Source organism: Equus asinus, chromosome 25 (assembly GCF_041296235.1).
Source record: "Equus asinus isolate D_3611 breed Donkey chromosome 25, EquAss-T2T_v2, whole genome shotgun sequence".
Classification (NCBI taxonomy): Eukaryota; Metazoa; Chordata; class Mammalia; order Perissodactyla; family Equidae; genus Equus; species Equus asinus.
In genome coordinates this window covers 54,033,902-54,172,469 of record NC_091814.1, presented here as the reverse complement: position 1 = coordinate 54,172,469, position 138,568 = coordinate 54,033,902, and the positions used below count along the sequence as shown (strand labels likewise).

At 43.5% G+C, this 138,568-nt stretch overlaps 2 protein-coding genes across 7 annotated transcripts; one reads left to right on the top strand and one right to left on the bottom strand.

Moving 5' to 3' along the window:
* Positions 1–35,183: 35,183 nt before the first annotated feature.
* Positions 35,184–97,468, bottom strand: ILDR2 (immunoglobulin like domain containing receptor 2). Of its 5 annotated transcripts, none has more exons than XM_070497167.1 (10): positions 96,812–97,464; positions 81,634–81,966; positions 80,604–80,723; positions 60,864–60,920; positions 57,989–58,135; positions 56,703–56,879; positions 48,052–48,165; positions 44,039–44,255; positions 42,232–42,904; positions 35,184–41,034 (listed from the first exon to the last, which is right to left on the bottom strand). In XM_070497167.1, exons 1-10 carry the CDS (start codon positions 96,855–96,857, stop codon positions 40,999–41,001), a joined length of 1,920 nt encoding a protein of 639 aa, XP_070353268.1. In that variant the 5' UTR covers positions 96,858–97,464; the 3' UTR covers positions 35,184–40,998. The 5 variants fall into 5 exon arrangements, with proteins under 5 accessions (XP_070353268.1, XP_070353269.1, XP_070353271.1 ...); XM_070497168.1 differs by lacking the exon at positions 96,812–97,464 and adding an exon at positions 94,511–94,658; XM_070497170.1 differs by lacking the exon at positions 56,703–56,879 and having other exon boundaries at positions 96,812–97,468.
* On the top strand, positions 97,102–137,431 carry MAEL (maelstrom spermatogenic transposon silencer). 2 transcript variants are annotated; one of them, XM_070497172.1, is made up of 14 exons: positions 97,102–97,237; positions 98,274–98,466; positions 111,643–111,726; positions 111,961–112,053; positions 113,092–113,191; positions 114,127–114,282; positions 115,695–115,736; positions 120,970–121,094; positions 121,867–121,921; positions 122,035–122,176; positions 132,188–132,250; positions 133,030–133,162; positions 136,253–136,328; positions 136,903–137,431. In XM_070497172.1, exons 4-14 carry the CDS (start codon positions 111,997–111,999, stop codon positions 137,088–137,090), a joined length of 1,137 nt encoding a protein of 378 aa, XP_070353273.1. In that variant the 5' UTR covers positions 97,102–97,237; positions 98,274–98,466; positions 111,643–111,726; positions 111,961–111,996; the 3' UTR covers positions 137,091–137,431. The 2 variants fall into 2 exon arrangements, with proteins under 2 accessions (XP_070353273.1, XP_014684134.1); XM_014828648.3 differs by lacking the exons at positions 97,102–97,237; positions 98,274–98,466 and having other exon boundaries at positions 111,540–111,726.
* The last annotated feature ends 1,137 nt before the right edge of the window (positions 137,432–138,568 follow it).

The following is a 138,568-nucleotide window of genomic DNA, read 5'->3' as shown; positions in this document are numbered from 1 at the left end:
ACAAGATACACTGTTACTATTTTCTTGACACCTTCAAGAATGGCCCACACCTCTGGACTAACTTGCAGCGACTTTATTCCAAAGAAAACTCAGGAGGGTCACGTGATGAAGGCAAGGCCGGATTGTCGGTTCTCTAATTTTGGGTCCCAGCTTTTCCACCGCTTCTTTTTAAAGAGGCAGTTTAGATTCTTGCATTTGCAAACCCAGTTTGGGTGCTCGGTCTCCTCGAGCTATCGCCGGCCTGGGAAGTTCAGCCCCATCGAAGTGTCCGCCGCAGAGGCCGCTCTGGAGCATTCCAAACAATTCCTGCGCCTGGAAAGCTAACCGCCCATCCCGGGGCCGGTCCCGGTCCCGCCTCTCCCCGAGGAGGGCTAACAGTGGTGACCAGCGACATCGCACAGGTTTCGGGAGCTGCGAGCGATGCACGCCTGGCACCCCGGCCAGCCCGCAGGCTGGTTTCGGTCCTGGCACCCTTCGCCTCTGTTGAGTCTCGCGGGTGGCGACCCAGGTGCGACCCGGGCTCCCTCAGCTTCAAGCACTTGTCTCGCGGGAAGGACCGTCTGCGCGGTCGCCCAGCTCCCGGGTGCGGCTCCTGTAGCTGGGGGCCCCGCGCCGCGCGCACGCCGCTCGGATTTCAACAGGGGGCTTAAGTGGCGCGGGGCGGGGCAGGGCGGTGCTGGGCACAGCACCAGAGAAGCTGTCTCTGAGAAGCAAAGTGACAATTGAGAACTGGTCCCCGCCGCGACCGAGGTGTTCCCGCCGCAGCGCAGCCCGCCTTCCCTAGAGGAAAGAGAGAGCCCCGCGCGCTGCGCCGGCTCGCCCGGCTGCTGTCTGCTCGCCCGCCAGCAGGGGGGGATGCGTCCTCATCCTTCTTCCAGGATGCCAGGCTGCCAGCCAGGACGGTGGGGCTCAGGCGTCCCAGCCTGGAGTCTTGGCTCGGGATGCTGAGATTGGCCACCGGCGGTCAGCTAACCCATGCGCCTTCCTCCTGCGGATTAGAAGGAGGCCCTGGCTTTCGGACTCACACACCTTGGCCGTCCAAAGGTGGGAGTTCTCAGACCCTCCAAGAATGTTGGAGGGCAATGCCTGCTGGAGTGTTCAGGCTTAAGGGTCGCCAGTGACTGTGGCATTAGGCCACCATAAGGTTCCTAGCAGCCATGGGCTCAACATCATTGCCAGATCCCAGACAAGGTTGTCACCTACAGGAAGAATTTGATGAATTGCCACATTTAGGAACAGTCTGGGAGCTGAGGACCTAAGGGGCCTTAGAGCAGTGGGATGGTGCAGGCAGGAGCCAGTAGGGCATACCTACCCCTGAGAGCTTGGTTCCAGAAGGAGAGAGAAGAGAAAGTCCATTGTGAGCTCTTTCTCATCAGGCCCTAGTAAATAGCAATAGCTATCTTTGATTGCCTCCGTGCCAGGAGATGGCTGGAGCCCTTAGTCCAAACCATAACCCGCTGAGGTGTGAACTGCTTCATCCCCATGCGGTGGGGGAGGAGATGGGGGCTCAGGAAAGTGAGGGGCCTAGGTTACACAGTAAAGTGGCAGAGTCAAGACTGACACCCAGGTCTGACTGACACTGAGTCTGTGCGCTTAGCACTGAAGCATCTGCCAAGCATTGTACAGAATGTGTTTTTGTAATGCTTTATTTAATGCTCACCACGACCCTCTGGGGAAGGTGCTATTATTATCACAATACCTTGTATTGATACAGTACCTTGTTATCACCGTGGTACTCCATTTAATCCTCACCACAACCCCGTGAGGAAGGTGCTGTTATCACCACTCATTTTACAGGCAGATAAACTAAGTATAGCAGGATAAGAAGCTTGCCCACAGTTACACAGCTGATAACTGGTAAAGTTGGTCTTGACTCCAGAGCTCATGACTTATTGTTCTCTCTATTATAGGTTCTTCAGCCCACCTCTTCTCAAGGATTTCATTTGAGACAAGCTGAGAAAGTGTGAAAACTCCTTGATGCCCTCCCACCAGTGTAGCTGATGCCGTCCTTTCAACCATCTGCATTGTACAACATATTACAACTCACTGCAACCCCGTGAGTCCTGCATGCTGTGGGGGTGGAGCTCACGCATGCCCTGTCTTCATCTTAGGAGAGACCCCTCTGCAGATTACACTGCCCTCTCATCAGGCGCACATCAGCCAGGTCAGGAGATTTAGACAGAATAATCTTTTCGTTTCTTTCTTTTTTTTTTAGCACAAATGTCTGATGCCTGGGTTTATTGCCTCCCCCAGTTACCAAGTGTATTGAAAAGTCCAAGCTTAGAAAATAATATCTGAATGGTTGACCCAAGTTCAGGAACATGAGGCAGGTCCCACCCAGGCTTCTTCCACATGGAATCAGGGTGACCACCACTTCAATGTGTTGTTGGAAATGGACCCTGTGGGATTGTATCTGTATGGTGGAGCCTGACCCAGCTGGCTTTGCTCTTACTGTTTCCTAGTAGAGTTCTTGAGGCTTGGGACTTCAAAACAACAAACAAATAAAAAATAGCAGAAGTGTGCCTTTTGCTGCTTCTCCATCATTTTGATGTGTTGGGAGCTCTGACTTTAAATTTGTGTGTGAAGAGGGTGATAGCCAGTGTGAACCAGGTTCATGAAATTTGGCTGCTTCCATGGCAGTGACTTTAACCTGAGGATGCCTTTCTAGTACCAAATGGACAGTAACTGGAGGTCACTTCTTTCCTAGCTATAGTGGATTGCTGAGTAACCTCAAACCCCACAGTATACACTGCATTGCTGGGAGGCAGGGATGGCAGGTTTTTGCAGAATGCCAAGAACAAGGACCTCAGCCTTTTCTGCTGTGTGCCAGTGGGAGGAAGACGCTGTCCAGGTGTGTTCTAATGCCCAGCAGAGCCATCTTCTGATCAGATCATATTAATTAACATTTACCAATCACTTAATGTGTCCACACAAATTACTCTAATGTCTAGTCTATTCTAGTTGTTTCCATTTCACATAGGGGATACCCAGGAACCAACCAGGCCAGGACAATGGAACCACTTCCAGCAGGTTGCTATGGGGAGCCCAGGAGGGCCTCTGGAAGACATGAGGTGTGTCTGTTCTCCGTTTCTGGAACATGATATGGCCAAAGATTACTGGACTTTGCTTGCCCTAACAAAGAATAATTTCTGTTTAATTTGCCCCATTATAACTTTGATGAAAGCAGTTTCTCAACTTTGGTGTTAGAATCACCTGGGGAAATTTTAAGTAACTCCATGCCCAGGCTGCACTCCGGACATTAAATCAGAATGTCTGGGGAATGGAACCCAGGCATCCGTATTTTTCAAGGCCCCACAGGTGATTCCAATGTGCAGCCATTCCTCATAGTTTCCGCCATAAACCTCCATAGGTGATTCACAGTGCAGGGCACCTACAGCACAGCCAGGGCAGTGGCCTGTGGGCTGGGAACCTCAAACGTTCCTGAAGAGCCTGAATGTTGACCTGACTGAATTAAAGATGGCAAGTGCCAAGATGTCGGCTACAGCTCACATCAGAAATCGATAAAAAGGAATACAGGCGTGTTGAGGGCATTCCAGGATGGAGGCAAACTGGCCTCTGTCACATGGAAGAGGTTGAGTCTGGGCCTTGGCCCCAGAAGCGGTCTCATCTGGTAACTAGCTGCAAGTCTCCCTTTGGTTATCCTCGAGCTTTAAGAACATTCACACCCAAAGTGCAAACCTGGTCTGAGCTGTGCTGTGGGGTCAGGGAAGAGTCTAAGGATGAACTGGCAAAGAAGCAGTAATCTCCTTTAGGCTGATGTGGTAGCTGGGCTCTGCAGGAGGAGTCAGCAGTGGCATGAGCAGTGACCACAGGCAGAGCAGGGAGCAGCGTCCAGAGCCAGGGAGCAGCAGAAATACAGAGGTGTCACAGACTAACTTAGAACCTGTATGAAGCCCTCTGCCCTCACAACTGCTCAGGGCCCCAGTGTCCCTGAGAGGGAGGCTGGAGGTTCTGTGTGAATGGGCAGGCAGAACGGGCAAAGAGGCATTATTATTTGGACATTTTGATAAATTTGACCTCACCTGTACTGATGAGCAGGTGAAACCACATATTGGCTACAATCAAATAGGGCAAGAATATAGCTGAAGCCCTGGTTGAATTTCCCATTAAAACCAAGCCCCAATCCCAACCCTATACAAGTTTCTCTGAGGCCTTAGGTGTTGGGCAGAAGTCTGATTGCTGCAGGGAAGAAAATGCATGAGCAGTCTCTCTCAGCAACCAAGCAGCCTGGGGATCAAAGGTCCAGGATGCCAGGACCCTTCACACGTGATACATGTCATGTTGGATAGTAACTTCTAGGAATAAAACGCTCTTCCTTGGCTGCTGCCTTCATGAGTAGCAAAGACCAAATAAAGCTTGTACTTGTCTTAATCTATGTTGTCTTTAAACTATTTTGTCCCTAGCCTCCCTGAAACAGAACACTGGGAAAAAGTGAGGCAAAAACCTTAACTGAGCAAGAAACAGTGTCATTTTGAAACATCTATAACATACCTGTTTACATTTTTCAAAATCCTCACCAAGAGAGTCACACTATCCTTCTAGTCATAATTTCAAGCACTGTATCTCCATAGTGATGATTCAGGCTCCTGTTACCATGGTGATCATTCTATGAGCTAAAACACTTCCATCAATTCTTCCCTTCCTTCCTATTACCATTGTCAGTTCTTCAATCCAGGCGCTTATTATGTCTTCAGGACCTAGCACAGGGCCTGACAAATAATGGGTGGTCAAGGTATTGAATGAATGTATCTGACCAAGACTACTAAAACAGCTCTTGCCTGGTCTTTCTGTCTCCTGGCTTCATCCTGTGGGTTATTATGCTTTATCTTCTTTTTTTCTTCACTGGAATTTTTAAGTTACCAAATCAAACACATGCTCATTTTAGAAAACTCAATATAGATACCTACAAAGTTAAAGCAAACATTCCTCTCTTCACCAAATTCTAACTGGACCAATGATTTAAACATAACAAACTATCAAAGTTCTAGAAGAATTTATGATCTGTGGCAAGTAAAGCCATTTTAAGAACAAAATCCAGAAGCCATTAAGAAACAAAATTAGAGCCAGTCCTGATGGCCTAGGTTAAAGTTCAGTGCTCACTGGTTTGGTGACCTGGGTTCATTTCCCATTCAAGGAACCATATCACTCGTCTGTCAGTTGCCATGCTGTGGTGGCGGCTCACATAGAAGAACTAGAATGATGTACAACTAGGAGATACTATGCATTGGGGCTTTGGGGGGAGGAGTGAGAAAGAAAATTTATCTGACCATATAAACATTTCAAAAAACTGCATGGGAGAAAATCCCATAAATGAAGGCAAAAGACAAATGACAAACTGGAAAGATGTATTTGCAAAGCAAATGGTCAGAAGTTAAACTTCCTCAATTATCAAAGAATTTATACAAGTCAGTATGAAAAAGATGACTAACACAGGAGGAAAAGGGTCAAAAGAAACTAATTTTGGCAGAAAATGGTACACAACGGGCCAGAAAACAAATGAGAAGATGGACAACCTCACTCATAATTAAATAAATGTAAATAACCAAAACTACAATGAATAAAGATAAGATTTTTTTTTCACCAATCTGATTGACAAATATAGATGTTTAATGACACCTGGTTCTGCAAGCCTGAGGGGAAAATGAGCATGTTCATAAATCATTGGTGGAAATCTACACTGGCGCATTCTTTCTGGAGGATAACTTGACAATATCTGTCTGAATTAAAAATATCCATCTCCATTCATTGGTAATCCCTCTGCCATAAATTTATCCAGTACATACAGCTCCAAGTGTTTAGAATGTTTATTGCTACATTGTTTTGCAACTGGAAACATCAGTATTCAAAAGTAGGGGACAGGTTAACAAAATTACAGTAAATCCATATGATGGAATAAGAATGTCTCTGTGAAAAGAATAAGGTAGTTCTGTGTCCTCAAGAGTCAGAAGAACAAGTAGGAGTAAATGAGTAACATTTTTACAAGAACCAATAAGTAGATGCATATATGATGTGAATGTTAGCATTAAAACATTTTTCTGGAATGAATTACAGGAAACTGTTATCAGTGGGATTGGAGCTGGTATGAAGGAAAGGAAAGAAGCTTTCACTTTCATTTTGTATCTTTTACTCATTAAAATTTTTGTCTTATACACGTTTCATGTATGACACTTAAAAAATTGTCAGCAGGACTTTCCTTTTCTCTACTTCCCCCAACAGCAATGCCCAGAGATACTTTTTACTTTCAGGGGTTTTTTATATGTGTATAAGAAAGGTGCAAATATGCATCTTTCCATATGCACAATTATAATTTTTGTTACAAAAATGGGATTATATATAGTTCTGCACTTTGCTTTTCCTTTTTATATCTCATTCACATCTTTCCATATACAGACATACTGCATAAAATTTCCCAGCAAGAATATGCTATAACTTATTTACCCTTTCTTCTCTTAGGTTCCTTCCATTTTTTTTTTGCCTCTACAATGACTATTTGCATAATTTATTTGTGTATGTGTGTGTTTTTTAGGGTCAATCCCCAAAGTGGAATTCTAGTTAAAAATGTAGCTGACAGAAACACAGGAGGTCAAGACAAACCATGCAAGTAATTTAAGGCCTCTGCTCTTATCACATCTTTTACCTTCCACTGGACAAATACAAGTCACATGGCCAACCCAAAGTGGATAGGGTGGGAGAGTTACACTCTGCCCACCATTCAGTCATGTCAAGGACAGAGAAGGAAGAAAGGCTTTTGGATATATGTACAATCTGGTTTAGTCTGTCAAATTACTGAAACGGATATCTGTAATTTTGGTTTTGTCTTTTTCTTTAATGATATTAATTTCTTTAGTAGACGCTATTCAGTGCCCCACCTATACCCCCTTAACATTCACCTCTACGAGCCAAAGCTGCTTCCTGTGAGCACCCACAACTCTGCCAGAGGACTTCAGCCCAGCAAGGGGGACAAGGAGGAAGTGCTGGAAAGTTAATGCCCTGGAAGTAGCTCTGCCAAAGATGGGAGGGGAGTTGAGGGGTAAATGTTCCAGATTCCTCAAGTCTCAATTGGGATGATGCAGGCATTCCTACCCAGTCTCCCAGAATCCCGTGAGGATTGTGTGCCCTTGGCAGGAAACGGTAGCTGCCCTGAAAATGCATTCTTTACTGACTTCCTTCCTCTCCCTGTCACACTTCCCACTCCCCTCCCGGTGTTTCCTGGGACCACCTCCCCAACAAAGAGCTTGACCTCAAACTCTTGTTTCAGGGTATGTTTCTTGGAGAACTAAGATTGCTCTACTCCAAAGGTTCACAAATTAATCTCTTGTGTGTTGAGAGTTGGGTGTAAAAATACCTAGAACCTATGTACAGGGAATCTAATTTAGTAGATCAAGGGGAAGGCTCCAAAGCAGTACTTTAAAAAAATGTTCCAGTCAGCATAATGGCAGAGTGAGTTCTCCCCATAAACTCTCCCCTCTAAGATACAAGAAAATGGGCATTCATATTCCAGCAGAGGACATCCACACAACACAAAAGACATCTGAGAGACCCACGGAGCCATATGTCAGAAGATGGAAGTGCTGGAGCCTCACACCCCCCAACAAGGAAGTGGAATGAGGTAAAAGAAATCTTCTCTTCCTTCCCAAAGGGCAGTGACCCAGGGACTGTGCATGGCTCTGAGGGGAAAGGGGGGAGGGGGCAGCCCTCCACGGGAACACCATTGCTCTCCAAGGTCCCTCACAGCCTGAGGGAAAGCCCCACACAGAGGTGACTAGCTATTGGGATGTCCTTATCAAGCTAACACCCAAGGAGAGCAGATAACAAGGGCAGAGTGAGAAGCCCCCAAGATTGTACAAGAGGAAGAAAGCACCGCTCCCCCCTGCCTGGGGCCCCAGTTCAGCACCTGAGAGCTGTGCCACGGATCACAGGAGGCTCAGAATATGCAGTTCATGACCCCCCACCCAGTGGCAGCAGGTGGAAGCAGCGATCAAATAGTACCACATGTGGAAGCACAAATCCATGCCATCTAGCAGTACAAAAAAATACATTAAATCTCCAGACCAGAAGGAAAATGATAAGTACCCAGAAACCAATCCTGAAGGCACAGAAATCTATAATCTAAATGACAGAGAATTCAAAATAGCTATCATAAAAAAACTCAACAAGTTACAAGAAAATGCAGATAGACAGTTCAATGAATTCAGGACCTACTTCACAAAAGAGATTGTAATCAGAAATATTGGAGATGAAAAACACAATGGGTGAGACAAAGAAGAATATGGATTCCCTGAACAAAGAGCTGATGTTATGGAGAAATGAATCAGCAATACTGAGGACAGAAATATAGAAATGCTTCAGATGGAGGAGTGAGAACTAAGACTAAAAAGAAATGAAGAAATTCTCCAAGAAATATCCTACCCAATTAGGAAATACAACATGAAGATTATAGGTATTTGCAAGGGAGAAGAGAAGGAGAATGGAGCAGAAAGCTTGCTCAAAGAAATAATAGTGGAGAACTTCCCAAACATGGGGAAGGAGCTGGAAATGCAAGTGAAAGGGACAACACATCTCCTAACTATTTCTATATGTAACTTTTTACATATATAACTATATGTAAAAAGACCTACTACAAGGCATATAGTAGTGAAGCTGGCAAAAGTCAATGATAAAGAAAAAATACTAAGACCAGCAAGACAGAAAAAAATAACTTAGAAAGGAACCCCTATCAGGCTTTCAGAAATTTGTCAGCAGAAACCTTACAGGCTAGGAGAGAGTGGAATGATACATTCAAAATTCTGAAAGCCAAAAACTTTCAGCCAAGAATACTCTATCCAGCAAAAATATCCTTCAGATATGATGAGAAATAAAAACTTTCCCAGATAAACAAAAGCTAAAGGAATTCATCACCACAAGACCCTGCCTACAAGAAATCCTCAAGAAGGCCCTCATAGCTGAAAAAAAAAAGGAGAAAGGGTTTACAAACCCCTGAGTGGGGGATAAATAGGTAGACAAAATTGGAAAATTGTAACTATCCATCAGAACAGGTTAGCAAACACTCAAGTATCATTAAAGATAAAGGGAAGGGAAACACCAAAAATAAATATAATCTTGTCGTTTTAACCACAAACTCATGAGACAACATGGAATAAGATGCAACAGAAACAGAAACAACTTAGGAGGAGAAGAGGAAAGGGATTGAATCAGCTTAGTCTAAGGAAATAAGAGGTTATCAGAAAATGGACTTATTTCATTTATGAGATTTTTCATGCAAACCTCATGGTAACCACTAAACAAGTAGAACAGAGACACCAATAATAAATTAGGAGAAAACTAAGGAAACCAGGATAGAAAACTACCTAACCAAATTGGTAATCTGAAGCACATGGGACAAGAAACAGAGTAAATGCAAGAGAACTGGAGAATGAGTGATAAAATGGCAGCATTAATCCCTCATATATTAATAATTACTCTAAGTGTAAATGGATTGAATTCTCCAATAAAAAGACACAGAGTAGCGGGATGGATTAAAAAAATAAGACCCAACAATATGCTGTATCCAGGAAATGCCTCTCAGCTCCAATGACAAACATAGATTCAGAGTGAAGGGATGGAAGACAATACTCCAAGCTAATGGCAAATAAAAGAAAGTCAGGGTTGCCATACTCATATCAGACAAAGTACTCTCCAAGATAAAGCAGGTAAAGAGAGACAAAGAGCGGCAGTATATAGTGATCAAAGGGACACTCCACCAAGAAGACATAGTAACACTTATAAATATCTATGCACCCAACACAGGCACACCAAAGTACATAAAGCAACTATTAACAAACCTAAAAGGAGATAATAAAAACAACATGATAATAGTAGGGGACCTCAACACTTCATTCACATCAATGGATAGATCATCCAGACAGAAAGTCAACAAGGAAACAGTGGAATTAAATGGAAAACTAGACCAAATGGACTTAATAGATATATATGGAACACTCCATCCAAAAACAGCAGAATAGACATTCTTCTCAAGCATGCATGGAGCATTCTCAAGGATAGACAAGCCTCAATAAATTTAGAAGATTGAAATAATAAGAACCATCTTTTCCAACCATAGTGCTATGAAATTAGAAATTAACTACAAGAAAAAAGCTAAGAAAGAGACAAAGATTTGGAGACTAAACAACATGCTACTGAACAACCAATGGATCATTGAAAAAATTAAAAGAGAAATAAAAAATATCTGGAGACAAATGAAAATGAAAACATACCATACCAACTCATATGGGATGTAGCAAAAGTGGTCCTAAGAGGGAAATTCATTGCAATACAGGCTCACTTTAACAAACAAGAAAAATCCCAAATAAGTAATCTCAAACTACACCTAAAAGAACTAGGAAAAAAAGAACAAAAAAAGCCTCAAGTCAGCAGCAGGAGGAAAATAATAAAAACTAGAGAAGAAATAAATGAAATTGAAACAAAAAAGATAGTAGAAAGGATCAATGAAACAAAGAGCTAGTTCTTTGAGAAGATAAACAAAATGGGCAAACCCTTAGCCAGACTTACAAAGAAAAAAGAGAGAATGGTCAAATAAATAAAATTGGAAATGAAAGAGGAGAAATTACAACAGATACCACAGAAATAGAAAAGATTATAAGAGAATACTATGAAAAACTATATGCCAACAAATTGGGCAATCTTGAAGAAATGGATAAATTCTTAGACTCTTACGACCTCCCAAAGCTGAATCAAGAAGAAATAGACAATCTGAATAGACCAATCACAAGAGATTGAAATAGTAATCCAAAACCTCCCAAAAAAGAAAAGTCTAGGACCAGATGGCTTCCCTGGGGAATTCTACCAAACATTCAAAGAAGATTTACTACCTGGGGCCAGCCCTGTAGCTAAGTGGTTCCGCTTTGGCAGCCCAAGGTTCTGTAGATTCAGATCCTGGGCACGGATATGGCACCGCTTATTAGGCTATTCTGAGGCAGTGTCCCACGTAGCACAACCAGAGGCACTCACAACTAGAATATACAACTATGTACTGGGGGACTTTGGGGACAAGAAGGAAAACAAAAGAAGATTGGTGACTAACTCAGGTGCCAATCTTTAAAAAAAAAAAAAAGATTTAATACCTGTCCTTCTCAAACTATTCCAAAAAATAAGGGAAGGTGGAGCACTTCCTAACACATTGTATGGGGCCAACATCACCCTGATACCAAAGCCTGACAAGGACAACACAAAAAAGGAAAACTACAGGCCAATATTGTTGATGAACATAGAGGCAAAAATTCTCAACAAAATATTGGCAACCCAAATACAGCAATACATCTAAAAGATCATACACCAAGATCAAGTGGGATCTATACCAGGGACACAGGGATGGTTCAACACCTGCAAATCAATCAATGTGATACACCACATTTACAAAATGAGGAATAAAAACCAGATGATCATCTCTATAGACACAGAGAAATCATTTGACAGGATCCAACAGACATTTATAATAAAAACTCTTAACAAAATGGGGATAGAAGGAAAGTTCCTTAACATAATAAAGGCCATATATGACAAACCTACAGCCAACACATGATACTCAATGGGGAAAAACTGAACACCATCCCTCCAAGAACAGGAACACGACAAGGGTACCCACTGTCACTACTCTTATTCAATATTGTACTGGAGGTTTTGGTCAGAGCAATTAGGCAAGAAAGGGAATAAAAGGAATCCAAATAGGAAATGAAGAAGTGAAACTCTTGCTGTTTGCAGATGACATGACTCTATATATAGAAAACCTTAAAGAATCCATCCAAAAACTATTAGAAATAATCAACAACTATAACAAAGTTGCAGGGTACAAAGTCAACTTACAAAAATCAGTTGCATTTCTATACTCTAATAACAAGCTAACAGAACAAGAACTAAAGAATACAATCCCATTTACCATCGCAACAAAAAGAGTAAAATATCTAGGCATAAATTTAACCAAGGAGATGAAAGACCTATACAACAAAAACTATAAGACATTACTGAAAAAAATCAATGATGACATAAAGAAATGGAGAGATATCCCATGCATATGTTTTGGAAGAATAAACATAGTTAAAATGCCCAAACTACCCAAAGTAATCTACAGATTCAGTGCAATCCCAATCAGAATGCCAATGACACTCTTCACGGAAGTAGAACAGAGAATCTTAAAATTCATATGGGGCAAAAAAAGACCCCAAATAGCTAAAGCAATCCTGAGAAACAAGAACAAAGCTGGAGGCATCACAATCCCCACCTTCAAAATATACTGCAAAGCTATAGCAATCAAAACAGCATGGTGCAAAAACAGACACACAGATCAATGGAACAGAATTGAAAGCCCAGAAATAAAATCGCACATCTGTGGACAGCTAATCTTCGACAAAGGTGCTAAGAACGTATAATGGAGAAAAGAAAGTCTCTACAATAAATGGTGTTGGGAAAACTGGACAGTCACATGCAAAAGAATGAAAGTAGACCATTATCTCATGCCATACACAAAAATAAACTCAAAATAGATTAAAGACTTGAACGTAAGACCTGAAACCATAAAACTTATAGAAGAAAATATAGGTAGTACACTCTTTGACTAAAAAGATCTTTTTGAATACCATGTCTACTCAGGCAAGGGAAATAAAGGAAAAATAAACAAATGAGACTTCATCAGACGAAAGAGCTCCTGCAAGGCAAAGGAAACCAGGATAAAAGCAAAAATACAACCCACCAGCTGGGAGAAAATATTTCAGATCATGTATCTGATAAGGGGTTAATCTGCATAATCTGTAAAGAACTCACACACTGAACAACAAAAAACCAAACTACCGGGTCAAAAAATTGGCAGAGGATATGAACAGACTTTTCTCCAAAGAAGATATACAGATGGCCAATAGGCACATGAAAAGATGTTCAACATCACTAATCATCGAGGAAATTCAAATCAAAACTACACTACGATATCACCTTACACCCATTAAAATGGCATAATCATGAAGACAAAAAATAACTAATGTTGGAGAGGTTGTGGAGAAAAGGGAACCCTCATACACTGCTGGTGGGAATGCAAACTAGTGCAGCCACTATAGAAAACAGTATGGAGATTTCTCAAAAAGCTAAAAATAGAAATACTGTATGACCCAGCCATCCCACTACTGGGTATCTACCCAAACAACTTGAAATCAACAATTCAAAGAGACTTATGCACCCCTATGTTCACTGCAGCACTATTCACAATAGCCAAGACGTGGAAGCAACCCAAGTGCCCATCAACTGATGATTGGATAAAGAAGATGTGGTATATATAGATATATACCACAGCCATACTACTCAGCCCTAAAAAATACAAAGTTGTCCCATTTGCAACAACATGGATGGACCTGGGGGTATTATGTTAAGTGAAATAAGTCAGACAGAGAAAGACAAACACTGATTTCACTTATATGTGGAAGATAAACAAACACACGGACAAAGAGAACAGCTCAGTGGTTACCAGGGGGAAGGGGGCTGGGGTGGGTGCAAAGGGTGAAGGGGTGCACTTATATGGTGACAGACAAATAATAATGTATAAGTGAACTTTCACAATGTTGTAAACTATTATAACCACAAAAAAAAAATATTCCAGATGATTCTGATACACTTGCCCTAAATGTCCTTTTGGAGATGACTTTAACTTCAGGACAGTTCTTAAATTAAACTGATTGTAACTTCTTATTTTCACACTAAACTACAATAATGAACTCTGGGAAAAGACTTGGAAAGAAATGAACCAAATATAAGATGGTTCTTCTTTAGAGAAAGCATAAAGTTCACTCTTGACCTTCCTGCCTGGCTTGCATCCTTATCAACTCTGTCTGAGCTCACTTTTACTTCTTGCCAGTTATTTTCCAGGAATACAAATATATTACCACGCTATTATCTTGGACTAGAAGGATATCCAATAACTCAATCCCTTATAACAGGGTCTCTGAGTCTAGCCAGTAATGGGAAGTCATTACTGCTCCTAGGGGGAAAGGGACAAGGAGAGGAAATGGCATTACAAGTGAGAATCAGAATGCCTCTCCTCCATATGTCTCTGCTTTTACCAGAGACGTGACATGAGGGCAGGTATAGGGGATTAAATGGTGGCTCCAAAAAGATATTTCCCAGTCCTAATCCTGGTTACCTATAAATGTGACCTTATTTGGAAATAGCATCTTTGAAAACATTTTTAAGCATCTCAGGATGAGATCATCCTGAATTTAGGGTGGACACCAATGACTGGTGTCCTTATAAGAGAAAAGAGTAGGAGATTTGAAACACAGAAACACACAGGGGAAAGGCCGTGTGAAAATGAGGCAGAAATTGGAATGATGTATCTACAAGCCAAGCAATGCCAAGGATTGCCAGCAGCCACCAGAAGTGAGGAGAGAGCATGGAACACACCCTCCCTAGAGCCTCCGGAAGGAACCAGCCCCGTGACCCCTTGATTTCAGACATCTGCCTCCAGAACTGTGAGAGAGAATACACAATTTGTAGAAATTTGTTATGACAGCCTTAGGAAACTAAGACAGCAGGGAAGGAATGGGGAAGAAGTACCCTGGCCTCTCTCTTCTCCTGCCCTCTCATCTCCTGCCAGTGCTTTCCATGGGCCAAACTCAAACGGCCCGGAGGCACAGAAGATGCAGTCTGCAGAAAAGGGTATAGAGTGGATGGGGTGGGGGCGGAGGAGCGGTAAGAGAGTATGAGCACCAAACTGAGAATGTGAGCACCATAAATGAAATAAAAGCTATTATAAGCAATAATTATTTTAAACAAGGTGACAAATGGAAGCATAGCCGGGATAGCTGGCAGAGTGCCTCAGAGAACACATAGACGTAAAGGCTAAAAGTAAGCCCTTTGCTGTTGGGCTGCATTCAATCACAAAGGTTAAAGAGGTCATAGGGCTCGTCCACCTCAGGGTCTTCTCATTCTGTTCACAAAGAAGCAAGCTCAGAAAGCTGGTGACTTGCCCCCTGCACCGTGAGTCAGTGAAAGAATTGGGCTTGAACCTCGATCCGCTGCCCGAGTCCTGGCTGGTTTTCCCTTTATGGTTGGACTGTTTCCTCATCTAGAGAGATTTCTTTCAGTTAAGAACTCCAACCCAGTGTTTTAACTTTCTCTGGTTTTGAGATATTTTCAGAAATAGCTCTTTTTTTCAGATGGCCTCTCAAGCAGAGCTCAACACAATACCACAGGAAGTAGGGCCCCATCTTCCCAGGAGAGAGGGTGCTTTCCAGAGGACCAGACCATGAGGCATCCAGGGCTCTGGCTGGACTCAGGCATGCTTTAGGGCACCTATGTAGCTGCCCACACTCTCTGAGTCATTGATTGAGCACACGTGCATCAAGCACATAATTGATGCCAGGCCTGGTGCTAGCAAAGGGGATGCGACACTGAGTCAGACACAGTCCTGGCCCTCAAGGGCTCACAGTCCAGCAGAGATGATCAAGCAAACGCACGTGCTGGGGGTGTAGATGCAGCAAGTGGCCACCCCACCCAGCTTGGGATTCGGGGAGGCAGCTGAGCTTTGGAGAGTATAGAAGGCTGCTTTTTCCTCTAGCACCACAGAAGCTCATGGACAGAATTTTCCTCATCCTACAGTGTTTGTTTTTTAAAAACAGACTTTATTTTTTAGAGCAGTTTTAGGTTCACAGCAAAATTGAGCAGAATGTACAGAAAGTTCCCCTATGCCCTTCTCCCCATACGTATATAACCTCCCCCGCTATCCACATCCTGCATTAGATGATCTGTTTATCACATCCAAGAACCTACACTGACATGTCATTATTACCCAAAGTCCCTAGTTTACAGTAGGGTTCATTCTTGGTGTACATTCTGTGGGTTTGGACAAATGCATAATGACATGTTTTCATCATTACAGTATCATACTGAATAGTTTCATTGCCTTAAAAGTCCTCTGTGTTCTGCCTTTTCACCCCTCCCTAACCCCCAACCCGTGGCACCCACTGATCTTTACTGTCTCCATAGTTTTTGCCTTTTCCAGAATGTCATATACTTAGAATCATACAGTATGTAGCCTTGTCAGATTGGCTTCTTTCACTTAGCAATATGCATTTAAGCTTCCTCTATGTCTTTTCATGGTTTGAGAGCTCATTTCTTTTTAGCACTGAATAGTATTCCAATGTCTGGATGTGCCACAATTTATCCATTCACCTACTGAAGGACATCTTGCTTGCTTCTAAGTTTTGGCAATTATGAATAAAGCTGTTACAAACATCCATGTGCAGGTTTTTGTGTGCACGTAAGTTTTCAACTCTTTTGGATAAATACTGAGGAGTACAATTGCTGGAATCAATGGAAAAGCTATGTTTAGTTCTGTAAGAGACCACCAAGCTTCAAAAGTGCCTGTACTATAGTGTATTCTTGACATGACTTAATCTCGTGCCCAGCAGCACCTAAATGAGGTATGCTTTTAGAGATTCCAGAAACTTCTCCTGCTCAGCCAATTTCTTCCCTCTAATTGGAAGATGCCTCTCCCTCTGCCCTTATGTTTCATTTTCTTAGTTTGAGTCTTTGAACTCTGTCAAAATCCAAACCCCTATTCGATTGGTAACAATTGTCATTGTCATCTATTATCAATTACGTATACCTTGAATAGGAACAAACATTCTAAGAGTGCCTTGGTAAAGCAAAATGGAGTGAAGGTTAAGGGAAAGGAGAACAGTGTATATAACTGGTCTATAAACTTCCTCTCCCAGGAGTATTTGCAGTATCCCCGGGGGAGAGATCTGTCCTGTTTAATCTAATAAGCGGAGAAGCAGCTAACAGTCACCAGGCGCTGAACTGGAACTGGGGATACAAAGGTGAAGAGGAGCAGTCTGTGTCCTTGAGGAGCTCACCACTCAGGCACGTACAAACACAACTTCAATGTAACAGGATAAGGACTATAATCGCAAAAACTGTTTATCCTTGATTTTCAAATAGTGTGCCTGGTTGTCAACTGATGTGTCAAGTCATGTGTTGCAATCTTTGATGCAGAAAACATGGTTTGCTCGGATAGAGCCATGGAAGCTCAGAGGGGAGCATGCCTGACTCAGCCTGGAGAGTCAGAGGAGCCTTCAGAGAGGAAGCAGAGTGCTGTTGAATACTCAACAAGATACATGACTTTTTGCAGTGCAGGGAAGAGGCAAAGCGATTAAGGCAGACAGGGCAGCGTGTGCAAAGCTGCGGAAGTGGGGAAGACAGTGGTCTGTTTGGGGCAAGAGCAAGTGGTTCGGTGTGGCCAGAGGAAAAGGCACCTGTGCTCGGGCCGGAGACAAGGGGCGGGAGGAGATGGGACAAAAGGGAGGCAGGATGCGGCATGTGAAGGACTTTCACGTCCTGAGCAGGAAGTTGACCTCAGACAGTAAGCGTGTGTCGTCCAGTAGGACAGCCACTAACCACATATGGCTCTTGAGTACATGAAATGTGGGTAGTGCAACTGAGGGGCAGAATTTTTTATTTATTTAATTTTATTCATGTAAATTTAAAAATGAAAGTAGCCTAAGATAGATAGGTAGGTAGGTAGGTAGATAGATAAATAGATTACATGTTGAAATGATAATATTTTAGATACATTGGATTAAATAAAATATATTATTAAAATTAATTTCACCTGTTTCTTTTCACTTTTTTTAAATGAGGCTACTAGAACCTTTAAAATTACATGTTTCAGCTCATGTTATATTTCTGTGAGACAGTGCTGCTACAGGCAATTGGGAGCCCTTGAGAGTTTTTGTGCAGGAAAAGGATGCGATCAGGTTGGGGTTTTATAATTACAGCTGTGATAGCAGAGTGAAGGATGGCTTGTGGCAGAGTGCACCTAAGGAGGTAAGGCGACCAGTTAGGAGGCTATTGCTATAGTTGCATAAGAGCCAATGAGGACCTAAAAGGGGCAGTAGAGATGGAATGGAGGAGTTGCAATGAAAAGACATTTAGGAGGGGAAATGGGGACCACTTAGTGATGGATTGGCTGTGGGGGTGTGTTGTACAATAAAGAATTTGGCTTTTGTCCCTGGTTCCTGGGAAGTAACCTCTAAACCCTTGGAGTTTCCTGAGTCGTAGGAGTGTCTTTGTTACTCTTTGTGGGCCCCTTCCACCACACCTGAGTTTATGCTAATAAGGTGATTAGCCCCTATGGTGGGCCCCTAGATAGTTTCAGGATGTGATTGGAAGGTTGGGGTTTTGAGCTCAGCGATATCTGCTGGACCTCCCTGCCTCGGGGAGGGGAGCAGGGGTTGGAGATTGAGTTCAGTCACATGGCCAATGATTCAAGCAATCACGCCTATATAATGAAACCCTAATAAAAACTCTGGATGTTAAGGCTCAAGTGAGCTTCCTGATACACATTGCTGTGCTGGGAGGGTGATGCATCCTAAGGGCACAGAAACTTCCCTTTTGGGACCCTCCCAGACCTTGTTCTTCTTTGGGTTGGTCCTGATTTGTATCCTTTCTAATAAACTGTAATCAAAAGTATAGCGCTTTCCTGAGTTCTGTGAGTCATTGTAGCAAATTATCAAACCTGAAGGGATCATAGGAAACCCCCAAATTTGTGGCCAGTCGGTCAGAAGTGCAGGTGGCCTGGCAACCCCAAGGTTGTGTCTGGCATCTGAAGTGAGGGCAGTCTTATAAGGGAATATGACCTTAACCTGTGAAATTTGACCTAACTCTGTCTAGCTAGTGTCAGGATCATATTCTAGGGTGCAAGAGAGCAAGTCAAGGATGATTTTACAGTTTCTAGATTAAAAATATAAGGAACCCAATAGGAGATGCAGGTCTGAGTCAGAGCAGAAGATGGATTTGGTGCTATGTCTATCAATTTTGAGGAGTCTGTTGTCTTCAGGGTTGAGACGTCTAGGAATCTGCACAGTTGAAGTCCAGGAGGGAGTCTGGGCTGGACACAAAGATTTCGGAGTGCTCCATATGCGGGATGTTGAAATAGGGATCTTTCTGCCTTAGTGTCCTCTAAAGCCCCTGCTTTCCCCATCCACTTCCCTCCCGCTCCTCAGATCTTCCTGTGCCTTTGCCTTTTCTACCGAATCTCCACCCAAAAGTTATTCCGTCCTCTTCACGCTCCTCACACTCTGGCCTGACGCGGCCTCCAGAACGGTCGTCCTACCGGTGTTGAGTCAATGATCTGGGGAGGCTGGATAGCGAGGTGGCTCTAAGCACACTCCCCCACCGGCGTGCAGTTCGTCTTCCGCTCTCCCCCATTTCCATCTGATGATCTGCCTGCGTGACTCTTGCCCTTCCTCCCTCTTCTTCTGGATGGAGCGGGCACAGCTGTGACCCTTTGCAGGTTAAGCTTGTCTTATTACTCATACATAACAAACACGATGGGATAGTTCATCTTTTTAAATGCCAAAGACATTCTTTTTATCCCCAACAAATATTTGAGCACCCAGCATGTGCTTAGTGTTAAGGTTGTGAAGATCAAAAGACATGTTTGCTACCCTCAAGGAGTTTATAGTCTGAGGGAATTCGAACACTTGCATTCTAACCAAGTTCTTTTGATCACGTGATTATGTGTAAATTGTAATTGAGGAGGTTACCTGATATAAATCCATTTTATAAGCTGACAGGGATTAGCATATTCAAGACCAGCCCTGGGCCTTTTGCTGTCTTCTCAAGAATTTGTCCACAGAAGAAACTGGATTTCAGAAAATCAAATATTTCTTCTTTTTTGGCATTTAAATCTACACAAAACATTTAGTTTTTTGTTTGTTTGTTTGTTTGTTTGCGGGCGGGGAAGTTCATATCCTTTCTTTATATATATATACACACACTTTCCCTTTGTGTAGCTTTTCTTACACAACCCCCTTTTCCCTTGCTCTGAAACTTCTATGAATATGGATAAGTGGTCTAGAGAAAGAGGAAGAATTATTCTCAGACAAGCTCCATGAGAGGAGATGCAAACAGATCTGTAGGAGTTCCAAAGGCGGCCACTTGGGTTGAAGGACAATGTAGGAATTGGCCTTATTCCCTTGCTGCTTTGGACCATTCAAAACCTGGCAGCTTTGACATCCCCTGGGAGCCTGTTAGAAATGGAGAATCTTAGTCCCCACCAAGACCTACTGAATTAGAATTTGCATTTTTAACAAGATACTTAGGTTATTCAAATGCACAATAAAGTTTGAGAAGCACTGCTCAGAATTTCACGTGGAACTTTGTGAAATGCTATTATTATGCAAGGGAAATCAGATTTCAATCCCATTGTAAACACTGCTTGCTAAAGACTCTTGATGTGGTGATGAGCATTTAATGAGCTGATGTAAAGAAGAGTTCACCTCTGACTCAAGTACGTTCTCCCACAAGATATGGAGAAGAATCTTGAAAGAGGGACCCCTGCTCAGCACAGCTGAACAAAGGTGGGCTGTGTGTTGGGGGTGGGCTTGAGCAATGTGAGCTCAGTTTCTTGGTGCTCCAACGTATTGGAATGGAGGTTGGGGAAGAAACGTGGTCCCATGAGTGGCAAGGCCCACCCATCACTACCTCAAAGTCAGGACTGTTTTAGAGCCCAATATGCCCCTCTCTCAGTAGTTTAAGAAAGCCACTTTCCCTGGATTCAGCATTCAGACTTTCCCTCCTTGGGTTTCAGCTCTTGGGGTTTTGCCTGGGATTGAGATGTGTGCCTTCTTTTGAGTTCAGTGCCTTTAGACTTGGGCCGTAGTGGTTTGGTGTGTCATATGGAACTTGATCACATGGTAATTACTCATAGTCACCCTGGGGAACCAGGAGCTCATGGAAAGTGCACTGGTTAAGAAGCATGGGTTGTAGTTCCTTGCTATGCCCCTGTATTAATTTCCTGTGGCTGCACTAACACATTGCCACAAATTTAAAGGCTAAAAACAACAGAAATTTATTCTCTCACAGTTCTGGAGGCCAGAAGTTGGAATCAACCTGTCTGCAGGGCCGGGCTCGCTCCAAGGGCTCTGGGGAGGAACTCTTCCTTGACTCTTCGTTTTCGGTGGGATTCGCCAGGTATTCTTTGACTTTTGGTTGCATAACTCCAGTCTCCACCTCTGTTGTCAGATGGCCTCCTCTAGCTCTCTGTGTCTTCTCCTCTCTGTCTTTTATAAGGATGTTTGTCTTCGGATTTAGGACCCACCCAGGTAATCCAGGATGATCTCATCTTGAGATCCCTAACTTCATTACATCTTTGAAGATTCTTTTTCCAAATAAGGTTGCATTTACAGGTTCTGGGGGTTAGAACACAGACATCTTTTTGAGGGAGGCCACCATGCAACCCACCTCAGACCCTAACAAGCTGTGTGGCTCTGAACAGGACCCCCAAGTCTCAGGTTTCTCATCTATAAAATGAGACCTCTATTCACTATAGTGCTAATATTTTGACTCCAAGAGTCTTTTACTCAAGTGCTTTATTCCTAGGTAGAATAGGACAATTAAAGGAAATATTCGCCAGTGGCTTTCCTTTGTTTGTTCTGTTTTTCAAGAAACATCATCTTTACGATCTGCTGTTTTCACGTTAATTAATTCAGGAAATATTTGACCAGGACACCATACCCAGCAAGGTGTAGGAATACCGTGATAAACAAATGAAATAAGATGCCTGTCCTCATGGAGCTTATATTCTCTCCTACTAGACGAGAGAGGCAGTAAAGAAGTAACAAGTAAATACCCCAACTAATTAGGTAGCATTACATGCCATGAAGGTAATAGATAGGGTAATGGATAGAGGCACCAGACAGGCTGACCAGGAAGTCTTCTCTAAGGAAGGGACATTTAAGCTGAGATATTAAAAATGAAAAGGAGCCAAGAACAAGGTTGTTCAAGAAACTGAAAGGAGGCTGGGGTGACTGGAATAGATTTTTTTGAAGCTTCCATGTGAAAAATGAATTATGGAGGACAAAAGTAACAGCGTATGTGAAAAAGCCTGAAGGATTTTAGCTGACAACATGTCGGTAGTGTAACGTGACTGCCACGGAAGTCCAGATGTTCTTCGACTTCCCTGGCAGAAGTCTGGTCTCCGGCTCAGAGAACATGGTAATTTTATGCTGCCCTGTCCTGCTGAGAACACACCCAGAGCACCACGGTCCGTTCTGGGCACTGTGTGTGGTCCAAGTAAAACTAGGTCAATTAAAGACCATCTTCGGACTGTGTCATGTTTAAAAGAAATCCAAATCTCGCCCCAAATGACTTTAACAATCATGTACATCTTCACTCTAGGTTTTCTTGAAGTTGTAACACAGATGTTTAAATGGAGTATCAGAAAGAAAAATTCCTAAAAAGTCTCTATAGACATCTCTCTTGACAAACTTCCGCATTTGTGCCAGCCTCTCAGCTTCTCTTCTCTGTGTCGCTGTCCTTTCATACCCTCCAACCCAGTCCTGCCTCACTCAAGACCCCCTTCAAAAAGCCTGAGCCGTCCGTGTCTGCCTCTTCCCACTTGCTACTGGTGAGTACATTTCCCTCTCCGAATTCCCCTCTCACAACAAGTAGCCTGCCCACCACAAATGAAACTTTTCATCTCATTACATATACTTTAAGATGGCCATGGAGGATAAATACGAGAGATATTTAAAGGTAAAATCAACTGGACTCAGTGATTGATCAGCTAATCATAACATTCTCTAACATTTATTTCATCCTTACTGTGTGTCATGGCCTGTGCTACTCTATGAAGCAGATAATGTTCTTATCCTCATTCAAAAATGGGGAAACCAAGGCTCAGAAAGGCTACATACTTGCCTAAATTCACAGAGCTGGAAAGTGCCAAAGATGGGATTTGAATCCATGACATCTGACTCTGGGGAACAGACATTCCACCCCTGTGCTGGCGTGAGAGAAGTCTGCAATGACTCCTGGGACACAGGTTGACTCACCAGGATTTGGTGAGGCCAAATAGGTGAAGGGCAGGCGTTTTGTTTTGGGGTGACATGGGTAACACTAAGTTACTATTACTCCTTTGTTAAAACTCCCAGTTTATTTCTAAGGTTAAATGTAAAAATTGCTTCTTTTCTATTTTCCTGCCTTCTTTGTTCTACCTTCATAGTAACTGTTAACTCCAGTTTTTAGAATTCAACATATCAAATTTTTCCTGAAGAGATATACAATGATACATGGAGCCTGCCCAAAGCAGTTCAAAGCAGAAATGAAGCACTGACAGCTTCATAGCTTTGCCTGGTCTCTTCGGCCACCTTCCATCCTTAGCAATTAGAGTTGACGGCTTGGGAGTACAGTCTGGGGCCCAAGAGGGTCCAGACTCTGTGTGTCTGATGCAAACTAATGGGGTAGCGCCCAAATGCTTCCAGCGCCCTCAGTCCGTTAGGGTCTTGGTAGAGACAACTATGACTGGGAAGAACCCCTGCTCCCTTCCTCTTGGGGGAAAACAGATGGCCCCACCCATGTCAATCTGACAATCACTGGGTGCTCGGGGTCATGAAGGTTACCTGAGACCTTTCCCTAACAGCTTCTCTCCATGGCCATGTGTGAGCAGCTTCTGGACAAATTTCTTATTCATAGAATGATAAGCAAGCAAGGAGCCCTCCAGAATCCGTCTCCCTGGAGAGCAGGCACGGCCTTTGATGCCACACCGTCGCCCTTGCTGGTCTGTCCTCTCACCTCCTCATCCTGCACCAAGGCTCCCTTTGCCCTCCATGGCACAGTCCCAATCTGTTTTTCATTTTTGAGGCCTGGTTTCTGAAAATGTCACAGGCCTGACTCACAAAAGAGACAGTTTTAGAATGCTTTGTGGTCATTCTCCAGACCAAAAGACTGGGTTTCTAGGACACACAAACCAGGGCCAGCAAGAGTTTTATTTTGCTGCCTTCTGCACAGCTCCCCCACAGGGCTTCTTGGACTCATCAGTCACAGACAGCTCATTTGTGTCACCAAAATAAAGTCACTGATGCTCACATTCCATCATCCATGCAGCAGTTTGCCCTGCGGGTCCCTTTGATGTTAGAAGGGCCTTCTGTCCTGGAGCCAGAGAGACTTTGGCTCCAGTTTTCTTTCTTCTGACAGATGCAAAAATCTCTCCTCCTCTGTCTGCCAAGGCTGCCCATCTCTCTCTCCCACCTCACAGACTGGGAGAAAGCAGCAAAGAGCGGAAGTGCACAAACATACACCCTTCATCAGTCCTTCCCAGCAGAACTTGATTTTTCCCAGGTGTCACCCACCACTCTCCAGGCATCAATCATGACTCAGAGGACAGTGAATGCCAGTCTAGTCCTTATTCATTTAAGCCAATCAGATGTGTGTTCCCCCAAATTCAGGCTAGCAGGAGGGACTTGTATCACATGCTTAGAGGAATGGCTTCTCTGTCTTTCCTCTTGGGTGTGAGCAAAGAAACACACGGCCTCATCTGCTGACCACAAAGGGCATTAGCCTTAGGATGAAGCTTAAACTTGCATGGCAAAGAGGAGAGCTCGAAAGAGGCCGTTGATAACACATTTAAGCCACTGAAGCAACCAACCATTATGGCCTGTTCTACATTTTGTAGTCTAATCAATTTGCTTATTGTTCTTGCCAGTTTGTGTCAAGATTTCTGGGTCTTTTGCAGCCAAAGTGTCCCACACTACCCTGGACTTCAATCTTCTCTCCCTCAGGAAATCCCGTCACTATCTTGTCAGTCATTCAAGTCAGAGATGTAGGAAGCAGATTTGTTTTTCCTTTTCTTGCACCATCTCCAAAATTTAATAAATCAGCAAGTCTACTTGCTTTAACCTCCAAAATATATTCATAATCCATCCCAAATCTCCATCTCTGAGGCCACCATCTTATTCCATTGTCTCTCACATAAAATCTGCAATAGACTTCTGCGTTCCCTCCTCCCACTCTGGCCTTCCTATAATCTGTTATCCATGCAGAAGTCAGAATGAGCTTTTGAAAACACAGGTCATGTTATTCATCTGTTTGAAACTTTCTAATGGTTTCTCACTTTGACAAAAGATCCAAATGTCTCATTGATTCAGTTACGGAAAGACTACATCTCTATAATAAAGATCTCAAAATACAATGACTTCAGGAAGATAGAGGTTTATTTCTGGTTCACATTAACAGTCCCGGCTGGCAGGACAATTCTGTTCCACAGGGTCATTCGGAGAACCGGGTTCCTTCCATCTTCTTGCTCCACCCTCCCTTAGACTAGCCTATTGTCTTTACTTTATGGTTGTCACTCAAAGGAAGGGAGAAGAGAGGAAATTAAAGACAAGTATTTTCCTTTCAATCAAGCGAGGTAGGTATTGCACACATATCCTCTACTTATATTCCATTGGCAATAACTTTGGTGGCATGGCCACACCTCACAACAAAGAAAGCTGGGAAACTTAGTGTTTGGCTGGGTGTTCAGATAAAAGTCGTAATTTACCAAGGAAGAAACAGAGAATCAACTTGAGGAGGATGACTAGTAGTGTGCCATATTTATTATGGCCTTCAAAGCCTAAATGATCTGGACCCTGCAGCACCCCCAACATCTCCTACCTCCTTCCTAGTTCACTAATCTGAGCCACAGTGGCTTCCTTTCTGTTCTTCGAACATTCTGAAGTCATTCCTTCCTCAGACCCTTTGCATGTGCCCTTTCTGTGCCTGGAACACTGCCCAGTGATCCTCACAATCGAGTTCCTATCTTATCCTTCAGGTAATAGCTTGAAAATGTCTCCTCCTCAGAAAGACCTTCTCTGACCACCCTTATAATAGTGTCCTACTCTTACTAGTCAATGTCTATAACTCTGCTTTATTTTCTTCATGACTCTGATAATTGTATGAATCATATGTTTACTTGTATGTTGGCTGTCTCTCTCACTGGATGGAACCTGAGCTCCTGAGAGGAGGGACCCTATTTGTCTTGTTCTTATTTACCGAGGTTAACTTCAGTATCAAGAACATACCATAGACATGGTGGATGCCCAACCAACACTTTTTAAAAATAAACTGTAGAAAAGGACAAAAAGATCTTAAAAAAATAACTTCCCATCTCATCCTTGTGCGATTATCTTTCAGATCAAAATTTAAGTCTTTGCATTTACCCTTGCTAATTTTTTGTTCGATTTGGCCCATTGCCCCAGTCTATAGCCCTCTCCTGGGATTTGATTCTGGACTTGTCCACTCCAGGGGATCTGCAGTCCCTCCCAACATCCCGTGCGAGTTGTCAGTCAGCCTCCTGCACTGCGTTAATGGACGTTCAATATTCCCGCATTATTTAACTTATGCTTCCTTTTCATTGCACCGCGTTTTTTAACATGAGCTTCCACAATCTCCACACTTATTTATAAGGCAAGAATTAAGTGTCATAAAGAATAATGATCCCACAACTAGAAGGACATGCAACTAAGATATACAACTGTGTACAGGGGGTGTTTGGGGAGATAAAGCAGGGGGAAAAAAAAAAAAAGATTGGCAACAGTTGTTAGCCCAGGTGCCAATCTTTAAAAAAAAAGAATAACCAACCAGGACTCAGGAGATCTGGGTGCTAGCTCTAGTGGTGCTGTTGTCTTTTTTTAAAATCCCCTCGAGTCATTTCCTTCTTTGTGGTCTTGATTTTCCCATCTGTAAAATAGAGGAAAAAATGCCTGTTCTGCTTTCCTCACAGAGTTATTACGAGGATCAGATAACAATGTACATAAATATGCCATGGAATAATCTAAAACTATTGAAATGGAACGTAGTGTCCTGGGACAGCCAGGACCAGATGACAGGAGTCAGGAAGAGTCTGTGCAACTTGGGGACATCATTGGGGATTCAGAGGCTGTTCTCTGGAGCCCATCTCCAAAACCCTCAGCCCATCCATGCCCCGTTCACTGTACATGGTAGGGTGTCTTGGCCTTTCTTCTCCCTGGTTTTCACAACTGGCATGGAGACAGCTCCCCAAAGAAGACACCAAGAACATCCCTTTGTGCTGGATGACAAGATACAGGGCTTGCTAAGAAGGGAGACTTTTTAAATGCTCTTATAACCAGTCTAACCCATGGCCCCATCTTGGCACATGCTAAAGTTTCTCAAAAATTGCCAAAGAGGATTGCAGTCTTGACAAAATTAATAAGTAAAATTCTTAAAATCTTTCCATATGTCCCTCAAGATCTCATATAAATGATGGTCATACCTCATATCTATGTTTCTTTAACTCTCCAAACTCTCCTTGCTCATCTTGCCAATTATCTTTTACCCTCTCCTCTCCCACGCTCTGCTCCATGTAAATCAATCAAGCCAGACCAGGATCCTCTGGGTTCTTCCCTCACTCATTACCTCATTTTATACCACAAAATTGCAGACGCTGAGCTGGCCGGTCAGAATTTGATGTACGCTGCAAGAGAAAGAGGTTGAAGAGTATTCCTAACATTGATATTTTCTACCTACCACACTGATTTGTTGCCTTTTAGATTAAAAGAAATCAAGTCTCAGATACAGCGGAGAGAACGGGAGCAGACACAGGGACAGCTAGAGACAGAGTAGATTCTCCAGCCGCTCAGTGCTGCACCTTCCCACCACCCGGACAGGGTCTTCCAGGACCCCGCCCCGAGCTGCCCAATCCTGACGTCTCTATCTTGTATGCGTGGCTTGTACTCTTGTCTGGTCCTCTTGAGCTTGGGGATAGTCATTCCCAGTCTAGGGGCTGATGAAAACACACACAGTTTGTGGCCTATTGACTGAAGGCCTCCTGCACGTCTCAGCCACAGCATCGTCAAGAACCTCTATGGGTATAAATTCTCAGATGGAGTGAGCAGCTGAGGTTGGCAGCCAGTGTGGGGCCTCAGGCGTTTCTGCCTTCAAAATGTTTGGCCTCTTGCCGGTGGCTTATAAGTGAAAACAATCCCCATCTCCTGCCCTCCAAACCCCTCTAGGCTTGCATGTCACCTCGAAAGGGACTGGCTTCTAGGCAAGTCCCTTTCAAAAGTTTTCCAACCTCTGCTTTAGCATATGGCTAGGAGGAAAGCCTTGAGGAGACCAAAATCATCCTTACTTGCTAAGATGTGACCTGGATATCAAGATTTTTGGGCATATTCAACCTGCACAGGAGTCACTACTCTCTAGCTCTCCTGAGATCAGAGCTTTCAGAGTATCGCAAAATGGTCTTGATTTGCTTTAGTTAAGCTAACATTGGAAAACCTATTGTGTGCCATGCACCATAGTGACTTGAAAGATACAAAAAAGAAGACTTTCAAAGAACTTCCATTCCAGTATGTGGACACACACAAAAAGAGATTACCTTAAATTAATGTGTTGAACGTAGCGACAGGGTGAACACTGCTGTGGAAGCGTAGAACTGGGGCTCTTAGCTCAGCCTGGTGGGAGCAGGGCTTCCCAGAGGATGTGACACCCAAACTGAACCTTAAAATGTGTTTAAGAAAGTGGCCAAAGAGGAGGAGGAAGGCATTCTAAATTAAAGCTGCAGAGGTGCAAAACAACACAGTGTGTTCAAGCGTTACAAATGCTTCTGCATCTGAGAGCGTAGCAAAGTAGAAAAGAAAGAAGTAGAAACTGGCAGTGAAGCTGCGGTAGCAGGAAGGGGTCCGATCACACAGAGCCTGTGTATGTTCTAAGGCACTTGACTCGGTCTCAAGATACGGATAACCAGAAAATTTTTAAGCAGGGAGTGACAAAGTCAAACTTTAGTCTTGCCAGGTCTCTTAATTTCAACTGAACTATTTGTTATTTGAGTTTTCTGCTTAGGAAACATTTGCACATCTGGAATTTCACCCTGAGGGCCTTCATCAAGGTGTGATACAGCTTGCGTGTGAGTGTTCAGCTTGCCCTTTTGGATGCACTATGTGCTGCTGAATTTTTTTTGCCTGGATCCAGGGACCCAGGAACCCATCAGTCCACGGCACACAGCCCCGCCCCTGCACCCCGCCCTCTGTGTGGGTCAGCGCTGCCTAACGCCTGGCCGCCTTCTACCACAAGAGTTAAGAGGCTCCCTTTTATCCCTCACAATTCTTTTTTTCTTTTTAAAGATTGGCGCCTGAGCTAACTTCTGTTGCCAATCTTCTTTTTTTTCTTCTTCTTCTTGCCAAAGGCCCGCCCCCCGCCCCCCGGTATATAGTTGTGTGCCATGTCCGCGCCCAGGATCCCAATCGGTGAAATCCTGGGCTGCTGAAGTGGAGCGGGTGAACCCAACTACTTGGCCACGGGCCCGCCCCCTATTCCTCACAATTCTTTTTTTTTGTTTTTTTCTTTCTTTTTGAGGAAGATCAGCCCTGAGCTAACATCTGCTGCCAATCCTCTTTGTGCTGAGGAAGACTGGCCCTGAGCTAACATCCATGCACATCTTCCTCTACTTTATATGTGGGACTCCTGCCACAGCACGGTGTGCCAAGCGGTGCCATGTCTGCACCCGGGATCTGAACCTGCGAAGCCCCCGCCACAGAGAAGCGGAACCTGCACACTTAACCGCTACGCCACCAGGCGGCCCCTCCCTCACAATTCTTACAGTGGGAGTCTAGGTAGATTTTTTCTTTCCCATACTGTGAAGAGCATTTGGCAGGTTAAAAAATTGCTGTTCTCCTTAAGAATTTAAAACATTTCAAGGCCGCCCCGTGGCCGCGTGGTTAACTTAGCGCTCTGCTTCAGCAGCCCAGGGTTTCACCGGTTTGGATCCTGGGCTCGGACATGGCACCGCTCATCAGGCCATGCTGAGGCAGCGTCCCACATGCCACAACTAGAAGGACCCACAACTAAAATATACAATTATGTACTTGGGGGATTTGGGGAGGAAAAAAAGCAGAAAAAAAAAAGAAGATAGGCAACAGTTGTTAGCTCAGGTGCCAGTTAAAAAAAAAAGAATTTAAAACATTTCATTTAGTTTCAAATTTCCTTGAGAGAAAAAAACGTGTTGACAAGTTACTCGGAGTGAGAGAGACATTGTTTGCCGGTTCCTGCAGACTTCTCCCTCTGAGGTGCGAAGAGTGGGCACGAGCCCTCAAACGCCTGGCGCAGAGGGTGCCCTCTGAAAACTCCCCGGGCCACGCTGACCACGAGACCTTGGATCAGTGTGAAAACCCACCTCCCCGTGAGGCAGTTATTTACCTCTGCAGGGTCTATGGGGAAAGAGCACTGGGAGTTCTCCTCACCGGAGTGCCTCGGGCTGGGGTTCACCTCTCTTGAGGTAATATCTATTCATAAATGGATTTTCCCCCAAGACTCCGAAAACTTGTTCAATATTTTGTTTAAATTCCGGTGTCAAATGTTGAAATGGAAAGAAAGTGTAAATCTGTGGTCAGATGGGTGTGAGATATTGGTTGCTTGGAAGAAATTAGTGAATTTTTTGAAAAAATATATTTAAAAAGTTACATAATATAATGTAAAAATTACATATATAGATACATATATGAATAAACTTTCCAGAGCAGGTCTGAATATTTTTTGATCAACATATCCTGTCAAACACTAGGGGTTTGAAGTGGCACAGTCCTCTTTTCCTACGACCAATGCTGCAGACACATACACATAAAGACTACAAGTCAAGTGAGGGCTCTGAGGGACAAAGAACTCCCCAAATGCAGGGTTTCCAGGAACCACGTGAGAGAACGCAGCTTTAGTCTGAAGCCATCATGCACACGAACAGCTCTCCCGAGGGTGCCCTCCCATGAGAGAAGGAAGCACCAGGGTGCTGGCCACCTCGAGAACAGGACAGGAAAGAGGACGTGGACCAGAAAAGAGAGCGTGTGGCCCGTGAGCCCTCACCTTCACACTGTGGAAAGTGCCACGATGAACTTCAGACTCTCTGGTTAGTTCGCCTCTCCTGCTGGTGCAGAAAAGAATGAAGATAGAGAGGCAAAAGGGCCCCAGCTCTCTGGAACTCAGAGAGGAAAGGAGAAGTCAGCTTGCCCAACATCAAGTATTTTTCTTGAAACCGTCTAGAACTTCTGGCAACAAAGTAGAAGGCAAGTTATTAGGGAATAATACCAGAAGTGGGAGAGAAGAGAGGAGGGTATTCGAATAAACCAGGAAAGAGATGAAAAGTCCTAACTAAGGCAGTGACACAGATGGATTTCTGGATTCAGAATGAGCAAGGGTAACCAAGGAAACACACCGGTATGTGGAAGGCTCTGGTGGGATTTTTCACTGAATTGCAGTGAAAACAGCCTCCCTGATACCCGGATAGGGATATGACTACAGAAGAAGACTCTTATGGGAGGCAGTGGTGGATGCCTCGTTATTATGGTGTTTTATCTTTCCAGCCTCCTTTCCCACTTCTGTTAATAACACCTCCCTCTCTCCTGTGCAGAAATATTCCTATCCCACTATCCAGTCTGTCATAGAATCTCATCTTCCTGGTCAGAAACGGGCTTGCCATCTCTCTGGCCCTGAGAATTAGCTCAAAGATGGGCATGTGACTCCATATGGGTCAATCACAGCCTTTCCCCAGGATTGTTCCCATGAGTAACACACTTTGCCTGTCTGATCACATGAGCTGGAAAATTGTGACTCTTGGACTGCTAGTGGCTATATTCCTACCTGGTAGAGAAGGTCTGTTCTCAGGGGTAAAAATACAGACGTAAAAAGAGAAGAAGATGTGAGCGACGGACTGAGAGAATCTGACTACATCAAGACCCAGACTTTCCCTCAGTTCTCACAGCTCTTCTTCCATCCCGTGAGCTATCCCAGGATCTTCCTAATAAATTATCTTCATCACTTCTTTTTTCTTCTTCAGTTAGTCTGAGCTAGCTTTCCGTTCTTTGGAACCCAAAGATTTTTGACTAATACTGCTGCAAGAGGAAAGAAGCTTCAGCTGGAACTTCAGTGGCCGTCTCCCGGCATGAAGGAATGAGGAAAGCCAGTGGGCTAGACCATAGCGGCGACAGCGAGAGGCAATCGGAGAGGGTGCGTGGCAGGAAGGTCCATTATAACAGGATTTCTTTCAGTTGAACAAAGGGCTTTTATAAGAACGGTGCCAAACAGAAGTCGTCCTATATATCTCTCTGGCTTTGCTCTACTGGAAACTGAACATCTCAGGAGAAAACAAGACGAGCCAGGAAGAATACATCGATGCTGGGCTGCTGCACGAGACATGTAAACAAAATATAGGAAAACCGCTGAGAGCAAGGATTGTTAAAAAAAAAAAGTGTTTTAACGTGAGACTATGGAATCTTCTCTGCTTGTTTTTTAGACAGTAAGAGCGAGAGCGAGATAGGGAGAGATCGAGTCATCTTTTTAGAGCCAAAGGCCAGGGAATGGACTATTTAGATCCTTTGGTTGCACAGTTCAATGACATAATTTTTGCTTGCTAATGAGAAACTGGCTTCACTATAATTCTGTAGCACCGGAGTCTGACCTGACTTCAGAAAGTACTTGTATCCCAGTGGTGTTAAAAAGCACATTTTAAAATAGCTTTAAATTGAGCGGGGCATGTGCCTCATTCCCACTTGGTCCCAAGCAAGAAACATGAGGTTTTCACCACATGATACCCACAGATGTCCGCTCTGAAAACAGAAGATGGCAAGGTCTAAACTTGCAAAACATACAGAAAAACTCACCGCTTCTAAATAAAGAACTCCTAATTCAGTTAATTTGATTTGTCAAAAGAGAATTTATACACAGCTTTTTAAGAATACATCTCTTAAACAATGTGAGGCACACCTCTATCCAAAACCTTCAGTCTCAGCGAGTTAGCACGGGGAAGCGTTCCCTTGGATGTGTGCCACTAGATGGCGTGTCAGGCTAAATCACTCCCTTTCTCTGAGCGACACCTGACACATCTGTTGTCACCTCAGGCCACCTGATAAGCATTCAGGAAATGCTTAAAACCAATTCAGCAGAAAATATAATTTTATTATTAGGACGTCTCTGCCAAGATTTTTTAGAACCTGAAATCAGCGTACTTCTTTATTTCTTGAATTGAACGTGTATATAAAAATATGACTTTTACATTGAATAAATGGGAATCAGTAGGGTGCAAACATAAAATAACTGATTTTCCCCGAATAATTTTAATCCATCCTATGTGTCTAGTTTTAGAGAGAAATGCCTGTACCTTCTAGATTTTTCCCACTTACTTCTATTCCTTCTTCACTCAATCACTAATTCCTCTTGGACCCTCCAGAGTTGCTGTGTGTATGTGGAGTTATTATGGGGAGAAGGAGGGCAGGTAAGGAGCAAGAAAAATCTTCTTGACTGGCACCAATGTAATATGGCATTCTACTAAACATGAGTTCACAACTGAAAACTATAAAACATTTAAGGAAACAAGAAACCATGAGTGAGAGTTAGCAGAAGTAACAAATTTCAAAGTTAGGCCCACAAAGACTGCAGATATTGGAATTACTGAGCATAAAATATAAATAGTACATTTAATATATTCAAAGAAACAAGAGGGAATTGTATAGAAGAGTAAGGAGCAAGACACTATCAACAATGACCATGCAGATTCGAAAAAGGGCTAAATTGAACTTTCAGAAATGAAAAATATACTAATTAAAATTAAAATTCAGGAGCCAGCCCTGTGGCCGAGTGGTTAAGTTTGCACACTCTGCTTTGGCGGCCCAGGATTTCACCAGTTCTGCATCCCAGGCGTGGACCTAGCATCACTCATCAAGCCATGCTGAGGTGGTGTCCCACATAGCAAAAACAGAAGGACCTGCAACTAGAGTATACAACTACGTACTGGGGGGCTTTGGGGAGAAGAAGGGAAAAAAAGAGAGATTGGCAACAGATGTTAGTTCAGGGCCAATCTTTAAAATAAATAAATAAATAAAATTCAGAGGAAGGAGATTAGAGCCAAGTGAAGAGAAAAGTAGTGAACTGAAAGATGAACTTGAAGAAAGTACTCAGAATACAGCACAGAAAGATGAAGAGATGAAACTACAAAAGACAGACCAAGCAATATGTAAGACAGAAAGAAAAGTCTAACATACGTTTAATTGACATTTTCAAAAGAGAGTTTAAGGAGAAGAAGAAATATTCAATATGTTAATAGCCGAGAGTTTTCTATCACTGATGGAAAATCCAATCCACAGCTTCTGGAAGCACAATAAATCCCAACCTGAACAAGTTAAAAGAAATCCATACCTGGTGGCATGTTAACTAAACCAAAGGACACTAGAGACAAAAAGAAGATCTTAAAAACAGCCAGAGAGACAAGACAGATTACTTACAAAGGAAGGACAATTAGATTAGTAATTAACTTTCAAAAGCAACATTAAAAGCCAGAAGGGAGTGGAATAATATCTTCAGTATGCTAAGAGAAAACAACTATTAATCCAAAATTGCATACTCAGTGACATTATCTTTCAAGAACAAGAACGAAGTAAAGACTTTGTTTTAGATAAACCCAAACTGTAGAGTATCCTCACAAAAGACCATCACTAAAGAAAACTTCCTTTAGAAAGAAGGGAAAAGATTTCCAAAAAAGACCTGAAATGCAAGAAGAAAAGATGTGTAGAAAAAACATGTAGGTGACCCAAACATACACTTTACAAATCAAATACAATATTTTATAAAGCTGAAAAAGCAAGATGGAATTAATACAATGGACAAAATAGCAGAAAGTCCAGAGGAAGTCATCAGAGCTAAACTGTTTTAGAGTACCTTTAAGATAAAATGACATGTGAACATTTTTAGGTGAGCTACTCAAAGAAGAGAACTGAGTCCAGACGCTTCAGGCAAGGGCAGGTTTTTCCATTCAACCAGGATCCTAAAATCTGGAATTCCCTTGAGAGAGCCTGGCCAATAGGAGGGTATTAATCGCTCCCTGAGGGATTTACCACTTCTTTTGCAAACAAAGGATTTGAGTTGCCTTCTCTTAATTATGACGATGTGGAGTTTTTCAAATCTCTTCAGAACTTAAAATGTCCTCCCATGAATGGTTTCCTTCCTCCCTTCCCCAGGTGGCATTTCTAGCAGCAAATGCTTGTGCCCTTCTTGAAAATGAGCTGGGTACCACGACATCATCCAACCATCTTCGCTGCTCCTCATCTCCTGAATGTTAGACAGCCTGTGGAGAGCAGTGAGAACGGCAACAGAATTCATCCAGGCCATAGCTCACTAAAATCTGGGAAAACCTAGCTTCAGATCTGTCAGTGCTTGCCTCCCCCATAGTCCCACAGTATTTACTCCTCTACTACAGTACTTAAAACATTCGGAGGCCGTCATGCATCGTATTTTTTTTCTGCTGAGGTCATTTAGGGTCAGATCATGATTAAACATGGTTGTGTTAATTATGAGTTCTTGATAGCAAATGTTGGTGGAAACATTTTATTTAGTTTAAAACATTACAACCAAATTCACTTTGTATGTTTGACACTGAAAAAAATCATGGGCAACAGTGATACAAACATTTCAGTTTTGATGCCACAGACAAGGCACAAAAACAAGTGGGCAGGTGACTCTCAGGAAGCAGATTTCTGACCCCTCTTTGACCCATTGTTCCTTCTATTCCCTTATTCTTTATTCCCACAAGGAAAATTCTCATGGGTAGTATCTAATACCTTTGTTAATAAAGTGGCTTTTCCTTAAAGCCAAGATAAGAGTGAAGTTGTGTTTCTTTTAGCTTTCCCAGAAGAAAAGTGTCAGACCACTGACCTGCGTCCAGCCCCACCAAGAAACCCTCACAAAACTTTGAACTAACCCGCTGCATTGTCTCAGCTGGCCCCTCCAGTTCTACCTAAAATCCCAAAATGCTGTGAAGATGCGAGACAGTTCACTCCTAAGCAGGTCACCCCCAACCCCGGAATTCTGAGCGGAGATCAATTTGCAGTTTGACTCAGAAACTCCTCTTCAGGAAGGATTCTAAAATCGGAAGCACATTTTTATCAAAGCCTTTTCCCCTCACCGCATGGCTAACGAAAGTGGAACTCTCCTGGAGCACAGCTGACTCCCTCTGAGAGCTGCATTTGAGGAATGGTGCTTGGGAGGATGGAACAGCAAGTGTCTGTCTTCACAGCTTCACTGTCCCCTGACATGTGAGTGAGCATCGAGGCCAGGACTCTTCTCACCGGATGTTTGGCTGTGAAGAGAATCAGCCAGATTCCAGTCCCACAGATATTGTAGGAACTGGAAAGAACCCTAGACAGACAGTCAGAAGGCCTGGCTCTATAATTTTAAAAGTCACTTGACCCTAGGCAAATCACTTAGCCTTTTCAACTTCGGTTTTACATTCTGTCTGATGGGTCCACCATATCTACTTTGCCTCTATCATGGGGGTTGTTGTAAGGATCAAATGAAACAATGCACGTGAAAGTGCTCTGTAAATAGTAATACACCATAATCTGATACAAGTATTATCAGTATTCGCCTCCTTATCACCTTCAGGCAGTGCTAAAGCTTGGGCTGCTGCTTAAAGCAGCTCCACATTAGCCTTGTTCTGCTTCAGTGTTAAAGCTCCTTACTTCGAGCTTCACTGATCAGCTTCCCAGGTGACTAGGATGTAGGATCCTGGCAGAGAAAAACCAGGCGCTTTTTTCTTCTGGGATTTTAAGTACCTGGGCCCCTATTTTGGCGAATTTGGATCTCTACATCCTATAAATCAATTTCAAACTCCTGTAAGATTCTGGCAGCATTTAAAGCTGATGTTGGAAGGATATGTGATGTAGATTTCATTATTCTTGCCCACTCTACTTTGGGTCTTGAGGTGGAAGTGGATGTGGACCAGCCAGACTGATAATTTGAATGTTTCAAAAAATTATTTTTGCCATTTCCCCAGTGGTCTCTTTGCTTTCTATTCATGATCTAAGTTTTGCTCAGAATGGCATCAAGGGAATGAGAAAATTACCTGTAATTCTTGTTGTCAGATGTGAGATTGTCACAACAGATCTCTACTCCAGGACTGGAAACATCCAGAACAGGCTCCTGGGAAGTGCTCCTAGCTTTCCTGTCTCTCTGCTTCACATGGTTCTCCTGCCCCTGGGCCCTGGTGAGCCAGTCACCATGTCACAGACAGACCGATAGGTGCTTCACCCCTGCCAGCCCGAAGGGAGTAAGGGGAACCTCACCAGGACATTTGAAGAAAAAATTTCAAAGTCCAAGGAAGCCTCAGGACCAACTGTTTGGGGTACACCAGGGGTAGGACCTAGTGCAGCATTTCCCAAATGCATGTGATCACAGGAATATCCTGAAATACACATTAAAAGTACAAATCCTAGCTCCAGACCCACCCAATCGATCTCTGAGGCAGGGCCCAACAATACATTTTTCACAGCAATCAAGTAATTCATATGGTTAGGCAATTTGGGGAAATATTGATCCAGCAGAAAAGACCTACAGGCTTGGAGTCTAATGACCTAATTAGGTCTGTGACTTCACTAATGGCAGCAATGGTTCATTTCTCCATCTATAATGGGGGGTGGATTACAACAACATCTGTGACTCCAGCCTCTCTCCAAGGCTGCCTAAGGTCTAATCAGATTACCTATACGAAGTCTTTCAGACTATTTAGAAATATTTACAGATGTGGCTCATTGTTTTTAGCATGGAGTGCCTTGGGCCAGAGTGGCAGGCCCTTCCCACTCTTAGTTCGCACGGTCCCAAGCCAGGTGCAGAGTGAGGCTCATGAGAAGGGAGATGAGGGGCCCATTATCTACACAAGACTTTCCTGTGTTAGTGAGGGTGGGCAGCAGCACTCATGGCTGCAGAACTGAGCCCCTGAAGAAGCTGATGCGGAGCTCCCCTGTGAGCATGCTGGGGTGGAACAGCTGACACGTACCACCAGGTCCATGGCAAGTGTCCCCAGCTTCCTAATGAGTCTCTGCATGGCTTAGAGAAGCAGTTCATCTACCAGGGGACATCTCCTGCCACCTGCATCCACGCCCCCTCACCCAACAGTCCCTGACTCAGCTGTGACTCACAGACAAACACAGCAGCTCATGCATCATCCCACTGGTCCCTGGGCCCCCACCTTCCTCATCCTAACTCACTTCTTTCAGTTCAGATTTTTTAATATTTGCTTTTCAGATTACTAAGCACATCTTTAAATAGTATGGATGGACAAACACACACAACACTTAAATATCAAAATATACCCATTTAAATAAAAAACTTTAATTCTCTGGGTTTGTTGTAACTTATCCATAGCGATATTTCATATTATATGCATAAAATCTCCTAATTCTTTCTTGGGCATGTCTTCTTTCCCCTATTCAATTGTAGGGTCCCAATGATAGAGACCATGTCCTACACAAGACTTATTATGTACCCCAATAAAACATAGGAAGGAAGCTAACATGTGCAAGCACTTCCTATGTAGGACACACTATTCAGGGGAGAAGAAACAAAAGGTCATGAAGAGAAGAGCCGGGGTGCTGAGGACGGACAGCTTTGCATGTACTTGTCTAGACAGCCTTATCTCCTGTCCACATCCCCAGAAACGACTGCTTTCTCTCTTGGGAAGTCTGAGTGATTTATGCCACCCCATGGAGGACAACCTGGTCCCATCTCCCCAGGTCATTTCAGTAGGCTGTTATCATCTTTGCATTTTTTATTGTCTGTCTGTAGTTTTGTTGTCTTTGGAACTGCAGGTTTCCAATTTTAATAACTCTTTCTCATTGCTCCCCTCAATCTTCATCAAAATCATACATGCCTCCGGCTAATAAAAGAAATAGTTTTGGTCTCTGCAGCTGGTGCTATGGGGCTCTTTGGTGGTGAGAAGCCTGACACAGTGCTCAGTATAGAGATAATAGCTACTGCAGCTACCCAATATTCTCCAAAATTGCCTGAGCAAGTTGAAATCCAAAGCTGGTGACTAAGAAACGATGTTTTAATCATCTTTTCCATCTGAATTGGGACCCAAACAGGTAGACTAGACCTAGGCTTTCAGAGACCAGGGACACCGTCAAGTCTGAAACTCAGCACCAGGGTTATGGCTTGTGTCTTCCAGCCCTTGGAAGTGCCAGCACTGGGCTGAACTGTCCTTCTGGTTCCTCTTGATAGGCCAAAGCCTCTGTGAAGTCCTTGGGTCGGCCAATTCTCCTGCAAGCAATGATATCAACTCATCCCTCTGACTCTCACCCAGCCTCTTCTTTATTTCATTGCACATGTAGGACTGTTTTGGAATGCCATAAAGTAAATGGATACCAGTGGAATGGTATTCTGAGAATAGGGCCTAGCTCCAGTAAGGTGGCTCTGGATAAGACCAAGGAGATAGATGCTGAAGAAGAAATCTTCTTCAGAGGTTGTCCATGGATCCACAGATAGAGAATGACCCACTGCTAGGAGTGGGAGGATAGTGAGGCCAATCACTGTCTCCCAGTGATTTGACCCAAGTGTGGGGTGAAAAGCTTTAACAGAGGGGAGACTGTGAGACACCTAAGGTGAGGTGGAGTCAGAGATTCAGAGCTGAACACTCAGACACGAAGAAAAAGTCAGTTTTCCTTGACGAGAAATGAACATTTAAAGAGTGCACCAACTTTTCACACCTTGAGTTGGAATCAGCAATTTTGGCTAGGCTCAGCTAGGCAGTTCTTCTGTTGGTCTTGGGTGGGCTCACTCATGTGTTTGCATCAGCTGAGAGTTGACAAGCTGTCAGACAGCACGACAGGGGTAACTAGGCCCTTTCCTCTCATCATGCAGCAGGATAGCCCAGGCTCGTTCACCTGATGGTGATTGCAAGATTCCCCAGAGCAGCAAGAGAGGACAAGCCCCATGCACAAGAATTTTTCAAGTCTCTGCTTGTGTCACATTTGTTATTGGGCCACTGGCCAAATCAAATGGCCAATCCTGGGTTCAAGGGGTGAAGAAACAGACTGTACCTCTTGATGAGAAGGGAAGAGTTTGTGGCCATTTTTTGCAGTCCAATGATAAAATCCAGAGAGATCTAGTTTTGGGATCTGGGCAAAATCTATCATTTAGGCAAAGGTGAGAATAGGAAGTGCTCCTTCCTAAGGAAGCAATACCTCTCACCTCTCAAAAGCATCTAGAGTGGCAGCCTGGTGAGGCCAAGATGCATGCTCCACATCTCCAGTATCCTGAAATGGCAGGGCTGGGATGGCAGAAACAACTCATGGTAAATGAAGTTCAAAACCAGAGAAGAATTAGGTAGAGTTTGTGGGGGAAATGGCCCACATTCAAAATATAATGAGACCATATATTCTTTTTCTCTTAAATTCTTGTCCATTCTTTTCTATTTCATTCTTCTGCATTACTGCTCTCTCCTCCTTTTCTCCCTCTTTTCTTTTGTGTATATTTTAAGCATTTATCAAAAGGCACCTGATGACAACCTAATCAGACTGCAGAGGGAGGGGGCTCTGTGTGTGGCACCAAGCTGTGGAAAGTCCAGGAGAGAAAGGACGAGGTGAGCCCTTGATGTCCGAGACTCAGACGTCACCGTGGACAGCAGAAAGAGGAAAAGCAGAGCTTGTTCTCAGAATGGAAAGAGAAATACCACTTGGCTTTTCAAAAAGGTATACTCTCTTTTGTTTTGTTCCAGCCACTCAGGAACTGTCAATCAGAACAGCAAATTGAAGTCATTTCTGTGATTTTTCCAGCAGGTCACTGTCACTGAGTTCACCAAAGGCCTTCTGATTTTACTGTAACAACAGTCATTGGCTAGTGACTTGGAGGTGATGGGGATAAAAGGTATATTTTGCCTGAAGCTACCTTCTTTTGTCAGTAGAAGGCCTTCTTCTAATAGTAGCAATAAATTCTTCTGTCCCTAAGCACAGCACAGGAGGTACAGAAAAGCATACTGTAGGCAGAGGCATCTTCTGGAGATTAGCAGTCCACAGCTAACTCCCTTTCAGAACTGGAAAAGGAATCCTGGTTCAGCTAAGGAAGGAGATTGGACAGGATGAACTCTGCAGGTGAGAAACCCCATGTGTGGGAACCTTCTCACACGTAGCTGTTTTCTTGATAAGTTTCTCAAACTAGTTAGATGGGCACTGAGGTTTGGAATCAGCCTCTCTTAAAGGCTGCCCCTCATCCCTTGCCAAAGCAAAGATCGGCAAATCTTCCAAGATGGTGGCCAGAGAAGGTCCGGGGCCTGCTGGCTCGTGGATTTGTGTCTTGACCCCGTAGTCCACTTCTGACTTCTAGTCATCCAGAGAGATGTCTTGAAAACAAATATCAGACCACAAGGGACATCCTGGTTGGGAAATCACTCTGGGGAAGAGCAGAAAGAGCCCAAGATTAAAACACAGGAGGGTAAAGAAACTCAACACAACAGATGGTTCCCTGGGCAGAGCCCACAACCTGTTCAGAGCCTGGCATATCCTGACTCTTATGACACTTCTTTAGGCTTGTGATTACTTTTCCTAAGCCTCAGTTGGTGCTGAAGCCCACCTACATCTGATAGGACGTAGTTCCATGGCCACAGAAGAACTTCCCACCCCTTTGGGAATAACTACAACAGTTACAGCTCCACAACAGCCGGTGTGGATGGTGCACTATAGACTTGACATCATGGGAAAGCTCCTCCCCTGCGCACACACTTCAGCAGCCTCATTTTCCTATTTACAGAACAACAAAAGACATTTAATTGTTTTGGAAGAGTTCATAATCACGTCAAGACCTTTTTCTGTTCATGTTCTCTCCCCACACTACATGCTACAGAAAACGTCCAGCTTACATCATGAAAAAAAAAATGGTGGGAGAGACAGGGTAATTGAGGTGGGAGCAGAAGCACGTGGGCTTGGAGAGAGGCCTCCAGAGCACAGGGGCCACCACAGTGGACATTTGTGACTGTCTCCCAATATTTCTCTGAGGTCCAGAGCTTACATTTGGGGGCTGAGGGCTGGGCTGGGCTGCTCTTGACATTTAGAGAGAAAGCAGTTAACGTCTATATAAGACCATTTACAAAAGAGACAGCTAACTGGGCAGGGACCAAAAGATTTCCTTCACATACACAGGACACAGTACACAGCTCCTACTCAATAAAATGTCAGAGGAGGAAAGGAGCAGCGAGCTGTCCTTCATCGACAGCAGTGGCTCCTACCCTTCTCGGGGACATGGACATTTAGGAATTTGATGAAGCTTACAGACCCTCACCCCAAAGGGGGTGGAGAATGGGGAGAAACGCAGCTAGAAGCGTGCACAGAACATTCTGCACACAGCCCTCGGAAGCTCACCTAAGGGCCTGTGGTGGCGGTGACGCCTAGAGGCCCGCATGCCAAACCCTTCTTAACGCTGGTCCTCAAGGATCTAACACTCCACATCTACACACCTGCTACCTCTGCCTCGTCCAACTCTCAGAGCCCCACGCTTGCTTCCTTCCCCTGGTCCCGGACAGACCGAGGTGGGGAAAGAAGCAGCGCAACGTCCGGTTCCCCACCGCGGGGCCCTCCCGCCGGGCGCCCTCACGCTTTTCTTGGCGGCCTCCTTCTTCCTCCTCTTCTCCGAGTTGCTGGCGTAGGGCAGCTCGCGGCCGCGGTAGGACGGGCCGCGGCTCAGCTCGCGCTCGCTGTAGGGCGGCAGCGCGTCGTCGGGCGCGTCCTCCTCGTCGCCGGGCGGCGAGCTGGCCTCGTAGGTGGCCGTGGGCGACCAGGCGTAGTAGGAGGCGCTGCGCGGGCCGAGCCGCGCGCTCAGCCGGGACGGCGTCTCGAGGCTGCCGCCACGGCTGGCGCCCTCGGGCCGGGCCTGGCGCTCCCGCGCGCCTCCGCGCGGCGGGTGCTCGTGCTTGGGCGCCGTGCCCGGCGTGCGGCTCACCAGGCGCGGCAGGGGCGCGTCGTCGGGCGGCCGCCGGCGCGCGGGGCTGTAGGCCCAGGCGCGCTCCGGGTCGCCGGGCGGCTCGCGGCTGCGGCTCCGCGGCCCGTAGGCCTCCTCCAGCGAGCCGTCCTGGTAGAAGCCTCCCAGCGCCCGCGCCTCCGAGCGCTCGAAGCGGCTCCCGCCCCGGGCCTCGTGGCTGTTGCCGTCGGCCCGGCGGGCCCGCTGGCCGTAGGAGTCGGCGAAGGCCGCCAGCTCGTCCATGGAGACGGCCGGCACGCCGGTGGCGAAGTTCTTCCGCGACAGCATCTCGGATTTGGATCGCTGCTGGCTGCGGGCGGAAGAGACACGGGTCAGTGTGCAGGCGGACGCGAAGGTGCGACCACCCGCCGTGTGCAAGGCGGCGAGCTTGAGCTCGAGGGGGCTGCCAGAGCGCCATCGTGTCCTGGGGCCTCGCTCCGAGCCGCAGCTGTGCTCCTTGCTTCGGGAATGATCTTGGGCACCTCTCGTGCCTCAGAATCTCAAACAGCGAAGTGCAGGCAATCTCACGAGGTTGTGTTAAGGCTCACAATGGATTTGTTTCGATAAAAATACTTTGTGGTCTATATGGTGCTGAAACACACCTGGGGCCGCCTTCTGATCGTTATTATGACTTCTGGTTGACAGCCACGTCTCACTCCTCACCCCATCAAAGCCAGCATGGGTGATGTGGCTTGCAATAAATATACACAGTTGTGGCCCAAAGAGGCCCTGTAATATTTGGTGATATACAGTGAGGCCTTTTCCTCCCTCAGAGCCGAGGGCCGAGTTACCTCTTGGGGTGGGGACAGAGGGACCCCTGCAGTTGGCTAAGTTTGAGAGAAAGGCAGTGTCTGCTATTCTTCCAGGTAAAGGGCAGGTGAGTGGTGAAGGTGCTTTTCAGTAGGAAGAAGCCACACAAACCCGGACGCACATCTTGGCCTCCTACATTCCTTGGCGGTGTGACCCTGGGGAAGTTCCTTAGCATCTGTAAGTTTCCGTTTCCTCAACTTAAAATGGGGACGTTAACAGTACCTCCCTTTTAGAGTTATGAGAATCAAATGCAACAGTGTAAAAACATCTCTGGCATTTTACTTTTCACATAACAAATGATCAAAAATGATGGGTGGGAGTTTTCAGAGGTTATAGGATAAAATACACGAGAAGGGCAGGGAGAGTTAACAAGGTTCATTTAAAGGGTCTAGAGTACCCATTTCAAAGGGCCTTGAATGATCACTTCTCCACATGGTATCACCAATGTTCCCTTGCTTATTAATAAATGTAGGAGAGGGGTGGTCAATAGCCGATTGCAAGAGAGATGTGGCACGATATCCTAGAATGGGAGACAGAGATGCTATAGGGGAATAATAGGCTCAAATCGCCCTGCCTTCCAGCTCCTGCCCCCTCACGCCCAGCACCAGAGCGGCCCTTCCACAGCCTTCTTCACCTGTGCCTGAAGCTCTCCCGGTCCTCTTTGTTATACTCCATGGCTGAGGGCCCCCGGCTTGCCCCACTGCTGCCTCCCATGACACCTGACCAGTAGTCAGGATTGCTCTCCAAGTCCCCGGACACAGGGAACTGCTTGCTTCGCATCTGATGGTAAGACTGGCGGAAATGGCTGTCCTCCTCATGCAGGGAGCTGAGTTCTGAGATGGTGTTGTTATCTGCAGGGACAAAACCAGGCATGACAGAGCTGTCTACATGTTAGCTACAACGGGAACTCTGTTAAGGGCTGAGACCACAGGCTCTGGGAAACTCCCACCTGTCTAGGTGGGTTGCAGACCTGAAGTCGTGGTATTTGCATTCTTAGCTCAGCAGGAACTGGCTCTACCTGGAGCCCACTTGCCTACAGAGAGGGAGGCTTCCTACGTGCTCTGTTATTGTTCTACCTAAGGCAGGCTTCCCAGAACCTGAGCTCTCGGCAGCTGGTCTCCTCCTAGTACATCATCATCCTTGTTTAAGTGTTTTTTTTCTTCTTGTATAATTGTCTGATGAGCTAATGATGATCTCATGCATGTTGAGCCAAAAGGGGCAAAAAGAGAGAAGCCACAGGTCACTGTATCTTCTTGATTGTTGGTGGAGTCCCAAGATGGGGCCTTCAGAGCCAGTTCCACCCCATGTTTTAGAGGCACCCCATATCAGCCCCCTTTAGCTGTGCCCCTCTCCACAGAGGAGGAGTCCACAAGGCCAAAGGGACTTCGCACCTAGCATCCATCCGTTCCCTTTCTGGGTGCTCATTCAGGAGCCTGGACTATCCTCCACAAATGGGACCAAGTGCATTTCCAGGGCCTGTATAGACCTCTTCCCCTGCCCGGAGTATTCCAGGTGTATGTGGCCATGGGCAGCCAGGACAGCTGTTTGGAGGTGTGGGAAGAAAGGGGGTGGACTGCACTTACAGCCTGTGGGCCTCCACCTGTACTCCTGCCCCAGCCCAAAGATGCAGGCGGGGCTGCTCACAGCTTTCTTATTTCCTAAGGGGGCCTAAGTAGCTCTCTGCAAAAGCCCTTGTCAACAAGGGCCAGAATCACAATCTGGAAAGAAAAAAAAAAAAATCCCACTATTTATTTATAGAACTTCGAAATGGATTGAATTTCATTTTACTTAAAAAGCAAATCTAGTGAATCTATTTGTAATGTAACTGAATCCATTTGTTTTTTAAAATCCTTTGGTTAGAACTTCAAAATATTATCAAAATCAACATTCACAAGTTGTGAGGCCTGGCTGTTGAGTGAAAAGTAAGCCAAGAGAGGAGGTGGAAGCACAAATGCGGGGCTCAGGTTCCCCTCTGCTGCTTCTCCTCCCCATCCACAACTGTGCTTGGAGGAGCAGAGGATTTTTGCTGATTCCCACCCACAAAGGGGAGGAGGGCCTTCCCTCACAGCATAAACACAGCCTCCTCGTCCTGTTTCGCCAGGACACAGGGCTGACCAGCAATATCATTCAGTTTGATCATGCGATTATTTGGTTTTGAAATATAATCTAATTTTTAAACCTTTTCTTCATCCTAAGGAAAATGGACTAGTTAGTACCTATTTTAAAGGAAAATAACTTAGATACTATTGATTAATAAAATCTAGACCCTTCCTTCTCTCATGATCCCAGTGGATTACAATCTCCTGGGAATTATACAGAACTTTAAAATGCACCAGGTATGACTATTGAAAAATAACATTGTTGGCTCAGAACTTTCCTTAAACTTCAGGGACTAATGGACATTTTTCATTTCTCCAGATAGTGGGGGCTATCTCTGTTTCACCATTCATATGATGGATGGTCCAGGTTCTATGCTGCTATAAAATTTCTGCCCCATTGAACATGAATCCACCACTTCACAGACACCTAATAAGGTAACTCCAGAACAAGAAAGGAAAACATTTTCTGTAAAGGGCCAGATAGTAAATATTTTAGGCTTTGCAAGCCAAATTGTCACAATTATTCAATTTTGCCATTGTAGTGTGCAAGGAGTCATAGATAATACATAAGTGAATTGGCATGGCTGTGTTCCAATAAGATTTACTTACACAAACAGGAGGTGGACCATATATGCCCTGGGAGCTATAATTTGCCGATCCTGCACTGGGATTCACGACTAAAAACATCCCAAGAGCAACCCCCTACTTACAAGGGGCAAGGCAAATGAGGATCATATTGGCTGGGAAATTCAAGAGCCTGACCCTGAAACTCCCAGTTCTCAGAGAATCTGCTCCTCCCTTGCCACAATCTGAAACCATGCGATCCACTTGATGATGAGCGCTTCAAGACTGTTCCACTTTCATGATCCACCCCAGGGTTTGCTTTGCTCTTCAGGAATAGAACCTCTCAAAGTAAAGTGAACTATATTCCTACTTCATCTCTATGCCATTTTTGTAATGTCAACCTGCAGGTTCCAGGAGAGCCAGGATCCAGTTCTGGCACTGGCACTGAGTACTGGCACTCATTACTTTCCCTCCCTGCCTCCCTTTCCTCCTCTGTAAAATGAGAGAGGTGGATTCAACAACTTAGTCTCTTCCAGCTCCAACATCCTAAAGTCCTGTAAGCCAGAAGACTGTGGTCTCTCCTGCAGCCATGAAACCATCCAGTTTGCTCACAGGTTTCTTGTGTAAAGAGCACAGGATGGGAATCAGAAGAGCCAGGTTCTGGTCCTGATTGTGTCACTTCAACCCTCTGGGCTTCTGTTTCCTCAACCGTACACTGCAAAGGCTGACCTAGGCCACCTCTAAGGTCCCCCTGGACTCTAAGATCCCATTACCTTATGACTAGCCAGCCCCTGGAGGCCATTTTAACCCAGGTAGACAGGAGACATCGCCTAAAGCACGATTCATCCTTAGTTTTAACCTCAGTTTTTAACTTTTTCTCAGAGCTGTGAGATCCACAGATTCCCTCCACAGGCTCCTTCTCCTTGGTCTCTGACTCTCTGTCTCTGTCCCCTCATGGGAATCCATGGCAACACTGTTACAACCAGCTTGTCAAGTGCAGTGACATCTGCATTCCTGACATTCCAATCTGGAGATGGTCTTTTTATAGTCAGTGCGGTGGGAGGATGCAGCAATGGATGCAACTCAGACAGGATGAATTTAGAATTGCAAACTGGGAGGAATATGTTGTCCTTAATCTGAATAAAGCTCCTCTAGTCTGGGACTGTTTCCCCAACAATTCCATCAAGTCTCTCGTTGGTTCCAAGGCGAGGAGGGTTCAAAGAGAGAAACAGGTGACCTCACTACCATGCCTGCCAGCACCCTCCGATAATTAGCCTGTCCATGTCAGACCTGCCCTGCGCTGCCTCTCACGTAGGCGGTAATTTGGACTCCACCCCAAAGAATCAGCTGTGTCAGCTGCAAAGTCTCCAAGGGCTTTGGGTGAGTTAAGGGTTGGGGCCTTGCCACCTACAGATTCAATAATTAAAAAGTTCTTTTTACAAGAGGGGCCGCTTCTTTGCTTGCCCCTCAATCTCTGCTGCTGGGCATCTCAGAGGAATGTAGGTCTCTTTTACGAGATTCATTTGGCAGACTTGTGCTTTCACCTTCACGCAGTCTCCATGCAGCAAGTCAGCAACTGGACTGTTGCTCAACGCTAGGTCCTTTCACTTTGGAAAAAACTGATACTCAAGCTTCCACATCTTAAGTCATTATTTTGAATACATTTTAAAGGGAGTAGCAAGGAAAGACTTTTAATAAAACACTTCCAACCTCAGGATTGCACAGCGCCAGTAATACTGCCTGCCCCACGGGGAGACACAATATAAACCAGGATGGCACATGATTGCCCTATTCTTCACACCAGAAACCCTTTGTTCTCCCCTCTGAGTACTAGAAGCTACTTTCTTTAGGATGGTGTCACCAGTATCCCTGCTAGCTCTGACCCTGAAAGCTCTGGGCTGCCTAAGTTTGGTGACTCCCAAATCCCCATTAGCTATGGACTCCTGCACGGTGCACACATTACATAAAACTAACAGATGCTCACATCTGCCTCTCATCCTTCGGGCTGGATCAAACTGAGCCAGCTCCTTCTCGACATAGTACAGGACCTTCATGGAGTCTCTCTCTTTGTCAGCTTGGATCCGGTAACCTTTGCGAACTGTTGAGAAAAGGACGAGATGGTGAGCTAAAAAAATCAGGAGGAGGCGGCCTCCGTTTATTTTACCAAGTAGAAAACATGGTTCCCACTTACAACAACTCTTTTTGAAATCATCCAGAAATAGCAATCTATGTTTATACATATGGAACCATATCCAAGATCCCCTTTATCAGATGGTGCAATTAGGATAGAGGACCAGCAGGTCAACAACAAAATGCTACTACAGTATATTTTTAGTCATTTGTTAACCTCTGCTTCCTATCTCCTGGCCTTCTCTAGCTCCACTTAAACCTCATCTTCTCGAAGCTTGGGGAGTATACTCATACTAAAAAAAGACCACTCTACAGTCTAAGGATCACACTTTCCCTTGGTGGGAGCACATATAACTTTAAAACAGATACTCACATACCAGGGACCTTGACAAAGGTGGCCTGAAAGCCTCTAGTTGCCTGGGAGACGGTGCAGAAATTCCATAACTGGGTGGTGCATAAGAGCTAATATTAGATTATAGGCTATAAATGCATTAGTACAAAATAAGATGCAAAATACATGGATTACTAATTATGGTTCCATTTTATTTCTTTAGCATTTTCCTTTTAGGAAAGGGAATATCATATTTTAGACATGATTAGTTCAGCCTGCTGCTCTGTGGCTACAAGCAGGTGTTATATCCAGGGCTTAATAAAAAGCAAAAGCATGAGAGATAATACCATCTCCTATGTTCCCATCACTCACACTGTCAGGGGTAAAGGCTGTTTAAGCCCCATATCACTCAAGTATCATTCTAGTCCGATACCAGCCCCAAGCAAGATCAGACACAGGCAGGTCTAATCTTCAGAGTTATGAGAAAGAGAAAAAAAAGGAAGAGAAAAGGGAATGAATGGGATGGAGACAGAACAATAATGGTAATAGGCAACACTTACTGGGCACTGAAAATGTGCTAGGTACTGCGCTAAATGCTTTCTGTGGACGTCTGTTCCTCACAACCACCTAAGGAATTAGCCACATGTTACGGTTGAGAAAACTGTGGCTCAGAGAGGTTTCCTAACTTGCTCAGGAATGAGTGGCAGCGCCGGGACTGGATCTTTGTCATCTGATTCAAGCCTAACTGTACTGGGCATCTTCCCTCTCGGGAGTCTAGAAGCAGAGGTAGTGCAGAGAGAGAGAAGAGGAAGACAGGAAAGAAGAGCCCAGAGGAGGAAATGCTCCTCGGTGTGCCATGGTGGTGCCATCTGAGCATGGTCCTATCTTCTGGCCCATCAGGACTGTACAATGGGATGGAAGCAGGTGACCCAACGCCAACATTCTCTCTTCCCAAAGCTGGGTGGATCCCATAAAGAACCCATACGACTGCCTGAGCTTCTGCTCTCTGGTCATGTTACCCTGGCTGTGGACAAAGCCCCCCCCCCACCAGCATGTACATGGAAGACTAAGATAGAACATTCCACAGCACTCTAATCACAGCCCTGGCACCGGAGACTGAGAGGACGCCCACCCCCGTTCACAGGTGCACTGGTTTTCTATATGGAACATGCTGGGCAGTCCACAGTCACCTCACATTGTGGAGTTCCTTAAAAAATTAGTCAATCTCAGTACACACTTTTCAGTAGCACCTTCTCCTGGAGGTCAGATCCCTAATCCTTATGCAGAAGGAATTATTAGCAGCAATGATTTTATTTATCAAGCGACACTCTTCCATCTCTGCAGAGGCGTTCAGAGTAGTACAGACAGTTCAATTAAAACGCAATTCTCCCACGGAACTGCTCTGTCTGTTCTGAGGCAGTTATGTCTGATGGATGAAGCGCGGGGCTGGGAAGGGAGACGGGCACTTGCAGGCAGGCTGCTGGGTCACTGAGAGACTCAAATAAATGGTGACCTCTCTAGGGCTCAGTTTTCATGTCTATACAATGCAACTAATACTTCCCAACCTTTAAATAACCTCAGAAAGAGAAGACAAATACATAAACAATAAAAAAGAAAAGACCAAAAAGAGAAGATAACAAAGACCCAATCAGTGGAGCACTTTGAGTTCTTTGTAATTATTAGGGGCAGCTCAAATGTCACTTCACCCAAAGGGCTTTCTTTGATTCTCGTAGCCAAAAATGTTTTCTCTCTTCTCTCTCTCTCACTCCTAACTTACAGATCATTTACTTTGAACTTTCACTATGACCCTTAATATATTCTAGTTTGTTTCAAGTTATTTGTAGAAATGTCTAATCTTCCCAAAGATTCTTGAGGAAAAAGAACTCTTACCATTCTGGATTACTGTAAAGCCAAAGACGGTGCTTTACATGCAGTAGGCACTTAATAAATGTTTGAGCTGAATTGGTGCCAGCCTGGGGATGGGGGTGGGGTTAATGATTTCTTTACAAAGAGTATTTTCAGGCGAGTTTCCCTCCCTAGACTGTAAGCTTGCTGAGGACAAGAATCAGTTCGCTGTGTTTACCTCTGCATCGCCAGCACCTAGCAGAGAGCCTGGCACATTGTGGACACTCCAAATACGTGTTTGTATGAATGAATGAATGAATGAATAGAAATCGGGAATCGAAACTATATCACAAGGTATACAAAGTAAGGCAGAAGAGGCCATGTGGTTGATTGGTTGGAGAATTTTGACCAGGAAGGGGAAGGCCTGAATGACGGTTTGAGGGAGCAGCAACATTTAGGTAAGTTATTGTTATTGACAATTATTTCTGAAGTAAGGAAAAGTAGCTTTCCTTATCCTATAAAAAAGGCTTTAGGGAAAGGGCCAACAGCACCTGCAGCTATGTCTTCATCTAGGTGTTCTTACCGTGTGAAGCACTGTGGTGGTGAACATTCAGTAATACTGAGATAAGGGGGAGGGGCTGTTGCTATATGAACAAGGTACCAGCTGTCCCCTGGCGGTGAGAGGTGGCCGCCACCCTGAGGAACAGCTGGAAACCTCTCCCTTAATTGCAACCTGGACTGGAACTTAGATTTTTTTCTCTGTCTTTGTAACAAATCACATTCCTCATTATACGACAGATTTGATTTTGAATGCACAGGTTATCAGGTCCCCGAAAAGTTACAGTAACTGTTTACAGCCTCAGATGAGATGGAGTTCCTCCTTTCAGTACTAGCATTAGAAAGACCCGCTGTACTAGAGACTTTCGGCCTTGACGTCTTGGTCACGCCAGCTCATGACTTCAGAAATCTAAATCCAATTTGTGAAAAAGGACAGAGGCAAAACATTGATATTTAGAGTATAGAGGCATCGTCCATTTTGTTTCAGTAGCTAAAAACCTAGGCAATTCTCCCTTTAAAACGTGTTGAGGGGGGTCAGCCTGATGGCATAGTGGTTCAGTTTGCATTCTCTGCTTCAAAGGCCGAGGGTTTGCAGGTTCGGATCTTGGGCACAGACCTAGCACCGCTCGTCTAGACACGCTGTGGCAGCGTCCCACATAAAGTAGAGGAAGACTGGCACAGATGTTAGCTCAGCGATAATCTTCCTCAAGCAAAAAGAGGAAGACTGGCAATAGATGTTAGCTCAGGGCCAGTCTTCCTCACACACATAAAAAAAGGTGTGTGGTTTTTTGGGTTTTTTTTTTTTCCAGGAAGATTAGCCCTGAGCTAACATCTGCTGCCAATCCTCCCCTTTTTGGTGAGGAAGACTGGTCCTGAGCCAACATCCGTGCCCATCTTCCTCCACATTATATGTGGGACACCTACCACAGCATGGCTTGCCGGGATCCGAACCGGCGAATCCCAGGCTGCCGAAGTGGAATGTGCGCACTTAACCGCTGTGCCACCAGGCCAGCCCCTGTTGGGTTTTTTTAAATCAAAAACTCTAAGTTTGATTGTGTAGCACACTGTAACTAATTCTCTCCACCTGGTGGAATCTGGTCCTGTGTCACGAGCACATAAAACTCAAGAAAACCTTTCTTGATCTCTCCAAGCAGATGAGACTGCCCTTCTCTGAGGCTGCATTGGAGAAGAGTTTTATATCCATCTTTGTGTTTTTTACTTATTTTACTTCTATGCACAAGCTCCCAGCAGCCACTCTGCTAGACTGTAAATTCCTTGAGGGAAAATTTGTAGGCATTCATTAAATTTTTCTTGACTTGAAAACAAACAGAATGATGTCAGGTTGATTTCTATCTGTAATTTGTCTGAAGATCAGAGAACTCTCTGATGTCTGGTGATACTTTAATAAGAAGTGTCCTAGACGATTGGTCAAAGGCCAGCATCTTTTGGAAAATGACTTTTTTCCCCGGTGATGTTTCAGTCCAGGGTCGCTGGATGATTTGTTCCTCTTTTCAAGCTCACTGTGGTCCCAGTCCTTTGGTTGGGGTGGCTCTTCATGCTTCAGCACCTCTAATTCGTCAGCCTTGCCCACTTTGGCTTCACTGGAGAGGGAATATTGGGATGTTCATTTTGATGCCAAACGGTAATTTCAAAAAATCTTATTGTTAAAGGATTTGAGCTGATGCTTTTGACTCAAGTAAGGCTCAACTATTTTTCAGCTGATTTTCCCTTTACAGCCAAATCTAACTTATAAAACTTGTAAAAGAAATCTCTAAGGCAGATATCCATGGATAAGGCCTTGTTCTTCCTGTCCTAGCCTAATGAGCTAAGAGAGGCTGTTTATGGATGATGGAACAGCTGCCAGATTCCACCCCCAGGGTGACAGCAGCTCAGTTGTGGGAGAAGTGATGCTTAAAATTTGCATAGTCTCTGTATACATACAGTAGGCATATATATAGACACACATCCTTATTAGTTTTGAAAATGACATTTCAAAACTCTACTTGCCTACTCAATTCTTTTGCAAGAAGGATGAGTGGAGGCCAGGTAGATGTGAAAATAAACTGGATTAAAGCAAGGGAAGAGTTGATATGGAAGCCCAGGTAGGAGATAATTGCGTTAATCAAGATGGGAAATGATGGCAGCGAGGACTAGGATAGTTACAGTACGGACGGAGGAAAGTAAACCGATTCAAGGTTATTTTGAGGTACAGTCTGAAGGACTTGGTGACCAATTGGATGAGGGAAGCGAGGGAAAGGAAGAGATGAGGATGAAGGCCCTACTTCTGGTTTGGGCTTGTAGGTGGACAGTGGTGCCACCCACTGAAATAAGAAATACAGGAGTTGGTTTAAAGTCAAGAAACAGAAGATTAATTCAATTTCCTAGAGGTAGAGTTTGAAATGCATGCAAGACATTTCAGGTGGAGATGTCCAGAAGGCAGCTGGATATATGAGACTGAGAAGCAGAAGAGAGGCTGGAGACAAAGACTGAGAGTCATCAGCATACAGACGATGACTGAAGCCGTGGGAGCAGATAAGATTTCCCAGGGAGAGGACCTCAGACAAAAGAGGAACACCAACATCTGGGGGCTGTGCAGAGGAAGAACAGCCAGCACACAGCAAAACTGGTAGGAAAAATTACAAAGTACAATTTTGAGGAAGGCAAAAAATATGAGTGGGTCAGGTGGCAGATGCTTTTGAGAGGTCAAGAGAGGTAAGGACTGTGAAGTATCCATGAGACTTAGCAATAAGGCGATCTTGGCAAGAGCTGGGTTTTGCAGTGGTGAACGCATGGCAGGACGGAAGTTAGCTGAAGAGTCAGTGAGAGCAGGGGAAATGGAAACATTAAATATTCAAAACTCTTTCAAGGAGTTTGGCTGTGAAGAGGAGAAAAGGGATAGGGAGGTAACATCAGAGGACTACAGGGTTTTTGCAAATTGTATATTAATGGAAGAGATTTGAGCATGTCTTAAATGCTGATAGGAAGGAGTGACTGAGGAAGGAAAGCCTGGCGATGTGAAGTGGGAATGGGGCGGGGTGCGGATATTCAATAAGGAGAGAACCTGGAGTGGGGCAGCTCAGGAGAGACAGTCTTCCACTCTAACAGAGGTCTCTCACGGCCGCCATGAAGAAGGAGAGGAGGGGTCAGGGTGCCTCTCCTCTCTCCCCCAGGCGGCAACCGACTGGCTATACGGCACGCGGCTCATCCAAGATGCCTTTTCAACTACACAGAGTGTTCAAAAGACTATTGTATACAAAGGCAATCTGAGAAACTGCTGTTGCTAGATGATTACCCTAAAATCAAAGTAGCATATAAATATAAAATAGGCTAAATTTACATCTTTATCAATCAGCATTTCTTAACATTTCTAACATTCTTTAAAGAATAATCTACATGGAATGTTGGCTTAAGCTGCCTTTCTTAAAGGAGAAAGAGCCAAATGCAATTAGTAATTCTGGCCATGGGACCATAAGCACAGAAATGTGCCTGGTGGGGATCATGAAGAATTCTGTCCTGACTCAGCGAGCCAGTTAATGATAACATGGGCCAGACTAGCTGCGGCCGACATTGGTTGTGCATCTTCCCCTTTGTCCTTGCTAACAGAACCCTGATGTTGTTAATTTCCAAGGTGCACAGGTGTTTTGGCCTAAGAGATGAATCTTGACTAGGGCAAGCCAATCTGTTTTAGCTATGGGCATGGGACACAATTTTTGCCAATAAAATTGCAAAGAGAAGTCTGCTGGAAGGGGGAGGCTTCCAGAAAAGTTTTCCTCACTCTTGCAAAAAGCAGCACAAGGAAGAGCACATCTTCTTCTGTCTCTGAATTCATTTAACACCCAGAACTATGGCAGTCATCACGGGATCATGAGGGGAGCCAGCTGAGGAGGACAGAGGATGTGCTCAGGAGGACAAAACAAAAGATGGAAAGAACCAGGCCCTTCAGTTCACTGATGCCACCTCAGCTGTTCAACCAACTCCAGAACCCCTTACCTTGGGATTTCTTGCTGTGTGAGATAATAAATTTTCCTATTTTTCAAGCCACTTCTAATTGCAGTTGGTTACTATGGCAGGATGGGGCCAAAATGATTGAACTGCAACAAGCAGGAAGTGGAAAAGCTGAAAACAGGAGAGAGAAAGTATGTGCCATTCTCTGAATAAGAATCATTTTATTATGAGAATCCATTAAATAAAAAGTAAGAGGAAAAGGGCTCTGGTGGGAAGGAAGGAGAAAGAAAGGGGAAGCTGCAAATCAAGTTGAGACAAGTTCCATTAATGTCCCTCTGCCCACTCCATCCTTCGGGGAAATGGACTCTATTGTCTTTCTCTCTCTAATTCCCTGTGTGTCCTTGAGCATTAACTTTTACTTCTCAGCCTGTGACTCATTCCTGGTCTCAGACGTCAGAATTCTACTAATAGTTCCAGGGAGAGAAAAAACACAAAGACCAGTTACTCACTGAGGATCTCCACTCCGTCCACACTCTGGTGTTGATGGCTCATTAAGTGGGATAGATACCCTTCCTGCTGCCCACTGAAGGCAGTCCAGATGCCTCCAGGGCAGAAATGTCTGTTTGACCAACCCTAGTGCCTCTCCACATCTAGGGATTTAAAAATCACCTCCTAAATCTACTACACACACAATTCTAACCTGTACTGCTCTGTAATCCTGTTCAGATGCCTCCAGGAAAGCTACATTTTAATGCCCTCTACCCCTCCACCCCTGTCAATAACCACAAATTCATCAGGCCCTAGGTGGGGCTAATCTCCATCCAAATAAGGTCTCCTTGCCAATTATTTCATTTCTGCCTGTGATATGCTCCACTAGACAACCTGGAGTCATCTCGAAGCCTCCTTTTCCTTCATGCCGCTTCCTCTTTCAAAGCATCTCTCAGATTTACACCCTCATTTCAACTCCCATTGTCTCCATCATAATCCACATGTTCACATGTCCCACCTGAACCACTTCAATCACATCTCAGCTCGAGGTCTCTGACTCCACTCTGTCCCACTTACCACTCGCCTTGTCAGCGTGTCACCTGTCCACTCAGGAATCTGCCTGCAGCAGCCCTCACCTGCTATGGCACTTCTGGAGGGGTTTCAAGGCCCTCCCTAATCTGGCTCCACCATATCCTTTCACTTTCTTGCAGCCAGACAGACAAATTGGACGCCATCAAACATACTGTGTCCTACCAGCTCTGGGCTTCCCATGCTTGCCTTCCTGTGGGAGTGTTAGCACCCCCCTCTCTGCAATCTTTCTCATTCCTCCAACTCAATCTCACCTCTTCCCTGAAGACTCTGTAACCACTCCAGCTCTTTGTCCTTTGAACTCCCCGCACCATACTCTGTAGCATCCAACTGTCCTAATAAAGGTCTATTCTCCCTCCCTGTCTGGGCTGTACTGTTTGTTGGACAAACCAGGTCCTCTACTTCTTGGTGTTCCTCACAGTGCCTGTTATAGTCCTGAGCATTAGGGAGGGGTGAGATAATATTTATTAACTGAAGGATCAACATTCAAGGGGTACTTTGCCTCTTTTTCTTATCATTTTAGTTATTGAGGAGCCTGGAAAGAAAGCAAGGGGCAGCTATGTCCAGCAGCCCTTGGAAAGCCAGGCATGCACCAGAAGATATCTGATAGAGCTGGAAGGATCCCATATCTGGAATGGAGATAATCATTTTCCAAAGAAGCACCACTGAGTTGATGGTGCTTCTCCTCAAGGAACCAGATTGGAAGCCGGAGAGAAGCACGGGGCAGGACGGTCTGGAACTACATTTACCACTGTGGCTTCCTCCAGTGGAGTCACTTGGTGCCAGGGGAGGTGGATGCGGCTTGTCCATCAGCATGCCAGATGAGGGGGTTCCTCCCAAGGGGACAGAGGGGATGGAGTAAGGGCCGGGGACACCGGAGACAGAGGGAGGGTACCCGGCCTTTGCTGCTTTCCCTGCTTCATACACTGTGGAGGGAGATGAAGAGCAAGAGAGATTATATCGTCCCACCCTCCACAACCCTCACACCAAAATCCTTGAGGATGTGCTTAAGGGAGCTCCTGGACGTGTGCCTGTGTGTGCGTGTATGTGTGTTTCTCCTAAGCCTGAACTGATTCATCAGAACCACCCTCCCCCACTCCCCTGGACTCCTCCGGCTCTGCCAAAAGGCAGCGACATAAGGAATTACAGTGTTTGGTACCTGGCAACTGAGTAATTAAGCGGTGCTGGGAGCTGTCACAGCAGCCTCCTCAGTGAGAGCAACAGCCCGCTCTTCACCACACTGTCTGTAGGCTGCCTCAGCCCCTCCGGAGGAGGCCTCGCAGCAGGGCTGCCCAGGGCTGCTGCCAGGACGGCCCTGAACCTCTTCCGGACAGGCAAAGCCAGCCACGGGCTTGCACACGGTCCTGCTCTGTGATCGCAAAAGCAGGCAAACAACCCGACTCCTCCTGGAAACTGCTTTATTCCGAAGGATACTCAAGATACACATTGTGTCTCTCTCCTTCAAGATGTGTTTGGTCGATGGCAGGGGTGCCAGACTTAATGCCAACGTGGGTTTGGCCAGTAAGGTAAAACTGTAAATCCCCAAATGAGAACTTTTACATGGTGGACCATTTTGTCATGGGAGTAAATAAAAGTCATCTGTGGCTGGACGATACCCAAAGGCTACAGTTTGCACACTCTGCTTGTAAAAAGAGGAGTTCTCTGCCTGTGAGAGCCATGACCAGAGAAGGTTTCCTCTAGTTTGAATGCCCAAGGAGAGGGTAAAAGCCTCACCCCACAACCTCACCATCCTGAACCTGCCCTTCCATTCGTCAATGGTGTCAACGAAAATTCTAAATGCAGGGGTGAGACATGTGGATAAAAAGCATGGAGAGGTGCGTGTGGGTGAGAAGGCAAAGAAGAATGGTCATCTCTGCAAGCCAGGGGCTCCCAGCAGAGGAGAGAATCGAGAACGACCAACTTTTTTGGGTGGAAGGAAAGGAGGTGGAGAGGGACTCAGGGCACACAGCTGTCCGATGGAAAGGTGACACATCTTTTTATCACTGTATGTCTCCCCAGTGATCACTTTACTCACAGGCCTGAGGGCAGCAGCAGGAATCTGGGCAACATGGGCAGCGGATGTAGCAACAGCAGCTGTGAGGGCAGCACTGGCACCAGCAGATCCCCACCAGGACGAAGAAGAGGAAGATTCCCAGGATCACCAGGCCAACAAACACCCACTCTGGAAGGATGCACAGAGAAACCCATACTCGAGGCGGCCCCCCCCCCGCCCCCGTCAGGACAGGCCCACTCTCACTGGTGTCTCCCTGTGAGAGGAGTGAGTGGAGGGACCTGGGGAAGAAAGCATCTTGTAACAGGGCACAGAGCCCTCGGACTCAGGAGGAACTCAGAGAGAGAGAAGGGGAAACCCTCCTACACTGGGCCACGGAGAGGAGGGAAGGTTACCTGGGTCCTACTGAGCACACATAATGACCAGCACAAAGCGGTGGGGAGCTTCAGGGCCCTCTCCCGGGCAAAGGGTTTACCATATGGATTGTAGTGTCAGAACAAGTATGGGACAAGAGCAGAAAGACTCTTGGCTGGGGATAGGGGCAGTCTTGCTTGCTGAGCTATGAAGCGGTGGGTTCAGAGAATACATATCTTTTGACCTATCTTTTGTAGTCACGTTATTCTTATCTATAAAAGTGTAAGTCCTGTGAAAAAGTCCTCTATGTCTCCGTGGTCTAAATTGGAACCTACTTAGGTGGTTCAAGTCCCTTCCGCGTTCATCTTCTCTCCCCGCTGATCGCCCCTGAGACACCCTTTCCTGGACCCAGCATCAGGGCTGTGATCAGAACCCTTTGCTTATGCCTGTACAACAACCCGTGGCTGGAGAAAACTAGAGACATAGGCTCAGAGAGGAAACACTCTCCATCCCTCCAGGATGGTTTGGTTTGGTCACACTCGGGCTGACCATGCTAGATAGCCAGGACGCCAGGACTGTGATGACTGGCAAGATGGACACGTGTGTATCTGGCTATGTTTGTTAACTTCCAGTATTTTCATAGCTCTGCCAAATTCTACTTCACTTGCCCATCCAAAAGATGAAGAGAAAAGAAAAATTCCATTTGGCTTAGATAAAAATGACTGTGGCCCTTGAGTGACATGTCTTTTACGACTTGGCTACAGGACCCAACTTCCCACAGGAGGACTGGGACAGACTGAAGTGAGCCGTGATTTCCTTTAAAAGCCAAGCATTGAAGTGATTCATTTTTATTGAAATCCGTCTACCCCCAGATCCCTTTACAATGAACTTTAAGTACACATTGTTTTCCCTGAGTTTTGGTTATTAAATATTCCTTCCATTAAACAGACATTCAGTTAGAGCTTGAGAATATGCCATTTTTGTTATATAAAGGATTTTGTGAAAATGGTGAAATTATTTGACCTTTGTTTAGAACGGAATTTCCTCAGAGGGAAATTTCCCGAATGTCCCTCCTCACTCATCCATCTGAAATACTTTCAAATTAACCAGATCAGCCTCTCTTTAGTGAGGAAGTGAGGCCTTGTGCCTGGCTGGAATGGTCTGGAAAGCATTCTTACTGAGGACAATAGACAACCGAGGGCGTTGGTCTGGGCCTTAACAATAACATAATAACAAAACGTAGCCTGAGGTAGATGCGAGCTGGGCAGATTACAGGAGCTGGGGGCTTCGTGGCTACAACTTGGGTCAGGCAGTCAAGGGTAAAAGACGGGCAGGTTATCTTGGAGAAACAAAGAATGTTGTCCATGAAAGGATTCTTGTAGTCAAAAGGGAGGAAAATTTAGGCATCCAGGACCAGATATGAAAAACAGTAACTCTTTCTTGGGACTGGGGGATATGACATCTAGTTTGGAGGAACGCAGTGTAACATTTTTTTGTGTGTGTGATGAACAAATGTGCACAGATTGACAGAACTCTGGAAAACAGAAATCTATTTGTGTCCTTAGGATTAACATCTGTAAGAACAGTGTCTATAGCTGGGTTAGCCAGCTAACAGGAAAGTACCCGGAGAATTCATGGAACAACAATCAGCGAAGTTCAACTATGAAGACTGGATGTTTCCTAAAACTGGAATCAAGTTAAAACCAACGGCCAGGGATATTTTGTATTGCTCTGTTGCTCTCAACTATTAAGGAGCTCTTAACCCTTTGGCAGAAACCCTCCAAAGCAAGACTGGATCATACCCTTTCCTACTCCCTGCGTTGGTATGTGTCCTCTCCGATAGTTCATTCTTGTTTCTCTCTGAGCCTCCTTCCATTATGGACTGTAGGGCTGCATCAAACTGATGTTGGCTGGTCTAGGCTGGTGTGTTCAACTGAAGCTACATAAAAGACAGAGGCGTGCATTTGGGGAAGGTGTCCTTGACATATGGTCCAAGGACTCCAGGGACTTAGGGGGCCCAAGAAGCCCCCAAAATTGTATACAAAGCAATGTAGGTCTGTAAATGTGTACTTTTTGAGGGAGGAGGGGTGCATAGCTTTTATAAGGTTTGAAGAATGTTTTGAGAAAGTTATAAAAGGCAATTCAGAATAACATGGTTATAAACTAATGAATGGGTAGACATATAACTTAGGGAATACGGAATGCAGATAAATAATGACTCTCTTAAGGATACTTATAGCTATCTGGGTGCAGCTGAGATACTGAGATGGGCTTGGAGATTGTCACAGAGTCTGCACGGCTGACCCTGAAGGACTGGGTCCCCATCTCAGCCTATTTTTAGTTATCATTATTCTTTTAGGGCCTAATAAAAGCAGAAATACAATTTAAAGGCTTTTGCAATGGGTTTAGTTCATCCTGGAAAAGACCACAGACATATACAGACAAATGTGCAAATAAATTAAAGGAGCAATTAGCGACTAATGCAGAAGCAAGACAGATGGAGTGACAGCAAATTAAGCAAATAAAGGGTTAAACGACTGAATACCTGGCATAATCTCCACAGCAAAACTGGGCAAGAGATCAGCAAGCAGCCCTGTCCTGCCTAGAAGAGGTGGAAGGAAAAGAAGAAGGAAAGAGGTTACTCCAAAGGAAAATAACAGCCTGAAGCCCGGCTACAGTTGGCACCATCCCTACATGGGGCCATTGACCCATGCTGTTTGTGGTAGGAAAGGCTCAACACCGAGGCTGGGCTCAGTCAAGAGAATGAGCTTCTCTGTCAATCTTTGGCAGCCATCTAAGTGAACTCTGCACCTAAACCAGGTGGAAGCAGAAACAGAACTTCCTCTCCAACTATTTATAGGAAAGGATATCTCAGCTCCAAACATGAAAAACTCTGCTGGAGCAGACTGACACACACCATCTCCATTCATTTATACATCCTTCTCCACACATTTTATTGGAAAGTCAAACCCGTCTGTATCCAAACGTTAAACCTACATTTTCATACATCCATACACAGTCCTATGTCCATATGAAAACAAAAGTACATATTTGGTTTTAACTCAGAATTATCTCACTACATGATTCTATTTATAGCCTAAAGATATTTCAATGATTAAAATTTTCAAAGGCAAGGAAAGATAAAGCTAGATGAGTTACACGCTCTTCTACACTCCTTCTGTCTTCAGAAACACTCTGTACATATGTATATGGTCTGGCTCTTCCATATGGCACCACAGCTGGCACTGTACGGACCCAAGTGCCTTCTGTGTGATATGGCATAGAAGCTTAAGGGCTCGTGTCAGAACAGTTACCCCAGAGGGCTCTGGAAGGCAAAGAGCTGTGCAGGAAACAAGACACTGGAAGATGTCAGGGGGGAGGTTAGTCCTTTTAGAAACTAGCCTGATTTATAGAAAGAAGTGCTGAACACTTTCACCATGTTCTCCTATCAAGGTAAATGTACAGGCCCTGATATGACTCCTGCCCCTGTCCCAGCTAGCTCTTGCACTGAACCCTTGCTAATAAACAAGGTGCACTAGGAAATGACTAGCAAACTGTTCTCCTTTCAGACTTGTGATGGCAGAAGGTCACTGTGGTGCCTAAGCATGCCACTGAACTTACTTCATTCATGTGCATGCCCTATGCGTCTAGGACAGTTCTCTCCAATAGAGACACAATGTGAATGACAGGTAACTTTAGCTTTTCTAGTAACCACATTAAAAGAGTAAAAAAAATAAAATGAAATTAATATTTTTTCTCATACTGATGTAGCCAAAATGTTAACACTTCGAAGGCTCAGTAGCCACATGTCGCTCTTGGACAGCACAGCTCTGGGGTCTGTTTCATGTATACGGACTTGGCTCGTTTAGAAAACAGCTTTTCCTGTTGAAGTTTGTTGAGGTGCATTAGAGAAAAAGTTACCCATGTGTGTGGTTTATATTTGGAGTCTAAAGGTCATGGGTGGTCAGTGGTCCTCTCCTCTGTCAAACCACCCCAGAGAAAAGGAGCTCTGACAAAGGTCAAGAAGAAGGAGTTCCTCCAGGACATTTGGGGAGGATGCTATAGCAAGGGCAAGGTGTTAGGGACTCAGTAAAAGAGATCTTTGCTCACTTTACGTTTTCTCAGCTCACCTAAACTATACAAAACCAATGTAGTAAAATGTGTCCTGGGCATGTCTCCTCCATGGGTAATGGTCCCACATTTGAAAAGTTAATGGGGACCAGAGTACATTAAGGGAAAGGAAGCATGTAGCGGGTGACTTAGGCTAGCTCTGTTTTAGGTTTTGGCAAGGAGGGTTTCCTTCTTTCTTTCTTCTGTCTTGTGTGGCTGACATGATAAGAATGGTCTGCTGCTCGCAGGGTCTCTTGGAAGGACAAGTGGGAGCCAAGTGGGGCACTGGAAAAAGGCATCCTGAAGGAGACTTCTCAGGCTACCTTTGGCTTAAGCCTTCACGAAGGGCTAAGGCCTTAGCCTCTATAGGCTCTAGCCTCGGGGGCTCACACAGGGACTGGTCCAGTTCCCTAGGGTGGGAGATCAGACAGGGATTTGGGAGCAAAGTCTGAGCAAGTGATTATGAGCATGCATTGGACTCATCTGGAGTGTTCTCTGTACAAATATCTCTTGGAAATTCAACAAGGCAACAGACAGCTGGTCAAGGATTTGGGAATTTGGGATCTTGGACATCTCTTAAAGACATAATTAATATTAATTGCTAGCCAATAGCCAATGATAAAGAAGTCAGTACACAGTGTTTTGAACATGCCAGTTGTTAGATACTTACTTAATCGTGTTTTTTTTTTTAATCTGGACAATTAGCACTTCTAAGTATATCCCTTATGGTATCCAGTAAAACGAGATGCTTTTCTTGAATTTACTATTTTTCAATCCTATCAGTGTTTTAAAATCTCTAGATGTGCTATAGCCCAAGTCATTAATTACATTCATAATAGAAATGTTATTGATGATAAGCTACCAATTTGTATACTCTCACAGGAAATTACTATGTGGTAATTATTAACTATAAAAAATCCATACACTCAAGGAGGATATGACACCCATGTGTATTCTATAGAGCATGTCACATTGGAGAAAGCAGTGGCTGGGGGTCAGGATACTAAGGGCAGCTTTGCCATTAGTTTACTTGGTGACTGCTACAGGCAAATTGCCTCGTCTTTCTAGGTCTCAATTTTCTCATTAGTCAAATGAAGTGGTTGAATGAAGTGGTCTATAAATAGGGAGACCATATATCTTGGTTTGTCTGGGACAGTCCTGCTTTATGCCTGTTGTCCTGGTGTAATTATTAATAGCATCCCTTTTTACTTTCAAAGTGTCCCAGTTTGGACAATTAATTTTATGGTCACCCTATCTATAACATTTTTAGTTCTCATATCTGATACTCAGTGATGTGAGTTGCAAACTCAGTTCTTTGTTTTTAGGGACCAGCAGGTAATGCAATATATGCAGCTGGCCAAACGTAATACATCAGGGGGCACTGGGGGTGTGGCCAACGGCAGGTTATGGGTCTATAGGGGCGGCTGCTACTCACCCCAAGCCAACTGCTGCCCTACAGGGAATGTGTCTTCAGGGTTGCAGCTCTTCTGATTTTTCAAGATTAGCCAGACTCCAGATTTTTACATAAAATATCCTGATTTTCTAATGTTGGCAACTGATTCACAGATTTTTAAAAAACACTGGACAAGCCATACAAAATGTGTTTTGGGGCTGTATGGAGTCCAGAGATCACACGCTTGCAACCACTGAGGGGTAGATACAGATATAGTTATGGGCAGGTGAAACACAAAAGATGGATTTCCCCGCAGGCTGTTTAGGTTATCTTGATGGTTCTGGCATTGCTTCTGCAGAATATTAGTTAATATAAGCTCTAGGCATCTATGAGCAAATTAAAATCTGAAAGAAACAGTATTACACACCAAATTGTTAGCTCTTCTTATTTCTAGGGAGCTGGAATGGGCCTCATGGAAGAACAATGGAAGGGCTTTCATTTTTTAGATTTTTTTTTTATGTTTGTAATTGAAAAAATTAAAATAAGGATAGAGTGGTATCAAAAATATGGACAGGAAATTCACAAAGCTTGTCACTCCAACAGAAAGACATACATCAAGCTTCTCGTTCTTCCTGAAGCACCAGCCAGTAGCTCAGGCTTCAGAAGAAGGTGAAGCCCTCCCACAACGCAGGATGTGGTGACAGACTCTTGCAGTAAGGTGGCTGAAACTGACTGTCTTCAGAATTCAGAACACTGCAGGAGTTCTGGGGTAGCAGACAATACCACTGTACCATGTCAACAGTAGAGAGAGTACAAAGCTCTGTGGCTTTTGCACCACGACTTATATTTTATTGGTGCTAAAGGCATTTTAAAGTGGATTTATGCTGGAATCCTAATATTTCTGAAAAGCATTTTGCTTCCAGCTTCTTGCCTAACAATTCCCTAAAAATGCTGTTGCCAGCTAGAAATGCTCCATCTTTTTTTCCTATTCTATTTTGTCACATCCACCGCAGGTCTGATCTTAGAGAGTCTAAACAAGGGCAGGAAAGACATTCCAGATTTCAGCAGCACTTTACCCACACTTGTGAATCACTGTCATTCTTCCAGGATTCAGTTTAAGAGTGGCAATTACAAGTCACTTTAATGAAAGAAAAAGATGGAAAACAGACCCTGCAAATAGAAGGCCGCATTTACTCTTTTCAAACCACAGCTCAAACTATCAGTAGAAAATACCATTTTCATGTAAGCACTCAAACAGTTTTCCCCAAACCTTGCAGAATCTGTTACTTTTAAGAAATGTCCACATGAATAGACCAAACGAATCAAGCATGCTAATAGTTTGTACGTGCACATACAGTGCCAATTTCATGCCATACCCTCACCACTTCACAGCCAAAAGCATTCACATGCTTCGGGTTGCATGATCAGGCAGAAGCATGCACTGTGAATAAAACAACTTACAGATCTTACCTTACCCAATTGCAGCTGTTTTCTGCCACTGACACCTTGAAGTTATCCCCAGGTGAACTCTGTGCATGTTCCTGAGAGCCAGCTCACTTCTGGAATGGCTCCAGGCCACTCATTCACCATTCACTCATTCATTCAATCCACAAAGAAATGTGTACTGTGCCAGGTGGTGACACAGAGAGAAACGAGACAGTCTAGCCTACGCAGCCTGTCCACCATTGTGAGTACAAGAACTCAGTTTTAGGTGTCTGCTTCCGTGTCACAAGACTTACAAAGGTCAAAGGACTGTCTTCCTGGGAAAGCCAAGGTTTTCATCAGCCTCTCTGCATTTTTGACATCAGGTTCCACCTAGGCCTGAGGCCTTTCCCCAGAGACACAGCCCTTGCCTGGTTTCCCATTTCTCTTCCACTCACCGATTACCTTTGCACACTTCACAGCAAACCTCGTCTTAGTGACATTTCCACAAGGTTCTGATACTCTTTTCTTGGTGGGCCAGGCCCCTCAAGGCAGGATTTACTTACCTTCTTTACTTAGATAACCAGCTAATCCACTTCTCTGTCTCCTGCTTTGTTCAAATCCTTGCCACACACAGTCTAGGAGACTGAAACGTTCTCCCAGAGCCCTGTAAGCGTGCTCCTCCTCCTCCACGCTCCCCAGGGCCACCGCACACCCCTTCGTTAGAGCACGTCTCTCAGCTGCAATGACTCCCTTCCATGTGCCTCCACCAGCAGGACGGGGACCCCTCCAGGGCAGGGACTCTGCTCTATGCTTGGCACCCCCAGCAGCTCACCATGAGGAGGCACCTCACCCCTCAGGATCTTGAAGTGCTTCAAGTAGCAAATCCCCATTGTTGGGGGTATGCTGGGCTTCTGGCCCGTCTTCTGACTCCCTGCTCATGACAGTGCTTTTTATCCACCCCAGATGGAAATAGGCTCTTAATAAGAATACAAAGGAACCATTCATTCATTCAGCACTATTCTATGTACTGGAGAATGTTTAGCACCCCTGGACTCAGGGCTTAATGCCAGAAGCATCCTCTAGTCATTGGAATATCCCAAATGCCATCTTACCATCTAGGGGGATTACAGCACCACCCCACCTCACACCCCACACGTTACACACTTCCTCGCTACGGCATTTTTAAGGCAGTCATTACAGAGATATACAATATGCACACAAATTTTAGCCAAAAAAGTGTTTTTGTCTCTACTCTTAAAATTTAAATCCAAGCTCTGATTATTAGTCCAGGCCTTTACAGCGCAATGGGAGGCACAGAAGTTCTGGATTTAGGGTAAACTTGTTTTGGGATCCTAGATCTGCTGCTCAATTACTTGATGACACAGATACATTATTTAATGCATTGGAATTTATGAAAAGGAGGGAAAACAATACTTCCTCCGTTCTTATGATGTCACCACTGCTGACAGCACAGTTACCTCAGTCATTTCTTTGAACTTATTAACCTGGAGCCGTCCTTGGGTTTGCCAATATGCTATACAAAGGAACCTTTGTTCAGGACGATCTAGAATGCTTTTCTTCCCCAGCTCCTTGCCGTCCCCTTCTTCTCCCTTCTGTTTAATGCACATCTGGGCTTCATCCTACTTCCAAGCTTTCCTAAGATGCCCTAGATCCATTTTTCAGGGATATACTATTTCCACTCCCTGTTTTCTCAGCACCTAACCCTTCAAAATGCTTCTCTCCTAAGTCTCTGAGGAGAGCAGATGCCTTTCCCTGGCTCTCTTAAGTGTAAAGTTGTTTCTATGGCTATTTGGAATCCCAAATAGATTGGAAATTTCCCAAGGGCACACACATCCCTGTTCTTATTCCATATTCCCATGGCAACCATGCACTCAATAAATATAGTTTATGATTATCCATCACAAATGTGGATATAGCCTCCCTTTCTTTTATATATATTTATGAACTATGTATTTAAGCATTTCATGTATGTATTTTTTTCTTTTCATGTCTTTTACATTTTAGTTCACTTTAAATTATAGTGAATAATTCGACAGTGAATTCTCTCCATAAAATGACAAGTATTAGACCATCTGCAACGTACTGTTAATAAAGCTTCAGGCTTTTGGGCAGTGATTATAAGCTCGGCCTAAGGCACTGACTTCTATTCACAGAGAATTCTAGAATCAGATTTTATAGTTAGAAGGGACCTCAGAGTTCATCTAATCCATAACCCACTCCACGTTTTCAGGCTCCTGAGGCTCAGAGAGGTTTAGAATTTTACCCAAAGTCACACAGCCGAATAATAATCAAACCAGGAGAACCTGGGTCTACTCACCCCTATTCCAGTATTTTTTCCTAATATCTCACGCCCACCCTCAAGCTTTGCTTATCCTTAATTTAGAAATGTGCAGCAAGTGCTTTCTAGTCTCCCAGTATTTGCAGTGAGCAATGCTGAAATGTGTGTTTCTAACATTATTGCTCTACTTACATTAATTAAAGTATAATTTTTGGATGAAGGTTGTTGAGATGGTTAAAAATTTCAGCACCTTTTAAAGTTGCGACCAGAAAACGATTACTGAATACATCATAACACAGTATGAGCTAATTAAAAGGCACTCATCATGCTGCTGCAAACTAATACACAACAATAAAAATGATTGCAAAGTTCTCTGCCTTTGCTAAGTGCTATAGTGGTCCAACCCTCTGCCCCAGAGGGGGAACAGGTGCAAAGTATTACTAGGACTATAACATGCTCAACCTGGCCTGAGATGAAATGCAGAGGGCAGCTCGATTTGACTCCAAAATGCTGTGGAGCGGGTGGGATTTAAGGCAAGGAGGAAGTTGAGTTACTTGGCGCCCAGTGTGATTTCCTGAGCTCACTGTGCTCGGTCCATCAGACTAGCACGGGCACCTTAGATACAAAGAGACCAAGAATGGTACTTCCCTTAACCAAAAAAAGCCCTGGTGGTCTGAGGCAGACACGGAGGGACACACAGCTTGGCAGGTCTTGGATTGTGGCAGTTCCTGCCCTTTCCTCCGCAGCCAGCCCCCTCTCAGTGTGAGGGGCTTCCACCATGGTGCATTTCCCAGAGCAAAGTCGGAGGCACTGCCCCCGTGTGAACGCGAACCTGCACACTTGAATAGCGGCAGCTGGCTTTGGAGAAAAATGAGATGACTGTCTCCTGACCCGCTTTCAAGGGTTCCCATTCTTTCTTTCCAAGGCTGAGCCGATTTCTCAGCGACACCCACTCTCCCGCGGGCCCCAGTGCCTCCCCTCTGCGGGCCACGTCCCCTCCCTCCCGTGCACAGGCTTCGCATTTTTGCCGCCACCCGGGTCCACTGACTACAATGAAGCTGGCGGGCTGACCCAGCAGCTCGGGCTCCCGCCCGGTAACCACGGCAACCGCGGGCTTCAGGAATGCGCACTAATTGAAGGCCGAGCTTCCTCCCACAGTGATGAGCAACAAGTGAAGCAAAAATAGTGAGGCGGGACAAAGGCTGCGAGGGAGAGGGCGGGGGAAGCGAGAGCAGTCACTGGCCTGAGTGGCTGGGGATTAGGGAAGGGCAAACAGCGCCTGCAGGACCTCCTTTGTTCTCCTAACCACCCAAGGCAGTGAAGAGCCTAAACGGACGCCCTTTACCCTTGAGAAATCTTAGCGCAAAATTTTCAGTGAACGACTAATACAGCCAACCACCGTGTCTTTGCTGGGCCCCTTTGCTTGGCTCTAGTAAACGAACGGAGATGTGCACATCCCTCAGTCGCCATGAATGAAACGCCAGCGAGCAGCAGGGGTTCAGCAGGTGACGGTGAGCCGACACTAATTTGCCCCCAGCTCCTCTGGATCTTCTGTTCTCTTCGATCAAAAGGAGAACCTTCAAGGTGGTCATCTCTAAAGATGGGGTGGCCAGGATACTAGTTTGCCTGGACAGTTCCAGTCTATGCCGCTGTCTTGACATAAATTATTAAAAGCCACCTCTTTTCACTCTCAAGAGTATTGTAGTTTGGACGATAAATGATAAAATCTCTCTACCTGAAGTCTTTCCAGGCCCATCCAGATCCTAATCCAAATCTCAGGCGTTTCCCCAAACCCCTCCAGACTTCAGGGAATGGCCAGTGTGACCTAAGCCTTGTATTTAGGTTAGGTAGTAAACATCCTGTAATTAACTAAAGGCCGTCCTTTGAGAAATGGGGGCTTCCAACAGCAACCAAAGATAGCATGCTGGGACAGAATGTTCTGGAATCTCCTAGCAGGAAGATTCCCACAGGGCTGATTAGGGTCTCAACTGGCAAGGCACTGTACAGATGTCATTGAGAAAACATGAATCTATTAGTAATAGGATTGCCAATTCACAGATGGCTCATTAAAGCCTCTGCCTATGGAATGGGCTCAAGAAAAACAGGCTCTCTAACAGGAGTCCCAGGACGCACAATTTCCTAAAGAGGGTTCCCTCAGATTAGGGATGACACACTGGTAATGAGCTGTGGGGAATGGGAAGGGTTGGGAGAAGGGAACTCACGTTTACTGAGTTCTATTACGTGCCATTTAATCTTCACAATAGGTCTTCCATGTAACTTTTCTCACCCCTCCTCTATTTTTATAGATAAGGAAACCAAGGCTCATTAATATTGATTTGTCCAAGGTCATACGAGTCCAGAGATGTCTGACCCCAAATATCATGCTCTTCACAGTGGACTGTATCCAGTATCCAGATTGACCTTGGCACTATTGCCATTTGGGGCCAGATAATTCTCTGTCGGGTGTAGGGGCTGTCCTGTGCATGGCAAGATGTTTAGCAGCCCCCATGGCCTCTGCCCACTAGATACCAGAGCACTCCACAAGTTGTGACAACCAAAAATGTCTCCAGACATTGCCAAATGTCTCCAGGGGGGCAAAATAGCCCCCTCTTGAGAATCAATAGCCTTGATACTTAATATCAAATACAGTTTTTAACTTTTCTTGTATTGTTCTCTAATTGCTTCAGAAACACAATATTTATCTTTACAAAAGGACGGTAATTTTTATAGGGACAAGACAGTATCATTTATTTATTGTGTATCTTCACTCTGCTAAGGACATAGTGTGCAAAAAAGACTAAATTTAAATCAATTTAAATATAAACCATACTTGAGGCACAACTGACTGTATTCCAGGTGCCTATCAAAGAGCAAGGTTGCGACGGCAGCGGAGAGGTCTACAGTCCACAAGAGGCCTCCTGCAGCGTAAAAGGCATCATCCCAGGTCTTTGGAGCAACCGCAAGCGCCACCCCACGCCTCATCTGGTAGAATGCTTGTTACTGACAGTCATTAACAGGAACCAGATTCTAGCTGATGCCTGGCTAACTTTTCTGGCTCTTCTCCTCCATCCCTTCAACACATTTTTCTGGTTCTTCTCAAAACCAAGACCCACAGAGGCATCTAGATCCGCTCAGGGCAGAGCAGGCCAGGACTAGGAGAGAGGGCTGGGAGAAAAGGCAGTGAGGCTGAGGCCTGAAAAGCTCACTCCTCATTAATTTTCCCTCCTTTCATGGGAGCTGGTGTGGTTATCTCAGCTCTTGTGGAAATCTGAAGGCACAGGTGTCTACTCAAGATAGAAAGGACAGTTCCGCCCTCCTGGAGGAATCAACTCCATTTGAAGTCTTTCACGTGGGGCCGAGATACCTGAAGTGTAATCGAGTCTACAAGTGAAAATGTGGGCACAGCCCAAATCAGAAGATGTTCCAAAGGAGTAACCCCCACATTTATGGCTAGAGTGTGGCTCTGTAATTAATTCCTTCTCTCCCTCTGCCAGGAATAAACTTTCTTCTTCTCCCCCAATTCTTTTTCCCTCTTCTTCTGTTTGTAAATCTTCGAGAGAAACAGCAGCAGCCACTCTCAGAGATCAAAGTTTTAGCAGGCAACAAAGACCTCCAAGGAGGCTGTTGCCATGGGAACTCTGGAGCTGAAGCCCTTTTAATCGGCAAATCTCCTTGGTTAGCAGCACCGGGTTGGGGCAGGCACCGAGGAAGAGAAGGGGGAGGGGCAGTCTTGGCAACAAGTAGCCTCTCTAAACAGCCAGAACTAATGGCTTGGGGGTGGGGGTGCGACGAGACTCACACTGAGGCAGCACTGACAGGGTGAGTGCTAGAGCATTTCTGCACAGCCTTAGAAACAGACTCCCGTCAAAAATCCCTGAAGTCAATGCAAGTTCTGAGATGCCCCCGCCCAAGAATTCCCTGATTTCTTATGATGTTCTCTTTTTTTTTTGAGGAAGATTAGCCCTGAGTTAACTACTGCCAATCCTCCTCTTTTTTTGCTGAGGAAGCCTGGCCCTGAGCTAACATCCATGCCCATCTTCCTCTACTTTATACGTGGGACACCTGCCACAGCATGGCGTGCCAAGCGGTGCCATGTCCACACCTCAGATCTGAACCGGTGAACCCTGGGCCTCCGAGAATCGGAATGTGCGAACTTAACCACTGCGCCACTGGGCCGGCCCCCTCTTATGATGTTCTTAATGGCTTTTTAATACTAATGGGCAGAAAGGTTTATTTTAGACCAGAATAACAACTCCAGGCACAGTATTGTGAACAACCTGATTCAAAAAAATTCAAGTATGCCTGTTCCTCCATCCCTTGTCTAGGTAATATGTGCTGTACTTCTGGGTAAGTCACAGGAGGAGACGGAAGGAAAAACAGAAAGATGACAGGATAACAAAGGTAATTCTGCGGCATTACCTTCATAGAGAAGAATCAATCCCAACTTAGTGCCTACTCACAAGGACCTGCTGGGAGCAAACCTATTTCTGGCCTCCAAGAACAGCATTGCACTTGGTCTATAAGGCAGCAGAAACTGATGAATTCCACAAAATACGAACAGTGTCAGTTTCTGCCTGCCTGGCATTCTTGTCTTCTTCATTTGGAAACAACTGCCCAATTCCCCTTTAGGAAGCTACTCCTTTTCCCTTTTCCCTTCAATTCATGTGGTTCACTTGGGGCTGGTGGGATACTACATTCCTGTCCCAACGCACAGCCCACCTCCAACGATAGGACTTTTGCTGAAACTATGAAGAAAGGCACTTTATCCTCCTGAGATGGAAGGTGTTTAAGACCATGGAAGCCTGGACCTGCTGGGGGCCATCTCTGCCCCAAGTGGAGAGAGGCTGCCTGAGAATGAAGTTAACACAGAGAAGACAGAGATCTTTAACATATGAGCTGAACACTGGGCCTCAGCCATGCTGGAAGCTAAGATACCCCTGGACTGATGGGTTACCTAAGCCAAAATTTCCCTAAGCCAGCTTGAGTGTCCATCCTTGCAATCAAGAGTTCTGAAGAATACAACAGTTAGCTCCAGATGGTGAGATTTTAGGAGATATTTTCTTCTGTTGTACTTCTCATTTTGCTTTAAATTTTTACAATAAACATGAACCATTTTTTTCTAAAACAGAAACAATATTAAAACAAAATAAGACAGCAGTATTTGAGGCATCACTCAATATGGAGAATTAATTCTGCAATCTGTGGATCTTTTCAATAAAGTCAAAACCATAGAAAGGACTATGAAAGCCATCTTCTTTGTCCTAATATCCTAGACAAGAGAACCTGTTCCATGTTGAAAATTTGTCAGAGAAGGAGATTCTATAATTTCCCTCAACCAACCATAATTTCCAAAACTTGTTATTTACCATTAGGAAAGTCTTCCTTAGCTTTAATCTAAACACCCCTCGGCCCACTCAGCCCATATCCTCTTATTCTATTCACAGTGCAGAGGGAGGAGTGTTCATTCAGCCATATTTCCACCGGGGCCCTTTCCCTCCTGTTTCTACTTGAAGGCCCTTGAAAAACAAGCTACCACATGGGACATCAGAAAGAAGGGCTCAGGCCCCCATATTGTGCATAGAAACAAGTAAGAATAAGGCAAGCAGGACTGGCCCCGTGGCCGAGTGGTTAAGTTCACTCACTCTGCTGCAGGCGGCCCAGTGTTTCGTTGGTTCGAATCCTGGGCGCGGACATGGCACTGCTCATCAAAACATGCTGAGGCGGCGTCCCACATGCCACAACTAGAAGGACTCACAACGAAGAATATACAACTATGTACTGGGGGGCTTTGGGGAGAAAAAGGAAAAAAATAAAATCTTTAAGAAAAAAAAAAGAACAAGGCAGCTGCTTTTAGATTTTAAACAATAACTTCCCTGCTTGGGCCTTCCTGAATGGCGAAGTCCTTTTCCTGCCAGCTGGAACTGCCCGAGGGAGCTTTATTCCTATCCAAACAGTGGCACGGTTCCAGTTGTAAACAGCCTGTGCTTGCCACTGGTCCCAGACTGATGTCTAACCTCAGGGTGGCAGGTTCCTGGACACTCCCACCTTCCATGACTGTCTGCTGCTATAGTCCTATGATCCCAAACATCTGTCTAAATATTTCTAAGGTATCTGTCACAGTCATCTCACAGCACCCAAAACACTGTGTGCATTTCCAACTTCGGAATGACTTTACCTTCTGAATCATCAAAAAGATTAAAGGGTATTCAGTACAGTTTTTGAATTTAATGTTGAATCAGTGGTTGTCCTCCCTTTTCTATGAATCCATATTTCTTCAGATATTTCTGAAACCTCTGAAAGAAGCATCCATGGCGATGTGAGGATGGTTCAGATGTGTGGGGAAAGGAGGGGAGGGTCATGCTCTGTGGGGAGGATACAATCTAGATAACAACAACTATGCCTTTGAAGTGAGGGCGTAGGTCAGTGGTTATAGGCAGTTTAACTAAGAAAGAAAGTGAAATACTAAAGCAAATCTGGGACAAGTACAAATCATCACCCATGGCCTCAATAGGCAACCACTTTTTTTAAACATGGCTTATGCAGGGGAGCATTCTATAGCTTCTTAATATAGACAGGTTGTGTGTTATTGTGGAAAATGAGGCTAGGAATCAAAATACCTGGGTTTGATCATTGACACTGTTTTTTTTACTGGGATAATAGTTATAAAACCTGAACGTTAATTTCTTCATTTGGAAAATGAGGAAAATAATGCCTGCTTGCCAATCTTGCAAGGTTATTACAGAAAAATTTTGTGAACTACAAATTATTATCAGCGTACATTAATATTAGTAGTAGATGCAGTAATGGCATCACTTTTAGCGGACATTTATTGCTTTTGTGGGCATCTCACATTCACTTTGCCTTTTTTTGTAACAGTGCCCCAATTTACTTTGGGGAAATTCATCTCCATAACCTGATGCACTAGCCACCAAGCGCCCCAGATCTCCCAAGGCTAAGCAGTGGACACCTGTCCAAACTCGGCCAATGGACTCTCTCCAGAGACTGATTCTTGAGTGGGAAAATCCAAGATCAGAAAAAAACAGCTGATTGACTTTTTTCTTGCTATGAGCCCTAAAGACATGTCTATTAATTCTTGCTACAAAGACCCTGGAGCATCTCTGGCAGGGCACCGACTGTGCTGTGTTCAGCAAAACATTTTCAATTTCTTCCTGGGTACACACAAAATAACAGCAGAAGTGACCCATGTTACTCCCAGACCTGGCCCCTAAAAAGTCGCACATGACCTTCCTCCATTTCTCTTTCTGTGAAGCTAGGAGCAAAGTTCCCCAATAGCAGAGCCAAACAATGGAGAAGGCTAGACCCTGACGCCACCACTAGGAAGGGAGCTACTGGGGGAGCCTTCTCACCCACATCTGACTCGGACAAGAGGAAGTCATGAACTTCTACTGTGGTACGTCACTGAGATTTGGGGGTGGTTTTTACAGAAGCTAACAAGTGTTACCCTAATATACTATGCTTTTTGGAGACTGACTTTCCAGCTTTCTGAAATCCTTCCAGCAAATTCCTTTCCTGCTTAAGTTAGCCAAAAACTACTTCTGTTGCTTTCAAACCATAGTCCCTGATGAATCTATCGCTAGTAATAATTTAAATATCCAGATAAATAATTATTACTAAGGAGATTAAACCCTATTATCTCACTCGAGACTGTAGACGTTTACCGTTATCGACACTTAACAAGTTAACAAATATATACTTGGGATTGACTAACATTTAAGAGGCACAAAGCAAGTATTAGTTATAGATTCTGCCCATTTATCATTTAAAAAAACATTCACTCAGGCTTCTTTACTCTAGACACTCTGCGAGGCATTGCAGATATAAAGACAAATGAGAATTGGTCCTCGCCTCTGAAGAGCTCACTGTCCAGGGTTACTGAGAAGCTTCCAGTGCTGGAGGGGAAATCAAGAGAAGCAGACACGCAGCACCCCTGTTACCACTCCCACGGAGTGAAACTAGAATAGAAGACCCAAGGATTCTGTCCTTGGCCCTTTTCACTTTATATAATCTTATGGGGGACTCATCTATTCCTTCATGGTTCTGAGCGTCACTAATGATTCTCAAATTTATTATCTCTAATCCTCGCTTTTCCACTGAGCTCCAGACCTACATTTCTAATTGTCAGCAAGATATCTCCACCTTGGTGTCCCACAGGCCTCTCATATTCAACATGGCAAGAACCAAACTCATTCTTCTGCCTCCTCAACCTGCTTTCCAACCTGTGTCCTCTCTCTTAGATGATGGAACAGTTGGCTACCCAGCTAGCTAGGAATCATGGTGTCCCTTTGACTCATCTGTTTCTCATGTCTTTTTATACATCAGTCACCAAGATCCATCACTTCCATCTCAGAAGGGTTTCTATGTTGTCTCTTCTCGATTCACTACTCTGGTTCAGAATCTCATACCTTTTCATTCATTCTGCTGCAGCAGCCCCAAAACTGATCCCTTTGTTCCAGCACTCCTCTCTGATGCACTGTCTGCCCTGCTGATGATCATTGTTCTGACCCAGAGATCTAGTTTCATTCCTCTGTTAAGGTTTCTTCATGGCTCCCCAGTGTCTTCAGGATGAATTCCAAACTTAGTCTGACATATAAGACACCACAATCTTGCTCTATCAACTTTTCATCTTCATCTTTGTGAGTATACTGAGAAAACTAAATTCTTCTTAACTTTCCCTCTAATTTATCCCTTTAACTCATCTTTCTTCTTAATTGGTCATCTGAAATTCCACCCAGTTTTCTGCTCTCCATTTTGAGATCATCTCCAAGAGGAGCAAAAGTTTCAACTCCTACAAGCCACCACCAGTAGTTTCTTCTCATCCTTGTGAGAAGCTATCTGCAAATCATATATGTGATAAAGGGTTAATACTCAAAATGTATAAAAAACTCACACAACTCAACAACAAAAAACCAAACAACCCGATTGAAAAACGGGTAGAGGATCTGACTAGATATTTTTCCAAAGAAGACATACAGATGGCTAATAGACCCATTAAGAAATGTCCAACATCTCTAGTTATCAGGGAAATGCAAATCAAAAGCACAGTGAGACATCACCTCATACCTGTCAAAATGGCTATTATCAAAAAGACAAGAAATTATAAGTGTTGGAGAGGATGTAGACAAAAAGGAATCCTCGTACACTGTTGGTGGGAACGTAATTGGTGCAGCCACCATGAAAAACAGTGTGGAGCTTCCTCAAGAAATTAAAAATAGAACTATCACATGACTCAGCTATTCCACTTCTGGGTCGTCATCTGAAGAATACAAAAACACTATTTCAAAAAGACATATGCACTCCTGTGTTCAGAGCATCATTATTTACAATAGTCAAGATATGGAAGCAACCTAAGTGTCCATCAATCGATGAACGGATAAAGAAGGTGTGGTATACAAACACAATGGAATATTACTCAGTTCTAAAAATTCTTGCCAATTTTGACAACATGGATGGACTCTGAGGGTATTATGCTAAGTGAAATAAGACAGACAGAGGAAGACAAATATTGTATGATTTCACTTATATGTAGACTCTAAAAAACAAAACAAACGAAGGAACAATACCAAACACACACAAACTAATAGATACAGAGAACAGACTGGTGGTTACCAGAGGGGAAGGGAGCTGTAGGGTGAGTGAAATGGGTGAAGGCGGTCAAATATATGGTGACAGGTGGTATCTAGACTTATGATGGTGATCACATTGTACTGTATACAAATATCCAATTGTAATGTACATTTGAAAGTTTTATAATGTTATATACCAATTTCACCTCAATGAATAAATAGTTTCTTCTCATTCTTGCGGTATTAGTTCTTTTAACTCTGACCTACTACAAAAGACCACAATTTATTCCTTTTGGCTTCCTTGTGAATGAGCATCACCCTGTATGTTCTTATAACCAACCTGTAACCCCTTCATCTCTGTCATGAGGCCTGAATTCCTAGGAGGTCATCTTCTCATTTACCAAGGTAGTCACATCACTCATGTTCACCTACTTTTTATTCCAAGGATTTTTAATTGAAGTAAAGCTCAAAAGTAACTTAAATACCCTTTCCTATGCATAGATGCCTGATATAGTAATTCATAAGAAATTTTCTACCCTCTTAGGACATAGAAATAACTACTTCTGAGAACACTTATTCCATCTTTAGATGTCTCCAATTGTTAACAGTTCTTTCTTTATACTGTCACTTCCACTCCTGGTTCTAGTTTTATCTAGCCACACAGATGGAGTAAGTTTCCAACCCCTCTTCTGTACAATTTCACTTCAGATATCTGCAGACACTTCCCATGCTCCCTTTCCCAAGTCCCCTTTCGCTAGACCAAATCCTCCCAGTTCCTGCAATCTTCCTCATACAAAATCCAATGACTGAACCAGTGCCTCATGGAGGTTGTAATTAGCAAACTGTTGACCCAGTTATCTCCCCACTGAGGTCTTCATCTCCTTGAGGTTGACCTCAGAAATCAGGTTGCTCTCCTGATCTCACATGAGACAAATACCTAACGAATAGGCCTGCAGGACATAACAACCAAATAATTAGAATTTTTAAAACTGTGACAGTATTTTGAAAAATTCTGTGAAGGGTGGTCAAGACAAAGACGACTCAGAATTTTGCATTTGGAAAGGAAATACAGTACTTTATGCACCCAGAAAATGCTTTCAAACTAACTCTTTAAATAACCAACACAACTAGTGTTGCCCTAAAAAGTTTACATGGCAAATTTCATGCTTTGAACATTTCTAATGAATGTGGAACACAGCAGGCTTACGTGTTTCTCCTCCCCAAGAAGTCTAGCACGTACCTGTTCATCTCACAGATCTGCTGCTTCTACTGTGATGAGCTGACCCACAGCCTCCCTTTTCCTTTATGATTCTTTTTTAGAGTAATACTGATTTCTGTGCTTCATTTTTTCTCCCACCTTTGGTGACCATTTTCATCTGAGCTGTCCTTTCACCCGCCTCTCCGTGTCCTGAGGACAGCATCTTTGACCAGGTTACTTAGCATGTTTTGATCCAGAGGGGCGCCCTTCACACACTTCAGCACATCCTCAGATAACAAGGCTATTCCCTCTATTCATTTCCCCACGCTTGCAGAACTGGGACCGAATTATTTAAAGTGTTTTTTACCTGGCCTCCTTTTCCTGAACATGCAATTACTTCTCTGCAAATTGTTGCACTGGCCAAATAACTGTGTTCACAATTAGCTAATTACAGGCTCAATGAGCCACTTGTTCCTTCAAACTCGGCCATTAGCATTGTGTGATTAGGCAGAAATTTATCTTTTCATTCCCTCTGATTTACAGAGTCACAGCAGATCCCAAATCAGATTTCTCTGACTTCTTTTACATTGTCAATATAAGCCTTTTACTTTTTTATTTCCTTTTTAATATCTGTCATATTTCTCATTCTTTTACAAGACACAGCAGTTATGCTTTATATATTGGACCCAAGGAATATGTATTTGAATTAAGTTACACCCTCGAATAAGGGTTAATCACTATTGACTAAAGGGTTAATATTAATAAATAATTATTACATTAATCCATTTTGTAAACTGTAAGATTAAAGCAGCAGAACAGTTGATCTGCTGAAGTCACACAGTCATGATAGAGTAAAACTAAAAATCCCAAATAGCAAATTCCACTTTCTCCCTGGGCACTGGGCCTCCCCCATAGGGGAAAAATTAACCTTCACACTCATTTGCTTTTAAAAGAAAGCACCTTTAAATATTCCCCCAAATTGTTATCACCTGGTTTATTGGAAGTCACAAAAAAAGTCATTTCTTTTGAAAAATGGCTTCAAGTGTTTACTTTTCATCCTGCAATTAATAAAGTTTTTTTTCTTAATTTACGTATGTTTCATTCTAATTGTTTTCTTCAACCAACATTTATGAAGCACAAAATAAGTGCCCAATTTTCAGTTTCATACAAGGAGGTCATCTCTCACTGACATTCCTCCAAGCCACAAAAGAAGAAAAGGAGCCAAAAATAAGGAGTTTTCATTCATGAAGAAATTAGTATTAATAAAGATTAGATATATTTGCTTTGGGAATAACTCAGACACTTCGGGCTTCAAGAAGTTTCCCTTCCAGTTAAACACGAGCACACCTCCCCAGAAGCTCTTTTCGCTGGGCATCTTTATTATTAAACTCTCCAGTTCACAGCCGTCTTTCCCTATGATTGTCCAAAGTGGAGGTAATTGAATGAGGAAGGGTTCCCAATGTCTCACGAGATCCTGACTCACCAGTGAATTCTTTATTTTTGAGGAAGATTAGCCCTGAGGAAGATTGGCCTTGAGCTAACATCCGTGCCCATCTTCCTCTATTTTACATGTGGGACGTCACCACAGCATGGCTTGATAAGCGGTACATAGGTCCGTACCCGGGATCTGAACTGGCAAACCCGATGCCACTGAAGCAGAGTGTGTGAACTTAACCGCTACACCACGGGGCCAGCCCCACCAGTAAATTCTTCTCTCTCAGTAGTCTCTATCCTGCTTCAAAGGCCTCTGGCATTTTCTTTAACAATTAGCATATACAGTCATGCACTGCAGAATTACATTTCACATATATGAAAGTGGTCCCATAAGATTAGTACCCTGCAGCCTAGGTGTGCAGTAGGCTATACTGTCTAGGTCTGTGTAAGTGCACTCTATGATGTTTGCACAATGACAAAATCACCTAATTATGGGTTTCTCAAACATACACCTGTTGTTAAGTGATGCATGACTATAAAAAGATAAGGATAAGAGCAAAGAAAAATCAAGATTAAAGATGCAAGTGTAAGTCAGGGAAACAAAACCCTAAGAAAGAGGAAGAAATATTCAGGACAATGCTAAAAAGGAGGCCATAACCTCCAGTGAAACAAGACATAACAAATACAACTACTGCTTATAAAGAGCACACAATAAAACCCATGTGTGCACAAAAGATAAAGAGCGTGTATGCAACCTGCCAACACATGCAGCGAGGAGGAGGGAGAGGAGCGAACCGTGCAAGCGATCTAAGATGAAACTGTTGCTCATGGTTTTCACTTACCCAACACCAGCAGTTCCACCGAGTCCTCGTTTTTGCCCTCCAGGTCATCAGGGGTAGTGACAATGCAGTAATAGAGTCCGCTGTCTCCCCACATGAGTTTTCCAATTTGAAGATCTGCATCTGTTATCACAAAGAGAAGGACCCACTCCTAAAGCTCTGTTCTCCAAAGCAAAACACTGAACAATGCGGGCGGGAGGGGCCTTCTGCTGTGTCTGCGGTGTTCTGTTTCTTTACCTGGATGGCGGTTGACAAGATGTTTGCTTTATTGAAAACAAACAAGTAAGCAACAACAAACAAACTCCAACAAAACAGTAACAAGAACTAGCATCCCTAAGGCGAGAGCATCACAGCACCGCCAGGAACTGGGCTAGTGCCAGGCCACTTTCAAGAACAGAAGGCTGCTTTCAGAGAGGCTGCAGAGGCCCCTGAGAGCCAGGCATGTTCCAGAATTATTCTGGACTGGTGGACATGAGCTGACTTCACGGGAGTTCTTCAAAATTCAAATAATCAAATAGGTCATATCAGACTCTTAGGACCTTTTTTGTCCAAAACTTTAGGGAGCAGGAGAAAGGGTGGAAATGAGACAGAAGCATGTGGCATCCACTGGCTCTGTTATTTGTGTGCACATAGCCCTTCTCCCAGCAGAAGAACTTCTGAGGGAAGTCTGCTTTCTGCGTTGGGAAAGGGCATGAAGGCTCATGTCAAGGAGTAAGGTGTTTGACTGGAAAAATTCTTTCACTAGAACCCATTTCAGTTCGGTTCTGATGACGAGCTCCTGAGACTAGAGGTCAGTCTCGGGAAAGACTGTTTCCGAAGCTCACCTCTGGGTCTTCTCTACATTCTGCTCCCTCCACCCTTCCTCCCCTCACCATTCCATTCAAGCAATTTGCTAGGTTTTTTTGATGTTCCCATCTCCCATAAGATGAAAGTCCTGAGGGACGGAAAGGGTGAGAGGCTGACATCCCCTTGTGTCTGGAAGAGAGCACTAACCTCCCCCCATCCCCTCCATTCAGAACAGAGGCATTATTACCATGAACAATCGTGATCTCCCGGCCTCTGTAGAAATCTCCCAGCGTGACGGCTGAGCCCTGTTTTGAAGCCACCACTCGAACAGTCCTCCTGCTGTCTAAACAATCCAAGTAGGGGTCCCATTCCAGGTTTCTTTTGCTGAGAGACTGGGCCCGGGGAGAAGACACGCCCAAGGATTCCCCCATGCGATCCTGGCAGTAGGACTTGAACTTCCACTGCACGACTGCAGGCTGCTGGGAGGACGTGGAGAAGTGGCAGCGAAGCACGGTGGGCTGGAAGAGCAAGGCCACCTTCTTCTTGTCAGGCACTGTGACCTGAAGGCCTTCAGCCATGGCTGCAAAACAGAATAAACATGTCCAGATGGAACCCGTAGCCTGGACCTCACTTCACACCATGCAGTCATGCCTTTCTGCCTCATCTCACTAACCTGTCCCTTCCCCTCTTCTCCACCACAATTAACAGCATCTGGTTGCCTTGTCCAGAAACCTGCCCTCACTCCCAATACCCAACCAGTCACTAAGTCATGTCAACTTGATCTCTTAACATCTTTAATATTTCTTCCCTCCTCTTTAATCCCACCACCATGGTTTTTGTTTCTGCCCTCTTGATTTCTTGCTTGTAATATTACAATCATCTCTTGTCTTATCTTTCTGCCTGCAGTTGTCCAAGTGTACTACATTCTCCTTGCTCAGGTGATCTTTCTAAATCTGACTGCTAGGGCTCTCGTTCTTAAAACTCTTCACTCACCCTCCATGGCTGTCAGGATAAAACCCAAAGTCCTTGGCAAGATTTTTAAGGTGCTCCATCATCCAGTTCCTCTTATCTCCTCAGCCTCACTTCTTGCAGCACCTCTATTTGAGCATCAACCTCCAAGAGTACCAAACAACTAACAGTTTCCCCAAGTGGAACATGCTATTTCACACCTCTAGGTCTTGGCACAGGATGTTCCTTGTTTCTGGAATGCTTTTTCCTCATTTCTTTCCACTTTTCCAAAACCCAGTTCAAAGGCTTCTTGTAAAACCTTCTCTGACCAATAATCCATCTGTGACTTCTCCCTTTGTGCCACCAGTACCCCCAGAATTCTCCTCTAGACATTTATTATAATAATTTTGCAAATACTTATTTTCATGCCTGTCACCCCGTCCCCCCATCAGACTTCTCATGTAAGGAATGTGTCTTATCTTGCTGTCCTGGCTTGTGAAGGCTATAGTTAATAAACATTTGATAAATAAGGACAATGAAGCCAGGAAGTGTGACTTCAGGAGGAAGTGACTTCCCTTCCAGCTGGTGACCAAGCAAAGGGGACAGAGATGAAGGGGGAAAGAAAGCTTTGAGAGAAATGGAGAATCTCAGATCAAAAGCAGTAGACTAACTTCAAAAGCTTTGAAGGGTAATCAAAAAAAAAAAAAAAAAGAGGCTAGAAAGCAGATGAGAAGTTTTAAGTGGTGAAAAAAATGCAACCTGAGGTGTGCTGTCTAAGAAAGAGAGGGAAATTTCAATGAATGAAAGACAAGGGGAGTGTCTGAGAGGCAAAGGGCCTCTATGAACCCAATGGTAAGATCTCAAAATTCCAAGCAAAGAGAACATAACTTCCTCAGTTGAATGAGAGAGTCAAGAGTTTCTGGCTTGATCTTAGGTTAGAAGTGGAAATAGAATTATGATGAGAGGCAGAAGAAAGGAATATGGAGAGAAAGACATGATAAAGAGGTTCTGTATTGAATCCAGGAGCCTGGCAAGTCAGCTTCAGGTAGCTTGAGGCAGAGGGTTTCACCCCAGAATTACAGGGTGGACTTGAGACATGCAAGAAAAGACTAGCTTCCATGAGGTGCCTCTTGTCCTTTACTACTGCCAAAGTTCACGATGATATCCTGCAAAGCAAACTCACTCTATAGCTCAAACATACACTTATTTATGAGTGTCTCTTTGTAGAAGCTCCCTTGACGAGGGCAAGATACAATATTTGTACTCGCATCTTCTGATTTCCAGACCAGTGCCTCTCTTCAACAAAAGCACTATGAAAAAGGTAGGTTCTAATTCCTGTGAGGAGAAAAGGGTTTCTGCATTCTGTGGAACTAGGAAGTGAATGCAACAGAGTAAGATTTAGCAAATCTTAAAGTTTTGAACCTAGCAAGCACTCAACAGCTACCTATGGAATAAATGAAGGAATGGATGAGCAAATGAATGACTATTAATATGGGAATTTCTAGGACTTTGCAGAGAAAACTAGTTAAACATGTCATAGATAGCATGGTATAATACAATAGTATTGGCAGCAAACAGATGGGGCTTTGAATCTCATCTGGCCATATGCTAATGGTGAGGCCTTCATGAAGCCTCGCAAGCAATCTCACCTGTAAAATGGGCCTCCTCGTCCTTACTCACAGGGCTGCTAACAAACACTATCTCACTGATCACCTGCAGAGAGGGGACTCTGGAGCAGAGCACTGTGAGCGCGGAGAGGAGATATCCAATACTAATCTGCCCTCACCGTTCCCGTCTGTTCCCCCACCTCTCATTTTGAGGCTCCTTAATCTTGATGACCATCCACCACCAACAGGCTTGATTACAGCCAGGTTACACAGATCAGCTCCATCGAGGGGCAAATAACTCCCCTCCGGAAGCTCACCGAAGCGCCTCAGTTCGCAGGCTCCACTGCTTCCCTGCACCATCCCTGAATGTCCACGTGGCTAATTCCACGCTCCCTGACTCACACGGCTGGATTAGGAAAAGACATTTCTTTACAGTTTCTCCCTAAATTATATTGCATTAATTTTTAGCCTTGTAATTCTTCTTGAAATCCTTATTTACATCCCAATTTTCCAGGTAACAAAACTGGGACAGAGAGGTGAAGTGACTTCAGTCAGCAGTGGTTGAGGCTAGATAACCAACCACAGGCACTGTTCCCAGTACAATGCTGTGTTCTTGACCACACCACCTTTCTTCTCTGCTGCCCATTCAGGCTCTACTTGAGAAATCACATTTCCTAGCCTTTCTAGGATAAATAACACCAGCAAAGGAAGCAGGTGCTACACAAAAGTGTTATAGGAGTTTTTGTTTTGTTTTTTGAGAGAGTTAAGTATGGGGTTTTGTTCATTAGATAATTACTAAGAATCACCTCCTTCCCAGCTCTGTTCTCTGTTAATGAGATTAGCCACTTGACCAAGCCATTGGACTCCCTTAATTATTAATAGACGTTAGTCAGTTCTCAGCTTTTCTATGATATACACATAAACTCACGCTCCAAAGAATAAGGAAATACGTTCTCAGAAACATCTACCTTTTTATAGCATGATAGTTAAAGGCATGGATTTGGGAGTCAGTCCTAAATTAGAATCCAAGCTCCACCACTTCCTAGCTGCATGACCCAAGGCAAATTACTCAACTCTTAGGAGTTTCTGTTCCCTCACTGGTAAAACCAGAATAGTAATTGTAACTACCTCATGGAATTGTTTGAGAGTTAAATAAGATTTTATCCTAAGCACTTAGGATAATATGGTATATAGTAAGCACTCAATAAATGTAGTTGCTGCTGCTGCTGTCAAGAACAGTCTGTTGACTTCTGTGAAACTATGAACCCAAAGCTAGGTGAGCACAGATGAGCTAAAGCTAGGTGAGACGATGAGCGTGTACAGGGCAGAACAGGCAGAAACTGCACAGGAATGCTAGAAGAGGTAATTAGGAGTTCCCCAGTGACAGCGCCTGGGTGTCCTTGGCACTGCACGACCACGTATGTACCTCCCGGAAGTCAGAAATGGAGGGTAATCCCATGTGTGTGCGCACATGCATAGGCACGCGTACCTGTGCAGGTACAATGGGAACGCTGGAACTCTAAGCCAAGGAGAGATCTGGACAGCTGGAGAGGACAGGACTAGAAACTCCAAGGCAGTGTCAGTTTGTTAGATCTTTGAGGACGATAAGAGTGAAGAGTTAAAAGCTGAAAATGCCAATCCTGCTTTAGTTCCATGAGCTTCAAACCATAGGATGAATGCCACCCAACCCTGACCCTACTCTGGCCAAGCCTGCTAGGAACTCCATTTCCACCGGAGGGTGGAGTCTAGAATGCTCTTCTGGCCCTAACCCTGAATTCCAGGTGAGGGCTTAGGTTCCCTGTACCCACTGAGCAGCATCTCTTTCCCTCAACCTGTGTTTATCTTATACTTAGATGGTGTTTCTACCTGATTTGCAATCCATTTGCCCCATTAGGACTGAAGTCTTGCTCTGAGCTCCAGCCTGCTTGCCTGGGCCCTGTTATCTGACCCTTCTCCTGAGGATCTGGTATTGTTTCCTAGACCCCTCACACATGACAGATCCAAATCTGAAACCGTGATGCTGCTACCCACCCAACTTTGAAAAACACCTTTCATGGGACCCCTCCTTACCCCCAAAGCAGGCCCCTCCAAGACAGTAGCTAATTGGGGCGAGGACTAAGATTGACACCCCGTGGACACTGAGTTCTGGCCTGGGAACACCGTCTTTTGTCTCCCATCCCCAAGAGATCTGCCCTGGGGCTAGGTTAGTGTCCTGAGCCTGGGTCCTACCTCTTACAGGTTTTTGTTTTTCTATGTCACCACTTGTCAGATGCCAAAAACCTAGTACTTCTTATGCTGGAGTCTATACAAGCTAATAAGAGTATCTTTGAATGCCAAGTAAATAAATTAAAATTTTTCAGCTCTTTGTAGTGTTCATCGGTGCATTCCATCTAAGAAATCTTATTCACTCCCACAGTTCCACTACCAGTAACGTCTCAGACCCTCAACTCCCTTAAGCCTCGTGTGCATGTTTAGCAGATACTTTAAATGAAACCTGTCTAAACCTCATGTATCATCTCCTCTTTCCACCTCAACTCCTGCTTATAAACCGGTCCTTCCTTGCTCCCTAGCTCTTTTGTTAGCATGCCCCCATCCTATTGCCTCAGACAGAAACCAGCTTTGGTGATTTCCTCCCTGCCCCGACCACATTCGGTTGGTCACTAAGCCTCTCAAATTTGACCCTTCTCTATTCCCACTGTCACCCCTTCAGGTTTCTATTCCTTCTACCAGGTAATAGTTATGAAATGCTTACTATGTGTCAGAAATTGTATTAAGCACTATTCATGTAGTATCCCAATGAATCCTCTAAAAAATCCTATAAAGTATGTAGTAATATTACACCATTTTATAGATGAAGACGCTGATTCTCAGAGAATATATATATCTTGCCCAACATCTCAGGGTTAGCAAGTGACACTCAGACTTGAACCCAGGCTGACTGGCTCCGAAGCTCTTATTGTCACTTGACACAGGTCTTCATTCCCTCCTCAGTTTTATAACAGCCCCCTCAGGGGTCTCCCTACTTCCAGCCCAATACACTCCCCACATGTTTTCTATCTAGAGTATTCTTTTTAAAAAGTCATATCCAGTCATGTCTGTGTCCTGCTTTAAGGCCTCCAATGATTCCCCATTCCTTCCAGGATAAAACCCAAATGCCTTGAGATGGCATATAAGGCCTTCTCTGTGATTTGGCCCCAAGCACGCTTCAGACATACTAAAATATTTTCCATTTTTTGGCTACAAATATGTTATTCCCTCCACCTAGGGAAACATCAGGGCATGTAACTAAAGGAGTTTCTGGGAGCCAGCCAGAGAGGAGCACTGAGCGGGGATTGTGCACACACAGTATGTGCTGGCATGATGGGAACGCTGGGACTCTGAGTCCAGGCACTGGTGACACCATAAGGGGCTTGTGTTTCAAAGCTCTTATAAAGACATTTACAGAGGTACAGAAAGAATCCGTGTTTCATCCTACAAACTAAAGCAAGTATTTCAGAAAACCGGAGAGAGGCAGCTTAGGGAAGACAGCAGTAGACAGAAAAGACGTGCAGCAAGGGGAGGGATCACAGCATTGAGAACACGTGTGTGAACATCGGCCTTCCTGACTGACGGCACAGGGAAGACGACAGCTGAAGATCGAAGATTACAGGTGGTTTTCTGCATTTGCAGAGGAGGAAGTCATCATGCTTAGACCATCAGACCATTCTTTCCATTTTTATTGTGCCCTTGATCCACAGGAAAACTGCCCTTAACTATCTAATTCAAATTCAATCAAAAATATATTTTAAAACACTATGTTGAAACATTTCCCTCATCTTGAGGAATTCAATATCAACTTGGTTTTTACCTCTAAGGTCCCTGAGAGCAGGGACCATGATTTGGTTGACTTTGTATCCTGAGTATACAGCAAAGCCACAGAATATAACTGAAGCTCACAAAAGGTGGAATGAATCAATGAATGAATGAGCAAATGAGGGGGTGAGTCTGAAGGGCCTTTCTTAGCAGGTGGTCCCCAGGGCAGAGAATGGATTCTGGCCAATAGCTAGGAAAGCTGCCCAAAAGTAGAGTGATGAATGACAGCTCAGAGCAGCAGGCCCCATCTCAGCTAGTAACCAGGGGTACCCACACCCCAAGCCTGGAAAGATCAGCTCCAAGTGCAAACGATGCCTCCCTGCATGTGGCAAAATCAGGTCCTGCCCCAAAGTTCATGTAAAGAAAAGGATTCTAGACATGATGAGCTGTGTTCTCGCAAAAATAACAAGGCAGGATCCACAGCAATGCTGTTCTTATGTTAGCGCTTTCATTCTTTTCAAAGCAAGTTCCTTTTCCCCACTAGTTGTAAGCTATTCCTGCCAGCATCTTTGAGAGGCAGATCTATAAGCCTGGCCCCATTTTAGAGAAACAAAGATTGCTGCTAAAGGTCATGGGAAAGGATCACTGCTAGAGACAGGCATCTTTAGAAATCGAGAAGCTCACCCATCCCTTAATCTTCAAGTCCCAGAAGTGAGATGTGACCTCAGAATTGCCCATTCACCAGCATATCTCAGCTTTCAGACTCCCAAGGTTTTTCTTCATTCAGTACGACAAATCTTCCTTTTCCTGCCTTCAAGTTAGATCTTGTTTAAGAAATTCATCTTTTGTCTTCACCTTTTTAACATGTTGTCCCAATTTCCAAGATGTGGTTTCAGGGACAATTGATGAGCAGGTTTTCTAAGTGTAGGAAATGAATAAGGAGTGCCTGCTCTAGGTTTGGTCCATAGTCCAGACAGGCAAGGAAAGTTTGCCCATCCCTTAGTAGCACTGTCAGGATGGGAGCAAAGCATTTTGGAAATGTTGACCTATGGGCTCAAGGTTTAAAGACAAAGAAAATACAGCTTGCATCTTTTTCCCCCAGAAAAAGAAACCATTCATCTTCTCGACACACTTGGGTTAAAAAGTAAAATAAAAAGACTTTATCAAGAATAGTAGACACTCCCTTGGTATCTGCATATTTTCTAAGCCCGGTTCTCCAGCTTTCCCATTGAGGCCCTATGACATTCTTGCATGTTTTCTCCCCAAGAGTCCCAAAAGGCAGCAATATCTCCCCCTTTTCCATGGGGCTATGGTAAAAGCCAGTGCTGTCCTTGCCCAGAGGGCTTTGCTCATGGCCTAGTTATTATCTGCTGCCAATAACTCTGGTACTTGTGCACACAGAGCTTGCCACTCATTAAGCATATGTTCCATGTGTCCAGCTGAGCCATGCTTTCCTATTCCCTGCCACCACTGTGCAGATGAAAGCCAGAAGAATATCTCCTTTCTGTCTGGTTTGCTGCTTCTTCCAGAGATCTGAAATGAGCTCATGGGTAATGTCCAGCTGGCTTACGTACTGTTCCAATGGGACCAAAGCACCAAAAGAGGTCAGTCTCTACCCTGCTGGGCAGAGATACTTTGGAAACTGTCCTGGTTCATTCAGGCGAGTCACACTTCCAGGATGGACCTGCCATTTGGACAGAGAAGACGCCCATAAGAATGCTCTCATCAACCTTTGTCAACTTATCTGTATTTCCAGTCTAGATCTCTCACCTGAGCTCCAGACCCAAATATACAACTCTGTTCTCCCTCTGGATGTTATAAAAGCACCTAAAACTCATCATTCTGTAAACAGAGATGTAACTGTCCCCTTCTCTTAGTAATAGAACTTCCCAGGTTTTAACCTGGCCAGCCAAACCGGCCACATACTACATTTCCTAGCCTCTTTTGCAGCTAGTTGGGTCCACAGGACTAGAGTCAGGACAAAGGTATGTAAGGAGAAGTGCTGTGTGCAATTTCTGGGTCACCTCTGTACAGACAAGCTGCTTGCCTCAGCCTTCTGCTTTCCTTGCTCCTACTGGCTGAGAAATGCCTATCACTGGAGGTGTCTTGGGAACTACATGTTGGGAATGGTAGACTCACCCCCCCACTAGATCTGGACTGTTACAGGAGAAGGAAAGAAATTTTATGTGAGTTACTATATTTTAGGGTCTCTTTGTTATAGTAGCTTAGACTATATGTTAACTAATATAACGCAAAAAACTGAACCTTTATTGCCCTCCCTTACGTGTTTCTCCTGCTGTATTAGTTCACGTCCACAAATGGCATCCCCAGAAACCTGGAGGCATCTTTGACACTCCCTCCTCTTCAACCTCCACATCCAGTCAAGCCAGTACTACTTCCTCCACCTCTGGCCACTCTGTCCCACTTCTCTCATCCCCACTGAGCTCATCTCATCATGTCTTGCCTCTCTTTCTTCCAGGTCTCCTACTTGGTTTCTTCCACAAGTTTGCCCACATCTAATCCACATCCCACACCAAAGTCCAAATAATATTTCTAAAATGCACATCTGATCGCGGAACTCCCTTGTCCTGACCCCTTTAAAGATTCTCTGCAGCCATTTCACAAGTACAAGGGCTCATTTCAGATGCGGCTACTCTCTTCCATCCCTCCTGCAGCACCAAATTCTCTAACCATACTCAAATATTTGTAATTTTCAGAAAACATCATGTCCTCCCTTGATTCTTGGCTTTTGCACGTGCTTGTAAATTTCCTTTCCTCTATCCCACTCTCCTTCCAATAACTCCTACTTATGTTTCTGGACTTAGTCAGCTCTCACTTCTCTAGAAGCTTCTTCTTGCTCTCACTGCACTCACAGTACCCCAGAGAATGACATCACATTGTCTTAGAATTTCCTATTTACTCATCTGTCTCCACTAGTAATAACAAGCTCTGCCCTGCAGGCTTTTAAAGACTCTGCTACATAGTAGGTACTTGACCCATTTATTGAATGATTTAACCCAGTTGATAGATTGTAGTATTTGTTCCCAGTTATTTTTCCCTCCCTACTCTTGCTTTGTTCCCTATAGGCAGAGTACCACTCCATAGACTGTGGACTTGGCCAGGTGACTTGCTTTGGCCACTGGAATGTGAATACTTGTGCCATAAGACATGTCCAAGCAGAAGCTTAAAAGGCATTTGTGTGCTTTGGCTCTGCTCCCTACCCCAACCCGCCTTGAGGCCTCCACCATAAGAAGAGCATGCTGCTCCTTCATCCTGGGTCTTGGAATAAGACGACATTTGGAACTGAGCCACGTCCACCAATTCTAGCCAATTCATGGCCGACCCACCGCTAACTGCAGCTCTCATGGAATATGAGCAAGAACTAAATGTTAGCTATTGTGAGCTACCAAGATTTAGGGGTTACTTGTTGCTGCATCAAGATGCTGACTAATATACTTATTTGGGGGTTCATAATAACTATTGAGGGCCTACTATGTGCCACACATTATGCTAGGAGTTTTATGTAATTTCATTTAAATTATCATAAGGTAAGTTAGCTTCTCATTTTAAAGCCAAAGAAAATAGGGTAAAATATTAAGGTGGTATTCAAATCCAGGTCAGTCTGAGCCCAGTCTCTCTCCCCGCACCACCTCTGAGTCTGCCTCCCAATGAGCCAAGGGCATGGGAAGAGTGAAAATGCAGGATCCCTGCTGAATGCAAGGGATCCACTCCTAATTCAGAGCACCACTTCCTACAGGGTTCCAGATGCCGCGGAGAACAGGAGAAGCAGCGTGTTCTTCTGAGTTCTTCCTTGTTTCTTGGCCCATAAAGAACTCTAGTCATCCAAAATGCCTTCTTTCATTTTCAGAGAGCCAAAATCTATCTTGAAGACCAAGATTTTAAGCATACATATGCCAAAGCTACATCCTCTGTGGCTCCTGGGTGCACAGCACCAGCCCCTAGTACCAGATGGGCTCTGACATGCCAGCAGTATCTGCTGTCACTGGGTCACGTCCTTTGCTCTCCTGTGCCTCACTGGAGCACTCCTCATTCACTCCTTTCCTGTAGGGCTGAAGATTTATTAAAATACTAAATGCTATTCTTTCTCACTTTTCCCTGCAATATTTCCCTGAGTTCTATGAACTCTGAGCCTCATACCCAATACCCCATAATAGACACCATCTATGTTCACTTAAATCAGGAGTTCTAGTTTGACTCATCTTAACTAGAAAAGAATGTCTCTCTCGGATTCAGGCACTTGAAACAACCAAGTCATATTAAGTCAGTGACACTATTTCATGTTCTTTTAATTAATAAGATACCTGGACTTGGACAAGCCACTTATTCCCTCCGAGCCTTGGTCTTCTTGAGTATAGATAGGTAATATCAGCCACACTTACTTAGAAAGATCAAAAGGGATAATGTATATGAAAGCCATTTAACACAGAAAAAAGCACTAGAGCATGTAAATAAGCAAAAACAACCACCACATTACACCTTTCTTTACATTCCTGATTGGGGAAAATGAGGCATAAAAGCTAAAATGGTTGGAAGGAGTAGGTCCTGGAACAAAAAGTTGAGACTAGAAGGGCCATTCTAGGGCCATGTTGTCTGGAGTTGGATTCATCCACCTGGTCCAACATGTTTGCCTTGCTTTACCAATCCCCAGTATGACCACAATTATTCGTTCAGAGTGGACCCTGCCCTGTCCACCAAGCACTAGGTGTTTGTTCCTCTGAAAATCCTAACAAGAGCTCTCCCTTCCAGCTGGTGTTTTTCATTCCAGTCATTAATGGTGAGGGAAATACTGAAGAAAACTAGGCGTCCCTGATGGCTCTTCAATGAATGAATTATAAAAGAAAGAAAGTCACTTTTTAGTTTTGATTTCCAACTCATCAAAATTAAATGGAGAAAAGTTCAGAACCATAGAATCTTATAGCTGAAAGTGACCTTAGAAGTCATCTCATTCAACAGATTCTAAGACCCAGATCCCATGGTTATCCAGTTACCTTGTGGAGGAGACAGAACTAGAAGCCAGTCTTCAACTCCCAGCTCAGGGTTCCTTCCATTAACAAAGTTCTGATACTAATACTACTAACATTGTACTAAGCACTAAGTTCTTGCTAAGACTACCAGCATAGTACTGCACTGAGACTACTAGTACTAATACTGAAGTCTATACAAACTAGTCAACCAGCAGAATCATCTGAGTCTAAAATCGAAAGAGTGATGGGGATACTGAATCAACCCCCCTCTCCTAGTCCAGAGAGAAGGAGGCTGGCTGGGAGATGGTGGGACGTGGCGAGAACCATGACAAAGTGTTGAAAGAAGATGCTCTGGTACAAATAAGGGCTCTTCTGGGGGGAAAGAAGAACAGAGGAGGGAGAGAAATTGAAAGGCATGCAGGACAAGGAAGGAGATCATGGAAGCTGAGGTGTCAGCAATCTCCAATAAAGAGAATAAAGCAACTCTTCCTTCACCAGGGCTAAGAACACCTTAACTCTCCACACCCAAGCCTATCCTCATACAGTCACCAGGCATCCGCCTGAACCAAACCAGACGAGGGAACAACCGTTCCTGGATACCTCCCTTCCTGCGGCAGGCTGGGTTAGGAGTCGCTTCGAGGCACCCCACAACGCTTAGTGCAGATCTCCAGTATGCTTTTGCACAGGCGTCTCTATAGCTGCGTGTTCACAGTTCCATCAGTCTCCACTACCACGCTGTTAGCTCGTTGAAGGCAGGGCCTGTGCTTATTCATCTGATTAGCCGCACAATGCCTGGACGTGGCAGTAACTCACCAGCTGACCATGCATGAACCAATGTCTTCACTCCGCCATTACCGCGGCTGGCAGTTCATTTCAGAGCTGCTCCACGCCACCCCAGGTTTGGCTCGGGGATGCCTCCTCCATGCTCTCCTAGCACCTGTGTGGCTCTCGTGGCTCCCATCACAGGACCTGTTGCCTCCATATCAAAACTACCTAAAAACTCATTTGAGTCACTGATAGACTGACACCTCTTTGAGGGCAAGGACTATGTCTTTTCTCTCTTTATTCTCAGTACCTATCATAATACCTAGAAACCACAGGAATTTAATATATGCTTGTAGAATGGATGACTGAATGAAGAAAGCCAAAAGAGTGCCAAAAGACATGCTAACAGAGCAAGCAATCTTCATCACAGAGAGACCCAAAAGAGTCCCCAGGAAAACACACTGCTGCTCCCAGCGAGTGTCAACACAGCTCCAGCGTTTCCCACAGCCTCTCCTGCCAGGAAAGGATGAAATGCCATCCATTTTCAGGAACAAAGGCAGAGCGAACCCTCCTTCAAGTCTTACTGCTAGATGGCACCTGTTGCTAAAATAGCAGCTGGTGAGCATTTTGTTTTGTTCGAAACAACAACAACAACAAAAACAATCTATTACAGGAAGCAGCATCACAATGACAATAAGAAATCATGAGGCTAAATATATAGCAGAAAGAAACACAGAATTTTAGCAATGAAAGACAAAGAAGGAGCTGCTACAGCCTGAGGAAAAAAAATGAGTGTTGATTAGAAATTGCTCAGCCTGCATTAAAAGAGAGAAACACGGGGAGGGGGGATGGGAGGGGAGAAAGAGAAAAGGAGAGGGGGGAGGAGAGAAAGGCAGGGGGAGGGAGAATGAATGTGTTTTTTCCTGGCACTCTGACTCATTTTTAATCTGTCCTTTCCTTTCTCCCTCCGTTTCTGCCACCCCCTCAAGAGAGAGTTCATTGATTGGGCTGGACTAAAATGTCTTACCTTTCCTCTCCTGTTTCTCTGTGAACGATGAGTCTGACTCCATCTCATCCTTGACTGCTCCTCTCTCCTCCTGCCCCCTCCCCAGCCGCCATTGTTAGCTCCTCTACCTTGCTGAGGCCGAGAGGCAGCTTGTCCAGCGGCACAAGCCTTGATGGGATGAGGGGGAAGCAGAAGCTGGGATCAGGGGATGCCCATGGACGATCAGTGGGATCTCAAGAGCCAGCCTTACTTGCAGAACATAGAAGCCCCAGCCATCTGACAGCTGAGATGGCCCTGATAACTAACTTGTTGCCTGCTTCCAGGCAGGGACAGCCTCTCCAGGTACAGATGGAAGCAGGCACCTCCCCTCAAAACAAATACCCCTACAACAAAAAAACCTACAGAAGCAGCTTAGGAGAGTGCAAACAGGACCAGCCTGGGGTTCAGGAGAACCAGGTTCTAGTCCCTGCTCCATCACAAATTTGCTGTGTGCACATCACCTCTCTGGGCCTCCATTTCTATAAACTGAGAACTGAACTAGATGGCCTGAGGTCCCTTCCAGTGATATGATTCCATTTCATAAAAAGCTGTTACCCTATCTAGCAAGGGCTACCTGCTCCCCTTCTGCTGCACTCCCTGCCAATCCCCAGAGCACTTTTCTTGGGCACAGACCAGGGTCCTGGAAGACCACTTCTGACTCAGGGACCCTTGCCCAGATGCCTAGCTGACTTCAGGGAGGCAGCAATACAGGCTCAAGGCCTACGTTCCCCTCGAGTATGATAACTGAAAAGGAGAGGCCAATTAAGGACTTTCAGCATCGGTGAGGATGAGGTGGAAGGCGCTGGGAGGCGAGGGGAGTCGGGAGGCAGGCATCAGCCAGACCCTGAAATTAGATGATTCATGTTTGAATAATGTGGGAGCGATGAACTCAGAGCAGCCAAGAGAAGAGGCTAACTCTGCTGAGGGTGCCCCCCCAAACCTAAACCAGCAGGGGGCAAGAGCCAGTGTTAGGGGCCCTGCATTTAGAATAGGAAAAAAACTGAGGCAATCAATAATCTTATTCTGAAGCTAAGGGCAATCGGGGTTTTGCCCTTCTTAAACGCATTTTGCTCTCTTTCAATGACTTGCTGTAGATATTTTAAACTTGTTCCTCTTTTTCTACTGACTTGATTTTTCTAAATCTTCTGGATGGTGCCCCCACAGGGGACAAAACTTCATTTTTAAGTGCTATTTTCCATTTTCTCTCCCGCCCTTCACTGCCCCCATCTTGTCCTCATAACCTTTCTGATCCCTGTTCCTTTCCTCCATCACTTGGCCTCCACCTGTCTCCACCCTGCTTTGAATCATTGCCTCAGACCCAGTCGGAACCACCCGAACCTTCCTAACCCCTCCTCCCCACCAGGCACGGCTACTTTGTGAACCTCTCAGGGATGGCCACCCTGCCTGGTCATCTGTCCCTCTACCACGAAGAAGCATCGTGTGGGACCATGTGTTAGGAGCCAGAGCCTTTCCAGACACCAGGAGGGTGGGGAGAAAGTTCACAAAAAGGGAGGGGAAACACGGGGACCCAGCTAGAGGCAGTGACTCTAATGCTGGGGAGAAGCCCTGCCTTCTGAATATCTCTGCAAATTATCTTTACTGGGGGGAGGGAAACCTGATTATTGGGGGAGGAAGGCTTTTCTCTTCTCACTATGGGACCACTCCCCAAATGAAACCAAATGAGAGAGAGCAGGGCCCTAAACTCCACAACCAATCAGGCCCCCGTCCCCATCTCTGTCCCCATCCCCGCGCCCCTCAACCGCAGGAGCCACAGAGAGAGGACCCTGGGTCTCCCAGCTTCTCTAGGGAAGGAATTAGGAGACACTCCCCCACCCCCACCTCCAGAAACCATTCTCTTAATTAATCAGTCTCCTCCGAGCTTTCATTTTTTTCTAGCCAGATTTTTCCCAGGACTCCCAACATTACAAACTCAGGATAAGACTGAGGAAGAACCGTTGTATGGAAGGCGGAATGCACGTTCGAAAGAACAATCTTGGATCTCGAATGAGTCAAACACCTGCATTTCGATCCATCTCACTTGTAATCGGGCTTCTCACCCGCCTCCCCCATCATTCTCTCTCTCTCTCTCTCTCTCTCTCTCTCTCTCTCTCTCTCTCACACACACACACACACACACACACGGCCCCCTCCCCCACTTACCACCAGCCTGATAAGCAGCTTTAAATACAACGGGGGGCGGGGGGGGGGGGGTAGGGGGAGGTGAGAACTACCACTACGGGAATATATATAAAGTTATTCGTCTCGGTAGAAGATGACTCTTACCTGTTAGCCAGAAGAGAGCAATCCACGGCAGCACGACCCTGTCCATTTTCCCCAACTTCCCATCCAGACGCAGGAGTGAGCGAAGTGGGCAGCAGCAGGAATGGAAGCATCTGTGTAACCCGGCGGCGGAGGCGGCGTGCGGCCGCGGGCGGGATCGGGCGCCCAGCGTCCCCGGCGCCGCCTCGGAACGCGCGCGGCCGCGGCCCCCGGCTCCGCGCGGCGCTCGGCGGCGCCTTCCCGCCGCCCGGCCCCGCACGCCTCGCCGCCGCGCGGGGGAGCTGGCCGCCGCCTCCGCGCCCTGGGGCTGCCGAAGTTTCTGGCTCCCAGGCGGGCCCCCGCGGCCGAAGGTCAGCCCGAGTGACAAAGTGCGCCGGGAAGCCGGCGGGAGGCCCCGAGCCCGGACGGGGGCCGGGCCCGGAGGAGGGAGTAGGTGTCCGCCTGTGCCCGCGGCCAGCCTGAGCCGGGGGGAGGGACAGAGCGGGAGGGCGGGGAGCCGCGGGGACCGGGCACCCCTGCGAGCAAGTCCTCTAGGCGAGGGCGTGCGCCGCGCCGGACCGGCCCGCCGTCCGGGCGCCTTCTGACGGTGCGGGGAACCCGGAGGCTCCGCGGAATCGGAAGCGGAGGCGGGAATCCCGCGCCCTCACTTTCCCTGCTCAACACTCTGAGGTGGAATAAGGGCGCACAGCTCTTTAACAGAAAATATGGAAAACTAAAGTGAAACAAACAGTGTGACGGCTGCGTGTCCCACACATCGCTTCTCGGCCTTTTGGGCAAGATCAAGTGCATTGGTCCAACACTTTACAGTTTTGGGGGCACATTCACATGGATTATTTTCGTTTTTTAAATAGATCTGTCTCGTGTGTGTAGGAAAGGAGTCTAAATGTGTGTGTTGAGAGACAACTGAGAAACGTATGCTTTAACAAACGTATTTTAAGTATCTACTAGATGCGAAGAACCAAGGCTACAAAGATGAGTAAGACAGACTTGCCGCCCTTAAGGAGCCTCATCTTGGGTCTAGGAGAGGGAAGAAGGTCAGACCGTTACACGTATGACATATATTCATGGTAAAATGGGGCGAATTCAGTAATGGAGACACAGAGAAGGTGCCCTCAGAATATAAAGGAAGGAGCGATTTAGTGGGGGGTGGGGGCAGCACCCCAATAAAGAGGGGGTAACTTCTCAATAGGCATTTGCAGAACGGGCAAGACTTGGGCTGTTCTGGGATTGGTGGGGGCAGGGGGAATTCTAGGCAGAGGAAAGGAAGGAGACAAGGCATCAAATTGCCTCTGAAAACCAGTGGTTGTAGGCTTGAGGGAGGTTCCTGGAGACAAGGACTCCATGCTCAAGAATGAACGGATCTGTGAAATGGGCATGAGATGTGGACGTCAGAAATGGCAAGAACAGGTCTGGACAGTGGCCTTTTATGGCTGCCTGACATCTGAATTCCTTTCTTGTCTTTGAGGAATTGCAACTGTGGAAGCCAAAAAGTGTAGAGCCACTTCCCCGGCCACCACAGCTGGACTACAGGCCCAGGTCGAGGCGCGGCCAGGACCCTCTCTCTCAGAGCTTTTGGAATCTGGAGCAAGTGAGGCAAGAAGCAGAGATGGTGGAGGATCGGTTTGGGCACTGAGGGGCAGCGGCATCCAGCTTTCAAGGTCAGCGATGGCGAGGTCAGGCCAGCAGCCTGCTCCGAGGTGTGATTTTAGCAGTGGCGTGGGTTGTGCTGCCTCCTGGGTTCCAGCCCATTTTCTGCACCTGGCTCTTCAGCCTTCCTGGGAATTCTGTGAGCCACCCAATATCCTCTCATAAATTCCCTCTTTGCTTACTTTAGCCAGAAATGATTTCAGATGCTTACATTCAAGAACCCTGGCTAATATGCTGTGTGAGAGAAATTTGGAGGACTATTTCCTTTCATATACAAAAATAGAAAATAAAAATAGGAAATAAAATAAAAATACCTAACATCTGTGGGCTTCCTATTAGGTTCTGGGCACAGTCCTAGATGTTTTATAAGCTTTCTTATTTAATCCTAATAAGGAAACTCAGGCCCAGACAATTTAATTAACTTCTCTAAAATCAGGTGGCTAGTAAGTGGCAGAGGTAGGATTTGAACTGGGGTCTTTTGACTCCAGAGCATATGCCCTTTGCACCATAAAAGGGACATCCAAACCTGAGGGTTATTTGATGATGTATTTGTATTTTGCTCTGCCATTTACGGGGTGTGTGCGCGTGCATGTGTGCACACACATGGGCATGTGCATATAGTATATAAAAGAGTTGGAATGTCTAAACATACATAACCGTGGTATTTTATGCAAAACTTAAACACAAGAGCTGAGAAATTGGAAATGGAAGGTGGACTGAGCAAAGGGACCCCAGATGTGCACGGGGACTAGAAAATGAATGCCCACAGAAGTGAGCTTTGAATGTGTGCTTGGAGTATGTGCCTGTGGGTACATCAACCAGGAGTCGGGGGATTTGGGGAAGAGCTTGTGCCAGAGTAAATCATAGAAGGCAGGGGCCTTGTCCACCATCCCAGGAATTCGCTTTCTGTGTAGCACCCTGCATGTCTGGAGAGGTAGCTGGAGAGGTAGAGTTGGTCCAGCCTGTATCTTCCTGAGTGGGTGGGGCCCTGGGCCATCCCTAAGGAGATGCTAAACTGGACTAGATCCCAGTGTGTGCCCCTTGTCAATGCACATGTTATTACCAAGGTGATGGAGGGTTAAGAGGAACTTTAAGGCTGCACCTAATGATTCAACACATGCAGCCTAAGGGATGGAGGTAGAAGGAGGGTGGAACAATGGTATCATTTTGCTGCATTGGTGGTGGTAGCAGGAAGGACACCAAAATCCTAGTGCTCTTCCAAGTCTGGTTTTTGAACCTCCAGCATCAGAATCACATTAAAGTGTTTGCTGAGACGCAGATTCCTAGGGCTGGCCCAGTGGTGTAGTGGTTAAGTTCATGCACTCTGCTTCAGTGGCCTGGGGTTCACGGGTTTGAGTTCCAGGCATGGACCTACACACTGCTCCTCAAGCCATGCTGTGGCAGCATCCCACATAAAATAGAGGCAGATTGGCACAGATGTTAGCTCAGTGACAATCTTCCTCAAGCAAAAAGATTGGCAACAGATGTTAGCTCAGGGCCAATATTCCTCACACTCACATACCCCAAAAACAAAATGCAGATTCCCAGGCTCTCTGAAAAACAGATCCGAAACTCTGGTGGGGCCTGGAAATCTGCATTTAACTGCCTTCCTCAAGTGCTTTTGAAGCACTAACATTTTGGGGGTTTTTTTAATTGAGGCAACTGGTTTACCACCTTATCAATTTCAGGTGTCTATCATTATATTTTGATTTCTGTGTAGATTGCATCATGTTCACCACCCAAAGACTAATTACCATCCATCACCACACACATACGCCTCATCACCCCTTTCACCCTCCCCCTCCCCCCTTCCCCTCTGGTAACCATCAATCCAATCTCTACCTCTATGTGATTGTTTGTTGTTGTTGTTATCTCATATTTATGAGTGAGATCATATGGTATTTGACCTTCTCCCTCTGACTTATTTCATCAGCATAATACCCTCAAGATCCATCCATGTTGTCACAAATGGCCAGATTTCATCCTTTCTTATGGCTGAGAAGTATTCCATGGTATATATACACCACCTCTTCTTTATCCATTCATCCCTTGGTGGGCACCTAGGTTGCTTCCAAGTCTTGGCTATTGTGAATAATGCTGCAATGAACATAGGGGCGCACGTACCTTTATGCACTTGTGTTTTCATGTTCTTTGGATAAATACTCAGCAGTGGAATAGCTGGATCGTATAGTAATTCTATTCTTAATTTTTTGAGGAATCTCCATACTGTTTTCCATAGTGGCTGCACCAGTTTGCATTCCCACCAACAGTGTATGAGGGTTCCTTTTTCTCCACATTCTCCCCAACACTTGTTATTTCTTGTCTTGTTAATTATAGCCATTCTGAAAGGCGTGAAGTGATATCTCATTGTAGTTTTGATTTGCATTTCCCTAATAATTAGTGATGTTGAACATCTTTTCATGTGCCTGTTGGCCATCTGTATATCTTTGGAAAAATGTCTGTTCAGATCTTTTGCCCATTTTTTAATTGGGTTGTTAGTTTTTTGTTGTTGAGATATATGAGTTCTTTATTTATTTTGAATATTAACCCCTTATCAGATATATAGTTTGAAAATATCTTCTCCCAATTGTTAGGTTGTCTTTTTGTTTTGTTGATGGTTTCCTTTGCTCTTCAGAAACTTTTTAGTTTGTTTATTTTTTCTATGGTTTCCCTTACCCAGTCAGACATGGTACTTGAAAATATGCTGCTAAGACCAATGTCAAAGAGCATCCTGCCTATGTTTTCTTCTAGAAGTTTCATGGTCTCAGGTCTTACATGCAAGTCTTTAATCCATTTTGAGTTAATTTTTGTGTATGGTGTAGGATAATGGTCTACTTTCATTCTTTTGCATGTGGCTGTCCAGTTTTCCCAATATCATTTATTGAAGAGACTTTCCGTTCTCCATTGTATGTTCTTGGCTCCCTTTTTGAAAATTAGCCATCCACAGACGTGCGGATTTATTTCTGGACTTTCAGTTCTGTTCCATTGATCTGTGTGTCTGTTTTTGTGAAGCACACTGATGTTTAAGAAGCACTACCTGATCACTATTTTGTTTTCCTGGGAAACTGTTGAGTTGGTTTGTGAATGAGCCTCAGATTCAGATCTGGTTAAGCTTCAGTTGTCAATTTATTCTGGCCCAATAGGACAGGACCCCCACGGAGAGATTAGTTCTTCACAGCCAAGGGAGGGTCTGGATCCTCAACACTTCAAACTCTTTACTGCAACCAGAGACAAACACGTCAGAACATAGGCCTGTGAGGGACCAGAGCAGGATTCCCAGGAAGCCACAGCTGGAACTGTGTGTGATGGGGGGGTGGGGAGGGGGAGCGGACTAACAGGCTGCTTCATCAAAGCTGCACACTTCAGAACATAATTAGGATGTGGAGAGAAGAGAAGTGAACCACCACCAGGAGACATGCTGGTAGCTGGTAGCAACCACATGGTTATAAATATAATGCAGCTGAATCCTCTTTGAAACATGATTTCATCGCAGGCACACAGGCATGCATGCACATGAATCCTGCTTAACGTGGGTCTTTTTAAAGCACAAAGATAACATCACATTTCTCCTCCCCCCTTCTGATCTTGACTTCCAGGAGGAATCTACGAAGTGTGGCTTTAAAGCAGATACTGTGGTTCTTATCTAAGTTTTGTTCATCTTTCCTTCCCTTGTGCTACCTTTTAGGTTTATCTTCCCCATCCCCCATATCTTCGAAACCACCTTCAAATTATAAGTTAAAAAACAATCCAAATTAAAGCAAGAAACTAAAAAAGAAAAAAATACTGGAGACTCTAGGCACCCTATACTGGAAACTGGAAACATTTTCAATCTGAAAGCTCTTTCATATTGAGGAATAAATTGTTTCATTAAGAAAATGCTTTAAAGAAAGGAAATGCAAATGTAAAGTGCATGATGCCAAAAAATAAAAAGAGCTGTACTGCCAAGAACAGTGGTAGGTATATAATAAGTAAAAGATTGGCAGAATGTGCTTAAAATTCCACAGACTTGAAGCCGATTTAACCCAAGAACCTGCTGTCTCAGGCTTCAGATCAAGCTGTGGGGGTGCAGGGCGCTGAGTTAGGTCCTGTCTGCCTGCCCCATCCTGAGGCCAGACCCCACCACCAGGGGGCGGACTCCCCCTGAGCTAGCTCGCTAATAATGCTTTCCCAGCAGAGGTCCATCCAAAGACAATGTGCAGAAAAAAAGAGCATACAATTATAGAGGAGCATAAAATTATATTTAGAACATGGTCTCAAATATAGAAAATGCATTTAAAAGAGACAATGGAAACAACAAAAGAGTAACATGGTTATCTCTGGGTAAGACTGTCATTTATTTTTATTTTCTTTATAATTTTCTATGTGCTCTAATATTTCTACAATGTAGAAAAAGTTGCTGGATGAAAGCTACAGCTGTGCCACAATTTACTCAGTCTCTGGGACATCCCTGGAGGAAGGAGAGAGGCACAAAGAAGGAATGACAAGTGTTTTGTCAGGCCTATATTTTTAGCCAAAGCCCCCAAATGTACACCTGCTCTCATTCTGTCTCAATCATGAGCATTTAATCAAGTTAATTCTGAGCAGTTAAAGCCCTGGGAGCCCTTACTGATAGTTCAACCTATAATTTCTTTGTGAGTTACAGAGCCAGAGATGAAGTAAGGCTGCTTCCCTTTTAGGAGCCCTGTCTCTGGTTTTTGCCTGTGTTTCTTTTGTTTCAATGTTAGCATCCTTTGGAGACCAGAACAGCATTGACAGCCCCCAAAAGGAGCAGCAGGGCAGATTCCAGTAGTAAAGCAGCATCCTTCAGGCCAAAGGGGGAAAGATGAAAGGGGCCTGGCTTCCTGTATTTTATCACAGCCTTAGGCACTAGGTCTTTGTGACTAAGCCAGAGGATTGCTTCTCAGCCCCAAGCATTCTCCTTGAGGACTTCTCCTCTGGCCAAGGTCAAAGAGGGCACCTAAGGGAGGGAAGTGAGCTGGAACAAGCATGTCATCGATGACCTCACCCAGAAAATGGGCAGGGAAGGGAGCTGGAACAAAAAGGCAGAACACTGAGCATCATGAAAGGAAGCTACTCACTCCTGGGCTCTGGAAAGCCAGTGTTAAAGACAACAGCAGCCTTGACCTCTGTGTTGGAGTTGTGGGCTGAGGCTCTCTCATGAAAGTGTTAATTCTGTACCCCTACCCCAACTCTGAGTGGGTGCCTTCCACACAGAGGTGATTAATATATATTTGGCTAATTCATTACAAACTGTTCCAAGGTATCCCTCCCTTTTCCTCATCGTGTCTTCTTCTCCCCTGAATTCACTCATTTATTCTATTCGGATTTAGTGAGTGCCTACCATATTCTAGACACTATGCTGTCTAGAAACTCCAGATGAATAGGAATTCAAAGATAAATAAGTCACAGCCCCTATGTCACAGAGCTTACAGCTGAGTTGTAGCCGTGTGTGTGTTGGTGTGGGGGAGAGACAGATGTCTGGTCCTTACATGTGACAGTGTGACAGGTCTATGTTAGGACGTGTACCAGGTATGGTGGGGGAGCAAAGGGAAAGTGGTGAAGTACCCATCAGGAGTGCTGGTCAGACATCTCTTCATGAAAAGGTGACCCCTGAGCTAAGTCTTAAACATGATCTGGGCAGAATTTCTAAAAGCAGAAATGGAGCAGGAGGCAGTGCAGATGCACGAGCAGCAGGCAGAGGTGAGAGTGGGGCGTGCTGCCTGGAGCTGGCTTCACAGAGGCAGAGGCAGCAGCGAAGCCGGAGAGGTCGGCTGAGGTCAGACCAAGGGGAGCCAGGCTACCAGGTCTGAACTTAATTCCACAGGCAGTGGACCACTCATGAGGATTTGTAAGCAGAAGAACACAATCAGATCTGTGTTTCAGCCAAGTTGTTCTGGTCACAGGGTGGAGGATGTACTGGTGGGAAGAGAGGCAACAAGCAGAGGCCTCTTCCATGTGAGAGCTCATTACAAGAGCCCTAGAAGGAACAGGCACCAAAAGTAGGCTCTGGGGCAGCAGGAATGGGAAGCAAACAAGTAAGGGAGACATTACAGGGAGACCCAAGAGGTGGAATCCTCATGACCTGACAAGAGGTTGCATGTGTATAGACTGAGCAAGCAGGAGGAATCAACCAGACTTCACGCTGAGTTACTCAAGAATGTGGTTGTGCATTCAGGCAATATCTAGAGATGATGGGGAACTTGGAAATTCCCCTTTTTATTTTGGCAAAACATCATGTATTAACATCCTTAAGCTTCTATAATGAAAAGCTTGAGAATAAGAGTGTTAAAGAAGCAAGGACCTCATAGAGGTCACAGCCACTCATGGGCTGTGCGGCCTGGGAAGTCATTCTACCACTTTAGCCTCAACTTCCCATTCTGCAAAATAGGGATGATCACAGAATCTATTTCCCTGGGTTGTTGTGAACAGGAGAGAGGAGATGACCCTTGTGCAGTATTTAGCAGAGAAGCCGACAGAGTTGCTTGCACCGAATGTTAGCTACCATTACCTTCATTATTAGCACAGGTTCAGGATGCACTCTGAACAATGTCAGGGCCTTAGCTTAACCTAGCATCAGGAAAAAAACTAGCATTAGGAAAACATTTTCCTAAAATCCTGTCTTCTTGGATGGTTTTCATCACACTCAGCTGAAAATCACACTTCATACTTCATGTAAAAAAAGGAGAAGGCATCCAAAGCTGCAAAGCTTCTCACCATTTAGAATGAAATCCGAAGGCTGGATGGGGGCCTTGTAAGCCCCATAAGCTTTGGCCCTAGCTCCCCTCCAAACCCTCTCTACTTTCCCCCTCACTCACTTCAAGGCAGCCAGACTTGCTCTGCTGCTCCTCAGACATACCCAACAAGTGCCCACCTTGGAGTCTTTGCACTTGCTATTCCTTGTGTCTGGGATGCTCTTTGCCTGACATCTTCTTGGTTGACTTCCAGCGTTTGCTTAAATTTCCTTTCCTCAAATAGGGCCTTTTATGACCACCCTAAAATTGCCCCCTCCATCAGTCTCTATTCCCTTATCCTGCAGTATTTTTCTTCATTGGATTTATTGTCCAATAAGATGTTCAGACATCTTATGATATACATAATTATTTCTTTATTGCTTGCCTTCCTCACTATAAGTTTTGTTCTGTTCAACTTATCATTGTGCGTAAAGTAGAGCCTGGTACTCAGTAGATTCTTAATAAATATTTGTTGAATGAATGAAGCACTTCCTCTTGGCAATACTTCTCTTGGTTCCCCTGGGTTTCTCCCTGCTGCTGCAGACAAGCCTTTTTTGTCACCTTCACTGGGTTTTCCTTTCCTTTTTTTTTTTTTTTTTTGAGGAAGATTAGCCCTGAGCTGACATCTGCCACCAGTCCTCCTCTTTTTGCTGAGGAAGACTGGCCCTGAGCTAACATCCATGCCCATCTTCCTCTACTTTATATGTGGGATGCTTACCACAGCATGGCTTGCCAAGTGGTGCCATGTCTGCACCCAGGATCTGAACCGGCGAACCCCAGGCCACCAAAGCAGAGCGTGCGAACTTAACTGCTGTGCCACCAGGCCGGCCCCTGGTTTTTCCTTTTCTAACTGACTTCTGTATGCTGGTGTTCCTCAAGCCTCTGTCCTTCGTCCTTCTTTTCTCTCTTTTCTCTTACCCTAGGTGACCTAATCCATTTCTATGAATTTAAATACCATCTTTATGTGGCTGACTTCCAAATTCCATCTCCAGCCCAGAACTCCAGTCTTAGATGGCCAATTGTCTAACTGACATCTCCACTTGAACGGATAATAGGCATTTCAAGTTAACAATCCATAACTGTATTCTTGGCCCCCCTGCCATACACACCCCAAGCAAAACCTGCCACCCTCTAGAACTTCTGAATAGGAAGATAAATCTGGTTGTAAAGAGGGAAAAACCGTTCTATTTATGTAAGACTTTACTTAAGTGGGACTGAAAAAAAATCAGTTGTATTGGGGCCAGCCCTGTGGCAAAGTGGTTAAGTTCCTGCACTCCGCTTTGGTGGCCCCGGGTTTCACTGGTTTGGATCCTGGGCACGGATCTGCTTATCAAGCCATGGTGAGGCGGCGTCCCACATAGCAGAGCCAGAGGCACTCACAACTAGAATATACAACAGTGCTCTGGGGGGGAAGAAGGCACTTTGGGGAGAAGAAGGAAAAAAACAAAAAAGAAGATTGGCAACAGATGTTAGCTCCAATGCCAATCTTTAAAAAAAGGGCAGTTGTATCAAAGGAGAGGAGGAGGTAATAGAAATTACGGGAGTGTTGGGCCCTCTTTAGCACTAGCATGGTCCTCCTTCCCAGTCCTCACTATTTTAGAAAAAGACTCCACTTGCTACTGGGTTACTCAAATCAAAACCCTAGGATTCCTCCCTTTCTCTCACTTTCACATCCAACCCGTCAGCTAGTTCTATTTTCCACAAAGTACAACTTGAAGCCATCCTCCTCTCAGTGTCTGCTGCTGCTTCTGTGTCGTAGATCATCATCATCTCTCACGTAAGCTCCTGAAGGGCCCCCTAACTCATCTCCCCATGCCCACTCTTGCTGCTTTGAACCTATTGTCCAAACAGCATCAAGACTGGTCTTCTTACACTGTAAACCATATCATAATGTGTTTTTTAAAACCCTTAAATGACCACCTATGTACTTACAGTAGTACTTGAACCCCTGGCACTGGCCACACCCAAAGCCCTGCTGATCACTCCACTTTCAGCAGGTACCTTTCTCCACCTGAGCGGATACACTACAGCCAGGCTTCCATCTGAACTGAAGATACACCAAGCTCCTTATTGTTTGAGGCCTTTTACTATGCTGTTCCCTCTGTCTGGAATGCTCTCTTTCAATCCTTTACATGACTAGCTCCTTTCCTTTTCATCCTTTCTCATTTTATACAGCACCTTCTCAGAGAGGTTTGCCCTGATCACCTATCTGAATATTTAGCAGTTAAATCTAAATATTGTTTTAAAATGTTAAAATAAGATAAAGCAATCTTGGCCAAAATGGAGTTACAGGGAATGAATTTATTCAGCAGCCTCAAACAACTGAAAAACTGGTCAAAATATATGAAACAATGTTTTCAGATGCTGGACTTCAGGGAGCAGAGGTGAGTAATCCCTGAAAGAACAGAAATGAACAAGGTGAGCCCGGGATTGCCACAGGTTGCTGCCTGGAGAGAGTGCGCAGAATGCAGCGTCAAGAAGGGTAACCTAGGCTGAGCCTCGTGGTCTCCCTGGGTCAAGGAAATGGAGTTGGGGGTCTGGGTAGGCCACGGTGGCTAGAGTTTACAGGGCAGAGTACCAGAAAATAGAGAGCAGTGCAAAGAAAGAGCTCTGGAAATGTGCTGAGGATCTCCCTTGAAGCTCCAGCAGAATACTGATCAGTGCTGTGTGGGAGGAAACTACACAGTGCCAGGGAGAGAACAACCTAAAAGGATTAGAAGGAACAATCCCTGAAATTTACACAGGGCTAGAAATAGTTTGTGTTTCCATCAGCCAAAGTGGAAAAGCTCCAAATTCATGGGTTGTCAGGCAGGGTCCTCAGAAGACTTTTATATCAGCAGAGCAGAAAATTACTCCTAAACATTGCTCTGATTCTGAATAATGAAGCATAAAACCAAACGTCAAATCAGGAGAAACTAGACTCAAACTGTTTCCAAATAGCATAACTCTGTCCCAGAACAAAGCACAGGAATATTCGTAAGAATATAAAAATATGGAGCATTCAACAGGGTAAAATTTTACAACTGTCATCTAATAAAATATTACCAAGCTTGCAAAGAAGCAGGACAATACAACCCATAATAAGGAGAAAAATCAATCAGTAGAAACAGACCCAGAAATGACACAGATGATGGAATGTGTAGACAAGGACATTTAATACTTACTATAACTATATTCCATATTATAACTACATTCCATGTTAAAGGAGGTAGAGGAAAGATAGATCATGTTAAGTAGAAATATGGAAGGTATAAAAAAAGATTCAGATCAAATTCTAGAGATGAAAACTAAATGATCTGATACAAAACAATACACTGGATGGGATTAATAGCAGATTAGACATTGTGGGAGAAAAGATTAGTAAACATGAAGAAACAGCAATAGAAACTGCAAAATGAAACACAGTTTAAGAAGACCAAAAGAAAAAATGACAGAGCATCAGTGAACTGTGGGCAACTTCAAGCAGCCTAAGGGGATGGTGAGGAAACTTTTGGGAGTTGATATGTTCATTGTCTTGATGGTGGTGATGGTTTTACAGCTGTATACATGTTACAGCTCGTCAAATTGTATGCTTTAGATGTATTCAATTTATTGTACTTCAATCATGTCTCAACATTGTTATAAAAAGGCAACCTGGAACTAAAATCCAAAATGGTATCACCATGGAAAATGGAAGTGAGGTGGTGGAGGAGGGGTTTGGGAGAATAAGTGGGGGAAGCAATAATTTTTTAAACAACTTCTATTTGGGAAGAGTGGGTATGAATACCTATTAATGTATAAATTGTTATAAAAATGTTTTAAAACAAGTATCTTAAAAATTTATGGGTAGCCACTGAATGAAGCAAAACAGAATATATAACTTGAAACTAGCGGAAGAGAAAGCAGAAGAAAAAATACTGATCAATCCAACTAAAACAGAAAAAGGAAGAATAAGACAGTAAACAGAAACTGAAAATAATTGAATGAAGCTTTTCATTCATGAAACTAGAAAAGGAACCACAAAAATATCCTGAAATAAGTAGAAAGAGGGAATTCATAAACTTAAAGCAGAAATGAAAAGGAAAAGGAAAACTGTCAAGTTCATCAGTAAACCCAAACCTGTTTTTTTGAAAAGATCAGTAAAATGAACTTTGGCAAGTATTAAGGGGGTAAAAAGACAAGAGGTATAAATCGCATTAGGAATGAATAGGGGAGGCAATATTAGAAAATATATTTTTTTAAAAATTCCAAGCAAATATTATTTTTACGCCAATACATTGTTTTTTAAATCACCTTTGTTGAGGTATAATTTACACACATTAGAATGCACACATTTTAAGTGTATTATTTGAGGAATTTTGACAACTATATATCACTTACCACTTGTAACTACCACCACAATCAAGGTGCGGAATATTTCTGCCAACTCAGAAGGTCCCCTGTGTCAGTTCCCAGTCAATTCCCTTCCCCTACCTCTTGGCCCAAGGTAATTGCTGATCTGATTTCCATAATTACAGTTTTGCCTTTTCTCAAGTTTTGTATAAATTGAAACATATAGTATGTATTCTTTTATACATGCCTTTCTTCATTCAACAAAATTATCTTGAAATTCATCCCTGCTGAATATCAATAGTTCATTCCATTTCATTCCTGGGTAACAGTCAACTATGGATCTACCACAATTTGTTTATCAGTTCATCAGTTAATGAACATTTGGGTTGTCCAGTTTGGAGCTCTAAGTAGAAGTGCCATGAAAATTCATGTGTAAGTCTTTGTGTGGATATATATTTTCATTTCTCCTAAATGAGTGGAATTTCTGGGTCCTGTGGTAAGTATATGTTTAATTTTATAAGAAACTGTCATGCAATTGTCCCACCACTAATGTATGAAAGTCCTAGTTGCTTCACATCCTCACCAACATTTTATACCAATATATTTGAAAACCTAAATGAAATAGACAATTTTCTAAAAAGATATAAATTACCAAAATTGGCTGAAGGAAAACTAGGAAAGCTGACAAGACTAATAACCATACAAAATATTGAAATGGTAATCAAACGTCAACCCCACTCTCCAAAGATAATACTAGGATCAAAGAGTTTTACTAGTAAGTTCTAACAAACTGTCAAGGAATAGATAATTCCCATCTATTGTTCAGTGTGAACAGAGAAAAAGATGGCAGTTCATTTTATGAGGCTATGACAACACTGATACCAACATTTTGTAAGGATAGCACAAAAATATCCATAATTCGATATCACTCCAATCAACGAAGCAAAAATTCTATATTAAATATGCTTTAAAAAATAAAGCAATGCCTCACAATCAAGAAGAGGTTATACTAGGAATGGTAGGATGCTTCAACATTAGAAAAACCAGGGATATCACTTATTAACAAATTAAAGGATAAAACCATATGGTCATGTGAAAAGATGCACAAAAAGCACTTAAAATTTCATCTCTTTCTTGATTTTAAAACATATACATACAACACGTATATACATACTTAATAAACTGAATACAGAATGCACTTTCTCTGGGAAGCATATATAACTAGAAAATCCAAGAGAATCTACCAGCTCTATTTGAACTGATCTGAGTGTTCAGCAGGGGGGGCGAAATACACAAGACTAACATTAAAACCAATACCTTCTCTACACACCAGCAGTAACCAAGTGGAAAATATAATGGAAAAAAGAAAGTTTTCCTAGTAGTCCCAAATATAGTTTAAGAATAAAACTAACAAAAAATGAGCCAGACCTTTATAAGGAAATTTATAAAACTTATTCAAGGACTTTATTTTAAATCTCAGCCTCTGTGTTTCCTTCCTAATACTTATTAAAAACCGCATAAAAAGAAATCATATTCTTTCCAACAATGTTATTTAAGAATGCGGAAAAACAAAACCAAACCGCCTGGGTTGATTCATTTATTTTGGTCCTCTTCTCCCCAGTGGAGTGCAACCTTGAGGGCAGAGATCTTGTTTGTTGTGTTCCTCACTCTGTCCCCACCCAATATCTTGCACAGCCTAGCACACAGTAGGCCCTTTACAGTCGTAAAACACGGTAAAACCGGAAGCCCTCGCCGGTCCTCCTCTTCTCCATCTACTTTGACGCATGTTGCGCAACAATGTGGCTAAATTGCTCCAAGCCTCCCACGTGACAACACCTCAGCCAACCACTCATCCCAGCCAATCAAATGCTTCGCACCTGGGCCCGCGCTCGCTGCACCCCGCCCCCACTGCGCGCCAGCGGCGTCTTCCGGTGGTCTCGCTGTTGTCTGTGTCAGCGGCTGCGCGCTGCGCCCTGATTGGCCGAGAGCTGCGGGCCGGCGCGCAGGCGCGGCCTCAGTTACTAAGGGCGGGAGCCCGGCGAGGGCGCCGGCGGCTGTGCGGTCTCCGGGCGGCGTCGAGGTCTGCGCACGCTCGCCATGCCGAACCGCAAGGCCAGCCGGAATGCCTACTATTTCTTTGTGCAGGAGAAGATCCCCGAGCTCCGGGGCCGAGGCCTGCCCGTGGCTCGCGTGGCTGATGCCATCCCCTACTGCTCCGCTGACTGGGCGGTAAGCTGGAGGGGGGTGAGCGAGGGCCGGGCAGTTGGGCAGGTGCCAGGGCGAGGCGGTGGCGGACGAGGCCACGAGGAGGCCGGTGACCCCTTGGGCCTGCCGGAGGGAGAGGGGGGCCCCTGTGCCGGCCCGGGGCGGACTGCCGCCCGGCAATGTCCGGCGTCGCCTGAGGGCCAGGGCGCTGGATCCTCACTGCCGCTTCTCCCCGTGGCTGCCGCTCCGTCTCCCCAGCTCCTGAGGGAGGAAGAAAAGGAGAAATACGCAGAAATGGCTCGAGAGTGGAGGGCTGCCCAGGGAAAGGACGCCAGGCCTTCGGAGAAGCAGGTAAAGGTGGCCAGCGAGGAGCCGCCTGCCGGGCACGCGGGCGGAGGGAGGGGAGGTTGAGGGCAGACTGCTGGGTGACGGGACTCAGTGCAGGGGAGTTTCCCGTTCTCGGCCCGCCGTCGGAAGCCCTGTGAGGAGCCCCGCGGGCTCCGTGAGGGGCGAGCTGGTGTCGCTCGGGGCGGAGAGGCCGGCGTCCCTGTTGGGAAGCCCGCGGCCAGTAAACGTGCGCGGCGGGGGGGTGTTGGTGGTCGGGGCGTGTACTCGATGGCCCCTGAGGGCCCTTTCCGACTCCGTTATGATTAAAGAACCTTTTTTCGGATATTTAACGGTAGTTTGGACCGTCTTGTCTTTTTCAATGACCCCTGACACCACGCTAGCTGCGTTGTTTAAAATATTGAAATAAAGACTTGCAGATGTTGGTCAATTTTTGTGCGCTTTACACGTAAGAGTTGGATAGAGTTTATTTGGGTAAGTTTCTGTGTAAGTGGAATGTTAAAGTACTGAAGTTTGTTTTCTTGCTGACTTGTGTGAAGAAAAGGCGGGGTGGTTGTGGGGTCTCCCCTTCCCTGGGCGTTCCTTCCTTCTCCCGTCGCATCTCAAACGGTGACGCGGGATGGAGGTTCAGGGGAGCTTCGCTTGCTTTAGATTTGGGAGATTTTTCTTTTGTGGATTTATGTTTGAGTAGAAGCTCTAATCAGTTGAATTTGTACTTATATTTGCGAGCGTTTTTTTTTTTTTTTTACTTCAGTTTATTATAAGACGTTTCTCCTGAGAGTGAAGCCATATTGTGTATATGCTTCATTGAGTCAGCGGTGGTTGAACTGGTTATTTACCGCTCACCTTTTGATTCGGAATATTTATAGGTTTTGCTGCCGTCTGCCTTCTGGTGTTGGTGCCTTGACAGATGTGTGTATTTACTCGTTGCGTTCGTTGGCTGAGTAACCTGCGGGCGGTTTTGCAGTTCTGCCGAGTTTAGTGCATGGTGTACAGCGCCCAGCAAGCGTCTGATATGCGGTCCCTCATTCCCTTCCTCTTTAGAAACCTGTTTCCACCCCGCTGAGGAGGTCAGGCATGCTCGTGCCAAAGCAGAGTGTCTCACCCCCGGATATGGCCAGCTTGTCTCTGAAAAGTGATCAAGGTAGGGTAATCCGAAAATGTTTTGCTTAGGTAAATTTGGATGCTCAAAATACTACGATATATTGCCGAGTAAATATATGTTCTGTTTATTTTAATCCTGCATTTCAAAGTAATTGACTACAAGTGTTCCAACACGATGATGCTAAAGTTGTGAAAGATCAGGTAATTTACATTTGTTGAAATAGCACTGGAGAGTTATTTTACAAAAATCTGGTCTCGATTTCTACCACTTCATATGTTATTAAATGTACTTTTTTGGTTTAAGTGTTGATAGCTAGACACTTGAATACACTTGTTATAATGCTAAAGATGAGTTGTTAAGCTAGCCTAGAGAGGAACATAGCTAATACGAGTCCTTGCTGTTCCTCCTGGCTGTTTCCATTAATTGTGTTCTGACTTTGTTGAAGATTAATCAGCTTTTAACAGTCTTAAATGTGGCAAGTCCTCTGAATAGACCCTTTTCACCACCTCACATTTCTTTCTTCCTGTAGAGAAATTATAGGTGGTCTGGTGTATATTAGTAAAAAGTAAAGAAAGAGTGAACTAAATTGCCCATAGTTTATATCAGTTTTTTTCTACACTGATTCTACCTGGTTTATTTCCCAAACCCTTGTATTTGTTGAATATGGGTCACAGCTTTTCTCCGGGTGTTCCTGAGATTCAGGGTTTATGTATAGCTAAATTGTGTAGAGCTGGTTGCAAGTTTGAATCATTTGGTGGCTTCATGCAAAGAGTGGTTACTACTGTACTTCAATCCCTGATAACTGTAATTATAAAAATTTTCATTCGTTTATCTGCTACGCTTAATTAGTTTTCTCTTTTCCAACTCATTTAGGAATATAGGAATACAAAGAAAATGGTTCTAAAACTTTTGTTTTGTTGAAGAAGTAAATTTGGGACTCATCTGTTTGTTTTGTCTTTTTTTTTTTTTTTTAGCTCTCCTTGGAGGCATTTTTTATTTTTTGAACATATTTAGCCATGGTGAGCTACCTCCTCATTGTGAACAGCGCTTTCTCCCTTGTGAAATAGGCTGTGTTAAATATTCTCTCCAAGAAGGTATTATAGCAGATTTCCACAGTTTTATAAATCCTGGTAAGTGTCCACATAGAGTAGATGCTGAATCTTAAAAATATGTTTTTTATGTTGACTTTATTTGATAATATCTGTTTTCTTAAAAGCTGGTGCACAGCTGAGTTCTTATAACAAGACTTCATAATAATTAGTTGAAAAACTGTTAAGAATTAGGGATGACAGAAAGTTTTTGGCTTTTAGCCTAAAGCATTAGCATTGGGTGAATAGACTGCCTGAAAAATGTGTAGGCTGTTCTTTGCTTACCTGCAGCCTTACATCTTGGAATTTTCTAAAAGCTGTTTATATCTTTGCTCTTTTCTTTCTCTGCCCCACCCGTCACCTCAGCAGGTGTTAACCTGCTGTTGCTTTGTAACCTTGAGCGAAGTACAGTTGTCCCTTGGTATCCAAAGGGGATTGATTCTAGGACCCTTCCCCTCCCATGCGAAAATTGGAGGATGTGTCAAGTCCCTTATATAAAATGGCATAGTGCAGTGAGTACAGTTGGCCCCCTGTATCCGTGGAATTTCGATATGTGGTTGAATCTGTGGATGTGAAACCTGTGGATACAGAGGGCCAACTGTACTTCATCTTTCTGAACCTATTAGCTCATCTGTAAATGGGGATAATACCTATTGCAGGGCTGTTCTAAGGAATACATGAGAAGGTCTGGAAATAACAATACTTAATAGGCTCTTGGATGTTCTCAGTATCTCTTCTGCCAGCTATTCCACCCAATCAGAACCAGTTGGTTATGAAGATGTAGGATTTGATTCAGTTCCCAAGAGAATAGATAGTAGTTAAGGAACAGTATAACTTTAAAGGTAAGTAGGAGAAATATATATAGGGAGAAGAGTAAAGGAGAAGAGATTGGGGAAAGAAGAACTTCGTCTTCAGTCTTGTGACTTGCTTTAAAATTCATTAGAACAGACCAGCACTTTTCCTTATTTTTAGATGACAGAAAAACGAATCATCCTGCTAACACTTGGGAGGGTTGCTACTTAGGACAAGTTATTTAACTGATTTTTTCGTGTGGATCTAAATAAAACATTAAAAGGATAGAATTTGGAGTTGTTTTCCCCTGAAGAATACATACTCGTCTTTGTGTATCAAGGGCCTCATGAATCCCTGAGGCCCATTCATGGAGCCCTAGGATTCCTTTAGCACAAGTTTGCCTTACCTAGTGTTTCTTTGTCTGTAAGAAATAATTTTTTAAAGGAGCTTAGACAGCATACCAAAATTCTTTGATCCTCGTACCTTTGGTTTAAAAAAAAAAAACAACACTATGAAGGTTCAATCTTCTGTATTTTCACATAGCTATGCCAGTTACCTACCTATGTCATGACTTGGTCATCCTATGAAATAATACTGTAGCACAACCAGATAGCTTCCAGATTTCTGCTTCTCTAAACAAAGTAATTTATTTTGTATTATAGGTGAAATTCCACGAGGATTTCGGTTTCATTGTCAGACTGCAAGTAAGTATTGAGGAATGGGGTAGACTATAGCTATTGACTATGTGTGTACCTGGTTCAGACTTACTCTTTAAACACACACATAAAACATAAGTTGGGGAAAGAATCACCTTAAGTTATTGTTGGACAGTGTCCTTGGAAGTGGTAGATGGTGTATGTGATCCTTAAAAACTTTAAAGTTATGTAGACTTGTAGCATAATATCTCTTTTCCTTTATGGGGAGTGTGATTTTATTTTCTGCATATATCCTTTGGCCTCAAGATCAGCTGCTTTTTTTGGCCAGTTACTTAGGTAACTCTTTGAGAGGTATCAGATTATCTAGATTTAGGGCCATTTACAGGGATGTCCATTCAAAATTAAGAAAAAAAGTTGATGCTTCAAAAATAATAGAATGATAGTGACAAACAGCTCTGAATTAATGTTTTTTTTAAGATTGGCCCTGAGCTAACATCTGTTGCCAATCTTCCTCTTTTTTTTTTCTCTTCGCCCCAAAGCCCCCCAGTACATACTTGTATATTCTAGTTGTAGGTGCTTCTGGTTGAGCTATGTGGGATGCCGCCTCAGCGTGGCCTGATGAGTGGTGCTAGGTCTGTGCCCAGGATCTGAACCGACGAAACCCTGGGCCACAGAAGTGGAGCATGCGAACTTAACCACTCAGGCACAGGGCTGGCCCCTGAATTAATTTTTTAGATGAGGGAAACAGGTTTTTATTTATGTATTTAGCAACTGAAGGACATGACTGTGCATATCCTACTATATACTAGATGCTTATTTGTGTGAGTGCCACTGGCTTACTGTTTCTTTATTCTGATAATTTAAAAAAATTTTTCTAAAGGCTTGTTGTTATAAGCTTTTCACATTAACCAAATTAACAGAAAGCGTGGTTCTTAAACCTGTTAAAGACTCTAGGAATGTTTTCTTAACTTATAATTAAAACTGAGCACAATGTTTTTCATTCAGGAAGCAGGATCTTTGGAACTCACCAATTTAAGCATGTCTTAAAATGGCCAGTTTAATAACCCTGGGAAATGTGCCAATTAAATAAGATAAATGACTGTGTTAGAGTGACCACTGTGCCGACATAGTAACTAAAAGAGCCTGTGCGGCTATGATCTAGCCGATGTTTAGGAAAGACCGTGTTTCGTACAGTAACACACTGAATCAGATTTACACATGGCCGTGAAGAGTTTGGGAAGTAGCTAAAGATCGTGCATGTAGATCTTTCAAATGCTCCTGTGCTGTCTGGCCTTTTATGAAGTATGTGTAAGTGAAATCAAGTGAATGCTTCGTGGACATGGGTTAGCACCTTACAATCAAGGAATTTCAAAACCGGAAATGATTTTGGCCTGGAGTCCATTGATTTCTCCCACCCCCACCAGGTGTTCCCCTGAAGAGGAGCTTCAGGTTCTGTTGCGTGTGGAGGGGTAGAAGGTCTTGCCCTTCTCATTCTCCCCCACTTGAGCCTGAGAGCTCTGTTTCCGTCTGTTTTACTGGTTAATGATTTTCTTGAGAGAAGTTCTACTTTAAAAACTGCCTGAGCCACCGTTGTGAAGCTCTATCAGCTTTTTAAATGAAGCTTCATACACAAAAAAAGAATGTAACATTCACTTAAGATAGAAAGAATATTAACGAACAGCAGTGCACCTGCCAGTCAGCGGAAGAGAGAGCACATTGCCGTTATCGTTGAAGGCCCCTGTGTCTCTCCTGGTGCATCCCCGTCCCTCTTTATGAGAGGACCACTGTTCTCAATTTTGTGTTAATTGTTTCCTTTCTTTTATGAATGGTTTTACTGTGAATACATGCATACTTACTTAAGTGATGTATTTAATTTTGCTTGTTTGAACTTTGACATAATTAACATACTGTGTGTCTATTTCTGTACTTGTACTTGTTTTTTGACTCTACAATGTCTTTTCCCCATTTTTTTATTGGATTGTCTTTTATTGATTTGCGGAAATTTATTGTATCTGTTTATTGACTTTTAACAGTGTGCAGATATCTATTTTTAGTTTGTGCCTTGTATTTTTTTACTCTCATAGTATCTTTAAATGAACAGAACTTTTTTTAATTTAGTAAGTATATCTTTTCCCTCATGATTTTTTATGTCTTATTTAAGAATTCTCTACCATGAAGATAGTCTTTATTTTCTTCTAAAAATTATAAAGTTCTGTTTTTCATATCCAAGTTCTTTGGAATTGGCTTGTATATAGTGTGAAGTAGAGACTCAGTTTCTTTTTTCCGTTTTTTTCTATGTGGATAATCAGTTGTTTTGTTACCATTTATTGAATAATCAGTTTGTTCCCCGGTATGTAGCGCCACCTGTATCATACCACATTTCTGTTTGTGCGTGGGTCTTTTTGATATTTTTATTCTGTTCTATTGGTCTCCTTTGTTTTTCATGTCCATATCATTTTGTTAAACACAATATTTTGATAATATTTACTTAATTAGACAAGTCCCTTGACTTTGTTCTTTGGGAATATCATGGTCATTCTTGACCTTTTGCTCTCCTGTACGCAATTTAGAATCAGTTTATCATGCTTCACAAAAAGCCATGTTGAGTTTTAGGTTGGGAATCACCTTTAAATCTTTACATCATTTTGGAGAAAACTCACAGCTTTGTGATATTGATTATGTGAACATGGGGCTACGCTTATTTTTTAAATATGTAATGTCTTGCAATAAAGTCTTAAAACTTTCTCTGTAATGGTCTTAATATCTTGTTAAATTAAAGCTTATTTTTGTTGCTATTATGAGTGATATCTCTTGAAATTGTATTTTCTGATTGTTTACTTATGTTTTTTGGTTTTATTCCACCATTGCTAAACTCTAACTCTGAATTTTGAGTAATTTCTTTATACAGTCATATCTGTGACGTGACTTTCTTTCTAATCTATGTATCTTTTATTTTAAAATTTAAAAATGTGTTTCATCTTAGTGGGCTGGCTAGGATCTCTAGTTTCTAATGTTTCACCACCGAGTATGCTGATTGCTGTAGTTTTCTTTCTCTTTTTCCCTTATTTTTGGTATGCAAATGAAGTTCCCTTCTATTCCCAGTTTGGCTGGAGATACTAATTGCACATTTTAATGAATACTCTCTCTGTATCTCAGATGATTTGTGTCTTTTGTTCGTGTGGTGATTTACTAATGTTAAACCAGCCGTACGTTCCAGGAGCAGACTCAATGTGGTTACTGTATAGCTCTTAAATAAATTGCTGAATTTGGTTTGCTAATATTTTGTTTTGGATTTGTGCATTCATGTTAAAGACTGAGGTTAACCTTAGCTAATTTTGTTATCAAGGTAATTTTGCCATCCTAAAACAGGTAGAGGTAAGTTCTCAGTTTTTGAGTTTACATTTGGTTCTTTTTTATATTCTGCTGAAATTCTCAGTATTTTTTATTTTCCTGAACATAGTAAGTCTCATTATTTTAAAGTCTTATGTCTGATAACCCTATTAGAGGGATCTTCTTTTTGGGTCTATTTTTAGTTATCTTGGTGTTCAATCAGGTTATCAGATCTCTTCATGTGTCTGGTTAGTTTTAGTTGAGTGCTGAGTAGTGCATGTGAAAACTTGTTCCTCTCCAAGGAAGACTTATCATTGCCTCTGGCAGAAAGGGAGTCACAAGCCCTCTTGGATTGCCTTAAGCCAATTTCAGGGATTGAGATAAAGTAAAACTGGGCTTCAGACTTTATGAGAATCAGTCTATTTCTGGTTACCCTTTACTGAAAAAAGGGGGAATGTGGACAGATTCACCAAAGGATCATCGGTAAAATATACGGTTAATTTCACAGCATAGACAATGGAAGCCAGAAGACAATTGAATATTTTTTTAATTACAAATGTTTTATGTACACAAGTAATACTGGAGTAATATTTTTAATTCTTACTAGCTCTAGGTCTGTTGAAAACTGCTTTAGTTTCTTAGCCTCTAAATCTCTTCCACAGTTGGTAAATGTTCAAACTACCAGCAAACCACGTGCCAGATTCAGCTCTCTGGAATTTCTTCCTTTCTGAGATTTTTGGGCCCAGAATTCCTCACTGTGTTTTTACTTCTGCCTTGCTGTTAAGCAAGTGATCATTTCTTCAGCTTTTCCCTCGTCTGTCGTTATCAGAAGTTGAACTCTTCCTGTATCCTTTTCTCTTTCTTTCTTTTTTTTGGTGAAGAAGATTGGCCCCGAGCAAACATCCGTGCCAATCTTCCTGTATTTTGTATGTGGGATGTTGCCCACAGCATGGTTTAATGAGCGGTGTGTAGGTGCCCACCGGGCATCCGAACCTGTGAACCCCAGGCCACCAAAGTGGAGTGTGTGAACTTAACCACTACACCACCGGGCCAGCCATCCTTTATCTTTTTTTATAGTTTCCAGTTTTATGCTGAAATTTGTAATTTGATCTCCTCAGATATAAGCGTGATGATTTAAAGTCTGTGTCCAATAACTTCAGTATCTGGAATACCTTTGGATCTCTTTCTGTCAACTTTGTTTTGGTTCTCGTTGTCGTTTGTGTACCTGGTTATTCATATAGTGTTTAAAAGATGATTTTAGAGTAATTTGAGGCTTACAGTGAGGTTCCTTCTCCCAGAGAGGATTTATGTCTGCTTTTTCTAAACACCTGGGACCCCAGCAAAGCCTCAAGAGCTGTCAAAAGTACATTCCTCAGCCATTCGCCTTCTTCTTCTGGAATCCAGGGGAAAACTGCCCCCAAAGCTGGTCTCCCCTCTCTGGATTTCTCTGTTCTCTTGCGTCTTGATCTAATAATTCCTACTGCTGTGTGTGCTCTCAATATCTCAAGCATTTTAAATTTTTGTGGGAGGGTCGATCTGAGTTACGTTTTTACTGGAAGTGAAAATCTTCATTATACAACCTTTTAAAAAGCAGTCCTTGCTATTAAGTTCTCCAGCCTCATTGAAAGGCAACGTGGGAGGAGTGAAAACGCTGTAGGCTCAGTTGCTTTACAAACCTGGATTGAGTCCTGACTCCACTGTTGGCCAACTATTAAACCTTCTGCTAACTTCTGGGAGTCTCAGTTATGTCTTCTCTGATGTGTGTATATCATCTACCACACAAGATTAGGGCGTAAAATGTGTAAAGTACGTGACTGTGACCAGGCTTGGTACAAGTGCCTAAATATGAATTAGCCACTGCCGTCCTCCATGTACCCCTCCTCCCACACCTAATCCATAGTGTTTGTCTTGGTCAGATTTTCAACTTCTGCCTCCTTTTTATTTCCTTCAGGTGATTCTAGTCACAAGATTCCTATTTCAAATTTTGAACCTGGGCGTGACCAAGCAGTTGTGTTACAAAACCTTTATAGATTTATTCATCCAAGCCCAGGGAGCTGGCCACCTATCTACTGCAAGGTAATTTCAGTGTAAGAACTTCTTTTAAGACCTCCATTTAGATGCCAGAAGATCCATGAAGGGGACCCAGAGACAGACCTTTTGCCTGTGTATTAGCTGTGTGTTAAAACATGTTCATTCTGAATTGTTGTGACTGTAATTAGGTATAATGCCTTTTCTTTTAAATTTCTCTGGTATTGGAAGGATTTTGAAGACTGAAAAAGCTGAATGTATTTCTACGTTGGTAGATCTCGTGGTTTTGAGTTCCACCTTTTGAAATATCTTCAATACCTTTTTATCGAAGAATGGATGTTCTAGTCTGTACACCTATGCTTCTAAGCAAGATTCCCTTTTATTCAAAACCACCTTTGAAGCAATCCCTTGACCCTCTTTTTGAAATCTTCAGAGAGACTATATTTGTTCTTTATTTTGTCTGTATTCTTCTAGTCTAGGAGTCAAAGACTTCGGTTTTAACCTTCCTATTTGTTAGGGTAACCGTGAGCAGATCACCTGATCTTTGGAACGTTGGTTTCTTCATCTCCTACCCTAAGTCTCACTTGCTTTTCACAAAGTGTGTTAACATTGCTATATAAATGTCATTGGTTATTAAAATAGCAGTAGTCTTTTCCGATGTGTTGCTCTTTTTTATAGTTTTTCTTTAGTTGTCATAACTCTTCAGTTTCTCCCTTCCCATCAGCCCCATCCTTCCTATCCCCGACAAGCTTGCAAGGACAGCATTAATTAAAAGTAACAAAATAGAAAATAAATTGATTTTTTTTTTACCTTCTCCCAGTCTGATGATAGAGCCAAAGTCAATTGGTGTTTGAAGCATATGGCGAAGGCATCAGGTAAGTAAAACTGGGTCAGGTGCTTTCTAATATCCATTTGTTTCTGTTTGGGTGTATATGCTATATGTCCCTAATTCACTAATTGCATATGTTTTTGTGTTTACTAATGGAAGAAATCAGGCAAGATCTAGAACTTCTCACTGTAGAGGATCTTGTGGTGGGGATCTACCAGCAAAAATTTCTCAAGGAGCCCTCTAAGACCTGGGTTCGGAGCCTCCTAGATGTGGCCATGTGGGATTATTCTAGCAACACAAGGTATGTGTAGTGATTTTGTGATAGAGTGATTTTGACTTCTGAACTGAGAAAATATGTTAGGATTAGTTTTTACCTTTTTATGCAGTTTTTTCCTGTGAGAGCTTGGAATCATACTTCCTTGAATATAAGATTCCATTGATCATAAGACAAAATAGTCTACTACTAAAAACAAAAACAAAACCTACTAAATAAACTGACAGTGCTTTATCAGTTAGAATTTCCGTACTGATGAAAGAAGATTTTATATTTATTTAGACATGTTTTATTAAATAGAATTTTTGTACTTAACATACAAGGAATATATAAGTGAAATGGGCAAAAGTGTTTTTTTAATTTGAAATAATTTTAGGTTTACGGAAAAGTTTCATGAATAGTACAAAGAAGTCCTAAATGCCATTCTCTCAGATTCCCTAACAGTTGATGTTTTGATACATTTTCTGTAAAACTTTCTCTCTAAATATAAAGTTTCTTTTTCTGAGCCACTTGAGAGTAAGTTGCTATTCTCATGCCTTTTCACCCCTAAATATCAGTGTGTTTTTCCTAAGAACAAGAACATTTGCATTACCAAAATACAGTTATCAAAGTCAGGATATTGCCATTGATACAATCCTATTATATAATCTAAAGGCCATATTCATATTTTGCTAGTTGTTCCAGTAATGTGTCTTATAGCAAAAAAAAAATCATTAGGGTCCAACCGAGGGGCACATGTTACATTTAGTGATTATGTCTCTTTAGGCTCCTTTATTCTAGAACAGTTCCTCAGTCTTACTTTGACTATTGTGGTGTTGACAGTTTTGAAGAGTATAGGCCAGTTATATAGAATGTCTCTGAGTTTGAGTTTACCTGTATTTCCTCATGATTAGATTGAGGGTATGTGTTTTGGGCAGGAATACCACAAAAGTGATGTGTCTTCTCAGTGTGTCGTATATGGAGACGCATGAGGTCAGTTTGTCCCATTACTGTTGATGATAACTTTGATCACTTGCTTGAGACAGTGCCAGATTTCTCTATTGAAAAGTTTCTGTTTTTCACCTTATAATTAGTACTTTGTGGGGAGATACTTTGAGATTTGGTAGATATTCTATTCCTCAAACTTTAATCTGCTAGTTTTAGCATCCATTGATGATATTTGCCTGAATCAGTTATTACTATATTTGTGAAGTGGTGATTTTCTAACCTGATTGTTCCTTCTACATTTATTAGTTGGCATTCTATTAATTCCAAGGAAGAGCTTTTAACTCTTTTTTTCATTTATGTATATGAGTATGGACTCATGGATTCCTATTTTATTTAGTAGGTTATAATCTGTTACTACAATCAACTTATTTTTATGCTCAGATCTTTCCTTTATGGCCAGTGGGAGTCCTTTCAAAGCAGCAGTGTCTTTGTCCTTTTGTTATTGCCTCATCCTTCTTTCAGTGCTGCTTTGCTTTCTGGCACTGTGTGTTCCAGGTTCTTCTTATACTTTTTGTGTTCCAGCCTTCAATTAGCCATTTCTCCAAGGAGCCCTGGTTCCTTTAAATAAGGAGAGCATTTAGGAGACAATCTGGGTGCTAGGTATGCTCATTCCTCTAGGACGTCATTGACCCAACTTCTTAATGGAGGGAGCTGGGATATAATGTATGTGTATACACACACACCTTCGTTACTCATGTTTCTGTAGCTCTGGGTGTGTGTCTGTCTCTCTCCCGCTCTGACTTGATCTCACCATGAGTTCATACTGAACCTACAATTCCAGTGCAGCACCATAGATTTCTCTAGTTTTCCGCTTTTCTGTTTTTGTATATTTCTTCTCTGAGTGAAAAACCTGGTACTCAATATTTTTACTTGTTCAATCCTGGAATACGTTGAATGTAGTTTTAGAATTGTTAAGTGATACTTCTTTAAAAAGAAAAAAAAATGTATTAGCAGTTCCCAATTTGTTTTCAGTTCTTTTTCAGTCTGAGGGTATATAATCAAAACACTTTGTTCAAATGTTATTTGGGTTGGTTCTTTTTATTTCCCCCTTCAGTCTGGTTAAATTACTCATTTGAAATATAAAGTCTGTTTGCTTGTTCATATTCCATTTTTGTTTTGTCCCATCCTTGATTTTATTAGCCTTTGAATGTGTAATACGTTAACATGGTTTGAAGAAAAGAGTATATTCAGAAGTATCACTCACTTCAATCCAGCTCCATAAAAGGTCATTGGATTGCATTAAATTTATAAATTGGGAAGAACTGAAATCTTTATGATGTGTTTCCATTGTTCACATCTATTGCTGTATCTTTCAAGTCTTTTTTAAAGTTTCTCTCACACGGGTTGTGTGTATCCCAACCTGGTGAATTTTTGTGGGGTGGTTCCTTGATAACTTTCTCTATTTCTTGTATGGAAATTGATTTGATTAGGCTTTCTAACTCTAATGGTATCATTTTTGGTAATCCATACTTCCCTAGGAAGTTATACATTTTATCTAGGTTTTCAAATGTATTTGTTTAAAAGTCTGCAAAGTTAAGTAGTCTTATAAGTTTTACTATTTCTTCCATTTCAGTGGTTATCTCATTATTTCTTATATATTTGTGCTTTTCCCTTTTTTCTCCTAAATCAAACCAGCTGGTGGGTTGTCTATTTTGTTAAATTTTTTCCAAGCAGCAGGATTTTAATTTATTACAGCTGCTGTTTTTCTAGTCTCTTCCTCATTAATTTTTGCTTTAATCTTCTTTTTTTGGTACTTTGTGGTTCTTTTTATAGTTTTTTGGGTTTGGAATTTAATTGATTTGTTTTTTTATTGATAAGTGTTTAGGAGAGTGAATTTTCTTGTAAATATTGTTTTCATTGCATCATATGGATTGGCATACAATAATTTGTCATTTTTAAAAAAAATCCTCTAGTTTCAACTCTCTTTTTCCCAGAAGTTAATATAAGGCTTTTAAATGTCCAGGTGGAAAGGCCTTTCTCGTTTTTGTTTTTGTTATAAATTCTAGTGCCTTTGCATTGTGATCAGGGTGTTTATAATATTTCTGTTTTATGGAAGTTACTGGTGTTTTCAATTTTTTGCTAATTTGAAATATCAATTTTTGTGAATGGCCTGTGGATATATGAGTATGTTGTTTTCAGTGTGTAGCGTTTGATATCTATCTGTAAGATCTGTCTTGTTATTTAAATTGTCTTATCTCTTTATTTATATCTGGTCTACTTGATCTGTCTTGTATTGAGAGTGGTGTAAAGTCCTCTGTTACTACCATGTTTCTGTCTGTCTCATTGCATCTCCTGTAGTTTCAAGCTGGTTGCTGTGTTATTTGGTGCCTTTACAGAAAAAGTTTGCTGAATCTTGATGTAGTAGATTGATCAGGGACTCCTGGGAACAGTAGTCCCTGTGTTCTTGCATGTTTAAAACTTTCTCTATTGGTTTACCCTTTATTTCCTTGAGTTTCTGGAAAATACAGCTCCATTGTTGTATTGCTTTGTGTTGCTTTTGAGAAATCTGATCAATTATTTTTCTTGGCTTTTTAAGTTATTTGATCATTTTGCCTGGAGACTTTAATATTTTTTCATCTTTAAAGTCTAATAGTTGTACTAGGGTATTTCTCTGAGTTCATCCTTGGAGGTCGATTTTCCCAGGTGCTCGGCCAGCCCTTTGACTTTGCAGAATCAGGTCTTATTTCTGGAGGTTTTTCTTGGGTTGTAGTTTAATATCAGTTCTGTTCCATTGTTTAGTTTTACCTCTTAAGGGAGTCCAGTATACGTATGTTTGGTCTTCTTTGTCTCTCTTTCATTTTGATTACTTCCTCTGACCCTTTTGTTTCTTTCTTTAATCCTTTATTCTCACGATGGTTTTCTGTTTTCTGGTTTCCCTGTTAACTTTCCCTTTGGATCTGTTCTTCCTTGGACAGTTTGTAATTGAATTCTTTTCTAATAGGATTTTTATTTCTTAGTTTTGTCAGCTCTTATTTCTGTTGTTAATTTTGAAGTTTCTTATCAGGTCATGTTTTCGCTTCCTCAGATTCTTGTTTGAGGATATTTAATTCAATGTGGAATGTTATGTTACAGTTTTCTCCTTCATGGTTTCGGGGTGGGGAGCAGATGGGGGAGGAATTATTTGCTAAAGTGTTTTGGTTCTTATTTTCTCTTTTCTTCCTGCAGCAGCTTTCCATAGATGCAGGTGCTTTGGGTTCCTTTGTTTCTTGGACAGGGCAAGTGCTCCCTCTTCTGTCGGTGTAGCAAGGTTTGAATGCTTTCAGGGTGGAAAGGCTGTGGTTGTGGGTCTTCCTTTTTTTTGATTTTCTTTTCTGCAGAATCCTAAATTTTCCCCTTTGCTTTTTTCCCCCTCCACACAATTTCTAAAGGACTCTTCTCCTTCCTCTTACCCTCTGCTGCTCCGAAGCATTGCCTCCAGACTGCCTCCTGGCGTCTCCAGGCACTTGAGTCCCTTTCCTGTCATCAGCACTCTGCTCAGCCAGGGCCATTTGCTTTGTGGGAATGATTGTAATTTAATCTTAGGCACTCTGTTTCCCTTCTCTCTCTTCCCCACAGTGTTTTCTGGACTCTACTCTCCATATAAGGCCGTATAGAGGCTTGGGGTGTGAACTTGAGAAATGACTCACTGGAAATTAAGGGTTGTTGTTTTTTTCCTATTTGTAGGTTGAGTTTTGTGGTGTTCTTAGCTATGCTGCAGGTAGAGATTTTGTACGTTTTATTTTGTTTGTTCTTGTTAATCTGTATAGTTTATGGGTGAAGTGTTAGGATATTTGGATATGTGTACTGTTACCTCAACTACTGGCTGAAGTATTTTTGAAACTTCACATTCAGAGGTGTTCGGTGTCTGTATTTTTATACCTTACTGTCTTCTGTGCCTTCTAGAGTGTTGTTGATGCAGTGTTTCTTGAAAGTGAACTGCACTCTCGTCTCTGGGATTTTCTTCCAAGCAACTGATAGACACTCTTTTGCGAGTTTTTATGCTAGTTCTTTCTTGACCTTATCAGATGATGTCAGTGGAAAGTTTTCAGAGAGACACAAATATTTTCTCAAATGATCTTTAAATGGTTTATTGACTAAAATGTTGAAGGGTTGTAATTGTTTGGTTATCAAGAATGATCAAATTTATACATGTTTAGGCAATGGCCACTATTTCTAGACTGACCAATAATAGCAATTGTAGAATACGTTCAATTGTAAGATGCATTCCAGCTTCAGTTAAGGTGTGAAAAAAGCTTGTTTTAGGACTGAAGAGCTGCAGTGTTGAGCTCAGCAGAGTGAGTGCAGGCTGCAGCAAGCCTGGAGGAGTGTTTCTGAAAGACGGTCTTTAAGCCTGTGCTGTGAGGTTTTGTTAAAGATGAAACTGTTCATAGGACTTAAGCACTTGAATAATAAACTGCTTTGGACAGGATGGAGCTTCCTCTTACTGACCTTCAGGATGTAGTAAGCTTTCCATGTGTAGTATTTAGAAGGGAGTCTGAGATGGAGTGGGCAATAGAAACTATTGTTAGAATCTGTTAGTTAATACAAGCGTATAGGACTCATTTCAAACACTACTCTTAAGCTTCTATTTGAAAGACCTCAAAGTTTCTAATAAATTTTTGATAAAGTTGTCTTGAGAAGAAATAAGCAGATATTAAATTGGTGAAATTGAGTACAGTTAGACAAGGTGAATTAGAATCTTAAGTAAGCAGACTATTAATGACTATCATGTTATTTTGAAGGCTAGATATTTGTAATTTTTATAGGTCTCCCATTCTCCTCATTGCTTCTTGTCATAATTATCTTTGAATTTATTCACTATGACCTGCTGACTGAAACAAGAGTGCTTTTATTTAACCAACAAGTATTTATTGAGCATCTCCTCTGTCCCAGGCACCATACTGAAGGTACAATAGTGAACAAGATTAATATGGTCCTTGTCTTCATGAAGGTGGCATTTAAGTGGGAAAGAGAAACAGACAAATAATAAAGAAAACTGTCATTTTAGCTTGTGATCAGTGCTAAGAAGGGAATCAGCAGGGTACTCTAATAGAGAAGAGTGTATAGAAAGGTAGGCTGCTTTCAGGAATGGTCAAGAAGACTTTGAGAATGTAACATCCAAGCTGAGGTCTGAAGCAGGGGAAAGATGCAACCCTGCAAAAATTGGAAGGAAGAGCATCCTGGTAGAGAGATACTGAGGCCTGGAGGTAAAAGGCAGGTGTTTGCTGGAAATTGTTAGGCAGTCAGTGTGACTGCAGAGTGGTGAGCAAAGAGGATGCACAAATGATGTTGAAGAAATAGGCAGGGACCATAAACACAGGGAAGGGTGTTTGATCAAGTAGGGAACCAACAGAATTAAATTCTGTTTCTGAAAGATCTGAGTTTTTTTATGGATGTATTGGAAGAGGGCAAGAAAGGAAGTAGAGAGTCTATAATTACTAGGTAATTTCTCTGGTTCAAGCGAGAAATGGCTTGGACTAGGATACTGACAGTAGAAAGAGGAATAGCTAGATTTCAGACTGGTAAAAATCAGTGGACCTCGCTGATGAACCAGATACAGGGAGAGAAAAAACAAGAACAAAAACAAAGACAGTGCTGAGATTTCTGGTGTATACCTCAGGGTAGAGGGGAAAGAGAGAGAAGAGCAAGTTTAGAATGTTTTGAGGCTCTGGTGAGGCAAGATCTAGAAGTAACAAGCAAGCAGCAGGTCATCCTGGCCTAGAACTCAATGGAGAGGTGGGGGTCATGCCAGCATTCATTTCATTTTGTGCCAGGCACTGTTCTGGGCGCTGAAAATACAATGAAGAGAGAGAAGTCCTCTGCCTTAATGGAACTTACAGCATACAGATGAGGTCATCTAGGTAGAGGATGAAAAAAGAACCCAGCACAGAACCCTAGTGAGCTCTGACATTTTAAAACTGGGCAGAGGCTGACTTTTTTGAGGTCTTAGTACCTCTCAGCCTACAGTTTCTATCATATTACACAAATCATCATAGCCATCATCAGTGTTGGCCAGGGTTGAGGAGATGAGGAGAAAAACTAAGGTCATAGATGTGATGGGGTACTTGGTAGTTGGGGGTGTTAGTTTGCTTTTGTTCCCTGGATCATCTCATTCTTTTGGGTTGTGAATTGTGGTCTTCCTGTCTTGATCTTTTTCGTGTTGCAAGCTTTCTTTGAATGTCTGATTGTCCTTGGTTATGCTCCTATTTAGAAATGAGGCTGCAGAGCTGAGTAAGTGCTCTTTATTGCTCAGTGGGGTTATTAACTGATTATGCTTTGCTATAGGGAAGGCAGACAAGGGAGCTAGATGTTAAGCTGAAGACAGAATTCTGAATGTTAGAATGTGGCAGGCTTTCGTTAGCGTACCAGCATCCATTATTGCTGCCTAGTTCTTCAAGAACAGTTTCCTTCTTTGCACCAGGTCAGGGAAGTTGACTTTTCTTTGTACAGAAGTTCAGCCTCACGTCTTACCTCTGCTTTCTGGCAGGGACATGTCCGTGAATTGAGTGCTGAGAGATAGTCCCCCACTTCTGTGCCGTCTGTTCTGTGCGTACTGAAGGCTGTGACTTCCTTTGTCCAGCTGCATCAGTTACCGCTTTTTCATTTACTTTCTGTATCCCCCAAATTTGTTAAACTCTCTTCTGTGGAGGCCTCTTCCTGTTTTCTCCTTTATTGTGGATATCTACTATTTTTATTCTCTGTCATTTTTATATAGTCTTGAGAAGAGGGGAAAGTAAATTTATGCATCTTGAATCAGAAGCCCCAGCAATGGTAATTTTAAAATAGGCATTTTTCTATTTTTACATCACTTCAGAATAGTCTTTCCTTAGTCCAGTTTATTGAGTTTTTTATATTTAACAAATATTTGAGTAGCACTTGTTCATCTGGCGTGAGACTAGGTCCTGTGGGAAATATGGGAAAGACTGACATGATCATCCTTGCTCTCTGAGTCTCCTAACAGGAGCAATAAAGCATGTAGAGACACTCGAGTTATATATGACAATTTATGATAGCTCTTTTTAAAAGAGTTTCAAAAGATTATGATCAGTGTAAGGGTTTAAAATATTTGAAAAACTTTACGGAATAAATTTTTTATTTAATTCTTCTGGAAAGATGGATAGAATTTCTAGAAGCAGAGATTTGGGTTGAAGGGAGGACTTTTCCGAGAGAAGAAAATGACCTGGACTTTGACTCAGAGGAATCAAAGCGCAGAGACTGTCTAAGAAAAACCAGTGAGTCAGTCTGACTGGAGCACAGAACTTGTGCAGCTGCCGGATGACGGTAGTTCCCACGGCAGATAAAGGCAGGGTTCTCCTTGAAAAGAAGAGAGTCTTAGCCCTGAACAGGGGGAGAAGGAACCGTTGAGACCTTTCGATATAAAGAGGGGCAAGTAGGCCTTTCTGCTGCACGTTTGAGTGAGGGAGATAGTGTTGGGACTTGGGGGGTAAGTTGCAAACTTAGAAGACATACTTACTTGTGGCCTAATGTTATGACTTGAGTGGAATTTTATAAAAGAAACACGTTTGAGGTGCGTTAAAGTTGGAGCTAGATTTGAGGCTGCAAAGTGAATATTAATAGCTTAAAGTGTACAGAGCAGTTCTAATTTTTGACAGATTTTTAGAATGACTCTTCCTTTACTATAAAATACACTCATTTTTTTTAGGGGAATTGGTGGGATGATTTGGAGGAAGATGAAGTATAAGTAAAGACAGATCAAATCAATGTCATTTTTAACAATATAACTGTCGAGTTAGAGGCATTTTCCCCCGGGAGCAGATTTTTGTAGGGTTTTGTTGTGCTTTTTAATCCTGGAATATATTGTTAGTTTTTCCATTGCCATCAGTTCAAATATGATCTACAGTGGTAAATGTGGATATGTGGTAGGTACCCTTGGGGTTTAAGTTCTGGACAAGGAGCAAAACTTAGAAACTAAAAATTACTAAATTCCATGTGGGTATGTAAGAACTTAGGTTTAGTTTTAACCTAAGGCTTCATTTTAGAGTTTTTTGTTCTTGTTTGTTTTTGTGAGGAAGATTGGCCCTGACTAACATCGGTGCCCATCTTCCTCTGTTTTGTATGTGGGACATGGCCACAGCATGGCTTGATGAGTGGTACATAGGTGTTCACCTGGGATCCGAACCTGCGAACCCTGGGCTGCTGAAGTGGAGCACACAAACTTAACCACTATGCCACTGGGCGCCCCCCTTATTTTAGAGTTTTATGAATCATTTATTGGATTATTTTTTGGAAAAGAAGTGGGAAGTTCTTAATCTTATTTTTAGTTTTCCATTCAGTTAAATAACTTATGTTCAGTGCAGAGAAACTGACTTTTTACACTTACCGTTTAGCGTATTTGTAATTTCTAAATGGAAATTCTTGCAGAGTTCAGGCAAGCTTTGTAGTACACGGGTAGTGCTATTCAGAGTCCTCACAGACTGTGCTCTCGGTGGAAAGATGTTCACAGGGTTATAGTGGCTCTCGTCGTGGGAGTGAATTTGTTGGTCTCCACTCAAACATCCCTTTCTCAAGGTGCCTCTCCTGGCTGCCTTATCCAAAATGTCACCCCTCTCCAACATTTCATAGGATCTTTTTCTTCTTTGTCCTTTTTCTTCCTTAGAACTTACCTAACTTCCTGTGTATTATGCCTACATATCTTTTTTTGATCTGTCTTTCCTACTAGAAAGTAAATTTTGTGTGGACAAGAGTTTCCCTCTGTTTCATTCAATAATGTGTCCCTAGTGCCTAGAACGATGCCTGGTAAATGTATGCACTCAGTAAATGCTTGTGGAATGAGTGCATGTTAACCATAGTCACTAATGTGCCTCAGAACACTCATTATATTTCATGGTAAAATTTACCAGTTATGGTTATGTATGGTTGGCGTAGCATCATGAATTTGCATCAGAGGAGGTAACATAAGAAATCTGTTTTTTGTGTGTTAAATTAGAAACTTTAATCTCTGTCAGTTTTTCTTAAATGATTTCAACTAAGTTAGAAGTCTGGCATATAAATACCCTTAAGTAGTGCTACTTCAGTTAGATCAAGATATTCAAATCCTTCTTTTTTGTACAGGTGCAAGTGGCATGAAGAAAATGATATTCTCTTCTGTGCGTTAGCTGTTTGCAAGAAAATTGCGTAAGTTGGGGAACGGAGTTTCTTTATGATGCTGCCCTCTGCACTGAATTCTTTGCCATTTTGCTTGCTGTTGCTTTGTAGTTGGAGTGAATCACTGTTCACCTCTATTTCCACAATTCTCTTTTAAAACAGGGATTTTGTTTGTTTGTGTTTTACTTCATGCTAGTTTTATTATTCTGCCCATGTCACTACTTGTCTGCTGTAGTTATCACGTGAGCAATTTGGGCGAACCCTCAGAAGCACTTCTGAAAATTTTCCTTCTAGGACTCTTGTAGGACAGCGGAATTTCCTGCTCCCATTAAGGACAGCACTTCCTTGTGAAAGTGCTCAGAGAATGTAGCCCCTCTTCTTGTCCTTTTGTAGTGAAAGCCCCTGGAGCCTCTGACCTCTGGGTGCTCAGCCGTCCCCTTACACAGCGGCTGGTATTGGCTCTGAGGTTAGAGAAGTGTTTTTAAAGTTGTAGCCTTATTTCTGGTGCTCCCCTCTCCCTGCCTTAAACGTCTGAGAATTCTGGTGATCTTTACCCTTGTCCCCATTCCCTTATAATGAACCTGGAAGTTTATCCGGTAAGTGTATTGCTTACTAGTAACGACCATTTTTATGATATGTATTGCTGCCTATTCCCATTTCTTCTCTGAATCTCTAAATTTCCTTTTTTCCCCAATTGAGAACAGTACCTTTCACATGCTTTTTATGTTAGAAATCTTTAAAACATGAATGCTTTTAGGATGAATTAGATGAGATTCTTATAATGAGTTTTTTCTTATTTCCTTTTAAAGGTACTGCATCAGTAATTCTCTGGCCACTCTCTTTGGAATCCAGCTCACAGTGGCCCATGTACCACTCCAAGATTATGAGGCCAGGAATAGTGTGACACCCAAAATGGTTGTATTGGATGCAGGGCGTTACCAGGTCAGGAGCTGACTTGGGAGCTACTGATATCTTCTTATATCCTGCTCAGTGTGGTCCTGGCCAACAGCAGCTAAAGATCAGGCTTGTGTTTGGTTCTCTCTCTCCTTAAAGATTTTTTTTAATCCTTCCTGGAATGTGAACAGTTCTTAATCCAGTTGGATCTTGCATAAAATCCTTTTCCTTCCTGGTATATTGTCCCACTATATTTAACAAGGTTTTAAGAAAATTAAAATTGGCGGTTAGTCTTTATACAGAACACATCCAAACATTCCAAAAATTAAATATCTGAATGTAGATAATATAAATATTTAAAACATCTACTTCAAAAAATGTATAGGACCTGATTCAGGATTTGATTAAGAGCTATCTAATTTCCCTGCCACCTTCCTGCCCTCCTTGTTATTACTAGTAGGTCTCTCACTACTAAGAGCATAGCACTTAAGAGGATGGGCTCCAGGGTTAGAATTCCTGAATTTCATGTCAGGGTCTGCTACACACAGACTTGTGACTTTATGCATATTACTTGATGTTTCTGTGCTGATTCCTTATCTGTGAAACAAAACAATAATAAGGGCTAGTAGTTGTAGCATTAAATGCAGCAACATATGAAAGTGCTAAGAAACCTGCCTTTGAAAACAGTAGATAATAAATAAATGTTACTATTTAAAAATAGCTAATAAAACAGTGAAAAGGGAACCCCAAAAATGGAATGAACTATTGATGCAAACAACAATTAGAATAAATCTCAAAGACATTAATTATACTGAGCAAAAGAAGCTATACTATATGATTCCATTTACATGACATTCTTGAAAAGGCAAAACGATAATGATGAAAAACAGACCAGTAGTTCTGGGGGTTAGGGGTTGGGAGAGGGCGTGACTGTGAAGGGGTAGCGTGAGGGAGGTTTTTGAGGCAGTAGAATGGCTCTGTATTCTGATTGTGGTGGTGGTTTCATGAATCTATTCTTGTGTTTAAAACTTGTAGAAGTGTACACCCAAAAGAAGTCCATTTTACTGTATGATAATGTAAAAACATAGAAAAGGAAGTACCCTGGAGCTCTCCATATTCCCTGGGCAAGGGAATTCCTCTCTCCTTTCTATTAACCTATAGTCCAGTGTTCTTAACTAAGGCCTGTTTTGTGTGGTCCAGAGAGCATTTGGAAAATATTGGGAGACATTTTTGGTTGTCACAATAGGGGAGCGGGCACTGCTAACATTTAGTAGGTAGAGGCCGGGGATCCTGCTGAACATCCTACAATGTACAGGACAGCCTCCCGCAGGAAAGTGTCCAGCCTAAAATGTCAGTAAGGCCCAGATTGAGAAAGCCTGCCTTAGCGGCATTATCGCCGTCTAGCTGAGACCAGCAGAATGAATCTTATTCCCCTTTTCTTTGTTTACATCAGTCACTAATGCAAGCTCAGGATACCTGGATCCTCGCTCCTCTCCCAGACTGGTCTTGTTTGGTTGATCCTGTTTCCCAGTCCTCCCCAACTCCTGAAAGACTTTCCTGTGGGTCTTTTCAACCTCACTTGTCAGCAAGATCTCTAATATCTTTAACATCTTCTTGAGGTCTGTTTACCTTCTTGGTTCTAACTAACACTTGGCTGTCCTCTAAGGACACTGCTTCTCTGTTAGCCCTTTCAAATGGTGATATCTTTTTTTTTCATTTTTCATGGGCCTAGATTTGAGGTGGTTGTCCTTGCTTTAAACTTCTTCCTGCCTTCTCCCTAAAACCCCTAGGCTTTGAATCTCCTGCCCTTCAGGCTGTAGTACTTCATAACCCCTTTTTGGAGTAAGTAGGCCCTGAGTGGATCATCCTTGTTCCTAGAGCAACTCTGAGCCAGATCAGACAATATTCCTATCAGAATTCTTGATTTCAGTTTCAGCATAGGTAATTCTTCCAACTGCCTGACTTCTCAGTTCCTCAACTTCCCCTTCTCCAGTGATCCTGTCTCCCACCATACATCAAGTACCCACTCCCCTGGTCATTTCCTAGGCACCAGTGGCACCTCCTCCATAATCTCAATTTCAAGCATCTTGCTCTCTGACCACCAGTATCCTACCTCAGTGCCAACAATTCTTTGATCCCTACTGGAACCTGCAATTCATGTATGCCTCCACTGTTTTGCACTCCTTTACAAGACCACTGCATTGCACAACTCCAGGGGTACCATTCACACATGTGCAGTGCTGCAGCCTGTCTCCTCCTCTACTCCCTTACCCCCAACCTTCACTTCCTTCCTTCTAAGCTTAGACTCCTTGGTCTGTCATTTCCTCTCACTCACAGTATCAACTCCATTTACCGACCTTCTTTCATCGTGCTTGGTTGACAAATACTAACCCTCATTAAATCTAACTCTTCTACTCTATTCCTATATTTGTGAAGCTAAGTGAGACTGAAAAGAAACTACCATACTGACTGGTCTTATTAAAGACCCATCAACACCAACTTCAGGTGAGCCCTTAGAGTTGCCCGGCATTGTCCATTTCTCTAGTTTCATTATTCTCCCACTCTCCTAGACAGTTATTTCTTACCTTGGTTCACTTTAAACTTCCATCACCTCTTTCCTCACCCTTGTTCTAGCTGATGCCTGGCTTCCTGCTTCTATGAGAAAACAGAAACAATCAGAAGAGACTTTCTACATATTCCTACCACCACATCTCGTTGCATCTACCATGTACTCTGCTTCTACTCTGGTTTTAATGAATCAGTTGGCTGTGTTCCTATATAAGACCAGTCCTTCTATTTATGTATTAGATCCCATTCTCTTACCCACTCAAGAACATGGCTCCAGTAATTCCTCCTCTTTGCCTCATCAACAGGGTTTCTGTCTATTCTTAACCATTCTTATCAGCAAACATGCTATAATCTCATCTTTAAAAATAAAAACCCTCTCTTGACTCTATAGTTTCCCTCCAAAGACTATCCTCTGCTCCTCTTTACAGTAGTACTCTTCAGAAGTTGATCAGACGTTGGAAAAGTGTATGTTAGTTTGTATTTTTTAAAGAGTAATTTGAAATTGAAGTAGATGATCCAGTAGTAAGAAGGAAACATTTTTTATGGTATTTTTCTTTCTGTTACTTACAGAAGCTAAGGGTTGAGAGTCCAGGATTCTCTCATTTCAACTCTTCTAATCAGAAACAAAGATCAAATACACCCACTGGTAAGTATCTTATATTTTATAAGAGTGCACCCAGAGTTTAGGGCCTTAAAGCTTATTAAGATCCCAGAGTATGGTACTTAAACAGATGCTCTACATTAGCTTGAAGATATAAGGATCTTGTTGAATTAGGATTTTGATTTGGCGTTATTAGCACCTTAAACAGTTTGGATATGTACATTTTTGTGTCACTTTGACAAATTTGACTTACTCAGGGCATTTAAAATAAAATTGTTATTCTTTTAGTAGCTATAGTTCTATAGTTATGATGTGATGATGTCTTTAGGAAGATAGGAAGCTTGAAAAGCTATTGACATGAAATTGCATTTGGTTCCTAAAGACGTTCAGTTAAGGTTTCCAGGGCTGAATTACAAAAAGAAATACTGTTGTTCAGCCATTTTTTGCCTTTATTCTTAAAATGTTTGCCTTTTCCTCTAAGAATCTCTCTCTGATTAATGATCCATTTAGTTATGGCTTAGTGAGAGGCCTACAGTGGGATAGGAGTCAACTGAGGGATCTCTTTATTATAAGACTATAAAATTGCTGCGTTGCTTTTCTTGTATTTTCAATATCCTAGGTGACTACCCATCTGGGATGAAAATTTCTGGCCAAAACAGCAGTGTTCGCGGAAGAGGGATTACCCGCTTCCTAGAGAGCCTCTCCGGCTCCTCCAGCAGTATCCACCAATTCTCCAGCTGCGAGACCTCACTCTCACCTTACGTGTCCCAAAAAAGTGGATGCAAATCTTTCTCTTCTTTATCTTAATGGTGATACTTTTTTCCATTTCTGGAAAAATAACAGGCCCAACTTCCCTTCTGACTACAGTCATATTAAACAGATCACATCAATGATAAATGTCACTACTGTAAAACTGCTTAATTTGCAAGGAAATTCTGTTTCATAGATTAAAAATAATTGTGGTTGGAGAATATTGGCATTTTTGCTTTTTTTCTCGAGGGTTGGTTCTACTTCCTGACTATATGATGGGAATACCGTTAAAGTTTTGAGTCCTATAAGAACAAAACTGGCATTTTCAGAGTGCTTATGAGAATGTTGTATTTTGACAATCTTTTCCTCCACAATAAAGGTATTGAATATCTGTTATGAAAGTTTTGTAAATAGTGTTTATTTCTTTCCATTAGAAATGTGGGACCTTACCCTTGAGATCTGCAGGCTGTTTTCTTTGCAAATATCTAAGAAAATTAGCCTTTTACAAAAATTAAGTTTTGCTACTTAAAAGTCTTTGAAATATGCTGACTTTGGCAGAAGGAGTCATTTGAAGGATGAGAAGCCAAAATGAGATTGTGTAATTTTCTCCAAATCACATGGCTAGCAAGCGACCACATTCCGGGTCCATTTGATCACAAACTCTATGCATATACCAAGCAGATGTCATATTGAGTCAAGAGTCAAGTATTCACCCTGTTTGTGACTGACTTAAACTTGCTCATGTTCTCTACCTGGGCTGTTACATAACCCTGGAGTAGGAAAAGAAATGTACTAACCCTTTTTACTTGGAACCAGAGCCAAGAACACGCATGCAGTGGCAGAGACAGCATTCTAATTTAGATCCGTTTGACCCAAAACCCTGGTCCTTCTGATTATGGCGAATTTCTCCATGTCTGTATTGAGACCCGGGTTTTTCTTAACATACTTATTCTCCTTTACTAACTATTGAGTACCTACTTTAGGGACATATATACCATCTTGTGAGATCTTTATAACCACTCTGAGGAAGGCGATACCTCCATTTTACAAACATGCACACAAGAAGAAGACTTGGAAACTCAGGGCATATGGTTGCTAAGTGGAGGAACTGTTCAGCAGGTCTGTGACTCCAAAGACCACGTTTCTCGTCCACCACTCTGCCACCTCCTTTTCATCTATCTTTAATATCAGATCTTTGAGCAAGAAACACTTCGTAGAATCTAAGTGTATATATTGTGTTTTCTACTAGCAGACTTTTTAAAATTTTATATCCAAGCTTCAAGATCATTTTATCTTTCGTAAAAATGAACTTGATGGTAATTGGGTTGGCTGGGGAAGTGAAGGGAAAGCCTAAAATTATAATTCAGATCCATGGTTTCAGGTGCGTAAATCCTATTCTGTGCCATCTGAAATTAATCCTGTGTTAATCATTCAACTTACATTTTAAAAATTTTACAAGTGGTCTTATACTTCCAAGGTATATTATATGTCAAGTAAACCAAAACAACTCGATAGGCCCTAAAATAAGTTCATTA

Coding starts and splice junctions, on each gene's coding strand:
- MAEL (XM_014828648.3), top strand. CDS start 111,595: ATGCCGAACCGCAAGGCCAGCCGGAATGCCTACTATTTCTTTGTGCAG. Junction 112,054..113,091: donor CCAGGCCTTCGGAGAAGCAG/GTAAAGGTGGCC, acceptor CTTCCTCTTTAG/AAACCTGTTTCCACCCCGCT. Junction 133,163..136,252: donor TGGATGCAGGGCGTTACCAG/GTCAGGAGCTGA, acceptor TGTTACTTACAG/AAGCTAAGGGTTGAGAGTCC.
- ILDR2 (XM_070497167.1), bottom strand. CDS start 96,857: ATGGACAGGGTCGTGCTGCCGTGGATTGCTCTCTTCTGGCTAACAG. Junction 48,166..56,702: donor CACTGGAGGAAGCCACAGTG/GTAAATGTAGTT, acceptor TTTTCTCAACAG/TTCGCAAAGGTTACCGGATC. Junction 41,035..42,231: donor AGGAGGCCGCCAAGAAAAGC/GTGAGGGCGCCC, acceptor GCTCTTCCCCAG/AGTGATTTCCCAACCAGGAT.